A 144,179-nucleotide genomic window follows, 5' to 3' on the forward strand; every position below is an offset into this window, starting at 1 on the left:
ACAGACGAAGAATTAGCTTCTCTAGTAACCAGCCATAGCACATTCACTGAAGCCTCAGGCACAAAAACATGTGTCTATTCATGGTGAAAACAAATACCTAATCAATGTTATAAGTACTGAAAAAAAAATCTCAATGCCTTACTAATGGACAGACTTTATTCTAACAAAGAATGTTATTCACAAACATCAACAAGCAGCCACCAATTCTGATTAGTATTAGGTATCCACTTAACAAAGAAGCAGTAACAAAACAATTTTGGTTAAATAATATAAAAAAATGTAATCTTTTAATTAAAATTTTATTTCAAAAATACAGTTATGTCAAATGTAATAATAAAAGTACAAAACAATTTAACACACCCACTGCCCCAAGTTTTATAAAAAGAGTAGACCAGTACTTGATGAATAAGACTATCGCAATAACATTGCTTCATGTTCAAAAACTCATCATTACATACACAAAATCTTAAATGAGGATCTATAATATGTTACGTTTATGATAGACACTACAATATGTAACATTTCAGATTTGTTGATTTTCATAGAATACAAATTTGACTCAATTCACTTTAAGGGTCTGCAAGTATATTTCAAAATATTTTGATTTCTAAATTTGAAAACTCCAACAAAAGATTACTGAAAAATCTAGAAATATTTTACTTACAGGCAAATATGAAACAATGATAATGCAAGTATATCATTACACAACATTCAAGTTGAAACCATGGGCTAACCAATACACACACACACACACACACACACAAAGAAGCACATACATAGTTATATAAACATATGTGTATATATAAAAACTTATACCTATACAAACAAAGTTCAGATAATTATTCACAAGACTTAGTATGAATTGACAAAGTGGTTAAGAGAGTGCATTAAAATACAAAAACAAATAATATAGCACAATTATTAATCATTTATCTACTAACTAGTTAATAAAATAATTACTAACATGCAATACACAAATACAAAAATTTTTTAAACCATAATTACATTTATTACATATACTTAAATCCCAATACAACACTGTAAATAAGATGAACAAGGATAGGTTTCCAGATTCATAAATTCTTAGATATCATATTTACTTTAATTGTGATAATTTTAAAATGTTAAAATAATATAATAAATAAATATAAAGTAACTAGATGCTATACCTAATTTTAAAATAATAGACATAAAAAACCATAAATAGTTGTAACTTTTTAATGTAGTAATTTTTGTGTTTTGTGTGATAAATGTTGTCAAAGCATTGTAACCGTTAACACGTACATTGTACCTACATTAAGTACGAGATATTTTAAAGGCTGCTGTTAAGTTTCGTGATGATACCCAAACACTTTTAAATTACCAGTAGAAAAACTAGTTTTTAAAATAAGTTTCTGCAATATACACACACTATAGTAAAATAACTTGAAGTTAATTTGAGCATGTATGTAAATATGCAACAACATTTATTAGACAACCAATGAAATTCTTTATCATGCTTTGCGATATTTGGATAAGTTTCAATGCTTACTTCAAAAAAACCTTATTGCTATAGCACATACATGTAGGATTTTAAATCACATTCTTACTGTGGTGGATTGCAGAACATGTAATATTTATAGCAAATGAATTCCCAATCATCCGTGGGTTTGGTCTCAAGTCATTACTGATAGTCATTCCATCACATGTGTGAGATCTGAGAAATCACAGCCAATAATAATGATCTTTTTGTAGCAATAACCACTGTTAAAATTATGCTATAGCTTTAGTTATGAAATACTTAAAAATGCCTTGATTTTAACCCAAAAATAAAGGGGGGGTTGTCTGTAGTCGGTTTATGGACGATAATTTTACGTGATTTCATATCAAATTTTTTAAATTGCTGCTTTTAAAAAACCCGCCTTAACCTTTTTGATATTATAGAAGATTTTCTCGCACGGTGTTTGGCCGGTTCTTGCACGCTCGGCTCAGGCGGAACGTGACAATGAGTCATGCTTTTTCGTGCGTGCAGCCGGTGTTCATTGATTTATAAGACGTTATCACGTCAAAAAATATATATATTAAAGACTGTTTCTTTGGCCGGGAAAGTGGTGGTGACTGTTTTCTAGGATAGTCATGGTATTTTCTTAATCATTTTGAAAAAAAGAAAAATATATGAATGGAGCATACTACAAATCATTACTTGACAAGCTGAAGACAGAAATTTCAGAAAAAGGTCACATTTGCACAAACAAAAAATTTTGTTTCACCAAGACAATGCACCAGCTCACACCTCAGCAGTTGCCATGGAGAATATCTACGAATTACAGTTTTGAACTGCTTGATCACCCTCCTAACTCACCAGATATAAACCCAAATGACTTTTATTTTTTGTCTTCAAGCTAAAAGTTGCGCTCGTAGAACAGACTTTTTTTTTCGAATGAGGAGGCCAACACCTTCGTAAACAACTATTCTCAGACAAATGATTGTTAAAAAAACAAATGCATGTCCAAAATAGCTGAAATTTCAGAGAGAGCATTCCAAGTACATGCACAAACACATTATCCAATATCTGTTCAGGAATGCTGCCATCTTCGCATTAAGGTCAGAAACGTTTCAGGCAACCCTCATAATAGCCTGTGATATGTGACTGTTTTCATATTTTAAGTTCCTTAAAGCCGTACCAGTAATCCCCCATTCCCAACTGTCACTTGCAAACTACTTGCAAACTATCACATGCTTACGAAACTGTCAGCCACATCAAGTTTTTACAAACACTCTTGACAGAACAATTGCAGAAGGATACGTAGACCATTGGTACTACTTTGAAAGAACTGTCAAATTTGAGACAAGTTACATGACACAGACTATATCAGGCAACAGATTTTATCACAGTCTTATAAGTAATTAAGTCATGATGTTCCAGCTGGAAACAACATGATTATAACAGTTCAGTAAAAAAATTATTTTAAAATGTTGTTTTAGTAGGACAAAATTCTAGCTCAGAATAAAATTTAATAATAATTTATAATAAAGTAACTTCAAAATAATTACACAGATTAATTATTTAACAACGTATGTTACACAAATTTTCCTATACCGCCTTATTTGTTGTACCAAAACTTTTGCTACAATTTTTTTTCTTATCAACCTTTGACAATCTGCAGTGGGTAAGTCTAATCAAGTGTTTTGGTACGACACAAAGGAAGACAACCAGGAGTGCCTACCCTGCAATGGGCAAGTAGGCGCTCTGCAGAGCCAGCGTGCTTGTTGTGTAGGGAGGACAAGGGCAGCCTACACGAAGCCAAACACTCTGGAACCACAAGTGTGACACTCCAAGTGGATCTGTGCTAGGTGTGGGTAAGATAAAGACAATGATGTTATGTATTTTTTAAAGAACACTGTCAGGATTAGTATTTTTTAAAGAACACTGTCAGGATTAGTATTCTTTAAAGAACACTGTCAGGATTACCGACTTGCGTGACAGGATAAGCCAAAATTCAGTAGCAAAAATTTTACAAAATTTCAGAAAATGAGTAATTATGCACAAAGCCTTGAAAATTAATTTCTCATTATAAAGTATTTAATTTTAAGCAGTTAATAATGCATGTACCTGACCTAAAACTATTTTTTTTAGTCAGTTTTTCTGTATGAAAAACTACTCATACAAAAACAAAGTTATTTGAAAATGCAAATGCTAAGATAAAACATAGTTCTCAATCAACAAGTATTTATAGTGTTCAAAAGAGTTACAAATAAATTACTATTATCAAGTGTACTAAAAAGTTGCTAAATTTAATGTAGGGACATAACACACTTTAAAACACCTATGTTTTACTTCCTTAAGTCAAAAAACAGCAATATTTACACTCAAGCTTGTACTCAGCATGTTTTTAATTTTAATTACCTTCAATAAACAAATACCCCCAAGAAATAAAACCATGATATAATGCATTATATACAAAAGCCATTAATATTAACAGGATATAATAACATAGGCATGGCAAAAAACGTACAAATCTGGTTTCACCAAGCCATTACATATCGGTATCATCTTAGGCATCATACAGTCCTATACAATGTAAAAATATATACATTTTAAAAATTGCCAACTGGTGATATGTTTATAAATAAAAGTGTTTTCCTAGTGTTCCATAAAGTATTGGAGGACATAGTCTTTTTGATTCCTGCATAACGATAATTTGTATGAAATCTGTAAATGTGACTAAACAATTGAATAAGATTAATATGTATGCAGATTCCTTTGTTTTGACACAGTTATTTTCTGAACTTTTCTACAAATACAAGTGACTAAACAGAGAGCAATGTAAGTAAATGTATACATGAGACAGCTGTTTTGCCTTTTATATCAAAATGAAAAGAACTTTAAAATTTAAAATCATAAAAAGAAAAATTAATTTTATTGAAAAGTAAGTTATACTATTGAAGACATAACCAAAATAGATTATTTAATCTTATGAAAATGATGACAATTATTGTAATGACACAATAAGTAAGAAACTCAATCAAATTAACAAAAATATTAAATTTAAACATTAAATGGTATGTTTCAAAGAACGACTAATATTACTACTACTACTATTATCAAGTACTTAACTCATCGGAGGAAATCTTCATTACTCAAAGTGAAAATATATTAATTACAATTAAATAAATGTTATCCAAAAATTAAAAAAATCCCAATAAAAAACAAATATTAAGGATAGGCAGAAAACTTTTAATTTATGACTAATGTTTACGACTTCATAAATTCTACAGAACACACAGATCCAAAAGTTTGATAGAAACTTCTTATTTGAATCAAAATAAGCTTTCTTTAAAAATTGAAATCAATTGAGCTTAACAACACATCTATAACAAACTCATTATAAACGATGAAAAGTGATGAGATTCTAATGACGCATTGGCAGGTGGGTGGGTGAAACTGCCATAGCAATGCCGGCCACTTATTCAACCCCACCGGGATTCAAACCCAGGAGCCTAGGTGGGAAGCAACTCTGCCACTGACCCCCTTCAAAGCAGCACGAGATAAGCTAAACATTGGAAACAAGGATTCTTGTTGATGAATGCTAAAACATTCACTGAAACAAATTCAAAAGTCCCAGTGTTTGCTTTCAAGTGAACAATATTGTTCATGTGAATACTGCACATTCAATGCTTGGCATAGAAATGAAAGTCTCATAATCATCAGGCCCCTGCATGTTTCAACCAGACTAAACATTCCCAATCATTACGTGCTGCCAAAAATAAAAGAAAACATTATAATTTATTTGGAAGAGACTGCCGGGATAGTGTCTAAAATAAAATCCTATGCAAGACCCAAGAAAGCTTGCAACTTAAATTAATACTTATTTGGGAGATATGTACTATTTTTAATGGCTAAATATTCCACAGTCTGTTTCTGTTATTTACCAAAGCTTTTTAAAGTTTTTTTCTCACTTTTCATAAACATTATACAATTTGTTTCTTTTGTGAAAAAGGTTTATGTATTAACTTATACAGGACTGAAAAGAACTTAATTAAATAAATTATAAAGAAAAAAATACAGTTGCACAAGTTTTTATAACAGTATTTACACCACTTAAGATAAAACTAATAGTATCATATTTTACAATCCTGTAAAAAATGAGCATTTAAAAAACATACTGTAACTACAGATTTCATTTTTACTGATATTTAGTGCAAAAAGGGGAAGGTTGGCAGATCTTATCTGACAAATAAACAGTAGTATAATTAATCAGTAATATAATACAAACTTGTACTATTTTAAAAAAATACAAAATGCTTTTAAAATATTGTCATCTTTATTTCCAAGGTACTATTTTATAATTTTTTGTGACTTAAGTGAACCCATAAGTAATATTCACACTACAGCAAATAACTATGTAAAATAATATTTTCATGCATCAAATTTCCCAAATGTTAAGGAAGAATAAGAGTTTTGGATGCCACATAATAAATTTTTAGAACTAGTAGTTCTAGGTTTAGTCATTCAGTGCATGTGAAACTACAAAACAAAATATATTTTCAGCAATAAAGTCTTAAGTGTGTTCAGTAACCATGGAATTAAAATTCTTATAATTTATGGAATTACATTTTAATCAAATTATTATTCATATAATCTTTTTCTGGCATATTTGGAAAAATCTTTTATTATGAACTAATTTTTATACATGCACTTGCACAATAAATTTTATTTTACCAAAATGTGCCAAGTTTTCACAATTATAGAAAACTAAGTGTCTTGACTAGGATAACTATAGGCACAGCAACACTTACTTGCAATTCTGTACATGGGGTTTACCAAAATCAGAGTTTTGCTAGGTATATTTCTTGCCCCAAATATATTTCCACAGCTCAAAATATGCAGATTCTGGCATTACACTATACATTTGAACTTCATATCCAGAGGCATTTAAAAATAAAAAGCACATAACATCATCTACCTATTACATAATTTTTGTTTGGTCTCTAACGGAACTGTTTTTACACAGAGAATTTAGAAATATATTGATGTGTCAAACCTAATATTTCTGGCATATCCAGAAATATTATAAACACAGTTAACAAAACATGTGTAACCACCAGAAATATATTTTGAAACATTTAGATGGTCCACTATATAGACTTTTTTGTTAGGTCATATCGTAAGCAATAGTCACAATACACAAAAAAAAATGAGTTAGCAAAAGTACACATAAAAGTAAAATAAAAGTATATATCATTAGAAATTGCAAGGTGTTAGGGGTAAATTTTTTTAGCTGTATGTGACGTAATGAATAATTATATTCCACAAGTCTTGGGTGCAAGTATTTAGTCATTATCATGTAGTTATTAAGATATTAACTGGTAGACTAAATACTAAGTGCATAATAGTGCAATATAAAACACTACTAGCCTTTAACTGTAACTTTAATTCACTTTATTTTTACTGACAAATTAACAACAGTTTTTTTATAACACTAAAAACCTACAAGTACAACTTAATGAAGGCATAAAACCAGATGTCTTAACCAGCATCCAAAATACTTTTATAGTTAGCCATACTGCACTTTGGAAACATCTTTAAATGCTCTTCCAAAATGCTGAACTTTTTTTTAAGTCACAAAATATTGGTTGTATGGAAAAATTTTAAATGAATATGTTATAACCAATAATTGGTCAGCTAATATTATTTTAAGAGTATAATGTAACTACAGTTGTTTGGTTAATTAATCATCCTTCACAGACACTGTAAACACTAATCAATATACAGAAAATGTAATTTTTTATACATCATTTACAACCAGTCCTGAAAAACCATAAAATTAAAGACTCAGTCATTACGTTAGTAAAAACTTAATAGTTGTAATGCTAGAGAAAAAACAGTGTTGTGTTAATTGTGAAATATGTGAACATAGTCATGATAAAACAAGAAAATTAATGAGTTAAAAAAATAACTATTTACATCTTACAAACATGAATCACAAATTCTCAACATTTACCGTGTTTTATCGCACAATGGTCGCAACCATATTTTAAGCTGTCAAAATTGGGATAAAAAAAACTCGTGTAAATGTCGCATGATGTTTTTGGTCCCGCTAGTAGATGCCGAGCGCTTTGTGTAGGTATCTTTTCCGTATAAACGATGTATTTTAAAGTAGAAATCTAATATTTATTTGGTCATTACCACTTAATAAATTAACGGAAAAATACGAAGTTGTTTGACGTGTAAATTTTCTTAAAAAGACATTTTTAAACGTTATTTCCTTTATCTGATCGTCTGCGTCGCCGCGGTGTAGGTATAATCTAAAATTTAATTTCGGTCATTACCACTTATTTATTTAATTAACGGAAATACGAAGTTGTTTGACGTGTAAATTTTCTTATAAAGACATTTTTTAATGTTATTTCCTTTATCTGATTGTCTGCGCTGCCGCGGCGTACCGCTTATAAAAATTTAGCCAGCGCATCATTCATGTTTGGTTATGTTGCTACCAGTATAGAGCGCGCTGATGTAGTCAGATATAGATATCTCACCGAGTGCATACAACGCGCTCTCTGTCAGGTGCCGAGTTAACTACATTTGATAGCCCACATTCTTTCGTGGTAAGTGTGTACATGTTAGTTCACGTCAGATTCAAGTGGCTTGCGTTCGCGTTAAGAGTTTCTATTTAAAGTTGAAGAAAGGTTTTTGTTTAAGGAATTATTAATAGAGATTGTTTGGCGTGCTCTTGTATACTCCACCTTTTTTTAAATAAACGTACTTTCCATGAACGGGTTTTTTTTTATGAATAACTTTACCTAACAAAAATTTTTTTTCCTGCATATTCGTCGCACCCCTACTTTTAAAACTTGATTTTAGAATAAAATGTGCGACGATTATACGAGAAAACACGGTAAACTAATTGAATTATATGAAACTCGTATCATAGGCCTAGTTATAATAAATAAATACATAAATACCAAAAGCAATTTTTCGCAGCAATAAGATACATAAATTCATAGCCAAAATGGCATTCACAAGGGTCCTTTATAAAAACTTAGTACATTTGTGAATTTTGTGCCTAGGCTAACGCTAAGCAAGATCCCAATTTTTCAGAAGAAACTGAAACGTCCGAAACATCGGACGGGAAATTACCTTTAACTGTTTCTTGAATTTATTGCGGTAGTATACAGTTAATGTGCCAAAATTTGCCTTAATCTACTTAAAAAAAAAAATGCACTTTAACAAAAGTCAATACATACATACAATCAAAAAAACACCCCTTTCAGCAGTTCAAACTCAAAACTATTAATGGTGGCATAAAAACATTCATTCAGAGGCATATTCATAATCAAGCACTTAATTCAACATTTGACACATATAAAAAATTAAGTTATTTCACTACTGTCATGGAATAGTTAAGGAACGAATCTTGTCCATGATTGAAAATATGAACTATTTAACATGTTAAACGTGTAAGAAACAACTACTTGTTTGTTTCGTAACACCTATTGGCTATTGGTATTAGAAAAAAAATTACACAAAATGGTCTATGACCATTAATAACATTCAACAAAAAAAAACAGGAACTGTAAAGCTATGGGCAAAATATGAACACATTAGTTGAAAATATGTTTAAATTGAGTGTTACGATCTTCCACCTCCATATTCACACAGCAATAGCTTACTTTCTGCATTTATCTAGATGTTGCGACCAGTAACTTGAAAACAAAATAAACTAAGGTTAACAAAATTAAAGTTTCAGATTAGACAGGATATCACTGTAAATTAGTTTGTAATTTTTTGAATGGGTATGTGGCAGTCATAAATAACTAAATTGAGTGAATAACTCTAGTTAAGGAGTAAATATGAGCTAATATCATCACTATTTTGCAAATTAGACTTTATGTTTTAATTTTGTAGATATCATAAAATTAAATTAATTTAGCCTTATTTCGTGGTATTTTGCATTTCAAGTAAATTACCTACATTTTTCAATTTATTAAAACTAGACATTGGACTTCAAAATAAAAATGACACAATACTTCCTTTGTCAAAGTATTGAAATTTTTGAAATTTGTAGCCTTACACAATTCTTGATCCGTCCTGTTCCCACCGGAAATATTTTTTTACCACCCAAAATTTTCCCAAACCAAAATTGCCATCCCGCCCAGCTCTAGTCTAGACATTTATTAGCAAATGTTTTATTGCTGTTATCATACAACTTATAAAAGAAAAAAATTAAACTAATCTAATTTATTCCAGCACAAACACTAACAATCAAACATTGTATGTAGGTACTTGCAAACCCTTGTATTTTTTTCCTATTTTCAGTAAATACATATACATATGTACAATACAATCTGCTTAACAGCATGTTAGCTTAGGGTTATTTAAGTATAAAAATATTTAACACTTATCACAACAATTTTAGAACTATTATAAAAAATTATGTTACAATGAATTGTACAATAACATTATGGTGTAAATGTTTGGTAACATAAATATATGAAATACTAACTAACTTGCTATATAAAGGCACAATGACTTGACAGACAAAGTTTAGTACAAATTATGCAATGATTCACTGGAAACTAGAGTTAATTCACGTTAATACAGCATGTGAGTAAAAAACCAAATGAATGGCTTATTGTAAAAAAGGTAACGTAGTGCAATTTGGGAAATTGTGGAAACAACTAAAATCCTCATTTTCAAAAAAAAACTGTTGGAATTTAAAAAATATTATTTTTGTGTTGACTTGTCACCTTGACAATTCAGCACAGCAAACAGTTTTCTTGGAATTAAGAGTTTAAAATTGTTCTCACAACTTTCTAAATGGCATTTTACAATAAGCAATTTAAAAAAAATTGCAAAACTTCTGCAATAGTAATAGATATATGTCAATATTAAAATATAGGTACAATCAAAATCACAATTTACACAGTAATATTTCAAATGTTATTGGAAAAAAAAACTAGTCCAAGGAAAAAAAATATTTAATAATGTTGTATTGCACATAATTCTATTTTTAAAAAGGAAACTTCAAAAGCCAAAGTAAAAAACACCATGATAAACAGTGATACCAGGTACCTATCAATGCAAAAACAAACAGCGTTACTATAAGAGTAGACATTTCCTCACAACAAACAATTACAAGTCCTCGATAAATGGAAACTTGTTATAATGGACACAATATTTTGTTGCCTTCAATTTGGTTATGGATGCCAAACTCGTTACTGCTGACATTTCCGCATAGCAACTTACGAACGTGAGGGATTGTTACTTCTTGAACAGCCTGTACATACACTCTTATCCTAGCATTGCACTGCTTCCGCACTGAATAACTCTTGCACACATGCATAATGGTTACTGAAGGATGATACTATAGTTTTACAAGAGAGTCTGCATTATCTTTTCTCCTGTGCCTATAAAACCAAAAAACAAGGGTAAGATGTGCATGGCACAGAAAACGACAGCCAACTCAGCCCTTCCATTGGCTTAGTATGACTAGGGTATCCGTGCAGATTGTTCACTGAATGCCAGGCAGTTGACATATATAAGCCAATTCAAGCCATTCTATTCCAAGCAGTTTTTTTAGTCAGGCATTAGTCCTTAGTTGTACCGGCACTGCGCGATCACGGTGTGTTTACCCGAAATAAATATAGATCAAGTTCTTACAGTCTGTTGTAGTCAGTGAAATCTTATTATGTACCTACGTGTTTAATTCCACGTAGCCATATGGTTGAAAGAAGAACATAATAAATCATACTCTAGTTACGGGAAAAAGGAAGTTCTGCTGCGAGTTTTCTCCTCTCCACTGTCTAAACGCCCCTCCATCAAAAGGCATGTGTTATGTGCACTCTCTCACTTGAGGGAGATTTACACACGTCGAGATTGAAAATATTCTTCTAGGATTGTGAAAGGTCTGCCATCACCATACAGTGAATCGTTTCACAGCCTTAAACTGGTGGATAGTTACGAGTGCATTTGCCAGACAGATATTAAAGCGCGATTTAGCTCAACTGACAATTTACTGAAACATAACCTGTTCGTTAATCGAGGACTTACCTACTCTACATCAAAAGAAAGTACACGCATAAAATGACATTAAATCATAGATATACTATACTAATTATGAGCAACTCACTGTCTGTAATTCTATGACAATCATAGATATTCAAATTATAATACATATACATTACGATATAATCAAGATTTGAACAACATTTTAAAGAGTATAACCAATAATTTGGCAAAATGTTGCTCATTATGTAGACAAAATTTATTTCAGCTAAAAAAATACTTGTGAGGCAAGAGTTAAGCATGGTCTTTCAATGAAATATGTTGATTAATTTCAACTGTGATTACCAAATTTGTGCGGAACCATGTTATGTAACATTTAAACAATATTAGTGAACAGTAATGGCAGTATTGTATAACACTATACAAAGACAATCTGCATCAAAATGAATTTGCATTGATCTTTTAACAATTTCCATTTCTAAATCACATCTAACCTTAACAACATAAAAAACTTTACTTTGGGAGAAAACCTGAAAACTGATCACTTCAAAGTGCTAGTGGATTTGTCTGTACAAAACCACCAAAATCACACACATTTTTAGAAATCAAAGTTAAATTCTGGAAGTAGTTCTCCACTACCTTCGAACCAATGCTGCTTAAATTTTTGTTGACTCGACGAGAGGCCTGGAACACAACAGAAACAAAAAAATTATAATGCTAAAAAAAATTATTTTAACTAGAAATTACAACCATAACAAGGCACAAGTAAAATGTTCTGTTTATAATGTAAAAATCAGTTACTGGTTACCGTGAAGAATACCCATCAGCCATCACATAGTTGTTATAACTAGATTAGAACTGTCAGCATGATTTTGAAAGTGGAGTCCGGATACTCAACAACCCCCCCCCCCCCCCTTCCCAAAAGTTTCTTGTTTTTCCATTCCTATTGGTAATGGGGGTGGGGTGAAACCACCCAAAAAAATTTTCACCTGAAAAACTAATTCACACATAGCCATAAAATTTAACCAAGTAAATAAAAATGATACACCATTAACAAGCCTGGTAACAATAACGAGGTATCAGAAGTCTGAAAGAGTTCGCCGAAGCAACATTCAAAAAAGGCCCACCTTATTGTGAACAGAATATATACATATTCTTCTTTCCTGCAAGTAAGTTAAATCAAAAAATAAAACCAATAAATTTTGGAGACTTTCGTGACAAATCCAGCAATATCTAATGTGTAATGTGATTCACAATACAGTCAAACCTCATTAATACGAATCCGCTTAGTAAGAAATTCCCGTTTATGTGAAGTACTTTCACAGTCCCGGAAAATAAAGTATGATTTCCTATGTTATTCGGTAATTTTAATACGAAATACGGTTAATATGAATTACGAAGTTGTTTTGATCCCTCAAGTAGCTGTTAACGTGTATAAGTAAACGGTTAATACGAATTTCACCGCCGAAGTCTAAAATAAATCGTCTTCATAACCGTCATGTAAACAAACGTTTCTCCACAGATACATGTATGTATCCTACAGCGCAAAATGGTCGAAAAACAAGATGAAAAGTTCAACTCTAGTGGCGATGTTAGTAACTAAACTAGAAAAGATGCCATGTTGTAAACAGAAAACGAAAAGGAAAGAACTCTATACCATTGAGGGCGTACCGGTGCTAAGGTTTGAAATACTGGTGGAAAATAATGGGCGCCACCACGTGAGTGGGCACGTGGACCCGGCGTGAAACTCTAACTCAGGGCGATACATGGCCCGTGTGCGGCGAGATATTAGCCCTCCTGATTTTTACGCAACACCTGTCCTTAACTAAGCCCGCTCTCAGCGTCGGGCACGCTCCTAATTACCGCAGTGGGCTCTCAGGGCGTCCCACACGCCGCTGACCAGGTGAAGGACCCACGTGGCCCCCCGAACACAAAAACACGTGACTCAATTAAGTTGGTTTTTATTACTCACGTTACACGCCCTTACACAATCCTCCCTTGATACTGCTATAAAACGCCCGAGGCACGAATCGAATTAGGTGAGGAGGCGAACCACGCACGTGGTCGCCTCAACCCATTACTTAATACACAGGTGATCGAAAACTCCGGAGAGTAAATAATTATTAATTAAGCAGTCTCTCCGACCGAGAGAGGCCCCGAGGATATAAAGAAAACGATTTGGATAAATTACTTAACAGAACTACTTCTCGGTGAAACAACGGTGATGTCCTCGGGGTGTCTGCAGAGACGTCCGCTCTTGGCCGGCTGTAGAAGGAGACTGGGGAGAGACAAGGGCTTGCGGAAGGCAACATAGCGCCCTTCGCGCCGAACACAATTACCGTTAAGACTTAGCTATTGCGTGCCCCGGTATATTATTGAAAATAACATAAACTCTTTACAAAAATTAGCACATCACATCCATACCCAGACCGTCTGTAATAATTACTTCTATGATATAAAACAGTTTAAATCCAGTTACGTACTAGTTCCTCCGCCGCCCGCTAGGGAGCGTCCTTGTCCGTGCTTGCACTTATTAAATTACAAAACATAATGATTTAGTTAAACAAAAGACACTCGCATGCATAGCCGTCGTGACACTATTTTGGGGCGAAAAGAAAAGGATTACAATATTTATTAATACCAATTAGGGGTGCGGCGCACTGCAGCTAAGAGCCCTCTTGCTGTAGTTCGTGGAGCGCAGTTTGAATCTCACACGGCTACGTATGTCACGATACAAATGCCGGGTAGGAAAGGTGGTGGGAAAGGGAACGGAGGATGATCAGGCTCGTGGGGCGAAGCCCCGGCTGACGTCACCGTATTAATATTAGTCGTCGGAAGTGTACATACGTAGAAGTTTAAACAATCTATGGAAAAAAGTTCTGATATTTTCCATTGTTCACACACGTGTATCTTAACCTCAATTTTGAGTGTTAGTTGTTTTGTATTATGACTGCGAAACTGAAACGCAACGAACTTACATTGCAAGTTAAAGTTAAAATTATCGAAGAAGTAGACAATGGAGAGAGAACGAAAACGGAAATTGCGAGAGAATTTAACATCCCGCAATCGTCGTCGTCGACAATACTAAAAAATCGTGAAAAGATTGAATCGGCTTTTGGGAGTTCGTGCAGTTTATCAACAAGAAAAAGAATGCGAGGCCCAAAACATCAAGAAATGGAAGCTACCTTGTTGCAGTGGTTTTAAGATATGTGTGCAGCAAACTTGCCAATTTCTGGACCTATGATTCAGAAGAAGGCAGACTACCTAGTAGAGCTGGGCCGATCACCTATTTTGCCGATCATGCCGATGCCGATCATCTGCTGCCGATCATGCCGATCTTCTGAGCCAATTAGAGCCTTTCAAGTACCTCTGATTACATGTTGCTTTTGACGGATCACTATAAACGGTGAAATATTCCCAGACAAAACACCTTTTAATTGACATGATTACTACTTATAAATCACCACACACATGCACACACAATTAACTGCGTTAAAATGTAATAAGGTCAAACCAAATATTCACCTAATCACAACTCCGTCATTCTGTGATCCGTGAATGCCGGTAGACGTCAGCGATGATAATTTTATTGCCCTTCCTTCCCCCCAGTGCCGCCAACAAACTTTCAATAATTCCCGATTGTAAGTTAATTTGTGAATACGAAATACAGTAGAACCTCGTTAATTCGTGATGGTCGGAACCAAGATAATCACGGATTACAGAATTTCACGGACTAGCGATTATAAGCCCGGAAGGTCTTGTCAAGCTTCTCAGACACCAGCATGCAGTCAAGGTCATGTGACGTAACATCTCCCAACGCTTACTGCGCCTTGGCAGCAGATGGATAAAAATAGTAAACTCCCCATTATTCGTGTTAATTGGGACCCGCCGATGCCCAGATAATTGAAATTCTGTAAATAAAAAAAAACAAAACAAAAAAAAAACAGATAATCCGTTAACGGTAAGGCCCGCCTTCAAATTAGTGTCTCTGCTTAAAAAAATACGGCACTGCCTAGCCATTAGTTCACGGTCATTTACAACAGCCGAAGAGAGAAAGATAAGATCGTGCCGACCTTGTACACATAAATTTTGGGTAGCCCCCCCACCCCCTCCCCCCCTTCGACCAGCTGAAAGCCAGCCAGACACGTCACTATCCAAGCGCCTGCCGTGCGTTGGCGGGCGGAAAGTAACTCAGCAGCACATGAACAACATTCAAACAAACGGGAGACGGGAAGCAGAAGTCAGGACATCCCCCTCAAGTTTAAAGAGTGACAAATGTGACCGCTGACAGAGGGGCGACACAAAGGGTCGGTAAAAACAGCGTTGCAGAGTTTGGCGGCCCACGCGATGGCTTGCTGTGTTTGCCGGCCGCCGGCCCGCGTGACGTTAATTTTAAGCGCTGACAATTTTAGTTTCTCTTTTTTTTTTTTTTGCATTTTTAAATCGTCCCGGATTATCCGATTCCCGAATTAGCGCATCACGTATTAACGAGGTTCTACTGTACCACTAAATGGGGGACAAAACTCTTCATCAACCAGGTTTTTATACAAAAAAAAGTTAAGCTCTGTTTCCCGCTAAACAGGATAACAATATTAATTTCGCTAAACAAAACTTTCAATAGGCCATATTTAGCGAGAAAAAAACTACTAAATAGATGAATTCCCGAAGAGGTAGTTGTTTACTAACCACAAGACTACTAGCGCCATTAATCCGTACGAATTCCGTCGCGCGACGCGCATCACTCTAATCTCTGGCATCACATAACCTCCCTAAACAGTCGCCATTCGCCATTGCGGTAATATTATCCATAAATGGTAAACAACTACATAGTTTTCGGTTCGTAAATGATAAGAAATAACTTTGCAAATAGTATAATGGAAAATTATTTTACCGAAAGTACCGTAAATATACGTGGAAATTGATACTTAGGTATGTAACTGTTCAACGTTTATAAAACTTACGCTATTTGTTTACTTTATTGGTATATTTTTATTGTATGTGGTTAGTTTTAAATTATTAAATCCTATTATTTTTCGATGAATAATTGAATTTTCTTCCCAAAAAGTACCGTAAACAAACCTATTATTTTTCGATGAATAATTGAATTTTCTTCCCGAAAAGTACCGTAAACAAACATGGAAAGTTGTTAGGTATAGGTAATTATTCAATGTCATAAGTTTGCAGTAGGAGACCAATGATTGGCTCAAATAATCGGGTACGTTTTGCCGATTATGATCGGCAAAATTAACAAAATCGGCCGATTATTACGATTGGGGATCGGCATCGGCCCAGCTCTACTACATAGCATTGAGGTTAGGAATTTCAGACTTCAAGTTCAGCTATGATTGGCTACAACGGTTTAAGGATCGCAACAATCTTGTTGGCAAAACTATGTGTAGGGAGTCGGCAGCAGTAGATACGACCAAAGTTAAATGTGGTAAACAATGCCTATAAGAAAAAGATAGTGGAAACCAGAATTGATGCTTTTTTTAAACCAAATGTTTGAATAGAAAATGTGTCATGAATGCAAGTTTATTGAAGTTTGTATTATGATTTATTCTGTAAGTGTTGCATTGTGTTTGTTTTCTTCAGTGTTTACATATTGTCATGCATGTAGTGAAGCCAGCTTATACTACCAACGGTGTGTATTTCAATCAATTTTTTTTGTCATATCCCAATAGTTTGGTTAATACAAACCCTCGTTATTACAAAGTGCTAAAATTATGGTCCCTTCAGGTTTGTAATAATGAGGTTTGACTGTATATCTTTATGAAGAATATTATCTCTTTACTGTTTTGAAGTTCAAATACTTTTATTCACAAAAAATTCTTTCTTTTACCAAGTCAAGAAGTTTTCCTTGTTACAAGGTGTTTAATATCCATTCCCTTGAAAGAAATAAAATGGATAAAGTAAAGAAATCAATGAAAAAAATGTTAAAAGAGTCCTGAAGTGCCATTGTTACAAAGAAATTTTTTGATAATGGACACAAAAATATTTGTTACAAAGATGTTCTTTCCATTTCCATACGAAATTTCAATATGCACTATTTTTTTAAAAATAAAGTTTCACAATTCAGGAGTTTTACTACACCTCTTGGCACCAGGCTTGTGTCATAAGTTGTTCGTGTGCGGCCGAAGGAATCCCCTGGTGGAGCGATCTGGAAGCTCGAGACAGCACCACAACCATCAGGTACGTGTCAATCGCGGCGTTGGCAAGACAGTTGAGCAGAAACTGCTCTTCGATAATGCCTCGGCCATGTTTCATCAGGCTGCTTTCTACAGCTTTCCCAAATTCTTCCATGCACTGAAACCCCAAAAGAAAGCATCGTAAGACAGAACTGGCAAGCACAGCTACATATTCTGTTCAATTTATTGCCATTCTTTTGTCTGCATCAGTTTTTAATTGTACCCACAGAATCTGTGGAAAATGTGAATGTATCAACACGAGAAACTTCCACAACACTGTAACAGTTTTATTCACTTTGCATACTATGATAGATTCACATGTATGAATATTTGAACTTGTGATACTACAAGGCAACACAAATCATTTAATTTAGATTGATAACTGTGATCGCTCAAAGGAAACTACTTTTTTTTTATAGGATTAAATTTAAACAGCCAAGCAGCTAGAATATTTTTCATAAAATAATTTAATTATGGCAACTAGTTTAGCAGTGGTTGCAGCTCTTCTCATTACTCAGTGTACATTAAAAAAACATACTCAACTATAAAATTCTAATTTCAACTCCTATCATGAAAGCAAGCATTTACACCTCCATTAATATTTTTTTTGAGAATAAGTTTTCAAGTCTGCACCAAAGATTTTATTTCTGTAAAATAATTAAAAGAAATAAATGCAGAAAAGTTATGCTTAACTTTACATATATACAGTTTTTTACATGAAACATTGTTTAAATTACTTTGTCATAAAGTTTAAAACACATGATAATGGAAAACAAAATAAATTGAGAGAGGTACAAAGTAAAAAGTTAATTTTGTACAATTTCTAAGCTTTATGTTACCTTAAAAAACATTTTGATATTCTTTATAACAATGTTAGTAGATAAAAGTTTAAATCTCTTAACGAAAAGCTTAGCTTCTAGAAAAACCTTAGTGAAAATAACTTACTGCCACGTGTTCTACAATAGCAAATTAGATAGCAAAATTAAATTTAAAAAAATACAACTATTCCTAACTTAATTTTTTTTTTTTCTCTTGTGGTGAATAATCATATTGTTTCAAGTTAGTTTTTTTTTTGTGTTATTCTTATTTTCTACATTATAAAATTTTCAAATAAATTATTTACTAATTATTAAATGTTGCATGTTGTGTGTATCATTTTGTTTTGTTTTGTTGTCTTGTATTTTGTATTGTTTTGTTCTGTCTGTGTGTATATGTGTTGTTTGTATCGTGCCTACCACCCAAGGCCATAAGCTGTAGGTAGGCATGCAACAAATATTAAATAAATTAAATTAAATAAAAACAAATTTCCAAGTATAAAAAATGTTTAGTTCTCATACAGAAACATAAACCGCAACACATATAAAAAGATACTACCTTTCCTGCCAGAACAGCAGAGGATGATAAGTTTGGATGTACTTCACTGGCCAATGAAGGCGAAGTTAGACCAACAGAACGAATTGCACGTTTTGTTGCTTCACCAAAGATCAGGCCAAGGTTTGCTGTTGGGTTTTTGAAAGCTTTCTGCAGCTCCTTCAGATGTGACCCAGCAAACTGAACACCTGTTCACATTTCAAAAACACACACTATATAGTTTTCTCCCATTCTGATACATTAAAAAATTATAGCTGATAAATAATTTGAAATACAAAACCAACCATCCTAAAAACTAACCAAGTATAAAAATTAAAATTTTTGGCACTCATATCACCGAATCATAAGGAAATAAAATGGAAGAAAATAACTTCACAAAGCAAAACACTTATGGTGGCAACTCAGCAGAAATATTTTCAAAGTGGGAAAAAAAACTATCACTGCAATAATATGTTGCATAGCTTAAAATCATTTCTGAAAAGTACTTTTAGTATTTCTGCAACTTGTAAAGAATGGTATCCCTTAAATGAAATGTGACAGTAAAAAGACATTTTTTTATTAAAAACTAATATGACTAACAGCACTTTAATTTTTCTCACATTTATAATTTCACCCCCTATAAACACTTCAAAAAGCCAAACCATGAAAAAAAGTTAATGCATTTAATAACTACTATTATTTATATTTTATTTAGGTACCTTAATGGCACTATGACAATATGGCAAAGCCATGAGGCTATGAAATTAGACACAGAACCAATACATACAGAATTTCCACAAAACTCATTCAAAAGCTCACAGTAAACACTTTTCAACGAAAACATGAACTATCACACAACATTCAAAATGCTTTATAAATATTCACACAGTTGCTTCATAAAAAATTAATTCAAAATTGTCCATACCCACTACCCAACTTAAAAAAATAAAAATTCCCTCTTCAAGTAGTTTGTTATAAGTTTTTTAAGAATGAGAATCTTAGAATCTTTCTGATAATTCAAGGAAAAATAACTGAATGAAGTTATGCAATCTGGAACCAATGACAAATACACTTCTTTTGTTCTACAGCTATATTCAAAAATCCTTGAGAACAACAATAAACACATCACAGCCCCAAAGTTTGGCATGATTATTTCCATATAAATTCATTTTCAATGTACTGACAACTAATCAAAAATTTTCAACCCAAGTCTCCAATTAAATAAAATTACTGTGGTTTTCTCATTGCAAACTGACAAGTATAAATATTGGTATCAACAAATATTACAAAAACATTGAGATAAGCACCAATTTCAAAAAATTGTTGCAGCTTTTCATGATTACTGAGTTTTGTCTGTATTTACAATCCATTCAAAATTTCCGTTACTCTAATTTCACTTATTATTTCATTATTTATTATTATATTGTTTTTATACTCATTTTAAATTTTAACAAATATGATAAAAAAAATGCCTATGTGAATCACTTTCCATTTAAATTCTTATATCAAATTTATTCATTTTCCCATACTTTTAATATATAATACTATCCTGTCAAGAACCATATTGTACTTAAAAATGATTCTGTTGTTTTTAATTAATAATTTTAGAAGAGTTTTGTGTTTGTTTTTTTTTTTGTTTACTTGTTCAACGCATGATGTTTGTGTCCTGTATTTGTGTTTTGTGTTTTATGTTGTGCACACACTAGAAGTCTTTTAACTGTTGGTGTGCATGGTACAAATATACATGAACAACCTTAATATTAGTATAAACTTATACAATAATAACAATTATCACATTAATCAGCAGATCTGCTTGAATTCTAATGTAACCGACATTAAACTGCCTGACCCCCGGGCATAGATCCCGGAGGGGAGGGGGGGAAATGAAGAGCCACACCTGCCTGCACTTACACAAGCATGACTGTGAAATGGGTTTGATGTCAAAACTATGTCTTATTGATAAACTTTCTGTATATTTTTAAGTTTTCTGCTTATCGCATGCATGATAAGGGCAGTATACAACGTACAAGCACCGTATCCAGAGATGGCGCGTCAGTTAACCCCACAGAAGCCCGGTAAAGCCTACAGATTTGCGCCCGTGGCCCGAACCGATCCCTGCGACTTCTGCAGGCAAGTTCAAAGAATAATGAATGTACTCTCTCAACACCAGTGGTAACTGGCACACTGGTCAGGCAAAATACACGCACACCGTCGTCATTCGAAGACTCTCGCTACGGACCTGTGAGAGCTATGAACAGCCGCAGGATGTCATTGGTTCCTTCAAATATACGGAAAATCCGTATGTCTCTCATCACCCTCTCCAAGCCGGTCTCTTTCATGTAGCCCATGCCGCCCATGATCTGGATGGCTTCATCACACACAAACCAAACTGCTTCTGAAGCAAACACCTGAAACATACCTTATTTTAAAGTAACTAATACAAAACGATGAGTTTTTTAACTGACAACCACCTCCGTGCAAATAGCGATAACCAACATTCTCATGAATCGTGGCCACAATGAAGTTAATGTTCAGTACATCAGCGAGAATAAATTTTTTATGAAGTTTTTGTTCCTTGTATTTTTCCACAAACGTTTATACCCTACTACTATACTACTTGAATGTAACCATAGATAATGTACACACAAAGATGAACCCTTAAAACTGCAATCTCATTATTTTAAGGTTATATCACTATTTACAACCGAGGTCTTCAATTGCAAACAGCAATGGCAATTTTAATGTAAAACTATTACACCAAGGTAGCTGGTTACACAAGGAAGACAATGAGGAATTAAAGGAAAATATAAATTTACAGCTAGTATCAAGCAGAGGATTTGTGTTAAACACAATGAAAATAGGTACTTATGCATTTGCAGGATGGTGAGGGAATAAGTGACAACTAGGCAGGGACATACTAATATAGTAATATATCCTAAAAACATCTAATCATTCCAAACAACAAAAGTTAATTTTAATGCAAACAGCAGACAAAGTGGTTCTATGGTGCCGGATGTAAAAAAAAGAGTGGGTTAAAGTGATTCTGATGTGAGGAAAGACAAAAATTATTTGATTTTCGGTGAAGGAACATCAAATCGTAGGAACCAGCTTGTGATCAAGGTTGGTTGGCCTCTATCCAGTTAAATTCAATCAGTTGCCTCTGAAGAAATAATTCTTAGGTCCATTTTTTAAATGTTGCAATAGAGCTCAACTGTATTACTACTCCACAGCAAAATATTACCTTCATCAATACTCATCTGTCCTCAAGCGATTCACCCACCTTGGAAACTGCTGCTTCCAGTTGAAAATCTGTGGAGCCTTTATCCATGTTTGCACTTATCATGTAAGCAACAGACTCCGTCACATAGTGCATCAGAGCCATTCTTGCAATCTTCTCTTGTATTGCTCCAAAGGAATCAATGCGCCTGCCAAACTGCACGCGAGTGGTGGCATGTTCAACCGCTTTTTTCGTCACTGCTCGCATCGTACCAGACAGACAGGCAGCCATTCCAAACCTGCCATTGTTTAGAATGTTCATGGCGACCTAAAAGAAAAAAAATCAAACACTAAAAACAAACCAATTTTTAAATTTCATAAAAGGAATAAATAATATTGAGAGCTGCAAACCTTGAAACCTCCGCCAACTTCTCCCAACACATTCTCCGCAGGGATTTTTACATCATCAAAATTGACAGTGGCAGTATTGGAAGCCTTGATGCCCATTTTCTTCTCTGGTGGCCCGCTTGTAACACCTCCAAAACCTCTTTCCACAATGAATGCTGTAACTTGATCACGTTCAGCTCCTTGAAAATAAATTTTTGAAATGTACAGTTTGAAACACAAATATTATAAAATTAAAAACTAAAAAAAAATAAACAAAAACTTTGGACATAATTTACCAGTTTTAGGGTCTTTGACCGGGGTCTGGGCAAAGACTGTCATGATATTGGCTAAACCACCATTACTGATCCAAATCTTGCTTCCGTTCAGGACAAAGTGCTTTCCATCAGACGAAGGAACTGCACGACTCCTGAAAAACCACAGCAACATCTACTAGAACAAGCTAATAAAGCAAAGATGTTTACAAAAATAAAGTTAGTATTTTATTTTGATTGATTGATTGTTAGAAGATAATGAGGGACTACTTTATTAATACAGTATAACAGTATAAGCATTCAGATACAATACGATATACCAACTGACACAAAGTTACAAGCCTATATGTAAATGATTATAGTGAGAAATCAATGCTCAACTGAAAAAAATTTGAAAGGTAATATAACGAACTTGGCCTCATTAAACATATGAATTTTTAATTTCAGTTTCATCACTTATACTATAAAACTTACTAAGTGAAAATTTAACACTATTATATACTTATATTTAACCATTTCATAATTCTCACACGTGATAAAGAGTGTAATGTTTTAGTATTAATTTGTTAAGTGGCACTCGTACGTAATACAGGTATAAACTTTCCATAGTCTCAAATACTTTAACATGCATTGAAGATCTTTGCTGACTAATCTCAGATGTATTTTTCAGTATTAATACATAACCAAAAAAAAAATTTTTAACTTTCTACCAATGAATTATACTTATATGCACGTATACAACCAAATTTACCGAAAAATTTTAAAAAATTAAATGTTAGAAATGGTAAAAACATTCAGGCACGTACACTGAACAGTGAATTATTTGCTAGTGTTGAAAGTGTAAATTTTTTATCATAATATTTAACTAAATATTAAGTAAATGAAAAGTAAAATGTCTAAATTTTTGTGAAAGTTGTTATTATTTTAAGGACCAGCCAAAAGTGGTAAATAAAAATGAGGAATTTCGTCATTATAAATAGGTAAAAGCTGTATAAAATTTTGTCAAAACAACTGTATAGCTGAGTTAAAAATCAATGATAAAAATTACAGGCAAAACAGGTTTATTTTTGTTTGTTTATTTTCTCCCTGTATTTCTTACACGAATATGTTTGTATACACTTTATTACCATTAGAATAGCATAATAAACCAAAGCAATTTAGTATAGAATGAATTTTGTATTTATTTTAAAGTCACTTTAGTGCACATGGCTTGCAGTAAATAAAAAAATTTATATGTTGCAAAAGCAATTCAAAATTATGATAGAATTAAGAATGTCCATTGAAATAAATAGGAAGCATAATTTAAATGTTTTGGATTTTTAAACCAGTACGCAGGTCAGAAAATATCTGGCCATACAACGAAAATGCTCTTTCACTGTAGACATTTGAAACTGGTATACACAGGATTGCTAAAGTGACACAAAGTTGCCGTGTTCACTTTGCAAACCTTGCAAAATGTGGCAGATGTCAGCAGTGAGCCCTTCTTTGAAAACATTGGAAACATGCATCTAGAGGAAAATGGTTAGCAGTTGTGAACAACTACCGTATTTACTCGCATATAGGTCGCCATCGCAGATAGGTCGCACCCATAATTTGAGGTCTTGAATTTGGTATTTAAGATTCCCCCCATATAGGTCGCACCGGTAATTCATTACCGCGCCGTGCACCTTGCGCGGAGAAATGTCATTGTACTCGATCAGCTGCTGTTACGGCACGCCTGCTGGCTCTCTTTGTTCACTGAGCTGCGCATGCGCAGTATAACTCACTCAACGCTCCGCCCAGACTCGTGACCTTGCATCAGCAGCCAGCCAATAGATGCGAGCTTAGCGGAAAAAAATATAAGCTCCACCTCCCGTGTACCAGTTTTGTCCAGTTTATTGGTATACGCACCAGTTTTCTCGCTGCCGTGACACGTTCAAGTTTACGTCCATCTTGATGTCTTGATACCAATAATTAATTAATTACGATCCCCAGAAATAAATTGTTAGTTTAAAAAATATGCGTCAACTGTACAATACTTCCGAAATTATAAAATACGTATAAAACAGTTACCAAGACTCCGCTCATTTTATCTTGTGAAGTTTGTATCGTACCAGTATTTCGGTTAAGTTGTGGCATAAATACAGTATCAGAAATTAACAATCAGCCACGTTCATACATTCGTGAGTTTACGTTTTTCCCTCGTGCATTTTAGATTGTCTCCTGCTATAATTACTCAGACTTTTACACGCCTAGGCTTAAATTATTACATGTTTAGAAATAAAAGCAACTTTTCATGTTATAAAATATGTTTATTTTGCGATTTAAAATGTTCATTGCCGGCTATAAACGTTACGTTTTTCACGATGTTTTTAGGCCTACTAGCTAATCTTATCTACTCTTAAAGTACCCATGGTATTTTCTGGTTGTTTATGGTTGTTACGTGACGTAAATAGAGGGATGGATTCGATTTTTGAGTCGTAATTTGCGTGAAAGTATTGTATTGGACTAAATGGGAACTAAACGGGACCTGTAGAATATAGAGCAAATAACGGGAAAACGTAAATAACGGTAACGTAAATAAGGGGTTTCGCTGTATGTGTACATTGTAAATAAATTAGCCTATACCTATATAAACTTCTTTTTCGCATTTTAAAGCAAAATATTGCAAAAAAAAGTTCCTCAAAAATTTTAAAAAAAATTTTTCTTCACATATAGGTCGCACTTCATTTTTCCCCCATCAAATCTGGTAAAATTGCCGCGACCTATATGCGAGTAAATACGGTACTCATCAACATTTTCGCTCAGTGTTTCGAGCAGCAAACAGTTTCCCAACCGTGCTAAAGAATTCTTTGGCAGTGTAACAAATCAATCCATGAGCTTCAATCTGTATGTCTGTCTCTGTCTGTCTCTCTCTCTCTCTCTCTCTCTATATATATATATATATATATATATATATATATATATATATATATATATATATATATATATATATATATGTATATATATATATAAAAACAAACACACACAGACCCACCCTCTTCCATTTTTTTTCAACAAATTTTTTTAGACATCTGCACAAAATAATGCCCCCTTGATTTTTAGTTAATTGCTTAAACCACTTTCAGCATGGAACAATTAAATTTAAGTTAACAGAGGAAATTCCTTAAAGTAAAAAAATTGCCCCAAAACTAAAAATTTCAAAAATTTTCCCCCAAAAACATTTTAAATAAAATAACTTATTTTTTATGAGTAGTTATGGATAAAAAAATCTTAATTAAATCCGAGATGATAAAGCATTACTTTTAAAAATAAACTTTTTTGGTATAAAATGACTCAGTGGGGTCTACCCCCGATTTTTTTGCAAATGGGTGAAGTAAGCTGATAATTATTATCAAGATACGTACTTCTGTTTACCACATTAATTCAGTCAATGCTATATTTTATAAACACCTGCTATCATTTTGAGACATTACACCCAATTCATTAATTTTACAAATGACAGTTCCATAATCACATTTACCATTACTAATAAACCATTATTTTAGACATACAAAAGTCAACCACAATTTTTCTTATTCCAGAACATAAAATGTTTTTCAACCAAATTCAAATTCACAACAGTTTGTATGTGTTAATGAGTCACGCCGTCACCTTATTGAGCCAGCATCACTGCCCGATGATGGTTCAGTGAGACAGAAAGCCGCAAACTCTCTTCCCGTTGTCACTCGAGGCAAATACTTTTCTTTCTGCTCTGCAGTGCCAAATAACAAGATTCCCTGGGAAACAGGCCAAAACAGAGGTACATTATATCATTCCTTGTAAAATAAAATACATTAAATGCTTTTTCTGTTTCAAAATGATTTAAAGAACATACTACAATATTGTTTTTAACATATACAAGAAGGCTTTTTCAGTCTTGAAATAAAATTAGTAGCAAAATAACCCTCACAGAAAAATATGCAAAGGCAACTTCAAGTGTGTGAGTGTAAACATATACATACATATAAAATTTCCAAATACAGTAAGTCCTCGGTTTACGTCGGGGTTACGTTCCTGAAAACCGTGACGTAAATAGAAACGACGCAAAATGAGCCATGTTTCATGCCACCGGCCGGCCACGGCCCAAGGTCGGCCGGAAGCGCTGGCATACAGACGTGACAACGGGCAATTTTATCAGCAAATTACAACCCACAGCGTGGGAAACAAGTCCAACTAGTACTTCTCAGCTTTATAGCATGGTTATTTAACCAGCTGCTTTATTACCTTAATTGATCGAAATATAAAAACAGATATATAGTCGTTTGGAAGACATCTTATGAAGAAAAAATCATAAATTGCAGTGAGCTGATACTGTAGGCCTACTACAAACGCATTTAATCACGATAAAGTTAACAACGGCACGTTTAAAACTCCGGCCAACTCAATGATATCATAGCGACTGAAGTGTAGAGCTGTCCTGTAGCAAACCGTATGTATTCGTTACTGAGTAACGGGTGCGGCATCTAGTAACGAGTAACGAAACGTTACACACGAATGCATTTCGTTACTCGCATTTTTCGTATGTTTTACACATGCGCGCGCTTATTCGTTACAAAGAACGATGTTTGTTTATTAAGAAAAGTATAATTTGGAAATTCGTCGTCCAAGTTTTTTACTGTTTATTAAAGGTATTGTGTGTGTAGACAAAGTTTGAGATTGGAACAGAAACAACGTAAGAAAGTATTTTTTACAAATTATAAATATGTATGTTTTTGTTTTTTATTATCGCGTATTTTCACTTTTTTGTTCTTATCTTAAAAGAGATATTATAATAAAGCTGCTCTAATGAGATTTTATTGTTTCTTGGTTAACAAAAGCTGTTAATTATCAAATACTTTTAATTGTTTATATTCGATTTATTATTATTTACGCGACGTCATACTGTACGCGTACGAAATACGACTCGATTCGTTGCTATTACATAACATAGAATGTTATGCGGTATCAGAAGTAACGAGTAACGATACGATAGTAACGAGTACTAATTGTTATAGTAACGAATACATACGGGTACACTTTTTTAAGTTACTTTTACACCTCTACTGAAGTGCCAAGGAGTTGGACGAAAAGGGGTAGGAGAAAATGCTGTGTCGTTGCGGGAAGTAGATAACACTTCTACGTGCGAGATACGTGGGTGGCCGAGCGGGCGGGCTGGTAGTATTGCATCACCGCGCGGAGAGCAGCGGAGAGCAGGAAGCGTCCCTCATGATGTATGATAAGATAAAGCGGTGAACGTGTAGCTTACGCTACATAGCGTAAATTAACTACCGAAGGAAACAAAGAATTATAAACGAATTATATGCGGTTCTTTGGTTAAAATAAAGATTTACGGTCATTGTAAACGACGTTAATGTGAATTGGCGACAACTTAAATTGAAACATGAGTACTCAAACATTAGCGACGTTAATCCGAAACGACGTAAATCGGTACGACGTAAATAGAGGACTTACTGTATGTACAGTGCAGGCATAGACAACATTCAAGAGCTACATCACATTCATATCCTATCAATAAAAACAGTGTATGTAGTTATGAACTATATTTTTATTACTGGAAGCTTGGATTTTATGTAAAATCATCTGTTGTGGATGTGAATGGAAATTTATATTTGTTTATTGTACTTAAGTCTGATAAAACTAAAGGCCTGGTCTTCTGGAACACATTTTACATAGGGCCATCCACAGCCAAGCTGTAACTGGCCCAAGCAAGAGGCCGTGATTATATGATTGTCTAGCCAATCAGGATTCTGCCGAGCATAAGCTCAGTTTATCCAGTTTTCTGGAATCAGTTACAATCTTCTTCCCACACAGCGACTTAAGTCTCGATGGTAGGCTTTTGTGGCCAGAAGACCAGGCCTCAAGAGTTTCAGAGCCCTTGAGAATAGCTGCAACATAGCAAGTCATCACGTTGAGCACATCACTGTTTCATCGGACCAGGTCTCAAACCAAAAAAAAAAGTTAAAAACTCTAGCTATGAAAGCCTACAATCAAAATGTTCAAAACTATTTCACGTATTGATAAAACAATTAGGATAAAATATTTTGTAAGTAAGCATATGCACTGAGTTATAAACATATAGCGAAGTGAGTCATGCCAATATTACTTTTATTACACCAGATTAATAAACAATAAATAAACCACATAGATGCAAAAATTTCTCTGCTACTACACAGTATGCAATGGAGCCCGATACTTTCTGTTAAACGAATAAAATCATTCATTAACACTGATTCCTGTTCCTATCAAAACACATTTCAGACCAGATGCAAGACCGGATAACATTATCTTTAAAAAACAGCTCATTAAAAATAGTTGCCTTCAAATAATATGAACATTAATACACAAATTACCAACAACGATGGCAACTGATTAAAAGGCAATGTAAATGAAACAATCATTAACAAACAATAACTCGCCAATAAGTTACAAAGCGAAACATTCTAGTAAAACACAGTAAATAGAAAACAATAGAAAAAAATATGAAATTTTAATCTTATTCAGAACTTTCAATGAGAATTTTGTTTTAATTATTCTATTTTACATATGAGAGGCCATAAACTTTAATTAGCTAAAATTACTAATTACAGGTGTCAGGCTGTCAAACCCCCCAGTTGAAATACAATTTTTTTTTTATTAAATTTAATTCAATTATATATTTAAGAATTTTAAGTAACAGGTTTAAAACGGAAATTTTTTTTTACAAAATCCTATCTATTACAACATGTAAAATTGGTCAAAACTTGGCATTCAAAAATACTTTTTATCAACTCGCCAATCATTATTCAAGCAATACTTCAGAATAATCTCTACAAATTTCTGAAATTAAAAAGGCTATGGCACAGATGTGACTATAATATGAAACACTTTCTCAAGCCTTTCACTAGGTCTCATTTTTAATCTACATACAGACAATCACAATTTATGGACTAAAATAAAACCAACATATTTACTTTGAATGTAAGATACTAATACAAAATGGACAACTAATCAACCTGACAGTCAGTATGGCACCAAGGTCACCGCCTGCCTGGGCACACATATGACGTACAGAGCTTCAGAAAAAAAAAACTTACAATTTAAAAACTACTCAAGATATCCGAGTTATGAAACGTTTACAAAAAGCACCGAGGGTTAATGAGTAGATCCGTTTCCGTACTTTGTTTTTTCAACTCTAAGTTTGAGGCTAGCACGTGCGTTTTCAGAATAATTTTTTTTTTGGCACGAATCTCCTGGTAGAGATTTTTGAAAGCAATCAAGGTTCTTAGGGATCGTCCATTAATCACATGAGGCTCGAAAAGGGGGGGGGGGGGGGTGAGAGGGTCGGGAAAAATCACGAAATATCACAGGGGGAGGGGGGTGTAGAGAGATATCACGTGTATTTATTTATTTTTTCGCCCGATTTCTACTAAACCGAAAAGCGACTCGTGACCTTGACTCGCCGTAGCCAGGCAACAATATCCCCGCCCGCCGCAACATGAACCACCCGGCTCGGCTTGCCAGTCGCCAGTAAGACTGTGATTTTGGCGCCGAATACATGCGTAAATCACTTATAAACCTTTCCTTTATTATTTTTATGCCAGTGAGAATAAACCTGCAACCTTAATGTGTGTCTGGACATTTTTATCACTGTGCTTAATTTTCCAGAATTAAATTAGATTATACCTACCTATATTTAAAGATAATATTCTGAAATTTTTAAAAATATTTTGTACCAAAAAAATACACATGATTTATTGGAGGGAGGGGGGAGGGGGTAGCCTAAAACCTCACCACAAATCACTACGGGGGAGGGGCAGTTAAAAATTTGCTAAAAAAAATCACGTGATTAATGGACGACCCCTTACTTTACACTTCTAGCTTCATTTATATGCCATAAAATGTTGTGGTTGTTGCTTAAATGTGGTAAGTTCCCCTGCGCACGACGAGAAGACTGCGGGCCAGTCCACAGCAGCAGGGCACCTTGAAGCCGATGGACTGGTGAGCGCCAAGCGTGATGCCGACTCCCAGGTCGTGGGCCCCCACCACCTCCACCAGGCGGGCGTACTGCGTGTTGCTCAGCCCCAGCCCACCCAGCTCCTGGGGGACTTGCAGGCCGAACGCCCCCAGCTCCCACAGTCCCTCCAGGGACCTCTCGTCCACCCTCTCCAGGCTGTCGTTCTTCATCGGGTCGTTCGTTTCCTGGGGAGAAACCAGACAGACACCGTGCCCACAGCACATTTATCATGCATTAATAATAAGTAGAGACCCGGAAAATTCGCGGGTTCATTTCGTGTTATGCTAAAATTCAAATAATTACACCTTAGTGCTGCTTCTGCCATTGGTCCACTGTTAATCTGGAGGACAGAGGGCCAATTAGAGACCCTCACTCATAGAAGTGTCGAATCACAGGCCACCCGGTCGAGACGACTCACAAGTCAGCAGCCAATGAACAGTTGGCATTTGCCCGAGTGTGTAGAGGATATTGGAGTCTATCCTGGAGGTCATCGAACCCGCGAATTTTCCGGGTCTCTAATAATAAGTTGGCCTGTACAATGTAGGTTTTTTTTTTTTTTTTTTTTTAGCTTGAATCAAATATGAATATCAAATTATTCTCAAATAAGAATATTGAATTTGAATGAGAATAAGAATCACACTAAAAAAAATCTTTTTCATGTCATGTAACAAATTCTCGAAAATTAGACAAATAATACTAAAGTGAAAGGTTGGGTATGTTAAGACAGCTACAATAACTATATTGTAAATGTCTGTTAAAATATTCTAATAATTTTTTTTTAATTATGCAGCTAACCTAACTTCACCTAACCTACCTTAACCTAACCCACCAACTACTTAAACTTTCATTTTAGTTTCTATTCACTTTATTTTCCACAATCTCATACACTACAAATTGATACAGAAAATTTTCGCGAAATGCAAATTATCATGAAATCCATTGCAATCTATTTTATGAAGAAGAGAATCTTTTTTTTTTAAATGATGTATTCCCAAATTAGTGACTGAATGAAATTATATTTACATATTTAAAACCTAGTTATTCACTGGTTTTCATTGTTAACGGCAACCAGATAAATTGCATTTCAGTTCAGCAATATTATAAACATATTTTTTGGTAATTTCAACTGGAATCTTAAACAATTACTTATGTTTATATATATATATATATATATATAAAGGTCGCAACATCAGTTTTGTCATAGATATATACATACAGCAAGTGAGCTGCTACTGTATCACATGGTGTTAGTTCAATTACGACTATTGATTTATACGCAGTTGAAACTAGTTGGATTTTTGGAAAAATTTCAATTTCTGTCATTCCAAAAATCAGAAAGAAAATAATTTACGATAGCACAGTCGAATGACTGTTGTGAATACATTTTGCACTGTTGTGCTGCAATGGCTCACGGTGTCACGCCAGGAACTTGAGTTCGAACCTACAAGTCTTGCCACATGAGCACCATCACCGTCTGCATGCATCCAGCGAAGGAAACAAAGAGCTTTATGAACTTTCAAAGATACACACCTGGAAAAACCTTTCAGTTGGATCTACTAACATGGAGAGAGTTTCTCGTTGCTCCTCAGTCAGTACTTCAGGATACGGGAAAACCTGTTTGCTTTCGACCACACCCCTAAATAAATTCATCACAAATGATTCGGATTCTTTGACAGCTGGCTGCTTCGACTTTTCCGGCTTCTCTTCCAACTTGCTGGCTGCAGTTGCCAGACATCTAGAAACAATTAACAGTATTTCCTTTATGGTACTTTTCCGCTTTTTTGAAGAGGCCAGGCGGAATACTGCCGTCATGGTAGATTTCCGATACGGCAGTCTTCCGCGCCCCTTTTAAAATTTACATGTAAACACAGTTTAACGTACATTTATCTAATCCAAATGAATAAAGTGACGTCACAAATTGTTAGACAGACATAGATAGATGCGCAAAAGCACACTGTTGTTATAGTATATCAGGGTAACAGTATATCAGGGTACCTGGTGAACCAATTTCATAACTTTATCAAGGCATTTTATAAATTTTTTTTACAACAGCATTTATATAACTGGGTAAATTTTTACACACAAATCATTAAACGTAATACAAATTAAATCTTCTAGACGAAGGAACGAGACCATTTTTACGTCCAATAAATTAAAATTTCCACATGACGACTTCAACGGACAGTCATCAAATATTTATACCTAACGTGTGACTAAAGTTGAGGAAGTTTTTAACTGTGGAAAGCTTTGATGTTAAAAGCCTCTTCACAAATGTGCCTGAACCAGAAACACTTGCAGTTATAAAAACAGAATTGGAAAATGACAGCACTCAAAGAAAGAACAGAAGTATGTACCTATCTGATCGCACATGGAACTTATCACTCTGTGTTAAAAACAACATATTTTCAATTTTAAAACGAACTCTACAAGTAAACAGAAGGAATGGCAATGGATTTTATGGCCAATATTTTCATGGAAAATTTCGAGCAGGAAGCACTGAACACAACTAACACCCTACCTAAATTCGGGCTTCGCTATGTTGATGACACTTTTCTTGTCTGGCAACATGGACCTAAAAAAAATATAAATTTGTTTTGAAATTTACACTTTTATAAGTGGTAATATTTTGGTAGTCATGAGTTATTTCAGTTGAGGACAATTCTTCAGAAACTAATAAAAAAACTATTATATTAACTTCACTATGTTCAATAGTGATGTCACACTGTTAATCCGAAAGCCTCTGAAATTTTAATTTGTTTTCTTTCACTTTCACGACTTTTCCCAATTTTTGAAAAGTATATTTAGGTATTCTAAAAACTGGTATAAAAAAAATAAAAATCATGATAGTATTTACTTAAGTATTGATGTTTGGTAATACTATAAACAGTACTCAAACTATATATAAGGAACAAGTTTAAGTAGCCTATATACAGGGCATCTGGAAGAGATGTACGAAATGTGCGGCAAATAAGTAACGTTACCATGTTCATAGTTTTTATGTAAAAATATTTCACAATTCAATGTTTTTAGCAAAATCACTTGATAGGCAAAGGTTTATAGGCTCGAAAACTTCATCGCAAAACATAAATGATTTTTTATTTAATATCTTACTACGTAAATGTGTAGAAATGCAGCTTCTAGTATTAGAGTCTAATAATAACCAAGAGAAAGGTTGGTCACCTAAATTAATAAATAATAATATGTAAAATCTTGTTAAAACTGTAATTTATATATTTTCAAATGTAATTTTGAAGGGGAGCAACTTTTCTAGGAAAAAAATTAAACATTCCAAAATAAATTTTTTTTTTAACTTCCTAACAGGTTTTACAATCATTCTATAAGAGGGTGTTGTGATACTTTATGTAATTTACCACTAATTTACCATTTTAACAGTAGTTAGGTTAGGATTATATAGTATAAATCTGCTATTATTGTTAGAATGGTCAGTTGGGTTAGGTTAGCTAGATTTTAAATACTTTAAAATAGTATGTGCAGTTGGTTGGATTAGGTAGATTAAAATATATTTTTAAAAAGTGCAAATGTTTGATAAGGATAAGTTAGCTACATTAAAAATACTATAAAATCATCTCAATGGTTAGTTCAAAATAATGAATTTAAAATGTATCCAGGGTAAATTTTGAATATCTCGACTTTTTAAATTTAAAGATTCTAAGGTTACAAAAAAAAACTTGTATTGGCATTTTGAAACACTACTGTGTTTATTCCCAAAGGGAGATGAGAAATATGACACATGATTTGTACCTGTGACAGTTTGAATTTTCAAGCACTTGTTTACCTTACTACATGATGATAGCCATCATTACAAGTTGTATAACACTTCCAAAAACAAATTAATGGTGGTGTGGCCAGTGGTACCAACCAGTTAAAAAAAAAGCCATCTTTTTAAATCAAGAATACTGTTAATAATTGTAAGAATTATAGAAGAGTAGGAACATTGGTTTGGTAGGTTTAAATATTTATGTTGTGCTTCAGTTGCATAGCAGAGACAGGTTTCAACAAGAGATTGCCCTGATTGTTGTAGCCACCCTATTGCTTTCTTGATACTAGCTACAACTTGGGCATGTGTTTCTCCAGGGATCCTTAGGAATAAAGCGTAGCCAAAACTGTTTTCAAAAAGACGAACTTTAACGTATGTACATTACGAATGGGTCTAAGACTGTTTTCTACCCTTGTAACGTACTGACATTAAAGTTCATTTGTAACGTACTGACATTAAAGTCTCCGTCTTTTTGAAAACAGCCTACCATATTCCTACACGCTCAAGTTGCAGCTAGTATGAAGTAGAGTCTGCAAAATGCCTGATATGCCCTTTTATCTCTCACCTATATCATTCATCATTATTATTCCACACCAAATGTATAACAAGTTAACGAATTTAATTGCAGTTAAATTAATGAATTTATATTAATGTGCACATTCCCCTGAATAAATTATATAGTATCGACAAATTAAGAAATTGATGAGGACAACAATCTTTACAAAACAAATACTACCACGAAAACACTATACTGTTTAACTCACCTTCCAGTAATAATAGAGTATTTATTTGAAATTTTAGTAAAGCGAACACTTAATGTTCGGAACATTTTAGACAGAAAACAATACAATACTCTGAACTTGTTGGTTAGAAAAATGTAAAGTTCTTTAACTGATAGCTAGAGACCACTTTTCATTGTTGACGGGTGACCCCATTCTGCATGGTAGTGGCTCTGTTCTGAGCAAAAAGCCAGAAAGGAAGTAATTCAATAATGACATATCAATTTTAACCTCCACTATGTAATATTTCTTGCGTATTATTTCTTGATATTTTCTAAACATCTTTTCAATTTTTTTATTATCATTTGTAACCATGCATTTATGTTTTTTTTTCATTATTTAAATTTATTTACAATAAAACTAACGTTAATTGTTTACCAAATTTTTACCATTAATGTGTTTATAATATTTTATTTTGATGTCGTAGTGCCCTGAAATATATCAAAGGCCGGGTACCAGTAGGATAATAACGATCTTATTTGGCCCCGTAATAACGATAAAGTGTTAAGTTAAACAATCCAACCGTGAAAAACAATTACAGATAACTTATGATGCCTTAATATTATTGTGTGTTGACATAACATAGAACGCTCTAATTCCACCAACATAAGCTAACACGTCGCAACATAAGACAGAATATACATTTTTGTGAGATTTTTTATAAATATTTCCTTCATACTTGTTTTATAAATACGATTATAAGATATTACAATCTCGTCTCGAAATTACAAGTGTCTGTGCTATAAAACTGGTGTGAATGTACGAATGTACGAATGTAATTATTGCAGCATCGTAGCTTACATACTCCTTGGATAGCATTAAAACTGGAATTTAAGCACACTGTAAAACAAGAATAAATAATACTTGGACGACAACCATAGGTTCTCCCTTGGCTCACACAGACCTTTATGTCTCATAGCTGTTCCTTCGGAAAGGTGTGGGGAATTGCGTGACTAGAACTAGTACTGCATGGAGCCGGCACTTGTGGTTCGATAGCCGCAGCACATAACTATCCATATTCTCAGAGTGTTTTAATAGGTTTACATAAAAATGAACACAATATAGGACATTTTCTGTTTATTATAAATTATAAAGTAATTAAAAAACATTGTTCTGTGTGCGATTACATTTTAAAACATGGGCTAGCTCGACCATCGTTCTCTATACACTTTTGCACACTAAGACGACCCCTAGTGGACGGTTATCATTAGGGGCCTCATTCATTTACAACTCACTCTGCGCCGGGGTGAACATATGTGTTCACCGCAGATTCCTCATCATAGTCATTCATCACTGAGGTACCTAGTTACAATAGTTTAAGTTTTTGTAATCCTTTTGAAGTCGTCCGACCGACGGCCACCCTAAAGCCCGACCTGCAACCGCCAGTATTCAACCCCGCTAACGGAACGCGCCCCTAGCCATGGCTCACCCGAGTCAGGCGAGCCACCAGCAGACGGTAGAACCCGGCCCCATAATAAACAGACCAACATTACAGGCGACCACGTTGATAAAACACACACAGAATATAAACAATATTACGTATAAATTAAACGTTCGTTTAATGAAAGTGCGACGTAGGAGTGCCCGGGCACTCACGTGTGTAAATGTGTCGATACGTGTGTGAGTGTTCCCCTGGCGGCCTTCTGCCTAGATTAGTTAAGTAATTCATGTGACATAATTATTAACCCTTGTGTTTCGTTATTACCCCCTACTGGAGCAGTCCGGCAAAAGACGAACAGTCTCTGGTGTGACGTATAATTTTAAGAACATAATTCGTAAACATACTAACTCTAAATTGTAGAAGGGGTGAGTAATGTTAATTTAGCCTTAATAATTAATGTAGGAATTTAGCGCCCTTAAAATCTCTTGTGAACGTGTTAAATTAGAAAATAACGTAATGAGGTCAACCCTGGCGCGAGGGACACCGAGCCTCGGCCGGACGCCATGACATCATGCCAGAACAGCGCGACTCGTGGACCGGGGCGGACGCACGTCCCACGGAGAGACATCATCCATTGTCTGCATTGAACTCACTTCTGGTAATTATAGTCACTTCCTCGAAACCTCTTTTTATTAATCTCTCCGTGCGTACCCGGTCCAAATTTTCGGTCCAGGACTTAATCCGGCCGCATAAATTTTAAAACCCCCTGCACCACACTTGGTCTGCAGGGTAGTTTTCAGTATACGGCACGGGCCGCCTCCCAAACCACAGAACTTGAATTAAAACCAGTCACCCCGGCGCTGACAACAACCCGTAAGGGAACTTGGACGAATTTAGCTGCGGTCTGCGCTCCACTACAGTGGACACGAACACCGCCTCGAGACATAGATATACGGGATTGGCCGCCTCCAATCGTCCTCAACCCCCTTTGGTGTAAACAGGCTCAGAACCGCCTAGTGCCACGCTAATACGTAACATTTTAGTAATTTTGTGCGACGCCTTGAACCTGGGACATCCTTGAATAAACTTGTGCAACGCGCCACCACGTAACATTTTTGTAAACTTGTGCCGTAACTTTTCAGAATAACTTTGTGTAATTGTGTACCTTATGTATTGTGTGACGTCACCCTCTGTACGACATGGTGTGTAATCCACGGTATTACACCAAGCCCACAGTCGCATGGATAAACGACGCACGCCATTTGCCGCATTAATTCAACGCCTAATCAATTAACCATACAACTCCCAACCACCACCAAGTAGGGAATCCCTCATATCCCACGCAACACCGCTGACGGTCCTAGTAGGCCACGCAGGGGCAACCGACCCCACGACTCACCTATTGACTAGAAACAGAGCTAGTCTGGCGCCCATCTGGAAACACTACATCGACAACAGCCATTCCCGCTAGGAGCCGCACCGGGACTCGAGCCCGAGACCCCGGACGACGGCACTTTTGCATCAGTTACATGACTGATCCCAATCGTCCTGATTATAACACACCATCTGCTTAAATAATTATTGATCTAGCCTCCACCAGATGTTTTTCGATTTAATTCATAATTTTTTGTTCGTGTCTGACCACAAGGTGTAGTGCCATGTTCAAGTAACTTTTACCTAGCTACAAGGCACTCTAACTTAGCCTGCACAGAACTGCCCACAGGCCAAACATGCAACAAGACTTTATTACAATTAATTCACCTGGGACTTCTACGGCAGACCATGTGTTCCATCTGTGTGTAGCGTGGGCTACAGAGACCCTCTGCCAGGGCATTATACCAACAGTGGTATTGATCTTCACACCTTTAAGTGCCTGATATTTCACGTAAAAGGTTCTTTGTATTAGTGATTGTGTGACGTAACACTCCCCCATCCCAAGACATGTGGCTGACTGGTAACTTTGTGTAACTGTGATTAGGGTTAATGTATTCTGCAAACATACCACGGCAGCCATTGCGGCCCATGACTTTGAGCTGTTTGTATTTATAACCAGGACATGTTTAATGTAATAACTAATTCTCACGAAACCTGTAACAACTTCTGTACTGCCAGCATTCCCTGTTAATTAACCACAACTTCACTAATCGCGAGATTGCGACACATTGTGTGCTGGGACGAGCCTTAGCTCAGATTGCGAGACAGGCAATGTGCGGTAACAGCTCCGTGTATGAGAGCTGTTTGCATAGTAAACATAGTTTTGAAAAATCATATTTTATTTCGTAAGTAGAATAGCATCCTGAGTGGCTGTTGGTTTTTCTGGAGCCAAGAAACCCACTGCCTTGAGCCACCTAGCCAATAACCATCCCTAGAAAGCAGGATTGCCCACTGTGACATTTTGGGGTTGTGGACCCCTCCCCTAAAAAAATCGGCCCAAATTTGCCATTTGCACACTTTCTACCTGAAACTGAAGAAGAGAAACCTGGGGCTTGGTCTCTACATCTCTCTATAGGACTATAACACCGGACCTATGCTTTTGCATACAACCCATTTTAGAGGGAACAGGGCAGCAGTTGCATTGGTATGCCATTTTTTCCAGAGTCGATTATCTCATCTCAACAGGTAAGCCACATTTGGCATCGCATAGTTTACAACCTTTGTATCACTGACAGTGTAACTTCCATAGCTTAATTTCTCCAACTCTCTTTATGTAAGACTCCCTAACTTCGGTTGGTCTGGACTCGCCACCACATAATCTAATCATGTGTGGCCTTTATGGGACTTTAAGCATTATATGTAATCACGAAATTTCGCTCATCGCGTGTCACGTACCGGGTCCCATGTTATAATGATGTCACTTGATAAAAGTGTCTATAGAATTCCTTCTTTCTTTTGTAACTTTTTACATTAGGTAGGTACCTATTATGTTTGTGATTAGTTAAATTTTTTTTACGAAACATACTTAACGATTATGTCTATATTACAGCATAGAGGAAACCGTGTTTGTTTAATAATTTCATTGTGTGCTTGAGCACTGAACTGAAGGTTGCTTGGTAGGAATCGAACCTGGCACTATTCAATGTTTACGAGGGTGATAGATAATGGCTGTTGGTTAAAGGCGTTGATGGAATCCACCCACGGGTGCGAGCGTGTTGTCTCGATGCTAACTGAGAGATCACTACTGTTGTTCGGCGAGAGGATTTGACAAGATGCATCAGGCCTTGTCACTGGGCGAGGCACAACAGCTGCCGCCCTGGAAGGTGTTGCGCCACCTTGGGTCGCATTTGCACTCGAAGTGCAGAGACAGCGGGAGGCAAGTCAAGCTAAGTTTGAAGACTTTGAACATAGGTCATCTATTTAAATACATCTAACAATGATATAAAATGGTGTAATAATTAACTTTGACGTCATCCCAAGTGCTCCTCCGGCTCGCTGAGGCCATTATTGCCCGTTGCTGCTTCAGGCTTGCGTGTGCGCCAGCGCTAATGCGCAAAAGTGTAACAAAGGTTTTGTTTATGTAATTATGTGAGTGTGTAAATATCTATTTGTCTTGTTGTGTACCTGTAGATGTGATTCCCGGGCGACTGAGTCGCGTCTCCCCGCCAGTGACCATGTGGGCTCCATGCACTCGCACACGAAGAGAAGAGGGGGGATTCATGTGCGTGCAGCAAGGGGGGAGACCGCTGAGACATCGCGGAGCGTAGGTGGAGTTAGTCGCCGAGTGGGATGAGAGAGTGCGGTTGCGAAGTTGTGAGTGAGTGTCGAACGGACACTGTCAGGCGTGTCACCGTTGTCACATCCCCATCAGTCGCGTCTTCGTCGGTCACGTCACCGTCATTCGCGTTGTCAGTCACGTCACCGTCGTTCGTGTCATCGCCATTCGCGTCACTGCCAGTTACGTCACCGTCATTCACGCCACTGTCAGTCGCGTCACTGTAGTGTCACCGTCAGTCGCGTCACTGTCGTGTCACCGCCAGTCAGATCACTGCTAGTGTCGTGTCGCGCTCAAAGTGCGTAGAGCCGGGCCTCGCCCTGATGGACTGTCACAGATGGGAGCCGTGACAGCCCATGTACAGTCTGTTACGTGTGCAGTAAACACAACTAAAGTCATAAACTCTTTTATTTCACCCCAGTTAGGCTAGTTCCCTTGCCACGTGGCACGAACCCTCTCTACCGGAGCAGCTGGGCAGCGACTCCGAACCACGGGAACGGCCCTAACGTCGACAACTTGTTATTAATTTGACAATTAAGTAAGTGGCAGTACAATACATTTATATTCTAGTCGATGTCCTTGAGGGTAGATATCGATACATCGATATGCACGTGGGTGGCTATCGATACATCGGTGGAGGGGCCGTTCACTTCATTGCACTTGACCCGTTCTCGTCCCCATCTCTCTGGGCACATGCTCCGAAGTTACACAATGAACCATAATGGACTATGCGATTTGGGTGAGCGCCATCAGTTGTTGTCTTTACATTAAAAAAAAAAAGCATTCAATTGTGAGAATATTAGGTTATATTTGGTTAGCTACTATTCCAAAAATTTTTAGAAATGTTTTGTTTGGTTGGTTAGATTAGGTTAGCTGAGTTCTAAACCAGCCCACGCTGTTAGTCTTGCAATAATTTCATTTGAAGGGATTTTATTGCACGACGCTAGGTGCACAGCAGGTATTTGTAATGATGTGATATGAGTTGATTGAATCAGTGTCAGTAACAATGAATGTTATTTAAATTCAATAAATAGTTGCACCTGCTGGTAGTGTTGGCCTGGGTGGAACACTGACCTCTTATCAAACATTTAAGTAACAAACACATCAGGATACATCGGTGAGGAACATTTTGGTCCCATGATGGCACCCAGTCCGCCGATGTCTGTCTGAGATCGGGAATGCGGCTGTGGGCAACTCGGTGGGGAACCAGTCATGTCGGACAGAACCACGAACCTAGAAGTCTCTTCACACTGCTGCCGGCAGTTGGCGCCCAACATTTTTTTCCACCATCTACCATGAGGACCACCTTCTTGTGCACACACACAATGTGCAGGGTTTCAGAAAATCACGAGATTTATAAACAGCTCAAGATACCAGAGTGGTGTCTGTTTATAAAAAGAATTCAAGAATATGCCGAGGGAGGATGAGGATTTCTGTTTTTTAATGTTTCTTTTTTAAACTGTGATTTTAGTAGAGTAACATTTGCTAAAACACAAGTTTTCAGGATACTTTTTAGGCATGAAACATCTGGTATAGATTATTGAAAGCAGTTAAAAGAGACTTGCTTTACACCTTTTGTCTCCATTTCTCCACTTTAAAATGTTCTGGTTACCGATATAAGTGATACCGTGCGGGAAACACATCCTGCGTCACTAATCAAAACCACCCCTGACTAGGCGGATCCCTTCCCTTAATTCCTGGGTGCGGTTCTTTCTGGTGGTAAGTGTTTATGTTGCTGATTGCAGGTAAGTGTAAGTAGGTACAATGTTAAGTATTAAAAATTCACAAATTTAGCCACTTTGGCCTGTAATTTTATCCTTTTTGAACTGCTTGATGCGAGTTTTCAAAATTGTCATCAGCGTTACTTATTTCAGTGTGATGTCACAAAATTTTTAACCAAATTTCTGTAAGTTCTGACTAAAGTTATTTTCCCTGGGAGCACTATTTTATAGTCTATTTTGCTAGTGTTTTGTAGAAATTTTTGTGTATTTCTTTACTTTTCAGTTCCCAAATCACGGCATGTGCGTGCCACTTTGTAATCAATCCTTTTCTGGTCATAATTCATGATTTAATGTTATCTCCAACTTTTGCCAAGCTTGGGGACTGATGATATTTTTCAGCTAGTCACAGGCATAATAATATATAATCTTAATAATTTATTTCTTAATCAAAATTTTTGCATGTGATGGTTTTTGAAAACAATTTCATTCACTGCAGTATTGTAAAATATTCTTTGAGCATATTTTCAACATTTAGCATGGAACCTATATTATTCACTTAATTTGAACAAATATATATATTTATATCGTTATAAAAGTACTACTTGAAATTTTGTCAGTAGGTACCTGCAAGTTATTTTTTTTTATCAATAACTCTTAATTTCGCATTAATTCTAATAAAAATGCATGTCTTATTACATGAAAGTAAGCTACCTGCTTTTAAATATATTACTTACTCTATTTCTTATTGTTTGTTTTAGTTCTGCTCTTTGTTTGTAATTGCAGTCCATATAAAATTTTAATTGCATGGAGTTATTGTGAATTCTTTTTGTACACTTTAACCTAACTAAGTAACACTCTTTGTGGTCTGAAACTCCCAGTTATAGGGATTTGCTGGTTAAGATATACGAAAGGCTTCCTCTTTTCGGTACACAGCTGTTGTGAAAGCACGCTTGGTGAAAGCACGCTTGGTAAAAGCGTGTTTCTGCTACAAATCCTCTTGCCTCCCTGTACAAGACCTGTACAACATTAATATATCCGCGGTTTCTGGGAACGTAAAGTCTGTGGTGCCATTGTTCGTGAATTCTGTGATCGGAGCACTGTATTCACTTGTCTGTCGACACTGCACCAATTGCTCAAAGCCAAACTTTTAAAAGGACCACATGTAACTGCAATTGTTCGTCCTCTCAGCCAATGGAGTGGTGGATAATTGCGCACAATATTTAAATCTTCAAGCTACTGTTCGTGCTGGTTTTTTTTTCAGGGTTGCGTTGCTGTGTGTATGTTCTTCAACAAAAATTGCTTGGTTTGGCATCCCTACCACCCATTAAATTCATGCCTAGCAATTGTATTTTTATTACATATCTAATACATATCATATTCTCTTATGTTGGGGTGAATCAGTCATCTTTTTTTGCTTAATATTTTACAAAAATATTCAGAAAATAAAAGAAAAATGTTACCTTAATAATTCAGTAAAATCATTTCACTACAACTACAAGTTTTTTAGTGGTTGTATATATTTGTTGAATTAACACTATCCAAATGAAAGTATTTCATCTTAAATAGTACTTTCTTAATTATTTGCAATAAACAGTTATTTCCAACTTTAAAGGTGGTACACCAGCCTTACGCACTTCAGACATAAGTCATGTTCAACTTTTTTTTTGTCATGAATATGCAGCCAAAGTTTGTCCATTACTCATTCTGTATAATATTGTCGGGAACAGATATGAGATGTCAAGTCATTATTTAGCTATTATTTAAAAATCATGTAAGGAAATTTAGGTGGTGTGGACTAATTTATTTATTCTGAATTTGTTTTCAATGGGATCTAGAAAGAAAGAAAAATTTATATTACTAGTATATTTATTAATGAGTTAAATTAAAAAGTTATATTAAAATGTATAATTCTTTAAAAAAAATTGTCAAAGTTATTGGTTTAAACAAACATCTAGAATAAGAATGGATAATTAGTCAATGATTAGTTATTTATTATTGTAATATTTGTCAATGATGATATGAAATTATATTCTTAAAAATGGTAATTGTTCATACCAGCCTTGATAGGGGGAATATTGCACATTAATTGTGTTCAACAAATCAATATATGTTGATAAAAATAATGAATTTTAATTTCATTTAATTATAAAATATACACAGTTCTTATTATAAATAATTATAAAAAAATTATGTATAGAAATATTATACTTATAGAAAAAATATTCACTGGAATAATGCACATGGGTTTTCTGTGTTTTCAAAGATCCAGTGTCTCTATGATTTTTTTTCCACTTATTTTTTTGTCATGAGATTGAAGCCAAAGTTTGTCAATGAAATTCTGACTCATTCTGTATAATATTGTCGGGAACAGATATGAGATGTCAGTCATTATCTCACTATTATTTAAAAATCTTGTAAAGTGGTATGGTGAGGACTAATTTATTTCTTCTGAATTTGTTTTATATGAAATCTAGAAAGAAAAAATTATATTACTATTGTATTTATTAATGGGATAAAATAAGTTTTATTTAAATGTATAATTCTTTAAAAATTGTCAACGTTATTGGTTAAACAAACATCTAGAATAATAATGGATAATTAGTCAATAATTAGTTATTTATTATTGTAATATTTGTCAATGATATGAAATTATAGCTATTCTTAAACATGGTAATTGTTCATACCAGCCTTGATAGGGAATATTGCACATTAATTGTGAAATCAATATATGTTGATCAAAATAATGAATTTTTTATTTTATTTAACTACAAAATCCCACAGTTTTTATTATAAATTATAATAAATTACATACAAAAATATTCACTGGAATGTTGAACATAGTTTTTTTTTCTGTTAATGGTATAAAACGTTTTGGCAAATGGTTTTCAAAGAACCAATGTCAATGATCTTTTTTTTCACTTTGCAAAAATATTTCTATATAATGTAAGATTTGTTGCTTAACAACTGTAGCATTTTTATAATAATACAATAATTAAAAAAAAATATTTGAAGTAGCTATAAAAACAATTTCTGAAATACTCTGATATCATCTTTGTTCAGGAATGTTATAAATTTACAGTACATGTAATTTACAGCTGCTGAAACGCTATGTAATTATTTCTTTGGCAGTGTCTTACAGACTTGTTGTACATGTATGAATGACACTGTTACTGAAAATTGACTAATACTGTCTCTGTAAATATCTTCTGAGTATTTTAATTATAGGGGAGAAAATATCCTCAGTATGCAAAAGTATGCTACATATACTAAATATGTATGCGTGAAATTGTCAACATACATAAGAAGGGGAATTTCTGAGACTGAATGCTATCATTACCATGCATGTTTGTGGTAACTTTACCATAAATTATAGCACAATTTTTAAATGTGTTTGAGGTTTCTTCCATTTAGGTGTATTGTAACATTTTCATGGTTGCATAAAACATTTTCCTTAAATGTTACCAAACATTTTTAAATATTTTAATTTGGGCTTATTAACAACCGTGCATTTTGCCAGTAGGGTAATCAGGGGCTTACAAGCTAATCTTGATCAAATCGTACAATTAAAATGCCATGTGTTTCTGCTCCTTACCTAAGATGTAAACCCAGAACGTCTTGCACCAAAGTTAGTATTACAGTCAACTGCCCCAAAGAGATCAAATATGTCACCAGATGTTAGAGTGGTAACTTCTAAACTACTAGTTAAAAACTTATACTTACTTTTTAGAAAAAATTAACAAAATTTTATTTCCCTATCAAGAACATAAGTATAAATATTATTAAGGTGTTTCAGCTAAAATGAAAGTAGGATATTCCTTGGATAGCACCGATATTGATTCTGGAATACATGATGGTCATTATGAATGGTTTTAGAATTAGGCTTTTAACGGACATGAATTATCTGAAATATTTTATGTTCACATGTATCGTGACTTGAGTTTTGGTCTCCAAATTTTTGCATAATTTTATAAAAGCTTGTAAGCAGTCATGAAATAAACATTTCTCTTTTATTTGACAACTTTGCAACTGGCCTGATTCATAGGCTGTAAGTGTGCTTGGAAAATTATTTTAGCAAATTTAATTTTCAGGCTGGCAATACAAGCATACAGGAAACCTATCAGTTAGGAATTTTGAGAAATTTTGAGAAAAGTTGTAGTTATCAATAGCAACCATGAAGATGAAATTTTGAAAATGTAGAAAAGCCAATTTGCAATACAATCAAATTTTTAACTGGATGTTAACAGAAAAAAAATGCCATACAAAACTGTTGAACATTTTATGTGCTGTTTTTCGCTTAAAAATATTGTTTTTACCTTAACATCATTAGTAAAATTGCAAACAAAAAATATTTTTAGTATCTTCAAATGATATGCATAAGCATGTTATTCATATTGTCTTTACATGCAGTGTGTATCACTCTTTTGGTTGGAAGAACTAAAAAAGGGTTCTAACATTTAAATCAATTGACAAATTATTTTTTGCAAATTAGTTTTGTGAATAGGTTATGGTGACAATTTTGTAACTAAGAGATACTTAGTGAATGTTGATAAAATCAAGTGTATTCTAGATTTTATGCTCAATAATATTTATCCAGGTAATGTTGGCATTTTCATAATGTGAATAATCTGCTATCTTACACTTTATGCATGTATTTAAAAAAATAAATTTAAATTTATTTTTTTTAAAGTTAAGACACTTAATATTTATGTATTTGTTGTGTAAGATATTTCTTTGAAAACTAAATTTTGTAATATTACAAATTTAAAACATCAATAAGCACTTCAGGAGCTAAAAAAACCTCCAGAATGATCCTTGCCATCTTTGGTTTATCTATATTTGTTACATTTATATTTCTGATTATTTATCCAATTTATTGTTATGGTAATGAATCAAAAAAAAATTTCCCACAAACCTTCTTATGGAGTGATCTGGTATAAAATATCAGGCTCTAGTATGTATCTGACAAAGAGAGGAAATAAGTATTTTTTTTTAAATGTCTGTGACTGCAGTCAGATACGAAAAACTGACGTTGAGATCTTTCCAAAGCCACGTCCTATGGTTTGTCAAACCATTAAAAAAATTTCAGATGGCAAGGATTAAATAACTCCTTCACACATCTTCTCTCTTGACCTTCCCAGATAGTACTTCTTTGAGTTATTTATTATTTCATAATTGTAATGATAAATCCGTACGTAGTACAAAGTCAGATTATATAGATTCATATATGATAGCAACCCCGTTACTAACAACCTTAGTTACTGTTTCATTCAAATAAATGTTATGTAATACTGAATGAAGGCTACATGCTACTCTCAATACTAACTGGAAAAAAATATAAAAGTGAGTTCCCCGGTAGCAAGGCCACATGAAAGTTGCTGTGATGCACGTGGAAGGCGGCGGGGGAGCGCGTGGGGCCTGCGACGAGTCTAGCCACGGTTGTCGGGGTGGCGGCACTGGCGCGGGTTCTGGTGGCACCAGTGGGGCCCGAGCGCGGCGGCCCGCACCCCGCGGCTCAGCAGGCGCTCGCGGTGCAGCGACAGGCGGTCGCGCATGCGGCGAGGCTCCTCGTCGCCGGCCTCCGGGTCACTCCAGAGACGCTCGGCCAGAGCGGCGACGCGCGGCCACAGGAGGGCGTCCAGGGAGTTGGGGTCTGCGTGGTCCCCCCACAGGCAGGCCTCGCCGCCCAGGACCACGTCTGGCGGGGAGAGCCGGGCCCAGGGCCGGTGGTGGTACACGCGCTGCCACCCGGGTGCCCGGCAGGTCCCCGGCCCGAGGCCGCAGTCGAGGAACCAGCGGTCCTCGTGGGACAGCACCACGCGGTACCCGGCGCCCGCCAGCAGACGCTCCTGCCGCCTGTGGCTGGGGCCTCGCACCTGCACGACGTAGCGGTCCCTGGGGAGGCAGCCGGCCCCCGCCGGGCTGTCCGTCAGGTTGCTGGACCACACCACCGCCAGGCCGCCGTAGCGCAGGAGCAACTGCTTCAGGGACCTCTGGTGGAAGCTGCACCACAGCGACTCCAAGTCGGCCCGGGTCACGCTTTTCCCGGGCGGAACCACGTCTGGCGACTTCTTCCAGCAGTCCAAGTTCACCTGCGAGCAAACAATACTGTTGCATACCGCAGCCGTGAGAGCGCAACCCGTCCTTCCTCCCTCCCGGCCCGCGACTGCTCTCTGCCGGTCTGGGCGCTTGCCAGGGAAGTTGGGTGTTGAAAATATCTTGTCATTATTGAGATGTTACGGCCTAGTGAACTCCTGGTGATCACTGGGAATGAGCCACCGAGACCTATGCAGGTCTCGACAGCAGTGTTTGAGTTGGCTATTTAGTGCTAATTACAGACATTTTTGATTGAAAATTCTAAGTATTTTTTAGTGTACAGTTGCAGATAAACGTTTTGGATAAGTATAATTTGATACCGTAGATAATCAGTTTTGAGAATTTAATTGTTTTTCATTTAATCTAAGTTCTCCGTCCAAAAGAATATTGATTTTTTTCCAAATTTGGTAAGACTTGTTGAAAGTGGGATAAAAGCAAATTAATTTTAGTATGTTATTTATGTTAGTAGTTAATTACCTATTTAAAAAGAAAAATTAGGTTTAAGTTTGCGTAAAATAGTGCAAAATTATTTTATTATTATAACTTGAAAAAGTTGTTCAGAAAGTGAATGTTTGCACCAACTTATGTATATATGTAAGTATTATTGTGTGTGTGAACATATAATTTATGTCACATGGTTTAAAGGCTTGAGGCGACAGTATATTTAAGTTTATAGTGGACACACAAACACCGAGTTCAGACTCAGTGCTTATAAACTAAAGTCAAGCAGTTTGCATGGATTGAACCTGCTATCCTGTATCCATGCCACATAAGCATGTCATGTTTGTAAGCGTGGACACTGAGGACCACATGGAAAATAGATTAGCTTTTTGAACTAGCCGGAAATAAAATAGATAATATAAGCACACACCCTAATAATGAACCGTCACTTTGATGGGAGGACTTTAATCGTTTGAGAAGGTTGCATTCTTGAATGGCGTAAAAGAGGAGCCCAGCTCTCATCATCATACTTTCAATGCCAGGATAACAGCGACTTGAGTGTGCAATGTTCGTGTCAGCCCTGGAGCTCCATTACATGGATCGATAATGAAAGCAGGCCTATCACATCCACACCCATTGGCCGGAGAGAAGCTGTGACAAGACGTGCAGATGGCCAGACTGTTGTTGGAGAGGTGTCCAGGTGTGACCCTGAGACACAATCGCTGTAGGTGGTGTTGTGAATGCCATCGCTGATGGAGAAGTAATGCAAGTGGTTTGACTGGCAGCATCCATTACATGTGGGATGCTTTAGTGCGGATACTGCACGTGAAGTCGTCGAAGCTGACATGGGCGCTTCGGCAGATTGTGGCTGCGGCCATAAAAATTAGACGAGAGCCACCGCTTCCAGACATTTGTCCGAAGGCTAGAGGCATTTGCCCATGACTTGACAACCAAAATCTGCAGCCCGGCACCTTGCCACCACCGACCTATGCACTTGGAGTTTTGGAGATGCGGGCAGTTTGGGCACCTAAGAACCCGATATTTCAAGTGACAATAACATGGCAAGCTAGATGAGAATGCTGATTTTTCGGTGAATACAGAGTGGAGGACATCGACAATTTTAATGTATGGTCCATAAAAGGAAATCTATTGCCTTACTAGCTAAGGAAGCCTGTACAACGGCTGTAAACTCAGAAGCGAACATAACTGTAGTCAAGTTAAACCTTCTGACTGACTACCTTCGGCAGATGACAGACCAAGTTACAGAGCAGTGCCAATCAAATAAAATGGCTGGATAAATTACACAACTTGGGGATGCCTTTTTTTTTCATTTGGTGGACACATGGTCATATCACAGCCACAGAGTTATTATTGCCCCTAGCTGCCCAGTGGTCTGTTTTCAGTCTGGTGTTTTATTACCAGTCGGTGAAGCAGTTATTTTAGGAAGATGCAGGGAAAAAATAGTGAGACATTTAGGCTTAGTTGAAACCAATAAACAGGGGGGCAGTGTCCTCTCAAACAAAGTTTTAGTAGGTAAAAATTAAATGAAAGCTTTCTGGTAACAGTGATCAAACTGCCTGATCAGACAATTCATCTAGAAGAGAAAGGTGTAGTTAGTGCATGCTGACAGGTGGCATAGATTAATGCTACTTGAAAGTTACTCCTGCTTTATAATTACGATAGACTTCTAAGAGCTCCTTAGATGAGCACTAAGAAGAATGGGAAAACCTAAACCACAGCAGAAGAATGTGGCTAACTGCATATAAACCAGTGTGGATTCTCCCACGGACAAAATAGTGGGTAGAATGACAGTATCGTTTCGTGGCTGGTACACAGGTGACATCCGAACAGAGGCGAAGCATCCATGGAAGCAGTGGAAAATGGTGTGTTCCACTCTAAGCCCATGAGCAGAGTCTGCCCGTACAGAGCCACTGGGAGCGGCTGCCTGCTAAGCCTCCCCCACTGGACTGTTGTCTCCATCTATGTAAAAGTAAAAGACTTGTTCGGAGCCGTTGGCCTGTAAGTGGCTTTACCTGAAGCATCAAGTTGTGCAAAAACAGTGTATGAACCAGGGGTTCATTCTAAAGGAGAGAATGAATATAATATATTATATAATATAATAATTTATTGTAATATAATATATAATAAATAATATAATGTATAATAAAAGAATGAAGATTGTGTCTCCTATAATATTCTCAAACAATTGTTTTTTGCTAACTTTGGACAGTGGTGTTCTGTTAAACTGTAAACTTTTATTTCAATGTTCGTGCAATGCCTGTGTAGCAAGCCGGACTATACCGCAGGCGGGACGCTGCTGAGAAGAACATTCGCGCATCAGAATAATGGCAAGCAGCGAGGTTTCACGTCCTGGCTTTTCAGGTAATGCTGTTTCATTGGACTTAACATGAATAGTGCGTCAGTAATTATAACTGTATTATAGAAAAGCTAAACAGTTTCTTTAGTGCTTTCAGTTTTGAACAAAAATTTAAATGACCTTCAGTGCATCCCTGCCACCTTTGGCAAGTCCGAAAGAGGTAGATTTTTCCCAGGAGCGTAAACATTTATGCCACAAATAAAAATTTTGATTTGATGGGGTAAAAGTTGCCATTTAAGCTTTTTTTTGAGGTAAACATTGAAATCACTGCTATTATATATGTATATGTAATGTTTTTATGAGCCTAATACTGTTTTTAAGAATGAAGAGAGAAATATTCCTATCACTTAATGTCACAATATAAATGGGCTTAAAAAGGGTGACAAGGTAATGGTAGTTTTAAAGGAACCACATTTCTCAAAAGATATATTTAAACATTCCAAAAAAAATTTTTTATACTTCCTGTCATGTTTTACAATTCATTATCTAAGAGGAGGTTTTGATACTTAAAGTAATTTACTAGTTATTTACCATTTTAATGAGTGATGAGGTTGGGGTTACACATGACAAATACTGTGATATTGTGAGAATCGTCAGTTAAGTTAACTACATTAAAAGTACACTATAATATTGTTGACGGTTGGTTAGGTTAGGGACATTTAAAATATTTTAAAATAGTTTGAACAATTGGTTAGGTTAATTACATTAAAAATATTGTAAAGTCATTCAAATGCTTTTTTGGGAATTACCAATATAAAATGTAGCTAACTTAACCCAAACTACCATCCTTGCTATTTTATAGCATTTTTAATGTAGCTAACCAACCATTCACACAATTTAAAAGTATATCTAATGTAGGTAACCTAACCAAATGTTCACACAATTTTACAATATTTTTAATGTATGTAACCTAATATAACCACTCTTTAAAATTGTAATTTACTGGTAAACTACTTTAAGTATACCAACATGAAACCCTGTTAGATAATGATTTGGAAATATGTCAGGAAGTAAAATAAAACATTTTGGGATTTTTATTATAATTTGTACAGAAATGTGTTTCTCATTCAGAATTACCATCTGCTTTTTTCTCCTTCAAAGTTCAATGGTTTTATTTTGTAGTTTTATACATTAGTTTATAACTTAAAAACCAGTTCCACCTAGGCCTACTTGTTAGGAATAAAAAATTTTTATAGCAACAATCCAATCTTAGATACTGTATGAAACATTTTCTGATGGATAACAAACACCTATGGCGAGGGCGTACCAAAAAAAACCTCCCAAAATGATAGCAATCACAGATTTTGCACCTCAGAGAAGTGTGTTTAGCCACAAATTTTGTGCAAAAATTACCGGTGAAGAAAGCTGGTAAAATAAGGTATTTTCAAGTTATGGTATGACCTGTAATACATATATACGTTGTACCGGATAGTCCCACATTGTGGTATGAGTGCCAGAATGCCTGTTGATGTACAGCATTTAAACTACACACCACAAAATCAGGAGGTTCGAATGCCTAATCAGGAGGGCGGGAGATTGGTTGGAAAATCGGGAAAAGCTGGATGGTTTGCAAGTACATCAGTGACAATCCTATACCTCCTTTAGCTCTGGAGTCAAAAACATATTTACTCTGCATTTTCATTCACCTAGAAAAATATTGTTTTAGCTAAGAATTATAATTTTTGTATGGTGTTTTTTTGTGGGTGGGCAATTTAATAATTTGGGATTCAGCTTTAGAAGTTGATGTGGCAGTTTGTGTTTAGGAGTTTCATTTGGTCATATGGTTTGTTAGTTGATCCCAAATTTGTTCAATCCTTCACCTTTCCTTTTGATTGTTAATCAGTTTGAAGCAAAAGGTTTCTGGCAAGCGAGTGGTTCAGAGTTTAAAGGGGACCTTTGCCATCTTTTTGGTCGTTGTGGGTTTAGGATGGTTTAGTATGTTTGTCATACTAAAGGTTTTTCTTGAGGCTTTAAATTATTTCGTAAACCAGTAAAATTTATTGCTCCACTTTTTTTTTTATCTTGGTAAGTTGGTTTATCTGATTTGTACAACAGCTTTTTTTCTTGGGTTGTGTGGTTTGTGACCTTGAGGTCACAGGTGTATGGTATTATATTTTTGCTTTAAGAAAATTTTATCTCTATATATTGTTTCTAACTTTATTTGTCTTTTAAAATTCTGGAAGAGGCCATTTTCATAACTTTTGGTCATGTAAATAATAAAATATACACTTAAAGAAAAAGTTCTTAAGCTAAAATGAAGTGAAAAATCTATATATTGACTGTTTTATTTAAGTAAAAAAAAACTTGTATTAATTTGTTTTACATTAAGTTATAACTGTGCTGCCAGACTTGAAGTTCTGTATGCTATGCAAAATAACGATGTACTGTTTTGAGGGAACGTCATGTGGTAGTGCGAGAGTGCGTGTGTGGAATAACCAACGCGACGAGTGGAAGAGGAACTGTGAGTGAGTTGTGGTTGAGGGCAGAGGTGTCAAGCAAGATGGCCGCTGGTTGCGGGCGGCCGCGTTGGCAGTATGGGCCGTGTCACAGTGTCACGTAGTTCGAAGCCGGAGCCGTGCGGATGTGCACAGCTGGCCGAGAGACCTGACGTGGCAGCTTGCTGTAAGCGATTCACTCCAATTTTGTGCGTTTCTGCATGCCTGAACACTTTGTGAATCTTCAAAGGGCTTTTCGCTGGTGGTGGCATGTACTAGTAGTTTTCCTTAAAACGCCCATTATTAATTATTGTTGAGCTGTACCGATACGAATCTGCAGAAGCCAATTTTGCCGATATTTAGTTGAATCGGCGTTTCCGCCGATTCACGATACGCTTGTTAATATTCGGCCGATATTATTGAAAACTGAAAGTGCCTGCCATAACCTAAAAATTCACCGGTACCCTTTTCACTTTTCTTACTACTACATACTTTGAACATCATTTCTTAGCTACGTGTGCCAACCCTTACATATCAAAATTAAACATCTTATGTTTTAATAACGTTCTTGAATCTAGTACATCGTAAACAAATATATCAACAGCACAGAAAAGTTAGATAAGAACAAACACTTGCTTTATTTAGAGTGTGGCTACCACTACCAACTGCTTGAACTGCAAAGAGATGTTGGTAATATTGATCCGGAAACATTTTTTAATTAACTTACGTAAAGTTTTTAAAATTGAATAAAAAATAATATGTAGGTAACCAAATAATATCGGACTTTACATAATGTAATTTACTTTTACTGTTTCCTGTGCAAAGCAACCACATGAAATGCATTTCCATATACATTTTGATACCATAAATTTTCACCGCCGCATGTGTTAAGATGGTATTGGAATTCCCATTCTTTAGTTTTAAACATGTTCATATTCTTGCCATTTTGCATTTTTTAAATTACTTTTTTAAATTTTGTATTTTGTGAATCAATATATTTCATAGTTATCTATTAAATAATCTTATTTTATATAAGTTATTAAAAAATTAAAATTTCCAGCCGCCATTAGTAAATTCATGTTTCAATAAGCAACTGATGGGTCATAAACAATCAAATGAAAACAAGCTAAAAATAAGGGGTTAAAAAAAAGAGGTTATGTTCTGTTTATAAACTAAAATACATGTCCATTTGCTTTGCATGCTTTTCTTAGTATGAGTTATTTTGGGTTATTTAGTAAATTTATAAAAATATTTTAACCAAATATTTTTTTCTCCTGTATCAGTTTGGAATCTGTGAATCAACAACAGTTGTAACTTCATATCTGCATATTGGCATTTAGACAAAATTTTGTGAATCAGTACAGCTCAAAATTATTGGTTTTGGTGCAGTGGGTCCCTTTGAACAATTTTAGGTTTAGTGCCCAGACTGGTTTTGACAAAATTGGGTGTGTAAAGTTTCAGAAATTATGGCTGTCCCTGTTTTCTCTTGTAACGTACTTTAAATAAAAAAAGGTTGCGATTGTTTATTCAAGATTTTGGTTCACCACTAAACAAATTTTTTTTCGCATGATTTTGGTGTTGTATTTAGATTTGCGGAACACAAATCTGCAGGTGGGCTCATCCGCAATTTAACAGGGCCGCGAGAACTTTTCCCAGAGAGTCCTTAAGGCCTAAAGTTTGTGTTTTGTTTTAACTTGCAGAAATAGGCATTGCAAGAGAAATCAATAAAAGGGCACAAATGGGCACATGCAGTTTTACAAAGTAGTTAATTTTACGAGAACTGTTTGAATTGACCTTTCATACCTGCCAACTTTTACGGATTGTCCGTAAGTTTTACGGATTTTAATACTATTTTACGGTTTTACGGACGTCTTTAATATCTTATGGATTTATTTTTGCGTTTTGGTTTATTACCGTTCACTGTACCGGCCATGTATACCTGCCAACTTTTACTGTACCGGCCATGTTACCAACGCACCGACGGAAGGCGGAATGAAAACAAAACACGAGATAGTTGGTTATTTGTAAATGGTTTGGACTGGAAGGTCTACGGTCGTTTTCCACTTTACCGCAACGAAAAAGTGCTTCTTTAAACGGAGGAACGGACCACAATTGTGACGTCAGCTCTACCTCCTTGGTCTGATCCTTGTTCCTTATATTATGTCCAAAATGGCTGACTATTGTTCGTAGTTCCAATGTAGTGCTGCGCAACAGTTTTTTTTTGTGTGTATTTACGTGGTGGGAACCATGAGTAAGCTAGCCAACAAGAAATATATTCAGACTTACTGTGCTGCGTATAACAACGAATTCCAGTGTATTCTGAAATTGCAAAAAGGAGAAACTTTTGTGTTTTGCACAGTGTGCTGGTGTGATTTTAGTATCGCTCATGGAGGTGTCCGACATAACTACACACGTTAAGTGTCCTAAGCATATGAAAAACGTGCTTTCTGAGGAAGAAAATAAGAAGATTGATAGCTTTTTCACCAGTACTGCACACACGGGGTTGGAAGTGACGAAAGCAGAATGTATCTTTGTTTCATTTTTGAATGAACATAATATTGCATTAAATGCAGCAGACCATGCTGGTGCATTATTTAGAAAGATGTTCCCCGACTCTGAAATAGCATACGACTAAATGAGTTTGAAATTGCACAGTTATCCTCTGTTACGTTTTTTGTAGAAAAGTTTCCATTTATCCTTCCTCTGGACAATAAAACAATAGATTCAGCGATGGATGAAGTCCAGCAACAATTTGAGGCACTTCAAGTTGATGACATTTCATCTCTTCTAGAAAAGGAAGGCACTGTTGATGTCAAGTGGGCTGAATTATCCAGAGTTTGTGGAGTAGATGGCTTCCTGAAGTATAACAGACTGTCAAAGATAATGCTATCAATTCTGTCAATCCCCCACAGTAATTCAGAATGTGAGCACATTTTCAGTATGGTCAAAAAAAAACAACCCAATTTAGGTCCTCCATGTCATCTGAAACTTTGCCGTCTATTTCTGTGTTGAAATCAAGGAATTGTGTTTGTTATGAACAAAGGTTTACCTCAGATTTATTAGGTAAAGCAAAGAAGGCAACTGCTGCACATTCAAAGTCTTAAAATTGCATCAAGGATGATAATCAGGAGATGACTGAAACATGTGATATAGCAAGGTATGTCTTAAAGTAATCTTTTGTTTAGTGGATACTATTGCTTTTGCTTTGTACTTAATCATTTTGCTTTTCATATGCATGCTGTGTAAATTGGCACATTCTGGATAGGTTTAGTTTCCAGTACATTTACAATATTGACTGTATGAGGTTTTCATTCTAGGCCATTGATATGCCCTTCATGTCATTAGTAAATTAGCAGAAACCAAATGGAATAGAAAAATAGAAAATAATTGCACATAAAGCATGTAAAAAATTGCCGCATTTGATTTACGATACATTTTCCCAATTTAAAAGTTTTCTTGATGACCAAACTAAAAAGTTGGCAGGTATGACCTTTGAACTATCTGAAGGTTGTACTTGGCGCACTGAATGAGGGCATGCAGGCACACATGGGAGTGTTTAATGCCATGGTTGCAGTTGCATTATGGCCATGTGGACAGCCTATACTGGGCATGAGACGTAGTTTTTATTGGCAGTGTACTTGGGCGGCTGCAACATTATTGAAGCGAGCGAATATTTGTAGATGAAGACCACAGCAGCTAGTAAATCATCTTATGATTTCACAGTGAAAGAAAAAAATAAAAGAACATAAAATTTTGTGGTGGCAACCAATTGTACATAAATGCTGTAATTTAAGCTGACCTTTTTTTGTAAGTATTTGTGACTACCGTAATTTATTTATTTGTTTATTTTATTTATTTGTAATTGTAACATGCCAACTAACAGGACAAAGCCTTTAATGGTTGGCACACAAAGCCTTTAATGGTTGACACACATTTAACATAATGTAAGAATGGCCTAGTATGTAGCTATAGTTTATAAACTTTGGGTACCTATATTAAATTTTTTAAGGGTTTTAGGGGAACCTGCTAAATTGTTGGTAGTGTGTTTTGTTTTAATGAGGAATTTCTGTAAGCTGTTTAATTTTAGTAGTGCTGCAGCATGTAGTTTTTTGTGCATCTTTTATAATAAATACTAAAGGTGGTTTTGTAACAAGAAAGAAAATAATACGATAGCAAACAGCGAGCAAAGTGCATCTATCCCCCCATGCCTGTGAAATTAAATTCTGCGTGCACTCCTGATAAGCTTTTCCTAGTAACAGCCATTTGTAAGGTAATTTATACTTGATAAAACATTTTTCTACTGCACAATTTTATTTTGTGTTGGGATCCTGGTATTTCCAACATTAACCTTGGTGGCATTTTTAAAACAAGTTACAGACACTGCAACGACTAGTGAAGGGAATCCAAAATATGTGTCCATTTTTAAAAATCATCTTTTGTGGTTTCAAGTTTTTGAGAGTTCCCAGCAAGGGTGTTGAACTGAGCTAGCAGGAGACATTTCATAGCAAGTTTTGTCATGATCACCTCAAGATCAACTGCGACAAAATGAAGGAACATTATGACGGGAAGACTGAAGGTGTCTGATTATAAGAAGGCCAGTTGGTGTGGTTGCATGAACCACAACATAGAAAATGGTACTGTCCAAAATTTCAAAAGAACTGTGAAGAACCATACCAGACATTGAAATGATTTAATGACATAGTCTTCCAGATTTGTCGGCGGTGCTCTCGGGCTAAATCTGATGTTGCTCATGTGGACAAATTGGTTCTTTATGATTGATCAGAGAAAAATGAGTCCGTTCAGAAAGAACATACTGTAGGTGGGAGCAGTCTAGAGCACCACACCTGTTGGCTACCACAGACAGGTCACTGGGACCTATGTGATCCCTGAAAGACTTGCAGGCCGACAGTGAGTGAGTGAGTTAGTGAGTATTGGTTCTTGTGATATTGTGAGCTCAATTTGGAATAAGTGAATACTGTGCATGTTGGTAGATAGCATTATGTTAGGAAAAAAAAGTGTACTTGCAAAGTGATGAAAATATGGTTTTGGCTTTGCGAATGTGTGTGGACATGAGACCTATGAGATCTATTATGCAATTTGGGTTGTTGGCACTTGCAGCACTGTCACAAACATTGAATTGTATCAAAGATCAATTGTATAATATTAAATGTAACACATGTTTGATTAAATTTCAGGACTATTTTGTAGTGTGTGATAGTAAGTGTATACTTTGATTAGTGTAATTGAATTTAGTAATTTTGTGATAAAATAAGATATATCTTTTTATTTTATTTTGACATCCATACTGAAGAAGCTAATTAACTTTTCAAAGTAGGGTGAGAAACAGGGTACTGACTATTTTTAAAACCCACACAAAAGGATCCTTCCTTCCCCTGCCCCCTCAATCACCAACCAGGGTTGCCGTGTATTGCACCATCGATTCCCCCACTCCTAAGTGTGTTTGGTAAATTTCCGACCCTCTACTGTGTATTGAGGTAGGAGGAATGCTGTGATTGTCCGGTGAGTAGTGGAATAAAGGACAGGTAAGTGGGAAAGCAAGTTCATCATTTTATTTCCTCACTTTGAAAACTTACAAGGGGTCGTTCTATTTGAAGTCCAGAGGGTCTAAAGTGGAAGGGGAGCTGGCTTTCTCCAGTAATAGGCTTGCTGAAAGTGTGTTTACATCTGTTAGGCTAGAAGATAATGACCATTCATAAAATACATGTCCATATTGGTGTAAGGATATGCTTATGCGTTTTATTAAAATGAGATTTATTTGCACCAATAACATTTTGTAAACATGTTTGTAATGTCATGATGATCTACTGATGTTTTTCTGCGGAAAAAAAAAAGATATTGCTTTCCAAATTTACATTTTGAGCTTAGGGTAGGCAGGGTACGTTTCTAAGCTCCAGGAACGGAAGGCCAGATCTGTTATAACCCTTCTCCGTGTAACGTAACAGCTGCATGTGCTGTGCAGTATTAATCCTGAAGTGAGGTGTCAACCAGTTCAACGAGGTCAAGGTCAGTGTTACTGGTTGTGTTATCATTTCGAGAATGGCATTGGTTTGAGTTTTTTTTTTTTTCAAAAGTACCATGTGTTTTTGCGTTGTCTTCGTGATGACATTCTTGAAGTCCTCTGCGAAATTGAGTAGCTGATAAGGGAACGCAAATTTTGAACTGGCCATTTGCAGCGGTAACAGACTTGTGTTTCTCCTCAGTTCCTGACCCCGCCATTTTAACCAAGAGGCTCCTTGTTACCTGTTAACGTGAGGTCGTTTTTAATAGTGACAGTTACACCTACATCTAGTTTTGTCCAACTGCAAAATCGATGAGCTCGTAAGCTATCCTTTGCAACAAGTGCAAAATAAAATTTCTCAGAATTTTCCCATGATCCAGCACCTGCCCGATTCTTTGGTAAATGTTTTATGAATGTGTAAGGCTCTTGGTGGGTTAACTGTAAATATTCTGGTTTTGTATAGCTATTTTCACCTTGGAGGACAGTTGATACAGACCTCTGATGTGGGGGGTCTACAAATAAATGGATCTTTGCCTTTATTATTTCGTACTCAAAACTGTATTCAGTTTTAAAAATTCTAGTGTCAATTTTGGTAAGCTTAACAGCCTAATTTCTTCGAGAACTGCATATTTTTGCGTGTTAACCGTGTGCCAGAAATTTGGTTTTTCGACATTTTTTTGTTTATATAATTTTAAATTATTTTTGGAAATTTTATTTGCTCTATAATTGGGTTACTAAAGGGCGATTTACACTTTGTTAGGCTGGTGTACTATACGTAGTTAAACTTTGTGCCAGTAGACTGAAGCACCTTTCCCAGAGACCTATCGGATCTTTTGCAAATCTAAGACTTTGTTGGCAGCCCGTTTGACATTTCTCTCGCTTGAGGGCACGTCCCAGGTCTGTAACATTACTTCACTTCATGACTAAAACGGCATACGACAGCTCTGGACGAGTTGTTACCATTTCTCAGAGACGAGCTGACCGTAGCCTTTACCATCACGCATAAGTCTTAGGTTCACTCCCCGAAAGTCATGCCATGGACGCTCGTTCCCAGCGTCGTTGCGGTTTTTGTCCACCCTCCCCTCTCGGTTCTAAGAATTTGTCTAAGATCATTGACCGGTCGTACACCTCGCCAGGCAGCGACTGTCTCCAAGGACGACTGGCATAAAAAATGTGTGTGCCAAGATGGACCCCACACAACATCAGTAGCGGATCCAGAAGGGGGGCTAAGGGGCTCAAGCCCCCTCCAAAAGCATCTGGGTCCACTATTGTTTTAGTGTTTGCCTTCATAAAGCCTAGCCTCAGCTGGGTCAAGCCCCTCCCAAACCAAAATCCTGGATCCGCCACTGCACAACATCTAGCGGCAGAAACTGTAACGTCTTCTCTTAGCGCCGGCTTGTGGAGCTGACGTCCGCGACAACTGTGGGCGAGCTTGCTAACTCCCCCCTTTTGACCCCTGTAGGCCGCCAGAGTGCAGCACCTGACTGCCCCTTTAGCCCCTGGTTTTAGCAGATGCCTTGGGCGAGTCGATTCTTTTTTTTATTTCAGACACCCCTCAACAAGTAGCGCTAATGTCGACCAGTGCTACCAACTTCGAGACATCAAGTCAGAGATTTTTATGATGCCCACTCGGGGAACTTCGGAACCTTTCGGTCCGGACGTCCCAGTTCCCCCCCCCCCCCCCCCTCCACTTTTGATTGAACATTTACTTTTAATTACGAGGCGCGGTTCTTCGCGTCGCGACTGCAGACGGACCGTTTGCGATGATCAGTGAGTCGACGAGACACTGCAAGACTTCCATCCGGCCGCAACCGACGTAGTCCATTAAATAAGGGATGTTATCCCTGTAATCTGCTTTAAGTAGTTTAGTCCATCTGCATAGTACAAAGTGTAATAGTTTTCTTTTAGATTATTTATTTTGAAATGGTGGAAACGTCCGCGCTCAGCCGCGTATTCTCGGGATCCAGTTCCTGGCTGGCGACGCATCGGAAAATAGAAGCCAACTTCCCTGTCTGGTGAGTTACGATCCGCGACTTCCCCAACCTCCCCTTAACTTTTGCGGGCATTCTCTGCCCAGTTTATACTGTGTGTGTTCTAGTTCTGATCAGTTTTGATTCGGACTGTTCGCAGACAGGGTCCGAGACCCGGATGCCGAAATGGCATTTTCATCACCCTTCCTCTACAACACACAGGCGCCCTGGCATCATGGTCCCGATGGATCTCCGGGAAACGAAGCCCCGACCTCCGGTGCTTCTGTATGTTTTAACCTTTTCTGAACTTTCTTAAACTACGCCGTCAGACAAAGTTTATCAGATAAACATCATTTCTGGACTTTAAGTATATATACTGGGATGGTTTAAATATATTTGTATTTTTTTATTGGTTTGTGTATTTTTTTTTTAATGAAACATTTTTATAATTTAATTTCGGGTCGACCCATATATTTTCTTTCTGAATATATCTGAGATCTGTTTAAATACGTAATTGATATTGTATGTTTATATTTTTTTAATACTTGTTATAAATTTTCCTTTGGTAAATTTGACGTAATTATATTCAGACGGAATCACACCTTGTTTCTGTTCATTTTATTTTAACATTGTGAAACCTTAAAGATCCCCAGCTCAACCGTTTGTCATCCCACGCTCTACTGATCCTGGGTACAATCCTCATTATGCCTTTGTGTACTTTTCCCTTATTGTATGTAACTCTTATCTTCAGATGTAACCGCAATGTAATTTACTCACCACGATAGTCAATTAAGCTCTTGCATACGAATCACGAGCTCCAGTGTATGCTTTGCTATGACAGGGACAACAATTAGGCTTTTTGGAATTTCTGCCATTTTAAATCCTGGTGAAACCATCATAGAAAACTCGTCTATCGTGGTACTAGGAACTCCATTAATGTAGGAATATCCAACTACATTCGGGGTGATTTTAATAAAGTTTACTGGAAAAATGTTTTCATTTTGGTGGACTTGTGTACACTGCCCTCTTTGTACACAATGAGTAAAAATTCTAGCATGGTGGCTATTGTGTCTTCGCCTGTGAAATCTACACTTATAATGTTTTACATATCACACTGCAATGTGTTTGGATTACCCTGCAGTATGAGCGATACGTTCGCCGGCAATCTGTTTAATATAGACTTCCAAATCAGACACTAAACATGTCGGGCCGAGAATCATGCCTGAATATTCTAGGAATGTTTGGGGCTTTTAATTTTTATATTGCTTTCTTTAATGCGGTCTCTGTAATCGGTTCATTTGGTAAATCGTTTATTACTTGTCACATTGTCTCTTCTTTTGTCTCCACCTGCCTCCCCCTCCCCTTGACACATGGTACTGTTTTAAGTACAGACCTTAATGTGAACGTGCTATTGCCTTCGTGCGATTGTTGTGTTTACTGTTATCGGTCAGTAGCTTGACGTCGTCCGACCGAAGGCCACCCTAAAGCCCGACCTGCAACCGCCAGTATCCGAACCCGCTAACGGAACGCGCCCCTAGCCATGGCCCACCCTAGTCAGACGAGAGTCGCGGGACTTGGGTATTATCAACGCCCTTAACGTAATCGGCAAGACAAACCGAGTCATGTACACAGTAAATTCACTAAACTTTAACGAACCCGCCACTTTGAATTAACAACACTGTGCAACACAAGTGCGACATAGGAGTGCCCGGGTCACTCACGTGTAGTTTTTTACTAAAAACAGCTGTGAGTGCTCCCCTTGCGGCCTTCAGCCTGAATTCAATAGTGTAATATGTGACGTAACTCAAACCGCCCCAAATTAGCATTTATCATTCGCCACTGGAGTAGTTATCAAGCAACAAACAGTCTCCAGTGTGACTTAATAATTCAAACTTATTTTATACAAATTTATTAAATATTTCTAAAACATATATATATATATAAATTAAGTTAATGATTAAGTTATATTATGTGAATTTAGAGCCACTTGCTTTTTGTTATTAATATAATTTTTTACGAATAACGGGACTTAAGAAACTCTGGCGCGACAGGGAGCTCACCCCTCCCCTCGCGCCAAGGCCAGACGCTAGTACAGCGCGACTCGCGGACCGGGACGGACGAACGTCCCACGGGGAGCCATCATCTCTTTGTCTTCATCGAACTTCCATCTGGTAACTATAGTTAGACCCCGAAACCTTTTTTAACTACTCCCCGTGTGCGCCCGGTCCTTTTCCGGTGTAGGGTCTAACCCAGCCGCGTCAACTTAACATGCCCCACACAACGCATTACGTGGGGCTGTGCAATATACGGTACTGGCCGACTCCCGCCACCACAGACTTTTAATTAATCGCCAAGTGCACAGGCACTGGCTACATCTAATCGTAGACGTTTCTTAATTTAATAGCGAACCGCGGTCCACACAGGTGGGCCCGCGCGTCGCCGTTCACCAATTACGGGATTAGCCGACTCTAATCAAACTCTCTCCCTCAACCTTGACTGGCGTGAGGACGTAACTTTAGTAATGGCGCGTCAGAGCGTCCAGTGTTTAATGAAAGTGTACTTTATGTAGGGAAATCGAGTGAATGTAATTGCATGTATAATTTGCCAACGTAATTAAACGTCCACTCCGCACACTCCGTGCGCGACGTGTAAACGACAGTGCAAAGCCGTGTACATTATTTCTGAACCTCACTAATCCAGTTAGGGATCAGCGTCCTATGCTGTGTAGGGCCAGTGGTACAGCAGGCATTAGGGACCCGTAACATCATCATCACCACCACCGCCATTCCCAGTGGGCCACGCAGGGGCTTTCGGACCTCACGACCCACCTCGTGGCTAACCACCGCGTTAGCCTGGCGCCCTCCCGGACACGTTTCCCCGCAAGAAAACAACCTTCCCGCTAGGAACACCGCCGAGTCTCGAACACGAGAACCCGGGCGACGGCAAGCTTCACCTGTGTTTTAGATGTGTCTATAGCCTTTGCCACAGCAACTGCCCCGCCGATCAACGAGCGAAGAGTGGAAATTTTCAGAAGCACAAACTGTTGCAAGCCACTTTTTTTTAAACACATTTGGTTTTTTTAATTTGTCTTTTATTACCCATCCTGTACCTTAGACCCATTCCCAACTTGTTAGCCTCCATAATTTTGTAATGGGCTGCATGGGCGCCCGTGCACACGGCCTTCCCTCCCTTTCTTTCCCTCCATTAATATTTGCTTGAAACCCCTCCCCTCCCGCTCCCCTCTTTCCGTTTCTTCGGTCGGTGGCTGACGACGCTAGCGCCACCTGGGTAGTTTTTATAAGGGCTTGTTCCCCCTTCCTCTTCCTGTTTCGACGCTGGGACTCCGAACGATCAACACTCTTTGCTCTCGCTGATAAGGTACGGTTGATATTGACTTTGAGTGATTTCTGATCGGGCGCGGTAGCCGCCCCCGGTATTTTAACGTAAATGTTTTAAATTTTCCTTACTAGTTTATTTATTTAAATCATTGACTCGGCTGCCACCTTCTAAATTCTGTTTTGAGTAATTCTTAGAGCTTTTCCTCCCTTAGTCAACAGTGACTAGCGAGATGTATTTGTGGTTCGCGCACTGCGAGACAATTTTCGTGAGGACTCTGTTATTTACCCGCTAGGATAGGAATGTTAGTCCCAGCGTTGGCAGCGAAGCTTATCACTTTTTATACTTTGTGTAATTAATGTGCGCACATTCTCTGTTTGTTCTTTACCAAGTCTTTCCTTTTTTTTATAACTATTTAAAGTGCAAATTTATGATGTACGGTGTGTTAACCACATTTGTATGCTTGTGCTTTGAGGATCATTTAAGATGGCTCGCTTTGTGTAATATGGGGCTTTCTGCCGCGTGTGTCCAATGAGACTGAGTGTGATTCTCCAATTTGTAACCCTCAATATTTAGTGTGAATTTCTAATCTGTATTGGTAAATGAACATATTTAACGACGAGGGACAGTAACGTGTTAATAAAATAACTTTACACATACTTGAGATCATAGGCGTGCGCAGGACTTCAGTAGTGGTGGTGCCAGATTACACAACAGCCCTATCATTCCCGGACCCGAGCCTAATGCGGGGGGTCCGGGGGTCCTCCCCCGGAAAAATTTGGATTCGAAAGCGCAAAATTGTGCTATTTAAGGTGTTTCCGAACAAAAACATTAAATACACAGATGTAAAATTTTAACATTTTTTATGACAAAATATGGCTTTGAACATTATAATCGCCAGGAAAACTACTAAACTATTTACAGTTTTAAGCTTTGTTGAGCCATAAAGTAAATTGCACAAATTGTTTGCACGGAATTCATGCTGGTGGCTTTGAAAAACCGTACTTACATGTTTTCTGAAGACGCCAAATAAATGCTAGAAAAACATTTTCAAATGTTAAGTTTTAAAATCAAGAAATCAAGGGAGTTTTTGTAACATATCTCAAATATGTAAAATATTAAAATAATAAAAAAATACACAAATAAGAGTGGGCAAAAGTTTTAACTTTTGGAATACAATAAAAATGTTTTGTCGGCCACTGCATATAAGTAATCGAGTAAGCCTATCCGATTAGTATAATGCATTTTAAGTAGTAGTATATGTTTAGGTACAATATTGTTCAAAATTTCTTTTGAAAACAAGTTTACAAGTCCAGAACAAAAATAAAAACCTTAGGGAAATCTGCTGAACATATTAGGCCCTACTCTGTATTACTAAAGGGCGATTCATCCATGAATAACAGACACAGCTTCTGAACGGTACGCACAACGAGTATCTGAAAGGGATTAGAGAGTCTTGATTTTGATAGTAGTTTCTTTTACAATATTTTCATAGGACTACCTTCAATATAGCTGAAAATTATCTGGACTATTCCACAGAAATCAAATATGATTGTATTTTCCTTGTGACTAGTGCAGGCGCTTACTAAGGCAAGGTTCAGACAATGTGCATAACAATGCACATACATTATCGATGAATTGACCTCTTTGCATCTTGCCTGTACGCCGGTAAATTCACCTGCCATTGCCGACGCCCCATCAAAACACACACAAACTACATCTTTCCACAGAACACCTACTTCAGTCAGTACACAGTTTATCGCGTTAAATATGTTTAAATGATTAAATATAGGAAAAATAACCTACTATTTTCAGGCTGAACATCCGTACCCTCCGATCTGGAACTGGAATCCTTTTCAGGATCGGGATTTTTAATTTTAATCACCCATTTATACATCATACAGACAAATATATAAAGTAATTAACGAACCATAACAACTGTCAACTAGTGAAAATAAAATGATAATTAATTAATGAGTGATCCACGTAACAAACACAGGCTGTACTCGTGTACTCATTAGAACAGTAAACTGATGAGTAAACAGTAAAGCTGGGTTTACGATTGATTTCCTTAAGAATTATAACTTAACATCGAGCACACGATTAAGTCAAAACTACATTTTCCAGTTTAGGCTATGATTGGCATAGAAGTCGTTAATTCCAACCAATCACAGCACAAACCACATGGTCGGCATGTTCGAAATGGAGAAGCAGGTTTGAAATAGGTTATTGACAAATGGGATATCTATTTTTCGAAATCGATGATGATTACAAATTACAAATATACGAATTCTAACAAAAAATACTGCCTCGCTCGGTACAATACCAAGACATAAACTTCCGGCTGAAAGGTTCCGGTTTGTTGTGATTGGTCGCTTCCCTTAAGTCTTAAAGAAAAATATAAAATATAACCATTTCTGTTAAGTCTTAAGTGATGATATGGTTCACACAAGACCGTCAAAATTCACACACGACAATCATAAACCATTCCACTAGTTTACATAGTCATATGGTAAGTACACGACTAAGTCTTAATTCTTAATTTTCAATCGTAAACCCACCTTAAGAGTAAACACTACACAGTAGTGCTACCTGGCGGACGGCGGCTATTATTCCGTGCGCCTGCCGAGTGGAGTGAACAGTGGACACCGAGCGCGCATTCTATGTAATTCGAGGAGAACTAGGAGAAGTATTTACATTTCAGAAGTTTCGTAGCCGCGGCCCGCGTGTACAACACAAGTAATTGCACCTGGCTTGTTTCCGTGTGTATAGTTGGTTCGATTGATAATTGATATACTGATAGTGTTATGAGCACATATCTGTAACTCGACACGATTGGAAAACATTTTTTTTGGCTAATAATAATACGGTTTTTTGTAAGTATGTATTATTTCTACTTGTAAAAAACAAAATAACGTTAACCCTAATGGTGGTGCCAAGGCACCTGTGGCACCTACCGTGCGCACGCCTATGCTTGAGATCATGATGGAGTATGCTCTTGTCAATAACTTGGTCTTGGAAAGCATATTAATATGAAATTCCCATGTTTGAACATATGTAATGAACTTTGGCAGTTGTTGATCGCTATGGATAAATTATTTAATAAATTGTTCTGGTAACAATCGTTTTTGGAAATCCCTCGTTTACTTGTTACAGCACTGTTGTTTATCCCTTTTGTGACGGCAATCGGATTAACCATTCTGAGAGCACCCCTCCCAGAAGGGGCCTATAATATTATAGAAATACTGTTAAAACACCCGTGGGTGCAAAGTCTGCGCAACTCTGCTGTCTCAGAGTTTCTGTGTTTTCTGTTTGCCTGTTTTATGACCATGGCTATTGCCGGTGGAGTATCGTGGATTTACCAACTGCATCGTGAGGACCTGGTGCTCCACTTGGAGGAGAATGGGTTTACTGTTGCCCCTGGGGAGACTGTGGTTTCCATGCGGTCCTGTCTCGTGCAGTTCGTGCGAGAGTCGAGTGCCTCCCCCCCCCCCCCCCCCCCCGGGAGACCAGCCGCGGCAGTCTCCTCCGGACGTGAGTCAACCCACTTCCTCATTCAATCAGAAGTTATTTTTCTCCACTCTTAAATCGCTTCCTTTACTAGGGGAGAGTAATCCTGAGGGTGTGTTAGATTTTATTATTACTGCCGATAGATTAAATAAGTTAAAGTTGGTTCCCCAGGAGGCTTTCATGAAGGCGCTCTTAAGTAAATGTTCAGGCATTTTTGTGACTAGTATTACACAAGCTATTTTGCAAGGCTTGGAATTTTCGGCTTTCAAAAAATCTCTAATCCGCTCCGTGTGCCCGCCTAGAATTTTGGATGCCTGTAAAAGGGACCTAGTATATAGGTTCCAAAGGCCAGGGAAATCAATTGCTCAGTTCGTCACTTCTGTGACGAATTATGCTGATGCCCTGGAGCTGGACATGCCCGAGCCGGAGTTCGTGCAATTACTTTGACGTCGTCTGGCCGACGACCACCCCAGAGCCCGACCTGCACCCGCCAGTATACGCTCCCGCTAACGGAACACACCCCTGGCCATGGCCCACCCGAGTCAGGCGAGCCGAACAGCAATTAAAGACAAAACCGCGGAAACCTGAGTAGACAAGAGAAGAACCGTACCCATTCCTCCTGAAACATTAAATTAGGATTTAAGCGACAATAAAATCTCTTCCAGACACACCCGTTTGGAGTCTAGCGTAATGAGGTCACGCCTGGCGCGAGAGAGGCCAAGCCTCCCTCGGACGCCATGCCAGTTCGGCAGTTCAGCGCAGCTCACGGACCGGGGCGGACCTACGTCCCACGGAGAGGCAACATCCTTTGTCTACACTGAAAGTAACGTCCGGTAAATATAGTCAATAATTAACAAAACCCCTTTTATTACTTAACCTCTCCGTGAGTACTCGGTCCCTTTTTTCGGTCCAGGACCTAATCCGGCCGCACCAATTTAAAGACACCCCGCACCACACTTGGTCAGCGGGGCTGCTCTTCAGCATACGGCACGGGCCGTCTCCCGCAACGTACAGAACTTTATTTAAGGTCACGCGCACGGCGCTGACCACAAACCCGCAAGGGAACTTGGACAAACTTAATTGCGGTGCGTGTTTCGCCACAGTGGGCACAACACCCGCGCCGAGACATTTGCATACGGGATTGGCCGTCTCCAATCGCCCGCCCCCTTAATTCAGTGTATTTTTGTATCCCGTATTTTGTACTGCTAACTTACGTTACCCGAGTAACGAGTGCCACGTAACTTGTGCGCGCCCCCTTAATCCAGTGTATTTTTGTATCCCGTATTTTGTATTGCTAATTTACGTTACCCGAGTAACGAGTGCCACGTAACTTGTGCGCACCCCCTTAATTCAGTGTATTTTTGTATCCCGTATTTTGTATTGCTAACTTACGTTACCCGAGTAACGAGTGCCACGTAACCTGTGCGCGCCCCCTTAATTTAGTGTATTTTGTGTCCCGCCTTTGTGTTACGAAATTACGTTACCTGCGTACCCAGTGAGACGTCTGAGACGTAACAGCATCCGAGACCACGTAACGCGGAACACAAACAATACGGCGCCACGGAATAACAAGTAAAAACCCCCCCGGGGACCTCTGTAGAGTTTTGTATTGTGTACGACTCGCTCCTTCTGAATAAAAGGTACGACACCGCCACCTCAACTCCACGTCTCTTATTTAAAATCATCTCACGCAACACCGCCGCCGGCCCTAGTGGGCCACGCAGGGGCACATACATCCACGACCCCAAATTCACGACTAGAAACGAGCTAGTCTGGCGCCCACCCGGACAACACAGATCAAGAACCGCCTTTTCCCACTAGGAGCCACACCGGGACTCGAGCCCGAGACCCCGGACGACGGCAACTTTTAGGTAATTTTTCGCCTCGTGTTTTGGACCATTGTGCTATGTTAACTCCGCCTACTACCCTTGTGGGCTTGCGAGCTTGGGGGGATGAAGTGGAGAATCGACTTAGTGCGATAGAGAAGTACCAGGCCGAATTCCCTCAGTTTGAACCCAGGGCTTCTAGGTTTGCCGAGAGTAGGGAAGGTGAAAATATTCGCGGCGGGCCCATAAGACATTCAGCGTTGTGCGTGGACGGCGTTCTTGCTCGTCCTCCCGTCATACACGACGCGAGTGTAAGCGAGCCCATGGCTAGGGCTTGCGCGCCACGCCGGGAGAACCGCGGTCGCTTGCCGTCGGTAGCCAGCTCGCCTAGGATAACCCAGCCCATGAAGGTCGAGTCCGGGACCTTGGATGCGCCTGATCAAAGCGCGGCTATTGGCGGGCAGTTGGACAGCCCGCACGCGACCTTGAACTTGCCGAGGCGGCAGCCTCTCCCTTTCACAGAACGAACATCGGGTCGTTGCGCGAATTGTTGTGCCTTTGGGCATCGGTCCGCGCACTGCACGAGTCCGTCCCTTGACATAAGGGAGTGGAGATGTTTTCGGTGCCAGCGCATGGGTCATTACCGTGCCGACTGCCCGGGAAACGGGCAGTGACGGGTCGCAAAAAAGGGCGGCTCCGTCGCTTGCGTCGTAAATCCTTTCGCCCGCAGTATTTACATTTTGTTTCCCTAAAGATTCAGGATTATTTTTTGTCCGCCCTCATCGACACGGGAGCCACTCGCTCCGTTATAAGCGAAGAGCTGTTTAATTCTTTGAGTGATAAATTTCCTTGTATATCGCGACGTGTGATGGATGACGTCACGACGGAGTTGTGCGTCGCTAATGGAGAAACTGTGAGAGCCTCTAAGTCTGTCGTCTTACATTTTAAAATTAAGGGATTTTCGTGGGACTGGGTTTTCAGTTGACGCCGCTGTCAGTGCTCCCTCTGAGAGCACAGGCCGTTATGTGTCCTCAACACCTGATCAGTGCCGCGCCTCGAACGCGCCCGTGCATGCAACGTAGTGCAGTGCCCCGAACGGCGTGACGTCAGTCACGGCCCCCGACGTGTGCAAAGCGCCCGGCCGGGTGTGGCACTGCGCAACTAAATAATTTGTTCATGCATTCGATAAAACAAACAAAAACTAATACTTGTAAAATAACTAATAATTAATGTTAATACAATAATCATTTTGTAAATTGGTATCATTCACAAAACTGGCCGAAATCATCTTCCCGCGCTCCGCAGTTTCCCGCGGAAATTCCCCCCTCCCTGGCCCCGGTGGCCAGGGAGGTTAGTCAGTCGTCATCGGTGACTCGCCAGGGCCGGCAGCCCCGCGCACGGGAAGCTCTCATCTCTCGCGCCAATTCATCATTAACTACAATAGGTAATTATAGTCAAACCGTTTCAACAGCTTCCCGGTCGGCCCTAACCGGCCGTATGAGATTTCGTACGGTCTTCAAATATAATGTGTGGCTCGCCACCGAGCCTTTCTTGTGATACGTAAGTTAAATAGTCGACCCGCCGTGGCGCCTGCGCCTCACGCTATCAAAATCCCCCCGGGGAATTAGTTCATCGCCCACGCGGGGCGGCACTGCGCCAAACGCGAGAATAAGTTTACGGACGATTCATCAACTGGGACGTGCGACGGTCACGGACGTGATATCCCGCTGGATTCCGCCGTGCCCGTGCCCAGCATAACGTGGCCCTCGCCACCACGCGGAGTAGCCGCCATTGTGTATCCACCTGTGTGGGACACCCGGACCTGGTCCGAACCCGGGGCTAGCCCTAGTGACTTTAGCGTATTGTTTCTGTGTTAGTAACTTTGTGTAACCCGCCGTAAGCGTACTTCATATCACGCCCCGCCCAGACTCTCTCGGGCGCAGAACCAGGCTTGCCGCTCACCTGAGCATTCATCTCGCCTCTCGCCGGGTAACTACCCCTCTTAATGTACTAGCCGCCGGGCCACTGAGCGGCCGTAACGAGCACCGCCAAGAGAGTGTGGTGTAGGTGGAGCATAGGTCGACGATGAAGCGGCCAGTCGCGTGAGCATGTCAAGTGTAACGTGTGCGACGGAATAAATCAGTTAAAAGTACGTGTGTGTTTTTATTAATACGGCGTCCTGGGAGGCCATAACAGCCTGGGGAGCCCTTTGCCGACGGTCCCTGCCTGCAGCCACGAGGCCAGGAACCCCGCCTTTGAGATCAAAATTAATCAAAACATTTCTAATTCACGTAAATTCAAATCAGGCAGCGGGGACGGCGTCACAGTGTTGTGCCTGGTCTTGTGCCTAATCTTATCTTAGGCCTGGATTTTTCGAGCCATTCTCGTTGTGTGTTGAATGTTAATATGCATGAATTACGTTTCGCCTTTGCCCCTGACGTTACCATTCTTTTAAAACATGAGGCACATGCCCCTATCGTTTTGACTTGTCGCGAGCATGAATCGTCTTGCGAGCGAGACAGGGCCATTAGTGATTTAGTTTGCTCCTTTCCGGACGTGTTTACCCATAAATTAGGGAATTGTGACATCCTGCCCTACCGGTTTTTTGTTAAAGATGAGATCCCGGTTTCCAGTCGCTATCACAAAGTATCGCCGCCCAAGTTGCAAGCGATGCGGGATATCATTCATAGGCTCTTGGAGGAAGGAGTTATTATGCCGTCTCAATCACTGTATAGCACTCCCACCTTCCTCGTGCAGAAAAAGAACGGTACTGACTGGCGCCTAGTGCATAATTTCAAACCGTTGAATGATAAGATTGTTGATGATGTCTGGCCTCTTCCAACCATGGAGAGTGCTTTGCAACACCTAGGAAAGGCCAGGATTTTTTCTACAATCGATTTGAATCATAGTTTTCATCAAATTTCCTTGGATCCTCAATGTCGCAAATACACCGCTTTCTCCACTCCTTTCGGTCACTTTAAATTTAACAGGATCCCTATGGGTGTCAGTTTTGGGAGCCAGGCCTTAAGTTGTGTATTGGACCATGTTCTCAGTGATTTAAAATTTCAATTTGTTTTTAATTATATCGACGATATTATTGTTTACAGTGAATCCTTTGAAGAACATTTAGTACATCTAAGGGAAGTTTTTACTCGGCTCCGAGCTGCTAAACTAACAGTTAACCCTAATAAAACTTCTTTAGGTAAACATTTGGTCAAATTCTTGGGATATATTATCTCAGAGGGTAGCCTGATAATGGATCCGGAAAAGATCGAGCCTATTGTAAATTTCCCACGTCCCAAAAACTTGAGGGGTGTCCAGCGTTTCTTGGGAATGCTCGGATATTTTTCGAGGTTCATTCCGGATTTTGCCAGTATTTGCGCTCCCTTAAATACTTTGCGCAAAAAAAAAAAAAAAAACACTTCCTTTGTGTGGGGAGAGGAACAGAAAGAGTCCTTCTCTACGCTCAAGACACGTATGGCTTCTCCACCCGTCTTGGTTTTGCCTGACTTTAATCGTCGGTTCGCAGTTCAGGTCGACGCATCTTCTATTGCCCTGGGGGCGGTGATAGGGCACATGGAGAACGGCAGGCTACGACCTATTGCCTTTGCAATTCGAACCTTGCTTGAGTCTGAGTGACACCTTGGGACGTATGAAAAGGAAGCCTTAGCAATTCTTTTTGGACTGGAAAAATTTGAAAGCTATCTGGACACCCAAGTTTTCGATCTTTACACCGATAATAGGGCGCTGTTGTGGTTATGTAATCACCCTAATCAACTGGGAAAACTAGGTCGCTGGATCCTTCGCCTTTCTCGCTTTCGTTTTGTGGTTCATCACATTAAGGGGTCGGAGAATGTGGTTGCTGATACCCTTTCTCGGATGTTTTGTCCTGAGGAATTTGAGGACGCTCTGCAACCTCCCCCCGATCCTGTTGAATTTTTGTCCGTCTGTAAAGTCTTTTCTGAATCCTTTGTAAACATTAAACAGATGCAGCGCGATGACGCCTTTTGCATCCAAACTCGTAAGGATCTGCGTGATTCTAAGCCCGTGCCATTTAAGGAGGAACAGGGTCTATTATATTTTGTTGGTGATTCGGATCGGTCCCGAAGGGTAGTGGTCCCGTTAAGCTTAAGACCTATGCTTCTAACCTACTTCCATGCCTCTCTGGTGGGCGGACATCTTGGCATAGAAAAGACATACCGCAGGATTGCGGGACATTTCTTTTGGCCTGATCTCCGCAAGGATGCATGTGATTTTGTCAGATCCTGTGTGGATTGTCAGATCTCTAAGCCCCCCATAATTCCAAGGTTGGGCTTTACGGGGCTGATGCGCCGGTCGCGCCTTGGCACGTAGTGCATATTGATATTTTTGGCCCCCTTACGCGATCTCGTAAGGGAAATATGTGTTTGCTCGTAGTTCTGGATATTTTCTCGAAATTTGTGATTCTGCTTCCACTTAAAAATATGAGATCAGTTACGATAGTTAAAACTTTGAAGGAACAGGTCTGGAAAATTTTTGGACCCCCTTGTATTCAATTTACCGATAATGCCGCTTACTTTAGGTCCATCGTGTACAAAGACATGTGCTTCGAGTGGGCGATTAAGCCTGTCTTTAGCACTCCTTATTACCCGCAGGGTAATCAGTCAGAAAGGGTCAATAAGGTGTTAAAGGGAATTTTGACGTCTTTTTATCGTGTCGATCAGACCGTGTTGGATGAGGATTTGGACATTATTAACGTAGGTTTGAACTCCGCCTTCCATTCTGCCTCTGGACATCCACCCTCTGTTCCTTTTCTGGGGAGGGAGCTTTCCCATCCCTTACTCAACCAGTGGGGACTGCCGCCGCTGGATAGTTCTTTAAATGCTTCTGAGTTGGAACGTGTTCTTGATGACGTAACTTGTAACCTTGCGAAGGCGCGTAAAATTGTTATGGCTAGATACAACGCAAACAGAAGTCCCCATAACTTTGAGACAGGAGACACTGTTTTGTGTAGATTTTTTGTTCTGCCTTCCTTAAGTGCTAAGAATAATGTCATGCTTTTGCCGCCTTTCAGCGGTACCTTTGTCATTAGGCGTTTTCTATCTTCAAATACCGTTTTGCTTCAAGACAATAAGTGTTAGAATAAATTTAAGAAAGCACATGTGTCACAATTAAAAAAATTTGTAAATTATTGTGTTGAGCCCCTAGGCCTGGGTATTTTCTTTATGAATTCTAACTCTTTAGGTTTGTATTTTGTGTTAAGACTTAGGACCGTATTCCAAGACACAAAAATAAGGGTTTAGGTGTTGAATATGCGATACCTGTACCCTAACCTTATTCCAAGTGCACGATAGGACACGGCCAGTACCTTATTTTTAGGGCACTGATTTTTGGTGTCCTATCTGTTGCCGTTTCGTTGCCAAAATCACGCGCATGCGCAGAGCTCACTTTTTCGTTGATTTCTCCCAGATGGCTGAATTGCATCTGGCGCCATTAACTCATATATAGTCATTTTAATTATAATCGGGGGATGTATAATGTGTTTTAGTGTGTCAAATAAAACTTTATAATAGCAAAAACTATTCTGAAATATATTTGATTACTTTAATGGTCATAAAAACAAATAATCAGCAACTTTAAAATTACCTAGTGTGTCAAATAAAACTATAATAGCAAAAACTATTCTGGAATATATTTGAATACTTAAATGGTCATAAAAACAAATAATCAAGAACTTTAAAATTACCTGAGAAAATTAAAATTACGCCAATTAATTCGCACGATAGTGCTGCTATCTGTAGGATTTTGGCGTAGCAAATCCATCGATGGTTGCCAAACATCCGCTAGAATGTATTGCAATCAGTTTCTAGCCTCGTACAGGGCACAGTTTATTAAAACAGTTTCTTTTTCGTTTCCTAACAGGAATTGGATTGGGATGCGTTCTGGAATACAGTCTGCGAGATAGGTTACAGTTGTATCCCAACAAGGTAGTGCTTATTCGCTACCTTACCTGAATGTTTTGGAATACCACCCTTAGTTTTTTTTAGAGTAGTTTCTAATATTCTAGGATTGCCTTGGGGCGTTGTTTGCTGCCGGCGAAGTTTGTGTGTTTTTTCAGCTGTGGGCGCGCCCTGTCTTCCCTTTCCGTTCCTCTGACTTGGCTGTGCATGGGGGCGCCTCATCGGCGGTGATCGCCTGTTCACCGCCTCGTTCGTCATCGAGATCGTCGCTTCCTCCATATCGTTTTGCTCCCCGCCCCACTGCTGCCTGCTTGCCAGGCTCGTTGCTGGCAGCGATCGTCATCGCGTCTGTTTGGGATACTGGAGTACCTTCCCGAGGTCTGGCCAGCCTTGGTTGAGGCCGCACTCTTTGCTCTGAGCAGAGGACATCATCGGCCTGACTCCTCTACCTCGCTCTTCCGGGGCTGAAGGGCTTCCGTAGCTCGTCGTGTTGCTGCTACTTCAGCCGAACAATCTGCTGCTGGACAGGTTGACGTGAGGCTAGATCAGGGCCCCTCCACGTGCATCTGCCTTTTGAGAGGCCCCTCCCTCCGGTTATGCTGGATTGGAGGGGCGATTCACAGTGTGGCGCCCTGCTGGAGGCATTCCTGGATTCCGCTCCCTGGCATGAGCTTTCGGCCTGCGCCCGGTCGCCCGGGCGGCTGGTCTCCGCTGCTGAATTGCTTCCTGCGGCGCGTCTCATCTCCTCGGTGTGGCCGCACGCCGTCGTCGCGAATCTTCTCTGCACTCGTCCAGACCTCTTCTCCGAGCAAGACATCTGAATTCCGAAGAAAATGCCTACCACACTTCTGTTCAGTTTTCTGGGCTCTGCGTAGCAGCAGTTTAGGGGTGGGGAGTTGTAACGCGCTGCATGGGCGCCCGTGCACACGGCCTTCCCTCCCGCTCTTTCCCTCCATTAGCATTTGCTTGAAACCCCTCCCCTCCCGCTCCCCTCTTTCCGTTTCTTCGGTCGGCGGCTGACGATGCTAGCGCCACCTGGGTAGTTTTTATAAGGGCTTGTTCCCCCTTCCTCTTCCTGTTCCGACGCTGGGACTCCGACCGATCAACACTCTTTTGCTCTCGCTGATAAGGTACGGTTGATATTGACTTTGAGTGATTTCTGATGGGGCGCGGTGGCCGCCCCCGGTATTTTAACGTAAATGTTTTAAATTTTCTTTACTAGTTTATTTTTTTATATCATTGACTCGGCTGCCACCTTCTAAATTCTGTTTTGAGTAATTCTTAGAGCTTTTCCTCCCTTAGTCAACCGTGACTAGCGAGATGTATTTGTGGTTCGCACACTGCGAGACAATTTTCGTGAGGGCTCTGTTATTTACCCGCTAGGATAGGAATGTTAGTCCCAGCGTTGGCAGCGAAGCTTATCACTTTTTATTCTTTGTGTAATTAATGTGCGCACATTCTCTGTTTGTTCTTTACCAAGTCTTTCCTTTTTTTTATAACTATTTTAAGTGCAAATTTATGATGTACGGCGTGTTAACCACATTTGTATGCTTGTGCTTTGAGGATCATTTAAGATGGCTCGCTTTGTGTAATATGGGGCTTTCTGCCGCGTGTGTCCAATGAGACTGAGTGTGATTCTCAAATTTGTAACCCTCAATATTTAGTGTGAATTTCTAATCTGTATTGATAAAGGAACATATTTAACGACGAGGGACAGTAACGTGTTAATAAAATAACTTTACACATACTTGAGATCATGATGGAGTATGCTCTTGTCAATAACTTGGTCTTGGAAAGCATATTAATATGAAATTCCCATGTTTGAACATATGTAATGAACTTTGGCAGTTGTTGATCGCCCTGGATAAATTATTTAATAAATTGTTCTGGTAACAATCGTTTTTGGAAATCCCTCGTTTACTTGTTACAGCACTGTTGTTTATCCCTTTTGTTACGGCAATCAGATTAACCATTCTGAGAGCACCCCTCCCGGAAGGGGCCTATAATATTATAGAAATACTGTTAAAACACACATGGGTGCAATTTTAGGAACCAACCATGCTACTACATTTTGTCCAAAGTTAATAGATGAGTCTTTAGAGATTTTCTTAAACATTTTCATCTGCCCTATGCCTATCTGCTAGATTGTTTCTTTCGTTTATGAAATGTGATCCTAGTAAGATGTGTCCAAATAATTAATTTCCACATCGCCGCAAGCTAATCTTTAGCAAATTTATTTCCCAGCCTGCAAAATCTGTAGCCAGTAATATAAAGTTTCACGGGTAGTCTGCTTATTACTGAATGAATCCTATGCCTTATTTTCACCTGCCTTCTTCCACAAGAAATAATCCATTTAATAACAATGCAGATGTGATGCCACCTGTCGAAGCGAAAGCCAATTCTGTGTTTGTTTTCGATGCCGATTTGTGCAAGAAGCAGGTGGTGATTCAGGATGGCTTCAAATGGATCATTGTGTTGGTTTTAAAAATGCTCAGTACCCTCTTACTTTACTTTTCAATTGTAGTATCGACTGGCAGGTAAAAAAAATAATAATAATTTCCATTCAGAACAAAGGGTTTAGATATATTTTATGATGTTGAAATCATATTGTGTTTCAATCAGGTAAAATAGGTAAATACTTCTGGCTCTGTGTGTGGTGATTCATGATGTCTCACCTCGTCTCCACCCATGTGGAACATGTCTGTTGGCATGCTGATGTCCACCAGATCGGCATACAGGTCTCCCAGCACACGGTAGGTGTGGTCGTTGACGGGATTGAGCTGACCACATGGTGGGTTGCTACAGATGTCATTGTTGCTTGCGCACACGGTGAGGTTTCCCAGGCCAGCTCGTGGGCCCCATTGCCAGCCGGCGGTCGCATGGCCCGGGGCACTCACCTCCAGCAACACGCGTATGCCGAGCACCTTGGCAGGATTGTCAGCCGTTCAACAGTCTTATAACAGAAACTTTGTGGAATATAACTAACTAGTTTTTACTATAACTTCCAAGCAGTTTTTTCATACATACATACATACATGATAGAATGTTCCAATTTCAATTATATATGTTGTAACAGTTTAAAGATAACACTGTACCATTACTATTGTAGTTCACCAAAAATATTTCAGGGTAGTTTCACTATCATTTGGCTCACCAATACGTTTGGGTTGTACCCTAATACTTACCAAAGTGACCATATACAGGTTGATGTTGCTACACATGTATTCACCATCTTTTAAAGGATTCTGAGACTTCTGCGCAGACACAGCACGTTGGCTCGCATTTTTGTTCCATTTTCATGAAATTTCTCTTATTAAATGCTGTGTACTGAGTGCCAAGATGTTTACACATTAAAAAATAATGGGTCTATATAGGGGCTGGTTTGTTTAAAATGAATAGGGAATTAAGATAGCCACATCAACAACCTAACACAACGGAAAAGTAATGTGTCATTAAAATGAATTAAGATGTCAACTGATTTATTTGATAACAATCACATAAAATTATATGTGAAAATATTTCATGATAATTATGTTTGTGACATTTGTTTGTTGGAAACACAAGCTAAAGTTTACGTACTTATTTTTTTTTATAGCAAATTTTTGATTATTTTAAAAAAATTTTTATTGTTACCATAACAAATTTTATCGAGTTTCCTCTTGCTTAAAACTTTGTGAGGTTATTTTTGTGTGCTATGTTTGTTGTCAAATATCAGCTAACATTATTGTGCAACAATTTTTTGTCTGCAAACTTAGGGTATGAAATGATGTTAAGGAGAATTAGGCTTCGCCATCATGCATTTTTCCATTTTTTGGCTATAATTAAAATTTTGAACTATTTATCCCAATTTTTGGCATGTCAAGGCATAAATCATATGTGCCAGACCTTCTATACCTACGTTGAAACCACATATTTACTAACAGGCTCTAATCTGTAAGCACTACGAGGAAATAACTTATTATTGCACGATGGTTGGGGGAGGGGGACTACAACTATCATGATAATCACATCAGTTCACGAGTGTTGACTTCAACAAGTAGCCAAAGCTGTGTCTTATGCCATGTCAAACCAAAAGATTCAGCACAGATGCTATTTGAACCTGCAAGCTGGAGAGACCTTGACTGGGGGAACTGGCACTGACCTGGGCGTGCTCGACCACACGGGCCACGTCACGAGGCGAGTACACGTGGCGAGGGGAGTAGGCGCCGTGGCGCGCCATGCGAGGCCAGCGCGGTGTGTCGAACGGGAAGCTGTGCGCGTCGGACAGGCGCCAGTGGAAGGTGTTGAGCTTGGAAGCGGCCATGGCGTCCAGCGTGGTGAGCAGCGAGCGGACGGGCAGGAAGTTGCGGCCCGAATCCACCATGAGGCCGCGGTGCGGGAACTTGGGCTCGTCCCGCATGCTCACGTCGCTCAGCACGTTCAGCCTGTCGCAGCAGTGCACCTTTCAATACAATTCTCCCACGAGTTTACTTTAAGAAAAGGTGACTTATATAATTATATATTTCTAAAATTAAACATGAGGAAATTTCATACAAAGTTGATTGATTTATGATGGTGATAATGATTATGATGCCAACTGTCGCTGCTCCTCCAATCCACAAAGACCGCTACGGCACATCGCCACCTCACCAGAGCGGGTGTTCCTGCACGTGCGACCCAAACGCGCCCCAGCACTGTGCAGGGCAAGCAAGTGCAACGCCACGAAGCCCAGCTGCCGCCGGCATATCGATTGTCACCCGAGCAGCAATTGACCAGTGTTGTTTACTCCTCATGCTGTTATTTTAATTCTTATTAATGCTGTCATAATTCAAACTATACAATTGATGTATAATGTTTACATTCTATTTATTTTGATTTAATTAATAATTTTTGTCTATACTGATGCCACTAGGCTGAAAACTGGGCTTGAGTATTCCTTTTTCACACAGCATGTTTTCTCGGTAACTGCCTCAGTCAGTTCGTGAACACCCTTCAAGCAGACCAGGCGCGTATCCCCCTGCTTAGCCCACCAGCCTTTGTTCTCTGGTGTCATCTCTACAATAGCATATGTTTCCGAATACTACTTCAGGCACCATGGCTGGCCTGAACTCATGGCTGTGTAACCTAAATGTGTGCCACACATGGGACTTAACACATCAGTGCCAACTCCTGTGCTCACAAAGGAATCTGTAGAGGTCTCATCTCAGGGTTCCATTTTCGTTCGGCTGGGCCATCTTCCACACTTCGTCAATCGTTAACCTTGCCGCTTCTGTCCTGTCTTTATGCCTAAGGCGGAGTGGTATTTAGGCCCACACATGCCTTAACTACACAACTATGATTCTATATAACTATTATTCATTGTTCACTGCCACTATTTAAAGTTAAAAGAGTTCAGCATCTAATTCCCATTGCTCACTGCGCGTTCTCTGCCTTCTCGTCAACCCTCATCCCAATACTCTCGATCCCTTGCTTCGACCTCTCGGAGCCAATGTTCCATGCCGAGCTGATTCACGGCAGATGGGCGGTGGGTTAAGTGCCAACAAAGAAGGCCCATGTCAGAGTTTTTGCATTACATTTAATTTAGCATTTTAGTCTAGGCATAGGATGCGACCCAGATCTCAAGTAATGAAATTTAGTCGGCTTGACTTTTGCATCTTCGCCTGCGCTGGGCCACCGGTTAGGTGACATGTGTAAAAAACATTCTTTTCAATTAACGCTCACTGGCTTTCGAGGCCTGCTTGTTGTTCGTCCACGTGACATGTTATATGAGTTTAAGGGCATGTGCCACCCCTGAAGTGTATGCTAATTCAGTAATGTTGTCCTCACTTGCTAAGTGGTGCTTTTGTACTTGCGTCGCGCCGAGATCAAGGGTACTTATAAGGTTAATTGTATTTGTTCTGTGTGTTCGAACATTAGGGGATGGCCATGCTACGTGTGTAGCAGTGTAACTTTTGTGTATGTTTACCGGCCGTGTATCCAGGATAAATGTTTCAGTTCAATGAGGCATTGCAGTAATAGTCTATAGTTTACGCTAAGGCCAGAGGGCCCATATGTAAGAACCTTCATAACTACATATCCGTAGTCATCACTTCGTGACCACTCATGAAGTGCCACAACGAGCCTCGGCTCTGGACTTAATCAAGCCTTGTTCCCAGTCTCGCCATGTACTAGTGAAATGTGTATTTAAAGGCAATCGTACCAGAATGACTACCGTTCTCTTAGTAGCATGGAGTCAAGGTCAATATAGCATCCCTGGTGGCTAAAACAGCTGAGGGTACCTCTGCCTGATCATCACCTGCATCTGCTGGTCAAATGGTAACCTCACGCCCCAAATAAAGAATCTCAACAAATGTGTGAGCCAGCACACATGACCCACTTAATAAGCTAGTTGGTGCCTCAGGAAATTTCTTTCATCATCGTAACCAATGGCAGAAGGTGGCAGGTAGACAATTATGATGATGGATGATGATAATGATGCTAGAGAGTTTAACATATTAAATCAAAAAGAAGTATAATTTTTAATGTGTGTACATAAGTACTTCCACAATTTTTTAAATTGTTAATGAGGGTTCAAGTCGTTAACCAAAATGTACAATCACATGTCTCAGTTTGTCTAATGTATAAAAGCATTGAAGGGGGAAAGATAAAAACCAAAATATGCAATCTTGGAGTCCAGAGTTTTTTTGGTAATAATAATTTATTACAATTTACTATCGAACGTTTGAACTTGTTAAGACACGCATGTCTGAATATGCCAATGACTGTGTTAAAGAAAAGATTTCAGCTGCGAAATTATTGCGGGTTGAGAATTTTATATATATCAAGCATATTTATTATTTTTAAGTGTAAAATAGTCTATTGGTGTGCCTTTATGGAAAGAGATCTTGAATAATGAAAGATGAAAAATTGTGAATTAAAAATCTGTTGAAACCAAGATGGCCTCTTTTGTTTTCTCTCATTCCCCCCGAAGTTGGCAGCACTGGCCTGCCGTCGCTGCAGCCCTCGTCGGCCCACACGAGCTGCGCCAGAGTCTCCAGGCCGTGGCGCGCGCCGAAGAAGGTGGCCGCGTGCACCAGCGCGTGCACAGAGCCGTTGGCACGCGACACGTGCAGCGAGTACCGCTCGCTGGCGCCCAGCGTGAGGCGCGTGTCCTTCTGGCGCGTGACCTTGAGGGTGACGAGCAGGCCGTCCACCAGGTTGTCGGCGCACCCGGCGCTGCTCTCGGCGGCCTCCGTGGGCTTCTGTGGCAGCAGCTGGCGCACGTTCCTCCGGAACACCTCCCCGGCCTTCATCAGCATCCGGAGGACCTCCTTCGAGGCGGCTTCGGGCTTCCTCATCTGCAGATTGTCGACGGCGAACCTGCAGGAGCATTCAGTTGTCCGTTACAACCAGTGTGGCACTTCATCACAGCGTAGCTGAAGTTCAACATTCAGGAGGAGGGGCATGTAGTAGAGAGCCTGACCACTGTAAAACCTTTTTGCAGGATCTTTGTCACCAGGTTTCTTACAATGATAAACCCCGAATGTGTTTCATTGCTGAAGTGAATTATTTAATATCTGATTTTTACCATACGAAGGGATTATTTAAGTGGGATTTATAATGTATGTGCAGGCCACGCACTGATATATATATATATATTTTTTTGTAAAATAACAGATTAAACGACCACAGTGCAAAATAAATATATATATATTTTAAAAATGAATGATAAAAGTAGTTATTTAAAATAAATTAAATAATAAATAGAGAATTTTAGTCTCCCTCCACCCTTGTTACAAATAAAAGCTACGTTTAAAATTTTTTTTGAGATTTTTTGAGTGTAAGGTAGTCATACGTAAAATATCAGGATAGTAGAAACAATATTCATTTACAAAATGAACTTCAAATTTTTTATGAATGTGTATTACACATTAGCATATTCTAACACTATTTTTTTTTGTTTTATTCTATAGTGGGTAAGTTTACTAATGCATTTGTATCTATATCTCTCGGTTCTATTTTATTTTTTGGCGGGGAATGAATCATCGTACAAAGAGGATAACGAAAACGAGCCCAGTAACGTATATAGCATAGTGTTCTCTTTATATCTCTTTGGCCAAGTAGCTATTCTCTGTAATTTTCACATCAGAAATATTGCATAAAAATTTGCCATGAAATTTTGCTCTCATCGTGCCCCAAAGAAGTTTCACTTCAAAAAAAGGCCCAGGGACGAAATTCATTTTCTAATATTGCACAATAATTCCAAGCTTGAGGGTTGGTGACGCCATTGCTTTATAAACGACTGTGATTTTCTTGCAGTGATTGCGAGATGCGTTCGTTGCGTTCATTGCATTGTTTATGAACCCGACCTGAGTGTCATTTAAGTGATTCATGCAACAGGGAATTTTGATTTAACACAATTTCTTGGACGTACACCATTGCAGTTTTGCACTGTTTGTAGTGGGAAAAATTTAAGAAGGCAAATTAAGAAAGAAAAAACCGAAAACAAGAACTCGCAGCGAACAAGCCCTGAAATCAGCTGCTGTCCAGATTTTGTTGTCTGCCTGCATCTACTTGTTACTGTTGAAACTGTCTTGTAGTTGACAGCCGTGTTGTCCAGTATCTGTTCAGCACGATGCGCTCGTGAACGGTTCCCGAGCCGAACAACTGTTTTCTTACTCATGGCACCTCCACCACTCCTCCCAAATATGCGCCCTTAAGAGCAGATCGGGAGTCGGCTTACAGAACAGTTTGGAAACTTCCAGAGCAAGTAAAAATTTAGACCAACCTGTCATGGGATTACTCCCTCCTTTGATCAGGAAGGTGTTAGAGCTTCACCTTATGACCAGAGGCCATACAGCATAGTCACAATCTCAGCCCCCTGACTCACTCAGCTAACCAGACAGTTGGCTGTGTCCTGAGCCTTAAGGGCGGAATTCATAGTGGTGATATAGGCTAAGCAATACTTGAAAAAAGTACTGCTTATATGCATGCTTAAGTATGGCATTAAATTCATAGCGAACAAAAAAAGCACTGCTTATTAGGACTAATTCAAGTAATACTTCACGAAGCACTGCGTCAAATAAGTACTGCTCAATACGAATTCACAGTCATGAAATAAGTTAGCCTTGTTTCGCAAGTATTCATAATCAAATAAGCCATGCTTATTCATTGATATAAGTAATACTTCATGAAGTCGGCTATGTAGGTGACTCAAGTACTGGTACGGATTTGTTTGTTGTAAGGAATAGGTTATGTAAGTTATTAGTTCCCGTTAATTTTTCCATGTATTAAATTAAAATTGAGAGTAAAGAAATTCAATTTGGGGAAAAGAAACGAAACAAATCGTTGCCGCTTAGTTTTGTAAACAATAGAGGCTACGTACATAACCTCTTCTGCAGCTAGCATGTTGTTTCGCTACCACGTGGCTAACTTCACCCGCTTAGGTATAGATCACAGACACAAGATGGCCAACATAATTTAACAACACAAACATTCAAAACATATTTATGTAGTTGTAAATTTCGTTTTTAATACATGTTCATATTTATGTTATTCAAGTTCACTATCAAATAAAGTATAAATATCATCTTACGTATTAATTTCATTATTTTAATCGCATATATGGTTTGAAACGTGGGCATTTTTATTTTCAAACAGGTAAACTATGTATTTACAGCAGTATATTTGCTTGCGTTACGTTGACACAAAATTCGTCCTTTACTTTTTGAGATACTTCATCAAGTACAGCATGGCCAATATAGGTAAGTAGTGCTTGTTCAAGTATTACTTTGTCAAGTATAGGTTTATGAATTCATTGCTGGAATAAGTACTACTTGAAGAATAAGCACTGCTTCATAAAGTGTTACTTATTCGCCAAACAAGCCTTCGACTACGAATCCCGCCCTAGGACTTTGTCAGCATTGCTGGCGCCTACATCACGCTGGGACCCAGTGGACCCGTGGTCCGGTGGAGGCCTAGCTGTCCAGGCTAGCACCGGAGCTGTGTAGTCGCTCACCACGTCGACTCCGCATCGGGCTAGGGAACCCTTGGAGCCTGCTCCAAGCGATCAGAGCACCACCACCAAGTACGAGGCATACCTAGAGACCGGAAAAATTCGCGGATTCATCTCGCGATCGGCTAAAATCCATAACTAATTCAACTTCATGCTGCTTCAGTGATTGGACCACAGTTTACCTGAATGACCCTGAGCCAATGAAGAACACTCAACAAAAAAACAACACCGAATCACTAAGCATTCCAGTTGACAGGCGTCACGGATTAGTAGCCAATCAGTAGAGACCCGGATATATCGCGGATTCTTCTGGCCTCAGGATAGAATTCAAAGTTATAGGTGTGCTCGACCCATGTTTACTTTCCCATTGGTTGATTTCTTAGCGAGAACATTTTTATCCTTGTTATTTGGCACTACCTGATTTGCTTACTTCTCTCCTAGCTGGACATCGTTGGCTCACGGTCGTAGAGGGGCGTGTCCAGATAACTGCGGGCCAATCATGAACACAGTGCGACAGTGTGTATGTTTGCATTCTAGCTTGCGACTAAATGAATCCGCGAAATTTGCGGGTCTCTACCGATCAGCAAGTGTAATTTGTCGTGGTACATAGAGGATCGTGGAGTCTGTCCTGGAGGTCATCGAAACCGCGAGTTTGTCCAGTCCCTAGGCCCACCCAACCAGGGCGGACGGCGCGACCTGGCGTGCGCCGAGCCGAGCGCCGCGCGGCCGGAGGGACGCGGCCAGAAGGGCACCGCGCCGCAGGTCATCAGGCAGGAGGTCAGCGAGGCGGCGGGCCGCGGCGACGAGGCCACCAGGTAGCGCTCGCAGCGAGCCGCGCGGCAGCGCCACCCCCAGTAGCGTCCCCAGGGCCGCTTGCTGGGCGCCACCAGCTGCATCTCCAGCCACAGCGGCGTCATGTGTCTGCGGGCAACACGCGGCTCGACACACACGGCTCGATACACACGGCTCTGAGGACACACAGCTCGATACACACAGCTCGGAACACACAGGTGGGAACACACAGGTCGGAACACACAGGTGGGAACACACGGCTCGGAACACACAGCTCGGAACACACAGGTGGGAACACACGGCTCGGAACACACAGCTCGGAACACACAGCTCGGAACACACAGGTGGAAACACACAGGTGGGAACACACGGCTCGGAACACACAGCTCGGAACACACAGGTGGGAACACACGGCTCGGAACACACAGCTCGGAACACACAGGTGGGAACACACGGCTCGGAACACACAGCTCGGAACACACAGCTCGGAACACACAGGTGGAAACACACAGGTGGGAACACACAGGTCGGAACACACAGGTGGGAACACACGTCTCGGAACACACAGCTCGGAACACACAGATCGGAACTCACAGCTCGAAACACACAGGTCGGAACACACAGGTCGGAACACACAGGTCGGAACACACGGCTCGATTCACACGGTTCGGAACACACACCTCGGAACACACGCCCAGAGCTGAGCAATAATAAGTACATGTCATTGATCAACTGCTTTAACAACGCGTGGTAAGACACTTCAAATGTGCACATTAAACAATACCACTACATTTATTGATGAGTCAGTTAAACTAATTTCAACTAAATATTTCAATTCAAAAATTGAAAAATTAAAAATTCAAAATCGTTATACACGTACATTTTCTTGTGATGTATCTCTATAGGTCTTTACTCATGACTGTATGGTGTCATCTAAAGACTGTTTTTATTTACTTTACTTTGAATAAACATAGAAACAAAAAAATATATATTGTTTTTTACTTCATGCGTAACATTTTAGGCTTTCAAATAAGAACCTAAACCTAAGATTTTTGAAATTAATTTTATATTTTTATAGCTACAGTTAGGTAATTGAGCTGAATTACACTGCATTTCGGTGTTATGCAGTGTTAGTTACTTCTATTTCGGTATTTGGAAGTGTAATGACTTCCATTTCGGTGTTTGGAGGTGTAGTGACTTAACTTCGCTGTTATTTCGGTTTTTGATTCGCTATTCATTATATAATCTTGCCTCTACTCAAGAACCAACGACTTATATACTCACAACTTAGAAACACATACCTTCAAACAAGAAACTCGGAAACAATAAATTAAAACACAGAACATCGAAAATACGCACAAAATAAAATCACACAACTCATAAACACTTGTTATGTTTTGGTACGTTTAAATACGTTAAATGTTGCTTCGAGTATGTTTGATTTAATTTTTTGACGTGACAACGTCTAATAAATTGATGAACGCCGGCTGCACGCATGAAACTGTCCCGTTACGCACGTTGTTCCGTTACGCTGTGTCCCATTATGCTCATTGTACGCTTGCGCCGCATCTATCTCTCTTCCACTCGACTGTTTATAAAGTGAAGTGAAAAGTTAATGTGGCTTTCATTGCTTATTACAACAACAATTTCGGCAATAAAGGTTAATTATTCTTTCATTTTAAAAATCTGATTACTAGTATAATTTCAAGTATTTATTCTTTTATTATTAAAATAAAAATGATTCAATTTTATTCATAAAAGTATGCAATAATTTCATCAATGTTTTGTTATGACGTTGTCACGTTAAACTATCGTCCGTAAACCGACATTACAGACAACCAATTTTTTTTTATTCGACTTGTCACGTCCCTGTGACACTGTGTCACTGTGTCACTGTGTCACTGTGCAGCGGGCCTGAAAGGCACGTCCAAGCTCACCCTGAGTGCTGATTGGTCGCCGGAGTGGTGAAGCGGTCTGGCTTGGGCTGCTTCTCGACGCCCGTGTTCCAGTCGGGGTGCACCGACGTTCCGTGCAGCGCCAATAGCAAGAGGCTCAGCATTAGGAAGCTCGTCATTGGACGGCGGCGGACGAATCGGCGCACGCGCCTCAACAGCCACAGCAGCAGCCGGACCATGACGGTACCTGCGCCACGGGACAAACCAACCAATTGGTAGGGACCAGAAAAAATCGCGGGTTCAATGACCTCTAGGATGAACTCCATAGTTATACGTACACTCGGTTAAATGTCACCCACTCATTGGCTGCTGTCTTGTGAGACGTCCCATCGTAGCAGACTGTGATTCGATAAAGCTTTGGTCGGGTGTTTCTCACTGGCCCAGAGTCATCCAGGTGAGTTTTGAGCCAATAGCAGAGGCGGCACTGAGGTATAACTATTTGTATTTTAGCCTATCGCGAAATGAATTCACGGCTGACTCAAAATGATCCTTTGCAGCCTTTTGTCACCCGTTCGTCACCTGGCCGATGAATATACAACTCTCCGCACATCCGTCACATATTTTTTTTTCCTTTTGGATGCTGCCAACTAACTAGAAGTCATGCATTTTTCCTTTTATATGCTGACAACTAACTAGAAGGCACACATTTTTCCTTTTGGATGCTGCCAACTAACTAGAAGGCATGCATTTTTTCCTTTCATATGCTGACAACTAACTAGAAGGCACACATTTTTCCTTTTGGATGCTGCCAACTAACTAGAAGGCATGCATTTTTTCCTTTCATATGCTGACAACTAACTAGAAGGCACACATTTTTCCTTTTGGATGCTGCCAACTAACTGGAAGGCGTGTATTTTTTCTTTTATATGCTGATAACTAACTAGAAGGCACACATTTTTCCTTTTGTATGCTGCCAACTAACTATAAGTAGGGACCGGAAAAATTCGCGGGTTCAATGACCTGTAAGATGAACTCCATTGTTCTACTTACACTCGGTCAAATGTGACTCACTCATTGGCTGCTGTCTTGTGAGACGTCCCAACTTAGCAGCCTGTGATTCGATACAGCTTTGGTTGGATGTTTCTCATTGGCCCAGAGTCATCTAGGTGAGTTGTGAGCCAACAACAGAGACTGCATTGAGGTATAACTATTTGTATTTTAGCCTATCGCGAAATTAATTTGCGAATTTTTCCGGTCTCTAACTATAAGGCATGCCTTTTCCCTTTTATATGCTGCCAACTGACTAGAACGCACACATTTTTCCTTTTGGATGCTGCCAACTAACTAGAAGGCATGCATTTTTCCTTTTATATGCTGACAACTAACTAGAAGGCACATATTTTTCCTTTTGGATGCTGCCAACTAACTAGAAGGCATGCATTTTTCCTTTTATATGCTGGCATGTATGCATTTTACATAAAATACCACTTGTAAAGTTAGATTAGTTTGACAATCAGGTGAGCAAAGCACTTTGGAATCATAAAACCTATGTTTTTTGCTATGATATTTATATAATGTAGAGGTAACAGTAAGTCATTTATATCTATCATTAGGAAAATGGCATGGAGTGATGTAGTTAGTCACTTTCTACCTTGTCATCCCTATATTGTCATGTACAAAACATTACGAGAATGTTGTTGAACCGCGTGTTATGATGGTTAGTAAGAATGAATTTGAATATCTGTCGTTAAACAGTCACTTCCATAAAATACAGACATTTAAAACTGCTTCCTCAATGCAAATACTATGCCTCAGCCAATGCGTTGGGCGTCTGACATGGCACAGACCATGAGCTGATAAGAAATCGGCTTCACCCGATTACCACGTAATTATGCAGACCAATGCCCCCCCCCCTCCCCCTTGTTTTCACCTCTCCGCAGGTCCATTATGTTATGTTTCCATTTAGATGCTGCCAACTGTCGCGAAAACTTACATTTTTGAAAAAAAAAAAATTGATTGTATAAAAACACTTCCGACATTCTTGTAAGTAGGTATATGCACTTATAATTATTCATTTAACTATTTTTTACTCTCTGGTATATACTTATTTAAACATTTACAAGTAACTATTCATAGCTAATCACACTTTTGTGACTTGGATGGTTTTTGTTTCAAAAATAAATCTTAAAAATGTGTTCAGTTGTAAGTTAAAAAATAACCGTTGAAATAGCTTAACAATAAAAAAATTAAAAACCTCATAATATAATATGGTTTGACAGGCAAAATATTGCAGAATTTGGAGGCTATAATTTTATCCGTCTGTCCGTAGAAAGTATGGGTTTGTCAATGTTTTGATGTAAATATGAAAAATTTAGGGCCCTTTTGAAGGATAAAGGACGAACAGAAGCGATGGATTTGTTGCGCCCGTCTACATATTACTGTGCAGTCGGGCCTAGGTGGGTTCGAGTGCCAAGTGGTACACTCGCTGATAGCCAAAATTAAGGGATAGGTACCCCAAGAAGGAACTCCATGAATCTGTGGATCACTTTTACTCGTGCTCCCAACTCTACACTTCATTTACATACAAGTCAGCTACAACCATAATTACATTCTAGACGAGGCGACTGAAATGCTGCCCCTTGGAAGGGCAGCCCTTCAGGATTTTTCTGGCAATGGTTTGTTTGTACAGCGACTGGAAGGGCAGCCCATCCAATTTCTGAAAACATGTTTCTCTAAGTGTTTAAATAATCCTGAAAACTTGCCCTTGGAAGGGCAGCCCATCAGGATTTTTCTAACAGTACTGTTTTTGAAAGGTTGTCTGAATTGTTGCCCCTTCAGGATTTTTCTGACAGTGGTTAGTTTGTAAAGCGACTGGACGGGCAGCCCTTCCAGTATCTTAAAATGTGCCTATTTTCGTAATTTTATAATCCTGAATTGTTGCCCCTTGGAAGGGCAGCCATCAGGATATCTTTAACAGTTGTGTTTTTGAAAGGTTGTCTGAATTGTTGCCCCTTGGAAGGGCAGCCCTTCAGGATTTTTCTGACAGTGGTTAGTTTTTAAAGTGACCTAACCTAACCTAACCTAACCTAACCACTGTCTGAAAAATCCTGAAGGGCTGCCCATCCAAGGGGCAACAATTTAGACAACCTTTCAAAAACACTATTGTCAGAAAAATCCTGAAGGGCTGCCCTTCCAAGGGGCAACAATTCAGCTCCCCCTTCTAGACATCCGCTCCCCCCGAGAGCCTAGCCTCCTCTGCTCGCTGTTCCCAGCGTCTCTCCCATCAGTCCACCGCCAGCAACGCCCTAAGGCGTCCGGTCACGAGGCCCTCCGGCTTCCAGAGGTCAGCAGCGACGCACAATCATCCTCGGTTGGTACAGCTTACAGAGTCCCACAAACAGTTCTGTGTACATGCCCGCTGACGTTTTCAGATTACAAACATTCGCTACGCATCAGCCGGCTAAGTGCGCATGTAGCTACCCTTTCCACTGAATCATAACAACTACGTACTATCTTTATAAACGTCTTAAAACGTATGCTTAAATGAACTAAATACAATAAAAAGAATATAAAGAAATAATCTTGTCGATATATGTCTATCCTCCCGGAATCCCGGACACAACAGATTTCAGAGAAAGAATAGCATAACGTTTGCATCCGACTACCCGCTCTGTAAGCATGTTACGTGTTGTGTTATCTCCTGTGCCAGATGAGAACACAACTCTCAATATGTACTTCGATTATTGCATGATTATTGCAATAGGAAAATGATTTGATAACTTTTTTGTGGACATTCAGAATACATCATTTGCACTGTTTGTCACAAAAAAAAACTTTAAGCACGTTCTTATTTTTTCTCTTCGGGAAGAGCTTACTTTGCCCCCTCCCTTCACATCCTTCTCCACTCGCTATGCCAATGATAAATGTGTTAATTTATGGATAATCAGTTTGCTTACTTCGAACATAAACTCTTAAGAACCATCAGTGTTAACAAAACCTTAAAAAAAATTGTTAAAGGAAAACAAATAGATACTCACACTTCTTGCGTCCACGGAAATGTTTTTCTTGTTCACAATGGCGTCGTTTCTTCGAAGATATAGTTATCTGAAAATACGAGGGATCCTTCGTTCAGTTGAAGTAGAAAAAAAATCACAAATTTACATGTTTAATAATAAAAAAACAAGCAGCAAAACTAGTTCATATTCAGTTCATGAAGGTATCCATGATACCGTCATGGAGAACGTACCCCACAATCTAGAATTTGAAAAAAAAAAATATATATTTTGTTGCAATTTTTATTTTGAAATATCTATCCATCGACACAAACAGCAAAAGAATCAGAAGGGGATGCTGCTAATCTTTTTATGTAATGTAATTAGTGTAATTACATAGGGGCATGCATATTTCGCGAAAAGATTTCGAGACTAGCTGAAAGTCAAAACAATGTAGCACCGTCTGTGTTCCGTGATTGGGTGAGTTTCTTTCAGGTAGGTAGCCTACATGTCGATTGTTACAACATCAATCACATGAAGTCAGTGCGGAATCAAACGCGTCCTGAGTGGCTCAGTAAAACAAATCGACGACTTCTCTCGCAGACGTCCGCCAATCACAAGGAAGAAACCGCTGATGCGGGTATACCTTGTTGCAGTCTAGTTGACGTTCAGGTTTTTTTTCGCGAGAAATGCTTGCCCCTAGTAACAGGTTAAGTTATGAAATAAGTCATGTTGAACTTATTTTATCTTGCCATATTTGTCCCCTATTTACACTGCAATTTGCTACATTTAGTTATGTTTCGTAATTATGAATTTCGACTGTTAGTTAACGTCATTTTGTGTTGCATCCCTGAAGGTTGGAAGGGGCAGTGGCTACAGTAAGAAAACCTAGGTTAGTTTTCTTTCAATTTTTATAGATGATTTGTTTTAAATAATCTAAATTAAACTGTTATAATATCCTATAGAAACTGGGACATTATTTTATGGACACCCTGCATAATGGATGCTATTCAATTGTTACTCTTCAGAGCCCGTGGCCGCCATTGGCTTACGGAGTTCGGACAGAACTGTCAACTGCAGCTGATACGAACAAAGCCTTGAAGATTTGTTTAGAAAATTGACATGACGTTAACAAACGCACTTTTTTTTGTTGTAATATTTTTAATGTAAAGTATAAACTGTAAACAGAACTTATTTAAATGAAATATAAAACAACTGTACAGAAACGCTACGAGATTTAAGGGCGATTAGGAGTCGCCATCTTGCTATTTCAAATATTTTGATACCGCTTGTGTTAAAGCTTTTTTTGGTTTGACATGGTATAGGACTGAGCTTTGGCTATTTGAAGTCAACACTTGTGAACTGGCTTGGTTATCATGATAGTTGTAGTCGCCTGTGTGAAGTAACACGTCATTTCCTAGCGGCGCTTAAAGACTAGAGCCTGTTTGTAAATACGTGGTTGCAAAAAGATATAGAAAGTCTTGAAGATATTATTAGAGACCCGTGAATTTCGCGGATTCATTTCGTGTTATGCTAAAATTCAAATAATTATACCTTAGTGCTGCTTCTGTCATTGGTTCTCTGTTAATCTGGAGGACTGAGGGCCAATTAGAGACCCTCACTCATAGAAATGTCGAATAACAGGCCACCCAGTCGAGACCACTCACAAGTCAACAGCCAATGAACAGTTGGCATTTGCCCGAGTGTGTAGAGGATATTGGAGTCTATCCTGGAGGTCATTGAATCCGCGAAATTCACGGGTCTCTAGCAATAAGGTATGCCCGTACTAGCGGTTGTTTCCTTGTATCCTAATTGGTGGTAATTAACCTATCTGGCCGGGCCATTCAGGACGGGTTTTTGCTTCAGCACCGGATGGCTGTGATTGGTGTGGTTACAGTAGGCATGCACCTGAAATAAGCCTAGCCAACCACGAACACAAACGATGCTACAAAGTTTTATCACTAGGGGCAGGCAATTTTCGCGAAAACATCCGAACGCCTATTAGACTGCAACAAGGTATACCCGCACCACCGGATTATTCATTCTGATTGGCGGCCGTCTGCGAGAGAAGTCGTTGACTTTTTGACCGAGCCACTCAGGACGCGTTTGCTTCCGCTCTGAATTACTGTGATTGGTGTTGTAACAATCGACATGTACCTGAAAGAAACTCACCCAGTCACGAAACACAAACGATGCTACAGTGTTTTAACTTTCAGCTGGCCTCGGTATCTTTTCGCGAAATATGCATGGCCCTATTTATCACACAGCTGGTCTGGAAATCTTTTCGCGGAAAGTACACAGTCCTGAGAATCATGACGTCACTGTGTCTGTGGGTTCCTGCAGCCAAATATTGTCTCACTGCAAATGCAGCGGAATGCAAGCGCCCTTCATTCTCATCCAGGCCGCAACGAAAACAAGGCGTCGACATAAACGGGACGTCTGTTCGCGCGGTGGCGTGCGCGGGCGGCGAAGAACCTGCTCTCACCTTGTTGGCCGGTCGTTAAACCCCTTGCTATTGGCTGTCTCCGAGGCTCCTCCTTCACGCGGGCCACGCCCACCAAGCACCTGCCCAATTGCGACCAGGTAGCGCGACCTCCGTGCCTCTACGCTTCACTCTGTTGAAACAATTCCTCCAGAGCAGGTCTCTACCAGTGCGTAGGAGCAGGTATTTTTCGCGAAAAGATCTGAACACTTGTTGGACTGCAACAAGGTTACACCCGCACCTGTGGTTTCTTACTTGAGATTGGCGGCCGTCTGCGAGAGAAGTCGTCGCCTTATCTGACCGAGCCACTCAGGACGCGTTTGCTTCCGCACTGAATCACTGTGATTGGTGTTGTTACAATCGATATGTATCTGGGAGAAACTCACCCAGTCACGAAAAAAAGACGATGCTATAGTGTTTTAACTTTCATCTAGTCTCGAAATCTTTTCGCGAAATCTGCATGCCCCTACCAATCGGTGGTGCGCTGGCATGTCGACATATCGTCGGGAGCATGTACGTGGCAAGTCTAGGTTTATGACATGCGCAATAAGCATGTCAGGGTGTCTGTGTGCCGGCGCGTACTATGGACAAACATCAACAAGTGTCTGACCAAAACTGTCTGCTTTTTATGAATCTTGATTTTTGGTTTGAATTTGAACTAGCTGTCTAAAATTGTTTGTTTGTGATACTGTTGAGTTTGAATTAACGTCTTAATTGTTCGCCATTTTCCTTGATTCCCAAATTTACCATTGTTTACATATTAATGTCAAAAACTAAAAGATTAAGTATGCCTAGAGACCGGTGAATTTCGCGGATTCATTTCGTGTTATCCTAAAATTCAAATAATTATACCTTAGTGCTGCTTCTGTCATTGGTTCTCTGTTAATCTGGAGGACTGATGGCCAATTAGAGACCCTCACTCATAGAAGTGTCGAATCACAGGCCACCCAGTCGAGACGACTCACAAGTCAGCAGCCAATTAACAGTTGGCATTTGCCCGAGTGTGTAGAGGATATTGGAATCTATCCTGGAGGTCATTGAACCCGCGAATTTCACGGGTCTCTAAGTATGCCGAGGGGTACACCGACGCTTCTAAAAAGGTCAAGTGGTACACAGTTGCTGAAACGTTGGGAAGGGCTGCTCTAGAGGAATGACTTCAGTACGACATAGGTGTTCTTGAATACTCGTTAGCGGAATAAGGTATCGGAATGACGTCACAAACTGTCGGAATTTTTCAGTTTCCGCCTTTGCTGCCGTAATCGCAATGCCTCTTTGTTCTTCGGAACTTCGTTTTGCTGAAAAGGATGCTACATTTAGGTTTCAAAATGGTTCAAAATCGCGGATAAGTTAATTATGTTAGCTACATTTGAAACACTGTAACATGTGGAGAACTGTTTATACGGTTAGTCAGTGACATTAAATGCCATTTTGCATTGCTTGGATGTTTAGTGGATAAATAATTTTTAGAGTTTACATAACTTCCTTCTATAATTTGATTGCAATAAAGGAACATCAGCTCAAAAACAACCTTTTTTTATTTATTTTAAGTATCAGCCCTTCTTTATTTCTTCGTGTCACAGATTATCTGCACACTTTTTTTTTTTAAATTAATCCAAAACATTTTTTATTCCCAGTTAAAAGCATCATTTTCCCCCAAAAAATTTCAATAAAATTTTCCGTTTCTCGGACGTAACTTGAAAACTCCTTTTCCAATATTACTTACACAACTCGTTACACACATAACTTTCACATCAACCAACAAGGGAACAGAGTTATAAAGAATGAGAAAAACTAACACACGCCCGTGGGAAATGCTTCTTTCAACACCGTGATTGTCTGGCCGGCTGCCAGTGACGTAACCACTAAAAGCAACGATGCCACACTTCCAAACTGTAATTTTTCTTTTTGTAAATAGAACAGAAATATTCATGTAAAATCACAGATATTTGTAAATTTGTACATTTCCATGAAAACAACTGCATCACTATAAAATAGTGGTCGCAGTAATACTGGGTTGAGATTCTTACCCGGGAATTTATGCTATGTGTGGAGACCTGCAAAATTCGCGGGTTCAGTGACCTCCAGGATAGACTCTACTACACTCTACACACTCGGGCAAATGCCACCTGTTCATTGGCTGCTGACTTGTGAGTCGTCTCGACCGGGTGGCCTGTGATTCGACACTTCTATGAGTGAGGGTCTCTAATTGGCCCTCAGTCCTCCAGATTAACAGAGAACCAGTGGTAGAAGCAGCGCCAAGGTATAATTATTGGAATTGTAGCATATCACGAAATGAATCCGCGAATTTTGCAGGTCTCTAATGTGTAGAGACCTGTAAAATTCGCGGATTCATTTCGCGATAGGATAGAGTCCAAATACTTTTGACATTATTTTGCTTCAGTGATTGGGCCACAGTTTATCTGAAGGACTCTGGGCCAATGAGAAATCTTTAACAGAAGAATTAGCGAATCACGGTCATTCCAGTCAACAGGTGTTAAGAGTCGGTAACCAATCAGCAGATGTAATTTGCGCGAGTGCATAGAGGATCATGGAGTCTATCCTTTAGGGATTTGAAATCGCGAATTTTACAGGTCTCTACTAATGTGTTGTCCCAGTACCTCCAATAGTCAAAGTTATTTGTAAATCGTTCCCTGAATACCCTCCCAGTATTAACTGCGCACATAAGTAAGCATAATAAAACAAAATAAAGTCCAATTATTGAACATTAAATTATCTTTTCCATGGTTAAGAAATATTCTGCTTGAAGGAAACAACAATTAGAAAATAAAATTATGCGCAAATTTTCGTAAGAAATATAGGTACTCAGAAAACGTATTTCATATACGAAATAAAAATAACCACGTGTTCTACAAAGTTACAATATCTTTCTTGTAACTTATCACAAACCATTTCTTGGCAACTGGTTTCCAAAGGAATCTTTTGTAAAAGAACAGAAAATGTTTTTTTCTGTGCAGAGAGACTTTTTGCTAACCCGACATTGTTAGAGACACATTTCACATTTCATTGTTAGAGACAATTTCACGCATTCATTTAGTCGCAAGCTAGAATGCAAACCTCCACACTGTCGCATTGTGTTCATGATTGGACCGCAGTTATCTAGACACGCCCCTCTATGACCGTGAGCCAACGATGTCCAGCTAGGAGAGAAGTAAGCGAATCAGGTAGTGCCAAATAACAAGGATAAACATGCTCTCGCTTGGAAATCAACCAATGGGAAAGCGAACATGGGTTGAGCACACCTATATTACCTTAAATTATACTCTGAAGCCAGACGAATCTGCGAAATTTCCGGGTCTCTAGACATTGTTTATTCCGATATAGAAGTTTCAAGAGTAAACGTTTGAACATTACGATGGAACCATCGGATCGAAGTAAATCCGCTAGCGGAATTATAGCAACTCTGCACCTATCTGCAACATAAAGGCATTGCCGATGGGGTCTCACACGATAATTCGATTTTTTTTTTCCACTTTATTATCATAACTAATAGTTAGGGGCATGCAAATTTCGCAAAAAAATTTCGAGACTAGATGAAAGTTAAAACACTATAGCATCGTCTGTGTTTCGTGATTGGGTGAGTTTCTCCCAGGTCATATCGATTGTAACAACACCAATCACAGTGATCCAGTGCGGAAGTAAACGCGTCCTGAGTGGCTCGGTCAAATAAGGCGACGACTTCTCTCGCAGACGGCCGCCAATCACAAGGAAGAAACCACAGGTGCAGGTATATCTTGTTGCAGTCTAATAATTGTTCAGATCTTTTCGCGAAAATTGCCTGCCCCTGCTAATAGTTTAGAGATAACATCTCTTGCATTTGCTGCCACGGCAACCAAATGCTCGGTTTCTACGCAGCGAGACGAACAGGAGATCTCGACGTTGCCGAGATAATCTGCACGGGGTGCCATCGCAGAAACTCTTGTCTCGTTCGATCGCTCGCCGTTCACGTAATCCGTCTCCGCTTGCATGCCATTGCAGCACGGGCCTCGGGGATGGCAGCCGCGCGGTGAATCAGGCCGAGCGGAAGTGATATTGGGAGCGCGTGTCGCGTGGCGGCAGGTAGAGTTACGAAGTGACCAAGTGACGAAGTGACGAAGCATCGCTCCTCGCGACACAATAACCCCTCTCCGCGTGGCCACAGCGCAGCGAAGATAGAAGATAGCAGGATAGCAGATAGATAGTAAACTGTTGCCACATTCTCTCGTTCCTTTCATCCGTACCTCATCGCTGGCTTCACAGCCAGAAATAACTCTGCATCGAGAGCTGATAAAAAAAAAAGAGTGCGTGTAAATCAGTACACGTGATATAAGTAGAGACTGGAAAAATTCGCGAGTTCAACGACCTCTAGGATAGATTCCACGATCCTCTGCCTACTTGGGCAAACGGCGCCCGTTCTTTGGGTACTGAATTATGAGGCGTCTCAAGTGGGTAACTTGTGGTTGGATACCTCTTTGTTTGATTGTATCTAACTGGCCAAGAGTCCTACATATTAACAGTGAACCAATAGCAGAAGCAGCACAACGGTATAATTATTTGAATTTTAGCATAACACGAAATGAACACGCGAATTTTTCCGGTCTCTAGATATAAGTTAACGGGGTGGTTCACAAATTGGCAACAATAATGGTGATTTTTCTTTTGAAAATAATAAGAATTTTAATTAATTTAATAAGAAATGAAATTCATATGCTGGAAGAAAAAACTTCGTAGATTTTTAAGATGTATCATATTTATGTGATACACTCCCCCAAATCGTAGAAATTTTTTTTTAATAAACATGACTGTATTAAGTCCACAAGTGACAATAATTTATGGACGAGGAGTGCAATTATTGCATGATGACTCAAATCAAAGTTTTAAACGATCATGTATACTTGCCTTTGTGTAATGAGTTAATACTATCATTGTTGTCCAAACCAATATTTTTTAATGAATTTTTTATTTTGGATAGTTTTACCACGGGTTACTAAACAAGCATTTTTTTATACAATATATTAAAAATTTGTACACAATATAACACACAGTTCGTTACGCCGAGTTTATTCTTCAATTTAACTTCTTGGTAATAACTAAAAACGTTACAGTTCTCGCGTAAAACATCAAATAGGTACTGAAGAGCAGCGCGCCAATTCGAACCCCAATTCAGGGGTATATGTATCAATACCAACGTGAGACAGATGTTTCATACATCAATTTTTCTCAATATGTATAGCCATAAATATTATGGGCTGCAAGCAGGCCTGGAATAATCTAAAAGTCACTATCTAGCTATGGACAGTAGCTAACGGATTCGTTCATATTTAGTAAATGTACATAACCGGCCGACATTAAATCTGTAAGTGTATGAATTGTAATGCCGGAATGAACCGATTCCAGAGTTTTAGGGAGGAAAAGGGAGCACATTCTACTGTTGTGATAAAATATTTCGGTGTTATTTATTACAATAAAAAAAGTAAGCATTACTAATTAAAAAAATAATGTACATTTCTTTCCCCAAAAAAAATTTGTATAGCAACAAATAACTCTTTCAGGCAAAACCGTGAATAATTTTTACAATAGTTATATGCTGTATTTTAGGTATACAAATATCATTATAAATCTTTAAAAAAAATGGTTTCTAATTGCCTTACCTTGTTTTGCACTTTTGTTCAACCTTATTTGATTACAAATTATCTGTTTGCAGAAGAAGCATCAGTCAGCAACCAATATCAACAAATTCGGAAAGTTTAGAATATTTTCTATTTTTATGTGCAGAACGTAGTAAAGAAAAAGAAACATGTAGCTGGAATTCGCTGCTTGGAAAAAGAATTGTCAACCCAAGCTATGTGTTCCCGAAAGTCGTGCAAATAGGACAAGGGCACGCAAGACAGTGCACAACAGGAACAATCCAAATAAAAAAAAAATTCGTAATGGCCTCCACTGTAAGTGGATGCGACATGTCATCGTGATACACAATGAAGATAGTGGATACTGTGATATTAACAGTGCAGTGTTATGGACTGCACTTACCTCCGGGATTGATTTTGCACAGTTTGAAAATATGTTAGGAGTTCTGGATGTCCCAGCGATGAGTAAGAACACATTCATGAAGGAAGAAGTAGAAGTTGAGAAGGTATAAATATTTTAAATTTTAATATGTTGTTTTTCATGTAAAAATAAGCAGTTTATTTTATAACCTAAATTTTTAAATATACTCGTGGTATCGCTGAGTGTTACAAATGGTGTAACACTTATTGGGTATTTTAATGGCTTCATTATTCAGGTTTTCAAATGATTAGAGACCTGCAAAATTCGCGGATTCATTCGGTGATAGGCTAGAATTCAAACACATATATCTACCTCTTAGATAATTTTGCTATTGGCTTACTGTTCATCTGGACGAATCTCAACCAGTTATAAACCCTCAACCAAAGAAGGATCTAATCACAGACAAACCAGCTGAGACGACTTACAAGTCGGCAGCCAATGAACTTGCGTTATTTGCCAGAGTGTACAGGGGTATGTGCAGTCTATCCTGAAGGCCATCAAAACTGCGAATTGTGCAGGTCTCTTCAAATGATCAGTTAAGTGTAACTTATTTTCAGATATCCAGTCTAGAGTTCATTTTTAAGGATAAGACTTCTTAGGTGTATACACATAAACATTGTTTCACATTTTGGATAATGCCGACATGTGCTCAGGAAAAGAGTAGAGATGATGTATCTTGTAGAATTCAGCACCCCCAGGTAGTCGTTGCTGGAACGGGATCACCGTCAATGCTGCAAATAAGTACTACAACTACCGTTGTAGATGCCGGACTGGTAGAATATTTCAGCGATCTATGGGAGCCTGTAAAGTCTGTATAATTGAAAACTTATCACCAAGGTAATGAAGTCCGGCATCTGAATGAAGAAATGCGTCGTCAACCGACGCACCGAAGCATTGACCTGGTATCTCATACACGGTCGTAGAAATCCTTAGTTCTGACGAGAAACGGTCAGAAAATATATCGAGAGTAGGTAATTATTGAAGAATAGGCCAACTAATCAACGTGGATACCAAGGGATTGGCAGAACACCACGTGTAAAGACGACAACATACTTGAATGGCGACGGCTAGACCATAGAATAAAGAAAGTTAGACTCTCAAACCTTCTATTCCGAAGCTTCCTTGTCCTGGTTGTAGCAACTATACAAGGAAGTGTGTGCTAAGAGAAACATATAATGTTAAACGGTAGGGAAATTAAACTGAAATACCTTTCTCTTGTATGAAATTAGTGTAAAAAGGAATAAAATCTAAATAATAATTATATGAAGGCCCTTATATAATCCATAGTAAAGAATAATCAGTTTGAATATGAAAGTACATATGTGTGAAGGTTCCTTTTGCTACCTTGCCTATTTGCACATCTTACTCCTTACATACCCACAAAATATAATGAATTAAAAATATTAATAAAATAATTAAAACTGTTAACTGGCCGACTGGTTACAGTAAATTTTAGCTACAAACTGTAAATCGTAAAATAATAAGTTAAAAATTCAAGCTTCCAAATCATAAACCTATAACACAAAATTTATTAGTTGCTTCAGTTTGGCAAAGAATTTAAAATTATGTTTCACCTTCATCATGTTTAATAGATAAATATGTTTAATTTTAACGTGTTTTATATTTTTTAGTGTCCTGTGGTTGATGCTTTAAACACTTATTTACAAGGCTTATGGAAATAAATTTTAAATTTCACGGAAAAATACACAAAAAGTATACATTTTTGTAGTTTCACCATAAAATCCACATATAAAGAGAAATACAAGCACCAAATAAACACGTAAATATTTGTTTGTGCATCACGTAATGTAGTTTATATATGACTATAGATATGACAATATATATATATATATATATGAAGACAGCAATTGAATCAATTATTTGAGAAATCCCATTAGTCCATCAGAGCCAACTTTTGGATAACAAAAAAAAACTGCCCACATGAAACTAGAAGTTAAAAATGAGTATTTTATCAAAATGATAATTAATTTAGTGTTGTTACCCAACTTATACAATAAAATAATGTTGCGGAAATGTAATGGATTTGCAGATAATAATTATTAAAAGTCATGGACTTATGGGTTTACACAATCTTATAGGATATCGGGTACAATTTTTGGGGTTTTACGAAGGAAGAGGTGGCAGTGTTTATTATATAACATGTTAGTTTGAGTTACTAATGTACAAACAAAATATATAAGTCTAAATACATGCATACAAAAACTTGATCCAACAATAGTTACATTGTTTTGAGTATTACATTACTGTTACATGAAACAATCAAAACCCATCATAACATGTTCAAATGTTTTCTTTTTGTTTCATGCAACATCAGAGACATCCTTATCGCATGTAGGCCAGTTGAAAAGTTCTTGATAGAACTGCTGCACATTCACATCATGAGGTAGGTACATACTCAATTTCCGCAGATCCTCTATCTTTTTCTTCTGAATAGGACGTTTCCCAGCAGGATAGGCTGTAGTTTTCGGGAGAGCAACCATTCCCTTCCTTGTGTTGCGGATGTGGAATGTACTTGTTAACAGTCCATTAATATAGTCCCTAGCCACTACTACACCTGGTGTTGTACTTGTGTGTGAGAAGTGCATGAACTTGGACGGTTGCAAAGTTACTTTTCGATCCTTAGGTATGCTCCTTCCTGCAGATTCTGCAGATAACATTGATTTCTTAAAGTAGAATGGCCACCAACTTTTGAAATCAATGATTTCGGTAGAATCTTCAATCAATATTGCCAGGAATGCCTGTTTATTGGAAGAAGTGAGAATGATTTCCATGTATTCCTTAACCATATACACCCGGTCTCTTCGTTTGATTTTTCTTTTCAGTATGGCAAAATCTCGATCACACGGCAAACAACTGTGACCCCTCATTGGGTAATATTGATCTACAGTTTCAAATCTGCCTGTGGTAGTCAATGTTGAAAAGAGTCTGATTATAGTGTGATTTCGATTCTGTGCTCCACAACCATCTGAAAAAATGTGCAAATGCTTCACGCTTTTGCTTACTGCTGATTCAATGTATCTCATTAATAATGTGCAGACCTCATTAGGCCCTTTTCCTGCCACTCCTTCATGGTAAACAAAAAAATAAGCACTCCCATCTTTTAGGTTATGGATACAAAACACACTAACAGTCAGTTGCCTTAAATAAAAGGCTTCCTGAATGGGAACGCAAGGGATATGCAGGTTTTGCATATAGTCAATACAAATTCCGCAAACAGTTTCATCCGTCTTGGACAGATTTTCTATTGCCGGAAGTGTGAAGTAAAATTTCTTTGCACGCCGTAAATGAACCTGTTTCTCAGCCTCAATAACTCGTTTGGCAGTGTCGTTGAGAAACGTGCTTTTAAGTTTGACATTCAACTCTTCGCAACGACAGCATGTATCAAATTGTGGACGGCCAAAAGACAAGGAGAAATTTTCTTTGAAAATTTTCAAGTAGTAATCATAACTTACTGTTTGACCAGGACAATCATGTGTGTACAAAGAGTGCATGATCTTAACATTAAGTTTCGCATCCAAATAATGATATTCCCGGGCACTGTAATGAGATGTCTTAACAGGAAAGGAGGCAATATGCGATTTTACAGCATCAATAACATTACCCGATTTGGCATTCCCAGGAACATTTCGCCCACGTTTATCTCGTGGAGATTTGCCTTCACAAAGTAATGACGACAGTCTACGCACTCTATCATCTGTTATTCCATGTATATTAACAAAAGCTTTTTTGCACACTTGGTACTTGCCTGAACATGTTGAGATTTCATAAACAAAAGTACAACCTCGTGAAGGTTTCGATGATTCTTATGCTGGCTTGCGTCGTCTGCGCCGATGCACTATGGTTGTAGATATCAAGCTCTGTAAATAGATATCCTGCTCGTTCTTTGTCTCGAAACTGCGAAATTTAGACAGTATCACTTTTTGTTCCTGCTCTGATATCACAGTGTAGCATTTTCGCCTGCATCTAAAAGAAACAAAAATATTCGGTTTTGTTTAATGATAGTGTGTTGACATTAAGCCTAACTAGTACTACAAGAAAGACAAATCGTGAGAGAGGTTGACATACCTGCAGTGTTCACCTGGAGTCTTGGCAGCAATATATTTTCCAGACCAGTTAATATACGCTTCACCTGTCAGTCTTGCTTTCTTTATAACTGAATTCTTGTATTTCTGTACGTTTGTATGCCCTCTTTTGCGTTTATTTTGCTTAACATCATCATCTTCGCATGAATCCATAATTAAGTTGTAAACAAATAAGAATCAATGACATTAGAGTAACAAAATACAATCAAGGAATGGCCTTTAGTAGAATAATAAGCAGCAAGAAATATCCTTGGTAAATAAATCCTTTAATTCTGTTCGGATATGAAACCCCATAAGTCCATGACTTATGGGGTTTCTCTCTCTTGTGTGATTGCCACTGTATGTATATCATGCTCACCATTTGGAGGCCATGTGGGGTTTCTCGCTAGTATGTAGAACTAACTATATAGTACCTAAATCCATGGATAACACATTTTCACATTTTTTGTGACTTATGGGGTTTCTCAAATAATTGATTCAATTACTGTACGTCTACATAGTAAAAAATTGTTTCGTGACCATGGCAAATCGCACGTGTGAACATGTAACATCAATGTCGGAGAATCTACGGCATTCTCCCACCCTCCTCGCCTAGAATCGGCCCTTACGCTCCATCTGTGTATTTCCCTAATCTCTGCGCGTCGCCAGCCTTCGGACAAAATGACCCAAACAATAAGCAATTTAAAACGGTTATAAAATAAACTGGGTGTGTAGTACCACTATTTTACTTTTTTTTTTTTAACGCGAAATCGTCTCTTGCGGATCATCACTAGAGACCCGGAAAATTCTCGGGTTCAATGACCTCCAGGATAGACTCCAATATCCTCTACACACTCGGGCAAATGCCAACTGTTCATTGGCTGCTGACTTGTGAGTCGTCTCGACTGGGTGGCCTGTGATTCGACACTACTATGAGTGAGGGTCTCTAATTGGCCCTCAGTCCTCCAGATTAACAGTGAACCAATGACAGAAGCAGCACTAAGGTATAATTATTTGAAATTTAGCATAACACGAAATGAACCCGCGAATTTTCCGGGTGTCTAAATTCATCACGTATAATTTAAGAGCAAAGAAATTAAACTCACACTTTTATGAATGCATTTGTTTATATTTTTTCAGCTTGATTTTAAAATGATATTTTACACTTATCAAGTGTAAATAAATATTTACTTTACGTTAAATACTTTAAAAACGGGGTAGTGAAATGAAAAAAAATACGAAACGTAAGGTTTGCAAGCCAAATGCGTGTCGCGCGCAAGGTCAGATCCAGACAGGGCCGGCGAGTAAGTCTGTTCACGTGGGTAGTTCTTTAAGCTCAATCCTGAAGTGTTTATTTAGGTATTCTGTCGTATTATGTCGATTGTCTCCAGGGAGACTGAAGTCACCAAAAAGGACCACTGGAACTTCCGAGTCACCGGCTGGTCCCACACAATCGACCAACTCGCTGTAGGGAGCGCCCGGAAAGTGTACGGCGATAAAAGGCTTAGATCTTTCTTGAACCATAATCCATCGCTAGAGACCCGTGAATTTAGCGGATTCAATGACCTCCAGGATAGACTCCAATATCCTCTACACACTCGGGCAAATGCCAACTGTTCACTGGCTGCTGACTTGTGAGTCGTCTCGACTGGGTGGCCTGTGATTCGACACTTCTATGAGTGAGGGTCTCTAATTGGCCCTCAGTCCTCCAGATTAACAGTGAACCAATGACATAAGCAGCACTAAGGTATAATTATTTGAATTTTAGCATAGCAAGAAATGAATCTGCGAAATTCACGGGTCTCTATCCATCGCATATGCTGCACGCGCACCCGAATTCATCCTCGATAAACTGACGACTGCTGAAACGATTGCTGGCAGATACCAGGGCGTACGATAGCGATCTGGGCGTTCGTGTGGAATGAACTCACTTGGCTGCAGACTTGCATCGGGATCCCCGCGCATCAGTCTGCGTTGTTTCGTCTGTATCGGGGCTTCATAGTTCCGAGTTGGTTTCTGCTATTCTAGCCTCCGCACTGGTCGACAACAGCGCGCGACGCTTCACGAAGGCGCCTCACTCGCCCTGTTGATAAGCTCTGTCGCTCGTTGGAAATAACAGTAAATTTACGATCTTTTCAACGAAGAACAAATCTAAAATCAACGAAGACTTCTTCGTAATTTACATTTCGTATAAACTACGCCGTATTTTGATTTCCGGGTCGTATGTTTCGTTCTGAAGAAAAAGTTAAAAGGCACAGGTGGACAAAATAATAGTTTTTTTTTCTTGACAAGTTTTCGAAAGGTGTGTTAGGCCTATCTTTAGTATGAATGTTCATAGAAAGTGAACTCAGTGTCCGTTAATTTACGGATATCCCAGGATAATTTGTAACCAGCGTTCTTTGTGAACTGAAGGTGAGCATTTTTTAAACAGTGCACGAACCTTCCAGAGCGCTCTGTCCTTTGCACCCCCTCTGGCGCTGAAACTTCGGCAACTGCGTGGCATGGCCTGAAACAAGCAGTTTTAGAACGTGTTGTAAACCGTCGTACGGCGTAACTTTTCACTACACAACTTAACTCACCCCCTTTCCCCCCCCCCCCCCCCCGGGGCTTAGCTAACCTTGTACAGCAACTCAACATCCACTCGACGACGCAAAAAGTACACGTGTGACCCTTTCCGTTGCGGAGTTATGACTAGAGACCGGAAAAATTCGCGGATTCATTTAGTGATAGGCTGAAATTCAAACATGTGTATAATTCTGCTGGTTCTGCTATTGGCTCGCAGTTTAACTGGAGCTCTCTGGGCCAATGAGAGACTATCGACCAAAGAAGTGTCGAATCACAAGCTACCCAGTGGAGACGCCTCACAATTTAGTACCCAACGAACACGCGTATTTACTTGAGATGTGCAGAGGATAATGGAGGCTATCCTAGAGGTAATTGAATCCGCGAATTTTTCCGGTCCCTAGTTATGACTTATTCTTTGGTCGCGCGAAGTGAGTTTCGAGGCTCTTTTTCAACCCTACCCTCCCCGCTCAATGACGTAAGCGCCCATGGCGTAAGTGCACTAACAGACAACGTACAGTGGTCTGTTTTCGGAGTATATAATTACAACACTTTTCGATAGAACCCTCGAGTCACGAGATATATTAATTTTTTTTTTTGGCAACGAAACAACGTTTCATCGCTCTCTGGCGTTACCTTAGTATGGAAGCCTTTCTTAAAACCGTTTTCACGTTGAAAAGCGGAAAAGTAGCGCACATTCCTGTGTGGCTGGGTGCAGCACCCAATGCTTAACAGAAATATATGTTGTCCATAAACGAATGTCCCAGTTTCAATTGTATATTATAACAGTTTAATTTAGATTATTTACAATAACTTATACAACAAATTGTTAAACTATCCTAGTTTTACTTACAAATGTCACAATTGTGCACTTTTAGTCAGTGGCACACAACCAACCTAATGTCCAGTTATTCCCACACTTTGGTTAACACGTCCGAAGTAATGAAAGCAGTAGCCTCTTCAATTCTGTGTCTCAACTCTGGCAAATCATTAGGTAGCGGCGGAACGTAGATACGATCTTTTACAAAGCTCCAAAGGAAAAAAAAATTGCTTGGCGTTGTCAGGTGAACATGGAGGCCAGCGAAAACGAGCTCTGTCGTCTCAACCATTACGACCAATCCAACGGTCAGCATCGAAAGGGGGGTCTCTCGTCCTCCTCACTGGTCTCGCACTTCACTGAACTCGCCACTGGTAGCTGCCAGCAATCATTTTAGCAGGCGTCAGTTTTGGAACTCCAGGGACTCCGCGGAGGCCGGCGTCGCTGCTTTTATACCCTAGGCAGTCATTCTGTAACCGACAGGAGTGGCTGTGACGTGTCATGCCATCCCGGGCCGACTCGACGCACGAAGCTTCCAGAATAACGACCCTCATTCACGCCACTCCACGCAGAATTTCCAGGCCGCCAAGGGATAGATAACAGCGCCGAGGAAGCAGGGTGCGGGGGCAAGGGATGGGGTGGTCAGGCCAGACCACTATAATTCCCGAAGTGTATGCGTGCATGACGTCAGTGGATCCGTGCGCCCCCCCCCCCCCCCCGGCCATACTCTCTCTGGGCCCACTCAGGTACCTGGCACGCATCACGGCCCTGCTTCCCAGCTCGTAACATTATTAATAAACTCGTCCGAAATAAGAGGAAAAAATAATTAAAATAATTTTTAGCTTTAATTCCTCTTAACACTAGCAAACGATCGAAACAAGGGCCCAAATAGGTCTATCCATCGAAAATATTGATAGGTACATTTTTTTATTATTTTTAGAATTTTAGATATATTTTTAGGCTAATAATTACAGATTATCAAATTGGGGGACAGTTTGAGCTCAGCTGTTTACTGGAAGCTGGTAGATGGTGAATTTAAAATGTTTTGGGGACATTGTGTCATATTTAATTAAATAAGTATTTTAAACAAAATTACAGTTTCTGGTCACCAGCCAAGGATCGAACTGAGGACATGGAATGATTGAATCAATATATTAATAGGTTATATTTTTAATGATTATTGGAATTATTTTCCTGAATTTTAATACGGCGGCCAAGATTACCGACAATATGGCGGATAATACGACAGCTTAAACTAACACACTATAGAGAGTAAACATAAATCAATATGGTGGCAGCGAACACTTTCAAACGAAAAAAAATGACGGATACAAGATGGCCTTCATGACATCATACTGGTTGGCGTAATATATATTCCTCGGGTTGGATGAAGGGGATGGGGGAATTGGGGGGGGGGGGGGGGGGGGTTGTCAGTTTGCTGGTAGCCTCCGTGGAGGAAGGATTATTTATTTTTGCCCTTGTCGGGAATCGAACCAAGGACTCCAAAGTCCATGGTTCAAGTGCATTTTTTTTGACTTTTATTAATATTGTAATTATATATACGTTTTTAATATTTAATTTTTTTCCGAAATTTTTTGGATTATATTTGCGAATATTTAATATATCGGACGTAACATAATTAAAAATAGCGGAAAACAATAGTGGCTATGATGTCATAGTTCATAATGTGGGAATCAAAGATGGCAGAACGTTCTAGAAATAAAATGACGGATGTGAAGTTATAACTATAATCCATGGTGGTGGAATATAAGATGATGACCAGGGCCAAGGTTCAAGTTCAATATTCAGGCTCAGAAGCTTGAATTAAATTTTTCTAAGGATTCTTAAGCCAAATTTTCTATTTTTAGTTCTTTTTAAGACCAAAAAAAACACTCTGAGGACTATCTTCCTCGAGGACAGAAATTTTTCAATTTTTCAAAAAAGTTTTGGTTAATGTTGTTTATCCAAAAACTGGAAATTTATAGTCATTTTGGCGAATTTTGGGTAAATTTCGGTCAATTTCAGTGAATTTTGTCAACTTTAAAAGCATTTCGGTCAAGTTCAAGGCCCAGGTCTTCCCACGTGGCGACCATGACGTCGACATCAAAGATGGCTGACACTGGTTCCAGCTGCTCACTGCGACTCTAGCTGCGAACCTACTGTTACCTATATAGAAATTACTCACTGGGTATAATACATACACTATTACCTATTACTAGAGACCTGCAAAATTCGCGGATTCATTTCGTGATATGCTACAATTCAAATAATTATACCTTAGTGCTGCTTCTTCCATTGGTTCATTATTAATCTGGAGCAATGAGGGCAAATTAGACACCCTCGCTCAAAGAAGTGTCGAATCACAGACACTCAGTCGAGACGACTCACAAGTCAGCAGCCAATGAACAGGTGGCATTTGCCCGAGTGTGTAGAGTGTAGTTGAGTCTATCCTGGAGGTCACTGAACCCGCGAATTTTGCAGGTCTCTACCTATTACTCTTTAATTTAATATTATCCCTTATGTCTAGAAAGGTTTTTTTTTACGTGATAACATCTTATAAATCGATGAACGCTGGCTGCACGCACGAAAAATTGTCACGTTCCGCCTGAGCCGAGCGTGCAAGAACCGGCCAACCACCGTGCGAGAAAATCTTCTATAATATCAAACAGGTTAAGGCGGGCTTTTAAACTAATTGTTTGTGATTATATTTAAACAAATTTTTAAATTAAATTTGCAAAACTGAAAATAATACTTGAAAATTAAAAAGTATGCAATTTTTCATCAACGTTTTCTTATGACGTTATCACGTAAAATTATCGTCCGTAAACCAACTTTACAGACAACCCCCTTTTTTCTGTGTAGGGAATATTATATTAAATTCAAACAGAGGATTTTTTATACATATAATTAACAGATTACGTAAATCTAAACGTTATCAAGCTAAGAAAAAACATCCATGAACGATACGGAACTCTTGGTTTGTATTCTACTTGCACTTGGAAATTTTTTATAAACTAACGTATTAATTAATATGTCAATGTGATAATTATGTCCTGAATTTTTTAATTAACATCTCTCTCTTCTCTTACGAACGAAAATGGAAATTTGACTTCTCAAAATTATTTTAGACCTGCCTACAATAACTACGATACCACGTGGGCTTCTACAAAAAAAAATCAAGGTTACACTTTCGTATCATATTATCTTTGGTAGTTCGTTACGGCTTCGTTCGGATTCCATGTATTCCCCCGTATTTCACCATTCGTGCGGCTACACTTAGTAGAATTATACGAGAATCTGCCAAAAAAAAAAAAAAAAAAAAAATTGACTGACGAGTGAAAATTTGCTCTTCTTGTGTTGACGCGATGAGCTTCGCTGCTCGCCCGAATGTGGAGCGTCCTCTGACGGCGCCATTGTGAACTTTCCGTCTGGCACGCGTTACTGCGGGAAGCCTACGATTCACACCGAGTATTCGACATGCCCGAAGATACTGAATACCTGCCTTCGGGTGACTTCGAAATTCTTTTGTTTAGGTGAAATAACGCATTTTTTTTTTATTTTGCCGTGTGTTCGTGAATGCCTAATTAATTAAAATGGTCGATTAGGTCAGGTCAGTTACATTATAAATATTTTCAAACTAAGCGGACATTAAAAATAATATGAATTATTTAAAGTATTTATAATGTAACTGACTTGACATAACAAACCGGGACAAAGGATGAACTGTAGGAATTCACGTAATTTTTTTTAACTTTACCTTCGGCCAACCTCGGGTTTATTTATATATATTTATATTTCTCTGTTTATTTTAATGTAGCTATACTAACCTAACTAACCGTCCATAGCGTTTTAAAGGGTTTTAATTTAGCTAACCTAACCGACCACTTTTAATATCTGAATTCATTTTTCCTGCGCAAAAATAAAACAAGTCCCGAGGTTGGCCGAAGGTGAATATTCGGGCGTGTTCGGGCAGGGACAGAACTTGATGGACATCTTAGGCTTCTCGTGTTACTGCAAGCATGCTGAGGGCCTTCGCATCACAACACACACACAGCTCTCTAATGCGACCGCATCTCCTCACCCAATGCTCGGGAAGCTAATTTCGCATTCAAACAGTTACTCTGATTCATGTAATAATATTTCTACACCCGTTTGGCAGTAATTAACCTCCCACTGATTCAAATAAAAATTAAATACTTTTCTTTTCTACATCACGTTCATTTTTTGTTCTGTTTTCCTGTTTGCAATGTTTGATGCAAAGGACATGAAATATCAGCCATGACATGTAATTCTAAAGTAGAAGCGGGTACAGTATTTTCGCAGGGAATATTCCACCTGTTCGATTTCCCTTAAAACACTTGTCTTTTTCAGCCCGAGTCGAACCAGTGGCGGATCCAGAGGGTCACATCGGAGGGGGCACTTTAGGATTTCAGAATAGCCAGAGAAAAAATTTCTTAAAATTACTAAATTTGTATGTAATCTACTCACACTACACACAACATCCAACCACCAGATTTTATGTTTCTACAAGAAATTCATTAATTATATTAAAATATTTTATTGGTTCCAGAAACAATCATTTTTGTCGGCCATATTAATGTAGCAGACAACTGGTTTTTATAAGGGGGGGGGGGGGCACTTGCCCCTGGTGCCACCCCTTGGATCCGCCACTGAGTCGAACAGGGCCTTCCCCGAGTTTATGGGATGTCGGTTCCCGAAATAATTGGCTCGTTGATAGCGTATCAAGAACTCCAGCAGCGTGCTTACTTCTTGCTTTAGAGCACGCTTCAAGGTCGCAGCTGTTCATCACGGTCGCTAGGTAGCGCTCGGGTGCAGCGGGCAGAGATATGACCGAGACAGAGGAGGGATTGAAGCTATTGTTCAAGTGGGAAGCGGAGGGGGGTTATCGGCGTGAACACGTGGTCATCCGCTGTTGCCAGCTCCGGCCCACTGAGGAGAGCTGGGGGCTGCAACTGGCAACAGAGCCGTCAGAGCTTCACCTCTGGGAACCTGGGACGGCCGGACTCTTCATGCGGCATAGCATAGAGCAGGAGATGCATTCAGACAATACGATGCTGATGACCTAACATTTTTTTTTAGCAATAATTCTACAGCCAATGGTTAGAGACCTGCAAAATTCGCGGATTCATTCGGTGATAGGCTAGAATTCAAACACACATACTTCTTAGATATTTTTTCTATTGGCTTACTGTTCATCTGGACGAATCTCAACCAGTTATAAACCCTCAACCAAAGAAGGATCGAATCACAGACAAACCAGCTGAGACGACTTACAAGTCGGCAGCCAATGAACTTGCGTTATTTGCCCGAGTGTACAGGGGTATGTGCAGTCTATCCTGAAGGCCATCGAAACCGCGAATTTCGCAGGTCTCTAACAATGGTCAATCAAACTGCTACTCTTTTCTACGTATCTGAATGGATAATAAGTAGAGCCACGGAATTTTCGCGCATTCATTTAGTCGCAAGCTAGAATGCAAACCTCCACACTCTCGCACTGTGTTCATGATTGGACCGCAGTTATCTGGACACGACCCTCTACGACCGTGAGCCAACGATGTCCAGCTAGGAGAGAAGTAAGCGAATCAGGTAGTGCCAAATAACAAGGATAAAAATGTTCTCGCTAAGAAATCAACCAATGGGAAAGTAAACATGGGTCGAGCACACCTATAACTTTGAATTCTATCCTGAGGCCAGAGGAATCCGCGAAATTTCCGGGACTCTAATAAAAGTCAGGTTCATCTTGCATATGCATTACACGCATTCCGTCAACGTATCTCATGTCACGTTCAAAGATGACATGCATCTACGAGTCCCGTCACACAAGCCCCGTCACTCTGGCGTGTTATTCTCGGTTGTGACGGGTTCACTTGCCAAACGGTACTTTTTTTTTTCTTCATTTTATACCCAAACATACTTTCCAAATTTTAAAATTGAGATCATTTGATATATTTCACGTAATATATGGAAATATTAAGCTTTATAAATATATATATTTTTAAATCGAGTCAAGTTATAGAGCGTGAATAAATTGGTAAAATTAAACAATTTGGCATTAATTGAGAAACGAAACGGCAGCAATATTAATCAAATAATTAAATATTTCAAAACATATATTTCGAAAGAAATAAAACACGATAGGCATGCATAGAATTGCAAGACAGAGACCATGTAAAGGAATGTAAAATTAAACTAGAACAAAATACTCACATTGATGTTTTATTCCTTAAGTTTATAAAAAAATGTCAAGTGCAACTATAATTGGCACACCAAAGAGTTCTGTGTCGTTCATCGATGCTTGTTCTTAGCTTGCAAACTTTTATATTGAAGTAATCTGATAATTACTTGTGTTAAAAAAATTACTTTGTTAGAGTAAAAAAACTCACATTTGTTACACAAAGACTTATGGTTTGTAGTTTTACAAAAGATTCATTTGAAAAGTAGTTGCCAAGAAATATTTTGTAATATGTAGGTACCTATAGGTACTACAAGGAAAATATTGTAATTTGTACGACACATTGCTATGGATATTTTTGCATTTATGAAATATGGTTTTAAAAACAATACTGAATATTTCTTTTCACGCTTACGAAAATTGGAATATAATTTTATATTATTATTGATGTTTTGTACTAGCATTTTTTAAACCATGGAGAAGATAAAAAAAAATTCAACAATTGTACTTGATTCTGTTTTATTATGCTAATGCACAGTTAATACTGTAAAGTTGTTTAGGGAACCGTTTACAAATAATTTTAATAATTGGAGGTACTGGGACAACACAAAACATAAATGCCTGGGTAAGAATCTGAACCCATTATTACTGAGGAAAAAAGTTTTTGTATCGATTCAGTTTCTTTCGCGTGAATGTACAAATTACAAATATCTTTAATTTTTCATGATTATTTCAGTTCTATTTACCACAAAAAAATACTTTACCGTGTATTGTCTCCATTTTGCAGTATAAAATTGCCCAATATTTCAATTATACCTATATTGTCTATAATCACGTAAAGTTATCCTTAACGAGCTATAATTAACTTTAATTAGCCTTCCTGTGCCTTTGAAGGTTTTATGATATTCATTCTACACATGCGGCGTTCCTGCCCTTTAAAATATTTCTGCAGATTTACATTATATGTGGACATGGAAACTTGATATATTTTCTCTTTCATGAACTATAAGCCTATGCCAGACTGACAGATGGTCAGATTAGACAAACGAAAGTTGTGTACCGAACCTTAAATTGTTTGACCTTCTTTTACCTGAAATAGGGTAGAAAATTAAAAAAATAAATAAAGGGCGAATCAAATCACAGCCAGTACTACCAGTCCATATATGCTTATAAGTAGAGATACGGAAATTTTGCGAATCTTTTGGTTGTAACATAGAATGCAAACATTTATACTCTTCTACTGTGTTTATGATTGGACTGTAGTTATTTAACTACAATTCTCTGCGACCGTGAGCTAATAACGCCCAGCTAGGAGAGATGTAAGCGAATAAGTAGAGACCGGAAAAATTCGCGAATTCATTTCGCGATAGGCTAAAATAGAAATAGTTATACCTCAGTGCTGCCTCTGTTATTGGCTCACAACTCACATGAATTACTCTGGGCCAATGAGAAACACCTGACCAAAGCTTTATCGAATCACAGGCTGCTACGTTGGGACGTCTCACAAGACAGCAGCCAATGAGTGGGTGGCATTTGACCGTGTGTACGTAGAACTATGGAGTTCATCCTGGAATTCATCGAACCCGCGAGTTTTTCCGGTCCCTACGAATAAGGTAGTGCCGATTAACAGGGATAAAAAAAAGGTTCTCGCTAAGAAATCAGCCAATGGAAAAGCAAACTCTGCTGGAGGCTGCCATATTGTTTTCGTCGGCTGGAGGCTGTCATCTTGTTTCCGTCAGCTGGAGGCTGCCATCTTGTTTTAGTCAGCCGGAGGCAGCCGTCTTGTTTTCATGTGCTGGAGGTCACCATCATGTTTTCGTATTCTAAGAGTGCGCTGCCGACATCTTGTTTTCGTCGGTTAGAGTGTGCTGTCGCCATATGAGTTTAATTTTCACCCGATAGAGTGCAGTAATTATTTATTACCAGAGCGCCCGCCATATTGACATTTGACCGCCGTATTGGAAATATTTAATTATTTACCTAGAAATGCAGGAAACATTCCAAAAATCGTCAACAAAATCACTTATTAAATAATGATTTATTCAATTGATATCCATCCTTAGTTCGATTCTCGACCAGTGATAAGAGTAACTAAAATTTAAAACCAAATTAAATTCAGTTTTCTATTACACTTCGTGGAGTTTATTAATCATTCTCTCTACGAAAAAAAGACTATACATGAAACCTGTCCGACAAATAAAATATATTGTCACATTGCCTAACATTGAAGTCTATTTTTTCATTCATGAAATACATTCCAACCAGTTCATGTACAATGCTATACATATAAGCCAAGTGTCATCGGACCATGAGACCAGGTCACGTACAATGTCAGACGTGTAGGCCAGACGTCTCCGAAACACAAAACCTCATTCTTCGTCGATAGCTAATATAACATATTTCAAGGAGTCAAGAAAAAGTCTTCGAACTGTCAAACATAAAGTATCGATAAAATCAATTACAAACAATTAGACCAACGGAACATGTTTTACGCTTACTGAAGGACCAATAATTAACCCCTGAAAAATGTTTCATCAAGACTAAGAGGTTTTGAACCAGTAAATATTCAGAGCTAATAGAGATTTGACTACGAACATTCAACGAAACGACACACATTAAACAAAAAAAGAAAACGCAATACACACAATGGACACACAGTACACACAAAGTACACACCCTGAACACACAGTACCTACACACAGCACACACACAGTACACAGACAGTATACAAAATGGACACACAGTACACACACAGGATACACAATTGCCACACAGTACACACATTCGCTGTGTATGCAATGGACGCGCAATGGACACACAATACACACACACAGGACATGCATTAGACTAAAAGGAAGCACATTTGGTCGAAAATTCAACTTGGTGTGATACTATCTCATCAGTAGGATACGATAATACTGACTTGACTACGTACATTTAATGAAAAGGACGTACATTTTCCTGAACATTTAACTCAGTAGGATGCGAACGACAATTTACGATAGGATATAATGCCTCCAACAGTCTTTGGTTCCAAAAGTCATTGATCAACAAGTATTTTGGCTACTACAGTCATTGGTTCCATCAGTATTTAGCTTCAACAGTCTTTGACTCCAACAGTCTTTGGCTCCAACAGTCTTTCGCTCCAAAAGTCAATGGCTCCACAAGTATTTTGGTCCAAAAAGTATTTTGGCTACAGCTGTCTTTGGCTCCAGCTGTCTTAGGCCAAGCTGCTGTTTGGCTACGAGACTAGGAGGCTACGAAGCTACGATACTACAGGACTACAAGACTACAAGGCTTCAACTGGCTACCAGGCTGCAAGTCTACGAGGCTGCAAGTCTGCGAAGCTGCAAGTCTACGGGGCTACGAGACTACATGGCTCTGTCTTTGTCTCCATTCAGCTGCGAGAGTTAATTTTTCTCATGCAAAAGAGCTTGTTGCAAGTAGTCACGATTCTTGCCAACAAATGTCTCCACGTGTTGTGTTGAAGTAACAATTATTTATTTATTTTAAGTGGGATGCGGAATGCTCACTGACGGTCGCAAGAGAATGAAGGCTTCGCTAGACATGTATGATAGTGCTTCTCAGCTGCTTCATAGAATATTATTTGAATGAGTAACGGATAATATTTTTTTGTTTGAATTCCACCTGATAAAAATATTATTAGTGATAATTTGGTTGCAGAAATGCTCAAATTAAATGTAACTCTGAATAAAATTGCGTGTCTCATTAAGTAAAAAAAAATATTTCCTGCAGAGATTGAATTCTTAGAAGTAACCAGAAGCACTCGGAGAACATCAACAGAAGTCTCGACAGGGATAATAAGGAACATACGGAGAAAACTAACACATGTATTCCTTAATCATTATCAGCAAATTACGAAAAATATAAAAAATAAAAATTTGAAAAATAAAAATAATAATATACTATATAAAAAATAAAATAAAAATGAAAAATTACGACAAATTCTGGCTTGTGCTGGAACTCTATCCTTGCACAACAAAGGAGAAGTTCACAAGCCGGCAGAAGATTTTGTGTACTTTATTATTATTATTTTTCAAATGTCCATAGAAGCATTAAACACATTATTTACTTAAATGTTGATGATATTATTAAATATATAATTTGCAAGGTTACCTATATAATATCTGAACAGATAATACATGAAATCATAAAGCATTTTAATTTCAATATACATGTTATATACTTTTGTATACATATACCTAATCATTGTTACATACATAACATTGAAATGTTAAGAAGGTAATAAAGTTATGCACACATGACAGGCAAATATATTATGTATAGATAGGTATTTATATAAACATACAAATAACTTTCATCTACTACAGTAAACCCGTAAGAGTTTATAAGGACATACATTTTACAATGAAAAATAAAATTAAGTGTAAGGATATGATTACACAAGTAAAACATAATAATACTATATGAAAAATGTTTACAGTTAATTCAACATAAATAATACAATGACTGAGCTTTGCAAGCGTGAGCTATTTTCAATAGTTTACAGAATAGTTCTACCATAGTCCTAGAATACTACATGTATGGTTCATGGGACAACAGAGTTATTTTTGAATAAATTTATTTAATGAAACAACATTATATCACACCAGAAAGGGCGCAGTTCTAATTAACAGACAGTAGCGCATCTTTGCATTTATGGAATTAAAAAAGACATAAATATGACGTAATGTAAACGAAACAGTATTCACTATAGCAGTAGGCTCAATGCAGTAAACATATTGTTTAGTTCAGATTTTAACCAAAGAAAACAAATAATAAAGAAAGATAAAAAACTACATAAATTGCCTTACATAAATCATCTAAATGCATTCCCCAGATGTAAATCCACTCATGATGTTTAGCTTTCACGTGTATAACTCGACACTTAGTAAAAGTAAGTGGTTTTATTATGACAGTACATGTACACTTTATTATCATGTCGTATAGGCTGCATAGCTGGTGGTCCAGGCTCTGGTACCAAAGGAACACACATTCTTGAGGCATAAGGAACATAAGGTAATTCTGTGCTATACTGAGCATCTCCTGGTTGAATCATGGGGAAGCCCATTCCTGCATGACCAGCAGATGCATTAGTCAGCCATGGGTACATTACATTATTTGGGGTTTGCAATCCTGTGGTATACTGATCAACTCCTGTTCGGACCATGGGGTAGCCCATTCCTGCATGTCCAGCAGATGCATTAGTCAGCCATGGATACATTACATTGTTTGCGGTTTGCAATCCTGTGTTATACTGATCAACTCCTGTTCGGACCATGGGGTAGCCAATCCCTGCATGTCCAGCAGATGTATTAGTCAGCCATGGGTTCATTACATTATTTGTGGTTTGCATTCCTGTGTTATACTGAGCAGCTCCTGGTTGGACCATGGGGTAGCCCATTCCTGCATGACCAGCAGATGCATTAGTCAGCCATGGGTTCATTACATTGTTTGTGGTTTGCAATCCTGTGGTATACTGATCAACTCCTGTTCGAACCATGGGGTAGCCCATCCCTGCATGTCCAGCAGATGCATTAGTCAGCCATGGGTTCATTACATTGTTTGTGGTTTGCAATCCTGTGGTATACTGATCAACTCCTGTTCGAACCATGGGGTAGCCCATCCCTGCATGTCCAGCAGATGCATTAGTCAGCCATGGGTTCATTACATTGTTTGTGGTTTGCAATCCTGTGTTATACTGAGCAGCTCCAGGTTGGACCATGGGGTAGCCCATTCCTGCATGTCCAGCAGATGCATTAGTCAGCCATGGATACATTACATTGTTTGCGGTTTGCAATCCTGTGTTATACTGAGCAGCTCCAGGTTGGACCATGGGGTAGCCCATCCCCGCATGTCCAGCAGATGCATTAGTCAGGCACTGATTCGTGACATTCTCCGTGCAGGGCAACAACTGGCTCTTAGTTGCTCCTTCGCCAACATTCATGTTGTGGAACTGGTCTTGTCGATTTGCACACCTTGCATTCTCCTCATACTTCATATCGAATAAAGCATGGCCTAATGGTTTACCCATCCCATTGAATGGCATGCCAATGAAGTCAGCTCTTTCTCTTTTCTCTTTAGGCATTTGAACAGCTCCCACATGGGTGTCCACAGGGACGCCATCTGTATGCACACATTTCCTCTTTTGACCTGATATAATGACATCTTCTACAGGAAGTGGCCTTTCGTTCATGTCACACTTGGTTAAATTACCAAATGTCCTCTTAAATTCTTGCATACTGCTTTGAGATAGTCTAATGGTGAAGTTTCCTACGACCTGTCCATTTCTTTTGGCTACCTTATCTTTATCTTCTTTGTTGAACAAGACAAATGCAGTTTGTTGCGAAAGATTTCTTGGATCTGTGATAATGAAAACTCCACTCTCGTCATGTTTCAATTTGCAAGAATGTTTTCCAGCGTTGAAATATTTCAAGATAGTTGGCGGTGTCCAGTAATGTGGGAAGTTGGTCATTTTAAATACCTGACCTTCCTTTGACTTGAAATGTCGAAGTCTATTTTTCTGACTTGAATTTTCTTTGGTGAATATATCTTTGCTTGCCTTGTGTACTGATATGGATTGTTTGCCTACACTGTGGCCATGTCGCAAGAGAGCTAAATCTCTATGCTCCTCGTCCACGAACCGGACCACCGATTCTTGAAATTTTTCATTTACGTCGTAGACAAAGGCAACACCATCCTCTGCAATATGCAGGCCTCTGAAAAAATTAATCACTTTGTAATATTGTTCATCTCTTTGTAAATGTTTCACAAATACGAAACAATTTTGGTCACATTCATCTATCGCTGTACACACAGGTACTTCCGAATCCAAAATGATATATTCAGGGTTCTCGAACTGATCACCATCTTCTATTAGCTTGAGTGTGACACTGACCATTTCGGCCATGTTTTGGCTGTAATACTCTGAAGTGCTTGCTGGAACTATGTCTAGGTATGAGATAATATCACTTAAAGTCTTTATATCATCAGAAAGGACGTACATTTTTCGGAACTCTTTGCGTAGGTCGTGGAAAGTGTTGTAATATGATGGAAGGAAAATGTACTTTCCGAAAGTTTCTGGGTGAAGATAGTGTCTCAGTGGCATCTGGCCGTCTGTGACGAGCCGAAACGAATCCGGCGAAGTGCTAATATGCAAAGTGTCCCGCAAATAATTGTCAAAAATGGTTAGAACATCTCTTAGCGGCTTTCCATTCGTTATCATTTCTTCTGTAAGACTTGTTTCCGTAGATATATTAGACAACGAAGGCAGTCTGGCTGTAGATGCTGCAAGTGTCTTCACAATGTGCTGTTGCGCTCCAACTATTCTACGCTCAGCAACATTTATGATAACATAAACTAACAGGACTATTTCCTCGTGTCCAGAACTAAAACCCCTTGCCGTCACCACATCAAGAATGCACAAGTACTGCGGAGCCATTTCACTGGTGAACTTCTTTTAACTACAGAACATTAACATGAATAAAGTTTTTCTCTTCAGTGTGAAAATATTCCGTGTCATAAAAAATTGAGTACGTGGTTGCGATTTGTGCTGCTTTATTCCAGAAGAAGAAAATGAAATTCAATAGTGGACAGGTTGCGTCGCCATGCTTGATCACGGTATTGCCTTGTTGCTAATGAAGGCGGGCATATCTTCCTGTAACAAAATCCAGCACAAACATAAACAGTAATTTAACATATTTGTGGTGAAAAATACATTTTACCTACTGTAAGCTGCAAAAGAGCAATAACCGTTTATTACAAAACATTTTGACAATTACAATTAAAAAATAAAACTCTTCGCATTTGCCGCGTCTTAAGTTTTTGTGCCAGAAACTTTTTGAGGCTAAGGTGATTGATCTTTCATCAAAAGAGATTAGTTTCTTGGAAAATGAAGATAGGAAAACCTGAGATCCGAATTTTCAAACAGCCATTTCAACCGAGATTATGTCTGACATGTTTCACAAGCGTTTTACCAACGTTCCACTTCCTTGAACTAACTCAATGGTTCTTCTTCTTTCAAGTGCAAAAACTTCTTTGCTGGTTCTTGAATGACGACACCCACGGCATAGACCTTGCTTATCTGGACGGAAATGTGTATAGTGCCCAAAAAATTAACAACCAATGTTCTTTTGCCTAACCTTAAATGTCCATAACTAGATTTTTTAACCAGGTAAAAGTTTATGTTAAGATTTTATTGCACGTTGTGTGTCAAAACCAATCCAATACGCTTTACAATTATTTTGTGGAACAGACTAAAGCCTCTTAATAGCAGATATAATTTACTTTCAGGATGAGAGCGAATAATTTACTGTCTCGTGAGACTACTATGTATACAATTCCGCTTTGAAGCTAATGCAAACGATTCGCAAATAAAATAGTAAGGTCAGAGGCGCACCCAGGAATATTTTTTTTTGGGGGGGGGGGGGGGGGGGTGGTTGAATTTTTTTTTTATGAAGGAACACCGGTTTCAAAAATAAAGAGGGGGGTCCGGAGGTCCTCTCCCGGGAAAATTTGGATTTCTATGTGAAAATTGGTGCTATTTAAGAAGTTTTTGTATCTAATTATTGAATATACTGCTGGTGGGAAAAAAAGAATAATTTTTAGTAAGATACAAAATTTTGTTTTAGACAAGAATCAAACAAAGATACCTTTGTCAAACCGAGGGTCTCGTCCGCTCAAAATCAGTATTATTTTAATACCATGAGAATCATAGCATGCATTAACGTCCACATTCTGTGCAACTTAAATCACTGACAATGATGGTTTGCTTTTTACTGCATTCACACACACATATTAAGTTTACTCTACGAGTAAAAACAAAGGGTATAAAATTCACACATATAATGTCTAGTTAAAAATGCAAAAAAATACAGTCCAAAATTATGCCAAAATTGAGAAAAACGTAGCTCACAAAAAATTCTTAGTTTTTATAAAACACAACCTAACTTGCAAAAAAATTTAAGTAATTCACGGTAGCAGACTACAAATGTAATACTAACACTATAATGTATACTTACACTGACGTGAAAACATCTCACAAAGTTTGGTAGATTGAGCATGGCCCACAGACCATCGTACCTATTTTGCTGGGACTGGGAATGTTTTTAATTTTTCCATTCTAGATTTTTTCTTCACATTTTTGGAGGGGATTTAAACCCACTACCCCCCCCCCCCTCCTGGGTGCGCCAAAGAGTAAGGTAATCAATGGAATTCTCTAGACACATGCAGCACGACAAACTTGTATGCTCCTTTTAGACATGTTCTATTGCATTCCTTTCGGAATATTCCATCCAACAATTCGAAGTATGGGGGAGAGTGGGGAAAAGTGAACCGAGGGGCAAAGTGAACTCTACACTGCACAGTGCTGCTATCTATGTATTATTGTTTGTACTGTCTTCTCCTTTACTTGTTTGTGTAGTGTACCATCTATGGCTACCAACGAAGCAGTACTGCAGTAGTGGATTGGCGTTGTGTTTCATTTGTGGATGCAAGTTAAGAATTGGCCTCACTGTTTCTGTTTAATTAATACATTTGTGTATAAATAGTGTTCATATTTAATACATATGCTTCTACCATATCCAGTATACAAGTATTATAACGTTATTTAGTTTCACGCAACATGTTCCGAGAAAATTAGGCGTCATGATAAAATAGCGTGGTGCGGCAAAGTGAATCGGGTCATTTCACTTTGCCCCGCTAATGTATAGAGACATTTCACTTTGCCCCGCTAATGTATAGAGACATTTCACTTTGCCCCACAGTAAATCATAGCTTAATTTTCCTGCATTATAATATATAACACTGGATTAATATTGAATATTCCTACTTTATTTTTGTGTTTACTTTTTGATGTGACTGTTTAAATTATTTTATTAAAATTATGAGTCTGATTTTCTTATTTTCTTAGTATTAAAATAACGTTTGTTTCATTACCTTTCGATTACCCTTTACTTTTTATACCTATATTGTGCAGTTTTCTCTTATTTGACATCTTTTTACTAAAATGATTTCTTTTATTGTGTTTTAAACACTATCAGCGTCATAAGATTTATTTTTGACCGTTTGATTGCCTTACAGGATGTTGTTTACTTAATTTTTTTTGATCCTAAATAAAATACCAATATCTCTATGTACATATAATTTTTAAATGTTACTTTTTACATAAATAATTCTTGGTTTCTGGTTTGAGGGTACGGCTTTATAAATGATGATGTGTCCAACGTTTCAGCGTGCCTTTTTTTAGCCATCTTCAAGGGCGATTGTGTTCTGGCGTATCTGAGCTGTGATTGGTCCCTGAGGTCGGCCCTGATTGGAGGATGGTCTGGAAGTCAGGAAGCATATGCTTTGTAGGTGTAGCAAGCTTGACTGTGGCTAATTCTTTCTCGATGATCGGATGATAGTAGTATATACTATAGTATAGAATATATAGTATAGTATAGTATAGTAGTATTTACTGAAACTGGAGTCGATGTGTGGAGCGCGCCACCGGTCCGCTATCTTGGATTGTGACGTCACGGTGGCCATATGGAATGATTTTGACGTTTGACCTTGACCTCCAAAATTTGCCAAAGATTATTCTAAATTTGCCCTTTCGTGGAGTTTATAAATTATTCACTCTACGAAAAACAACACTAGACAAGATACTTGTACGACGAATTAAATATGTTTTAGTGCTGCCTAACACGGAAGTCTATTTTTTTTCTATGCATGAAATACATTCAACCAGTCCATGTACAATGCTATACGCAGGCTATAAGCCAAGTGTCTTCGGACCATACGACCAGGTCATGGCAATGTCAGATGTATAGACCAGACATTTCCGAATCAAATGAACTTCATCGATAGCTAATAAAACATATTCCAAGCAGTCAAGAAAAAGACTTCAAACTGTCAGACATAAAGTATCGATAAGATCAATTACAAGCAATTAGACTTACGGAACATGTTTTACGCTAACTAAAGGACCAAGAATCCCTGAAAAATGTTTTATCGAAGCCATGAGGTTTTGAACCAGTAAACATTCAGAGCTTCTACAGATTTTACTATGCACATTTAACGAAATGACACACATTCAAAAAAAGGGAAGAATACACAGTACACACACTGAACACACAGTACACACTGTGCCGCAAATTTGAAATAATTGGCACAAATTAATTTTTCAATCTAAAAACCCCAATATAAACTTTGTTATCCCATTGTTCCTCCTGATAAAATCTTTTCTACCAGAGTCCCGCTACGTTTTACTAGCTCCGTAACCGAGAGCCCGGTGTGTTTTCACCAGCCAAGTACAAGATCATTTTTCTTCCCGCCTCAGGCCACGAACGCGACCAGGGTATTATCTTTGAAAGATTTGTCCAATGGGAGTGCATGACTTTATGTAAGCTTTTGGACACACGCCATTGCTAAGCACATGTATGTCTGTAGAAGAAAACTACAAAAACACAAATTAAGCAAAAAATTGCTGTTGTCAACAGGATATAAACACCGCATAATATTCCATAACAGCAATATGGTTAACAAACAAAGAAAAACAAAGGAAAATGGACAAACAGAACGAAACCCCCCCCCCCCCCCACAAATGATGAAAGCACAAAAATATTGAACCCAAAAAAAAATCCTCCCAGTGTAGCCCTCTTCCCAGAGCTCAGCTTAGGTTAGCAGTTCCAGTCATGCCCCATGTTCCAGGGCTGGCGGGCACGTATCGGCGCCCGCCCTAAGACATTTTGCACGAGCTAACAGATCCTCTCCTCCACCTTTTCCACGAACTTCACCGAGAACACTGACCGGGCCTTTAACCTGGCCTCTCGGCCAACCGGAATCAAGGACATCTCGCCGGATGGCGAAAGGCCTGCCTTCGACATCTTGTGATGAAGACGCCAACTACTTTACTTTAGTTCGGCAAGTAGCGAGGCCTCTACCGGCCGCCACCACACCTCTCTATCTTTTTCCCTTTTAGCCCGGCAGAGCGCGAACCCGCTGGGCCCCTCTTGTAAACTAACCCCGAGTCTGTTTCGCCTGTGCTTTCGGAGCACGAGTGACCTTAAGTTAGGCTACCGGCCACATTTGTTATTTTTTGACGTGACAACGTCTAATAAATCGATGAACGCCGGCTGCACGCACGAAAAAGTGTCCCGTTGCGCACAATGTCCCACTACGATGTGTCCCATTACACTCATTGTACGCTTGCGCCGCATCTATCTCTCTTCCACTCGATTGGAACAACCATCGATTTGACTTTTTCGAGGCACATTAAACTTGAAACACTCCCATTCGTTTCCTACTTTTCCTATCATCGTCCTATCCTTAACAGAATAACACAGATTGGAAGAAGTTCAATAGCAAACATGTTTAAAAGTTATAGTTAAAATAATCTCTTCGTTAAAGTAATAAACATATTTGAATTAATGAGTGCAAATAAAAGTAAATTTATCAATTAAATTGTAGATTTCATCTCACTCCTTCTTTGTATCCATACAAAATAGTGATAATTCAATAAAAATTATTCAATTTTATTCATAAAATTATGCAATCATTTCATCAATGTTTTGTTATGACGTTGTCACGTTAAACTATCGTCCGTAAACCGAATTTTTTTTCTTTTGGTCTGAGGAGCGATCTCTCGGCCGTCACCTCCGACCAATCAGAGGCCAGTTCCCCTCCTTCATCCAGACCCCGAGCGCAATTTTTAACTACACGCAGCCCTATGGATTGACTGATTCGTCCTTCTGCCGTCACCGTGGTCGTTTCTTTCTGGTGCTTCTCACCCGCGACCCTTTTCCAGAAGCAGTCTAGCAGCGACTAGCTTAAGGGAGTGCCTCTCATTTTAGGCCAAGATTTTATATTTACAGTATTACAGATAAACTTGTAGACTTTTTCAAGTGTTCAACTTCCACGAAATGAAAAATATATACAACGCATACTTTTTGCATAATTAGCTGCCAAAGTTACATTTTTAACGGTTTTTTGGGTTGTACAAATAAGGAGAATTTAATTTATTCCAGAACTGAAACTTTTTATGTTTAACTGCAATGCCACTGGCTACTTCAAGAAATAATTTGAATTTCTTTCAGAAAATATTAATTAATTTTACCCGGCATTTCAAAATTCCCAAATTTGTTACGATTTGGACAGCCAAGAAACATGAAATGAGTTTTTGTGATATAAATGCAAACCATATCATGAATTAGCCAGTGGCATTGCAGTTAAACCTAAAAAAAGTTTCAGTTCTGCAATAAATTAAATTCTCCTTGTTTGTACAACCCAAAAACGTTAAAAATGTAACTTTGGCAGCTAATTATGCAAAAATTATGCGCTGTATATATTTTAATTGTCGTGAAAGTTAAATAATTGAAAAAGTCCAAAAGTTGATCTGTGATTAATATAAATATAAAATCATGACCTGAAATGGGAGGCACTGCCTTAAGGGATGCGATCTCAGGGAGTACGGGACTGATCCCTAGTTTATTTATTTTCCAGATTGGTATTCACGTAGTTCTGATTGCTAGGTAATCTTGTAGCAGGACTCGCGCATGGCTACCGCGAGCGCTAGTGCAGCTTCAGAGGGAGTGATTGTCATCATTCCACCCCCAGAATGTGGGGTCCAAGAGATGGTCCAAGAGTTCCGGTTTTTCTCCGACTCAAGTCCACCGCCAAATTCCGCTAAATTTACATGCTTTCCTCTTGAATGGACATGAATTCCACGCGTCTCTCAAGCCGGCTAACATTTGAGCCGCCACCTCATTTCCTCGCTTCAATTCACCGCCAGTGAACAGTCAATGATATCAGAAATTGTTAAAACCAAAATAGTTACCTAAATTATATATAGTCCCGCACTGGTTCGGCTAACAAATGTTTAACCACAAACTTTCCCAGTGAAATTATTTATGTTAGTTTTTTTTTTGTGAAAACTTGATTATGACATGTCTTGTTTGGTCAAAGGAAAATGTTAAATTTGTATTCCATGTTCAATTAATAATCTATTTGTAATCGATAAGTTTTGACGACCGGGGCCCCAGTAACTTTCATGTGAGTAATGGATGATTTTTGTTTGAAATCCACATGATAAAATTATTTTTAGTGACAATTTGGAAGCAGAAATGCACTATTCAAATGTAACTCTGAATAAAATTGCATTACTCATTAAGTAAAAAAAAAAATCGTGCAGAGATCGATATCTGAGAAATAACCAGAAGCACTCGGAGAACATCATCAGAAGTCTCGACAGGAATTATGAGCACACGAAGAATTTTATCAAAATATATTGACAGGAATAATCAGTAGTACACGAAAAAAACCACCGTACTATTACTTAATATCAGACTATCACAGAAAAAATTAATAAAAAAAGAAAATATTAAATGGCAATGGTGATGTCTTAATTCAAAATGGTGGAATTTGTTTTAAAATTTTATTATATTCGTTATAAAATTTAAAATTTTTTCCCGATTTTCTAGCATAAACAATATGGATTTTCAAGATGGCAACCATAACGAAAATTGCAATGGTGACATCAAAATTCTAAATGTCATAATCTTCTAGAATACAAAATGTCGGAAAGTTCTAGAAAACAAAATAGCTGAATTCAAAAATGGTGGTAATAACTAGAAAATCAAATGGCAGAATTCAAGAAGGCAGATCCAAGATGGCGAATCCAAGATGGCGGTCGGGATCAAGGTTAAGGTCAAAGGTCAAAGTTATGGTCATACAATATGGCCGCCGTGACGTCACAATTCAAGATGGTGTCGACAGTCCTCAATCCTCAGCCTCCAGCATAGGTTCGGATGCCCTACACCTATCCCTTACTTAGCACGTCATCAGATTGTGCGGATTCATTTAGCGCGATATGAATTTTACTGCCCCAGTCTTGAATAGCCAGTCTGCAAATTTCAGTTAGCACGAAATCTCGGCAGGCAAAAAAAAAAAGTCAAGCACGACGCCACGAAGTCTGTTTCAACTTCTGTAAACAACAGATGTGCCGTGGGATACAGATAGCCAAACAAGAGAGGAAGAGATGCGCGCGCAGGTCTGTCTACGCTATAGGCTGTTGTACAAGCATCAGCTATGGCAAGTTAAATTGCGGCTATGAAGAGTAAAGGACCAAATGTTTTTACGTCCGCGCGTATGCCACCGTGCCGTACCTTTGTCGCCTGGCCACAAACCGGGTCGTGAACTCAGTCTAGCCAGTGGCAGGGAATTCACTCAGACAAAAGCAACGTCTGCCCATTCAGCTTCCGGTAACTGAACGTGCTTGATCACTCATAATTAGAGACCGGAAAAATTCGCGGATTCCTTTCGAGACAGGCTGGAATCCAAACTCGTTTAGCTTAATGCTGCGTCGGTGATTGGACCGCAATTTACCTGAAGGACTCTGAGCCAATGGCAAACACTCAACAAAAGAAGTATCGAATCATAAGAATCGCAGTAAACAGGTGTCCCGAGTCGGTAGCCAATGACCAGGCGATAGTTGCCCGAGTAGGAGAGAATCGTGGAGTCTATCCTAGTGGTCACTGAAACCGCGAATTTTTCCAGTCCCTACTCATAATGCACCGTGTTCAAGTATTTGAGACAAAACTAGAAGTATTACGGCGCGCAGATTGTCATGAAGACCATGCTTATGTTGGTGGCACTCAGTTTTAAGCAAGTCAACTGTGCGCACAATCGTACGAAATAAGTACTCTTATCAAAAGTTTATATAAGTCTGATGCTGTTGGTTGTACTAGCGGGAATATATTTGGCATTAGATGCCGGAACAGGAATGAACAGATGCTTCACGCGGAAAAGGTTGTTAAATGAATGTCGCAAAGAAAAAAATAATCATTGGCCTGAGAGGATTGGTGTGAACCAGGTGATGATACGCGAATAAGTAGGTACTGTAATTTTTGAAAAATTAAAATGTAATTATCCGGAAAGTAATATCGGTTGCACTTGTCAGTAAAGGATGGTTTGGAAATATACGCGACGTGAGTTGAAGGTCACTCCCGGGCGAGCAAGTCAGCCAGCCGACTGATGATAATGTACATAACCACGTAACTCCCGTTACGCTGTGTCGTATTTGTCATACAAAGTGCGATGGGAGGCATATAAAGATAAATGGTGTGACATATTTATAGTTGAGTGTTATTCAACGCATTTATATTACGTAAAGTATATTTTCCTACACAATTTTAGAACACATTAAATAAATTAGCCTTGCTATTTATGGAAACTAATGCTTCAGAATACGCAATTTCGAATAACACGAGCATTTTTAGGAACGAATTAGTCCTGCTAAGTGACGGATAGGTGTATTATAAATAACTAATGGGTTATTAACTATACCGGAAACTTCTCTAAGTGAAATATTTTTATAGTATTTAAAAAATTACAAAAATTTTAAACGCGCAGCCACATAAACGCATAAAATTGAAGTAAATAGCGATACCATTTCTAATAAACATTATTAAAGATGATCCCAAACATGATAAAACCGTGTTCTCGTATTTTATTGCTTACGCATGTAAAAATTTTGTTTACAGACACAAAATATTTATGCAATAAACTCTTTAAAGATTACAATGTTTTTTTTACAAACAGTCAAGTTTGTATTTATTAAAAAACACAGACAGTTCGGTGAGGTCTAAAATAAACATTGTACTAACTAGTGGATTTGTAATTAGATGTTTTGTAACTGCACATATAAATTGTATGCAAATGCCTTCCTAAAATAAAGCCGTACAGATAAAAGAAAAAAAATAATAATTCCATAGAAAATGGGTTTTGAAAAACAAAAATTGTTAAAAAGAACAATTTTTTTTTAGTTATTTAACGTAACACTTGTAAATATATCAAATATCGCTGACGAGAGCTACAAATTGGAAACGACAGCCAATTGCAATGTAAAGTTTACAGTTTATATTTGCAAAGTATTTAGTATATTATTCGATAATAAACTGAAATTCGTAGGGTATGGCCATTTTTGTTTTACTACAAAACTTAAAACAAAGGAAAGCCCCAACGCAAGAAAGAAACTGGCACAATCCTAAAAAAAAAAAGCGACATATGTAAAAATATATAAAAAAAATCTAAAAAAATAAATTTTTCATACTGAATTAGAATGCAAATAACTATTCTGGCTCAAGGGAATCACTCTTAACATTTTACTAACATTAATTCCGTCATGATTATTTTTTGGCAAGCAAGCAGATAAAACGCGATAGAAAACTTAATTTTTTTTTTTCGCTACAGGAACACAAGTATACAAGTGAATCCAACAAAAGTAATTTAAACAAATATGTAAGGTAGAGACCCAGAAATTTCGCGGGTTCGATGACCTCCAGGATAGACTCCAATATCATCTACACACTCGGGCAAATGCTAACTGTTCATTGGCTGCTGACTTGTGAGTCGTCTCGACTGGGTGGCCTGTGATTCGACACTTCTATGAGTGAGGGTCTCTAATTGGCCCTCAGTCCTCCAGATTAACAGTGAACCAATGGCAGAAGCAGCACTAAGGTATAATTATTTGAATTTTAGCACAATACGAAATGAACCCGCGAATTTTTCTGGTCTCTAATGTAGGGGCATGCAGATTTCGTGAAAAGATTTCGAGACTAGCTGCAAGTTAAAACACTGTAGCACCGTCTGTGTTTCGTGATTGGGTGAGTTTCTCCCAGGTACATATCGATTGTAACAACACCAATCACAGTGATCCAGCGCGGAAGTAAACGCGTCCTGAGTGGCTCGGTAGAACAAGGCGACGACTTCTCTCGCAGAATGCCGCCAATCACAAGGAAGAAACCGCTGGTGCGGGTATAGGCCTACCTTGTTGCAGTCTAACAAGTGTTCAGATCTTTTCGCAAAAAATGCCTGCCCCTACAAATATTTTTAAAATCAAGTCACTCACCTGTTGGTGAAACACGTAGATCAACAAGGAGAGCACAATTGTGATCCTGGGGCGAAGAGCTTCCTCACACCACGGACAATGATTGCGTCACTGGCTGTTGCGCAGTGCAATGCGACACAGCCCCCGTATAACCACACCCAGGTTGTGTTCGCAACGACGCAATTAGTCACTCCACGAGCAAGCGAAGGTGTCCTCTTCCTAGTTCCAGGACAAACGTCTCTCGAATATCCAGGCGAACGATAAGCGTGACACGCTTCTGCAATGTCCATTGTACAACACTGACTCACCACCGTCTATCGTCCGTCTATTTGATTCCCGCTCTCTCTTTCGTATTCCGTGGACATTTGAGGTATGCGTGATACCACGACTTGGGTACAAGAGCCAGAGGACTTGTATTGAAATTCTGTGTTGAATATGCTAAATACGGAATTCTTAGTAAACCGTAAACGAGTAAGTAGGGACCGGAAAAATTCGCCGGTTCAATGACCACCAGGATAGACTCCAATATCCTCTACACACTCGGGCAAATGACAAATGTTCATTGGCTGCTGACTTGTGAGTCGTCTCGACTGGGTGGTCTGCGATTCGACACTTCTATGAGTGAGGGTCTTGAATTTTAGCATAGCGCGTAATGAACCCGCGAATTTTTCGTGTTAACGAGTAAGTAATATTGAATTTTGAAGCGACTACTTCGATGCTGGCTGGAAGGATTGTATGCGGTCTCAGGTGATAGACGGCACAGTTTCCAGGTTAGAGCAATCTAGCAGCTGCTGAGTCAGTTCGTAGGACACAGTTAGTACCTAGAAATTTCTCTATTCCAAGGGAAAAATTCCCGTTTTGAGGGAAAACTTCCCATTTCATTCCCCAAAAATGCCAAAGGCTTGAGATGTCCCCGCTGAGGCTTAAATCCCTCACAAAGCCACAAATGAGACTTTGCTGGGGAGATTCGACCTTTGACCTCGGCCACCCTCGTTGCACTTTTTGTTACAGCCGCCATCTTGAAATTCCGTAATTTTCAAGCAAGAAATTAGGGAAATTTTAAAAATTTTAAAAATGTAAATAATAAAATCTTTCTATCACAAAAACTCATTTCATGTTTCTTGGCTGTCAAGATCGTAAAAAAATTTGAGACTTTTGAAATGTCAGGTAAAATTAATTAATATTTTCTGAAATAAGTTCAAACCATTTCTTGAAGTAGCCAGTGGCATTACAGTTAAATCTAAAAAGTTTCAGTTCTGCATTAAATTAAATTTTCCTTGTTTGTACAACCCAAAAACGTTAAAAATGTAACTTTGGCAGCTAATTATGCAAACAGTATGCGCTGTATATATTTTTAATTTCGTGAAAGTTAAACAATTGACAAAGTCTACAAGTTTATATGTAATTGCTGTAAATATAAAATCTTGACATGAAATAGGAGGCACCCCCTTAAAGTGGCCATGCTACTTCAGGGCCAGTATTAGCGAGGAACTGGGTTGAAGATTAAATCTTTTATCTTATTTAATTTGTTTCGGGTGTGTTTTTATAAAATTTTATGAACAATTTCATTTCAAAAAAAGAAGTTTGCTTTACCTGCAATAGTTAATCTGAGAAATCTGGTAGGTTTACGCATAACTATGTAGTTATGTAAAATAGTTATATAATAGAAAGTTTGGTCAAGATTATTTGTATAAGTACCATATAGCATATTCAAGTACATCCCTTGATCCTGGTGGCATGCTCCTGTATACCTTGATCCTGTGGTGCACGATGCTTGCTGTTTTAATTAAGTACGACGAAAGATCCTGGACATCAAAAACACTTGTGATATAACAATGAATTATGATTGTAACATGTATACGAAAGGAATTATAAAGTTATACAAGTGTTTATATTAATACTGGATACTGATATTTATTTAACTTCTGTTACAAAAAATTTCATTTAGTTCAGTGTCTTACATCAAAAAAGAAGTATAACTTCTAACGCGCGTACATAAGCACATACACATTTTTAAAATTTTATTCGTGTTGGCTTTCATTAATGTTAAATGAGAGAGAAATTATTTTTATAAATATTACAGATTTTTATGAACATATCTAGGATTCTTTTAAGCATTTCCAAATCTTTTTATGAGTTTTCTTAATTGTTTTTATATGTCAAGGTGATAATTGAACGTGGGGATTTCTGAGTAACTGGCCCTTCTGGATCTTTTAATGACATTGTGAAGTAGTTTCCCGAGAAGAAAATGAAAATTTCCATTCAAAATAGGGACATAATGAGACATTTTAAAGAAATTTTAGATAAAATCTTGGACGTCAAGGTCATGACGTCACCGAAATTCAAGGTAAGCTTATGCATAGAGACCGGAAAATTTCGCGAATTCATTTCGCGATAGGCTAAAATACAAATAGTTATACCTCAGTGCTATCTCTGCTATTGGTTCACAACTCACCTGGATGACTCTGAGCCAATGAGAAACACCCATCCAAAGCTTTATCGAATCACAGGCTGCTATGTTGGGACGTCTCACAATACAGCAGCCAATGAGTGGGTGACATTTGACCGAGTGTACGTAGAACTATGGAGTTAATCCTGCAGGTCATTGAACCCGCGAATTTTTCCGGTCCCTACATGCATATGGATTTCATAAAGGCCCAAATAAACCCTGTCCAGAACCTCACAATTACACTACTTAAGGCTCCATCTCACTCACCTTGTTGGTTTTGAGGTGACAACGTCTAATAAATCGATGAACGCCGGCTGGACGCACGAAAAAGTATGACTCATTGTCCCGTTACGCACATTGTCCCGTTACGCTTTGTCCCGTTACGCTCATTGTACGCTTGCGCCGCATCTATCTCTCTTCCACTCGATTGGAACAACCATCGATTTGACTTTTTCGAGGCACATTAAACTTGAAACACTCCCATTCGTTTCCTACTTTTCCTATCATCGTCCTATCCTTAACACAGAATAACACAGATTGGAAAAAGTTAAATAGCAAACATGTATAAAAGTTATAGTTAAAATAAACTCTTCGTTAAAGTAATAAACATATTTGAATTAATTGAGTGCAAATAAAAGTAAATTTATCAATTCAATTGTAGATTTCATTTCACTCCTTCTTTGTATCCATACAAAACTGTGATAATTCAATAAAAATGATTCAATTTTATTCATAATAGTATGCAATAATTTCATCACTGTTTTGTTATGACGTTGTCACGTTAAACGATCGTCCGTAAACCGACTTTACAGACAACCAATTTTTTTATCGTTTTTTCCCGTTATTACTTTGTTTAAGGGCTTATTATAAAATTTTATCTCAAAACCTTCCTTGCATTTGTAGTAGGTATTGCTACAATTTTTTTCAACAGATATGCTTATTCACTTTAGTGCAATATCACTGGAGTAAAAAGTCGCGCAAGTGATGATAATTACGAATTACAACCATGATATAACAGTGAGTGTTTATCTGTTGAAAATATTCTTGACATAACAACAAATGAAGGATGGTATCGAGTTGAAATATTAGAAATAGCGCTTAAATTAAAGTAATGATGAAACAAACGAAAAAAATAATTAACTTGGCGTGTCATTCCGCGCCTTTAAAACATTAGAATTTAGACCTTTAAAATTGTCAAAAACACTTTGCAAAATTATTCAGTCAAAAAACATGCTAATCGAACTTCTGTAAAACTACCAACCACTCCTTAATTAAACGGTGTTACACAAGGCCCAAATAATTTCCAGAAAGTGTTGTCGCTTTATTCCTGTAGTTGCACACGCCTTTTTGATATCTTGCGCTTAGAGGCGACTCTGCAGTTGGTACGGCTGCCGGAGTCGCCCTAAGCGCGTACTATGGTCTGTTCGTTTGAAAGAAAACTGCAGGTGGACAGTCCATTACATATGAAACGAACAGTATTGGGAAGCCGCGTTCACATGACCTAACCTAACCAACCTTTCACTTTAGTTACGGGGCACATGAAAATGCAAACTCAGAGCATTCCGAGAAAAAGATATCACTACAAACACACGCCCTTTGAACAAAACTAATCCAAACTACACCAATGTAAAATCCCATAAAAAATAAAGAACAACGCATGAAAAACTCCCCTTTTTCGGATTCGCTATCAACGCTCAGCATTGCCTGTGCACGCTTTCACGTTCTTCGCAAAAACATGCGTTACACCATGAAATATCAAAATAAATGTGCAATAGAACACAAAACTACACATTAACAGTTCTTATAAAACGCACCACTGCCTAACGTGACCTCTCTCAAAACCATCAAAAACGAAAATAATTTCAAAATGTCTACGATTAAACGGTCCTACATCAGGCTTATCCCTTTCGGTAACACAAATAACAATACATTTTTTTTAAAAAACACAAATAAAATGATATAAAAACACGTAAAATATCATAAAAATTTGTAATATAACATAACCTAATAAACACACTTAGGGTTATCGTTCACAATTTTATTAACTTCAGTTATATAAGGAATTATTTATAATTAGTTTGGACAATTGACAACCGTTTTATTCTCTTTTGAACAACACAAATGACTTTCACGTAAACGTCATTTACTATGTTCAAAATGCCACTATTGGTAGACAAATATGAAAAAAAAATTACTTGAAAATAAAATTGTCTCAATATTGCAATTTCCTTTTACATAATAATTTATTATAATTAGAAGTACTCTAATACTTCACTGTCACATATTTTGTTACAGAAAAGTAGATATTGTTAAGAATCATCCAATTTGGTTGAGCATATCATTTATGATGACAAAAATTAAACTTTGACGCCAACACCATGATATAATTACACGCGTCGGTAAGACAATAAAGTCTATTTAAAGCATGAATTAATAATTTCAATGGTAATTCATATTATAATTTGTATAGATTGTGTAGAACCAAAAAAACAAACAAAAAAAAAACACGCCTTTTCAATGCCCAAAATCAAAATATTGTACATTTTAAAAGTTGTAAAGGCATGGACCTGTTTTCCTTATTACACTTCAAAACTAACGGGTGGTAAAGTCCAGGTAAGCTTTTATACTTTTCTAAGGTTTATTTCTAACGTATTCCAAGCAGCGCGTAAAATCACAAGAAAAAGAGTGAGTTTCTGAATTTTCGACTCTCAGATTTCCCGAGGGCACAAACTTACCGCGAAATGTTTTTGCAAAGGAATTCGCAGCTCGTTGTGACCATGTCCGACGCTAAGATAGAAATAATTTTGGTTGAGTTGACAGTTAATGTTTACCAACGACACTCCAAAACTGTCCATACGGACATCAACAGCGTGGTTTGAAAGTTCCGTACAACGGTATACTCGTAATTGATTACACATCATTATGCTGCTGGTACTGTTAGAAGTTTATAACTGATTAATACTATACACAGTAAAAACAAATCGTACTATAACTATTTCTTTGGAATACGTAGAAATTCTTAGAAAATTTCAAAATAAATGCTTTGTTTAAACTTTTAAACGTAATGATGTTATCAGGTTTGTGATAGAGATGGGAACGCATGAAAATGTTTGAAGTTCCTCAGAAATGTGGTGGGGGAATAGATGTGCATAAAATGTCTGACACTTAATTTTTACATAAATTATATAGGATGTCCATAAAATTATGTCCCAGTTTCATTGGTATATGACAACAGTTTAATTGAAACTACTAAAAACAAATCGTACATCAAATTGAAGGTAAATTAACCTAGTTTTTCTTACAAATGTTCAATAGTTGCACATTTAGATATACGGCACACATCCAACCTAAAGTCACAATCTTCCTATAGGCCTACTTTGGTTAACAAGTCCGGAGTAATGGAAGCAATAGCCTCTTCAATTCGGAGTCTCAACTCCGGCAAATCTTTATGTAGTGGCGGAACGTAGACACGATCTTTTATAAAGCCCCAAAGAAAAAAAAAATCGAATGGCGTTATGTCAGGTGAACGTGGAGGCCAGTTTTTCCCTTTACAAACACATCCGTTCGTTCCGAATTGCCTACATCATCGGCGGAATTTTTTTTTGTCACATGGGGGATCACATTTAAGCTTCCAACGAAACGCACGTTGAACTGAAATTACAGATTCACTCTTAGTTAAATTGCACAACACAAAACGCTTTACGCTCAGGAGTCGCCATTTTGCGTTGGAGTCTCTTTAATTGCGACCTTGAACCGAAACTCTGCAAAGCTTACGGTTGATGCTATTAAAGTGTAGAAATATGTGGGACATTATTTTATGGGCATGCACGTAGCTCCGGAAATACAGAAATGTGATGCCAATCGGGAGCTTCTCTCGGTGTCACGCTGTCAGAGGCGTAAAGCTGAGTTTACGATTGATTTCATTAAGAATTATAACTTAACATCGAGCACACGATTAAGTCAAAACTACATTTTCCAGTTTGTGATTGACATAGAAGTCGTTAATTCCAACCAATTCCAACCACAAACCACATGGTCGGCCATTGCTCGAAATGGAGAAGCAGGTTTGAAATAGGTTATTGACAATGCCAAGTCATTATGCTACAGCGGATTTAAAATTACCTGTCATGTTCATGATATGTGAAATTTCTTCCCAAGTACTTTCTTTCATTCTTACATCTTTAAATTCTGATCTTCTGCGATCGTAGAGATGCGGATAACTGCGCACCAAGTCGATCAACAAATCATCGCTCGATTTTTCTTCTATCATTACATCATCTTCTACTGAAATGTCAAATTCTGTTGCATAAGAATGTTCACTCATGTCTAAATAAATTCGTAATTACAAATATACGAATTCTAACCAAAAATACTGCCTCGCTCGGTCCAATACCAAGACGTAAACTTCCGGCTGAAAGGTTCCGGTTTGTAGTGATTGGTCGCTTCCCTTTAGTCTTAACGAAAAATATAAAATATAAAAATTTCTGTTAAGTCTTAAGTCATCATATGGTTCGCACACGACCCGTCAAAATTCACACACGACAATCATAAACCATTCCACTTGTTTACATAGAGTCATATGGTAAGTACACGACTAAGTCTTAATTCTTAATTCTTAATTTTCAATCGTAAACCCACCTTAACCGCCATTCCTCGAGGTGGGACCAGTGATGCCAACTCCTACAGAGTGTTCCCCCTAGGACCAACTTCAAATACCCCTAGATTTCGATTAAAAACCCCTTAACTTTTCATTGTACACCCTGTTTGAGAGCTAAAATTATTTTCTCTTGAACCTTACATTTCCTTATGTTTCTGCTCAAACAGAGCATAATAATTTTGAAAAATAACATTCATTATCTACAATTTTATATATGTACGAATTTAATTTCGGTTTAAAGAATACATGTTTACTAACCTTGAAGTTCTGGATCGGTCTCCCAACATTTCGTATATTTTTACTGATAATTTTTTTTTTTGGCATTCTGTAAAAGATTTGAACACGAATAATTAATTATTATTCTTGTTTTTTTATTCCTTGGCACCACAGAAAAACATAAACGACATACTTTGCAATCCAATAAAACTCGCGAGTACACAACAAACTAACGGACACAACCTCAACCAAACGTGAATACGTTGAACGGTAAAAGTCGAAACGGAATTCTCTTCACCAGAAAGTTGTAGTTGGTCGTAGTGCGAAATTCAGCTACCAATGCCACTTAGGCTATTTTGCTGTTTTTTTACTTTGTTTTCAAGATATACACTTTAATTTCACGCCCTCAAAAATGTCTTTAATAATGTACCCGCTAAAAAAATCCCACTAAAGAATCCCCCTAAATAAATGTACCATCTAAAAAAAAACATTACATCTTGGTTTCCCCTAAATTTGGGGGGAAAACCCCCAAGTTGGCATCCCTGGGTGGGACTGCAGTGAGCATGTCTCGCCAGTTCGCCAACCACTCGGGCAGTAAATCCCGATATGAAACTCCGTGCCTCGGCCGGTAGACTAAACAAACTCGCGGAACCAGAGCGCAGCGACAATACGAGAAAAAGAGTGCAGAGCGCAGGAAAAAAACAAAAACAAAAAACAAACATATTGTGTTCTTCGCCGCGCCGGAAGCAGTGCTACCAACTCGTTGCGTCTAAAAATAAAAATCCTCCGTTTCCAAGCGGCAAAAAAAAAAAAAAAACAGCGGAAAATCACCAGACGTTCGCGATATCCAGCGAATCGTTTGCGAACAACAAACGAGGTAACATGTTAATTACCCTTTGTTTTTCAACGCACCATCTTGCTCTCGTGCTAAAAACACATTTTCATTCAGTATCAACTCTGACACACCTTCCTTGCACGGTAGTAGTTCTATATTCTTATGACTTCCATGCCAGAAGTCCCCGCTGAGTTTTTGAAACTATACTCTTGTTAACTCTTGCAGAAGCCATTGAGATAATGCCGACAACACGTTGTATAGGCCAAGAGGTGATTACTCAAAGCAAGTGAAGTAATTTAAACGCAGACACTAGATTTTTACCAGCAGAAAAAAAAATTTGGTTTTCTGTAAAGACGGTTTACGGACGATAGTTTAACGTGACAACGCCATAACAAAACATTGATGAAATGATTGCATACTTTTATGAATAAAATTGAATAATTTTTATTGAATTATCACTATTCTGTCTGGATACAAAGAAGGAGTGAAATGAAATCTACAATTTAATTGATAAATTTACTTTTATTTGCACTATTAATGCAAATATGTTTATTACTTTAACGAAGAGATTATTTTAACTATAACTTTTATACATGTTTGCTATTTAACTTCTTCCAATCTGTGTTATTCTGTTAAGGATAGGACGATGATAGGAAAAGTAGGAAACAAAAGGGAGTGTTTCAAGTTTAATGTGCCTCGAAAAAGTCAAATCGATGGTTGTTCCAATCGAGTGGAAGAAGGATAGATGCGGCGCAAGCGTAAAATGAGCGTAACGGGACACAGCGTAACGGGACAATGTGCGTAACGGGACACTTTTTCGTGCGTGCAGCCGGCGTTCATCGATTTATTAGACGTTGTCACGTCAAAAAGGTACAATCACCACACACAGGGCCGCAACTAAGGGGGGGCAAGCGGGGCATACGCCCCGGGCGCAAAGCTGTGGGGGCGCCGAGATCGCTTGCATTGTAATTCCTACTACAACTCTAACTGGTAAAAAGTTTTTTAACTTGCGTGCCAGGAATGTCTAATCTGATTTACAATATAACGTCTCAACATATTTAATGAACAAGTCTAGTGATTATACGGACTACTTTATGGACATTGTGGGTTCATGCATGGAAGTTACAGTAGCACAGAAACTGTTACATGTAGGTATGGAAAATGCTTAAATAGCACCATTTTTCCGTGGGAGGGCCCCCGGACCCCCCGCTTTATTGGTGTGGTATGTGCAAAAAGAGGGGGGGGGGGGGGGGGGAGGGCGCATAAATCAATTCATGCCCCGGGTGCCAGAGACTCTAGTTGCTGCCCTGACCACACACTTGTTTGCGATACCCACAGTTTGTGACGCACAACTCAGTCAAGATGTAAGGTTAGTGAACCGGCACTGGAATACGTTGTCCCTGTCATCTCTTCCTCCCGGACAGGAAGTGTCCTGGGACAGGACCTGCGACCACCAGGAGAAGGACTCGTAGCGAGGACCTCAGTGGCGAGCAGTGATGCCAACTGGCAGAATTCCCCCCCCCCCCCCAAGCCTATATTAAAATACCCTAAATACAGACTAAAATATCCTAACTCCGAACGTCGTGATACAATTTTTAAATCAATTTATACAGTTTCATTTTATTATATCTAATTGAATTGCTTAGCATACGTTCAGTAATCGTCACATTTATTATTCTTGTGACGCTACTGTCTAGCTCGTCAAGTTGGAGACCATGGGGGAACAGAGAACCCCATAGACGTCTCGAGTTTACATGAGTTAAACGGGGAAAAAATCTGAGTAAAATAATTATTCATTTTCTTCATAAAAACATAATCCAATAATATTTTCCCCCAAAAAATCCCCTTTAAAATCCCCCACCCCCCCAACATTTGGAGAGAAAACAACCAAGTTGGCATCACTGGTGGCGAGGTCTTACGTGTGGGGAAGCCTAAGATGAACATAAAGTTCTGTCCCTGCCCGAACACGCCCGAATATTCACCTTTGGCAAACCTCGGGTTTATTTATATATATTTATATTTCTCTGTTTATTTTAATGTAGCTATACTAACCGAACTAACCGAAAATAGTGTTTTAAAGTGTTTTAATGTAGCTAACATAACCGACCACTTTTAATATTTGAATTCATTTTTCCTGCGCAAAAGTAAAACAAATCCCGATGTTGGCCGAAGGTGAATATTCGGGCGTGTTCGGGCAGGGACAGGACTTGATGGACATCTTAGGCTTCTCTTACGTGTGTCGCAAGCGAACGACCTTTTTTTAAAAAAAAGTTAAACAATCTAGTAGAAAGTTTTCTTTTAAACAGTAACTTAATCAACTTGCTGTTATTACTGTAGTCAGGGGCGCAAATCTGAAGGATTCTCGGGGGAGGGGGCTGAGAGTATTTCACGTTACTTTGTATGAAATGTTCTATTGCTATTGTTAGAGACATGCAAAATTCGCGGATTCATTTCGCGATAAACTAGCATGAAAACCACTATACCTTCGCACCGCTTCTGCGATTGGTCCACATTTTATCCGGGGAACTGTGAGCCAATGGGAAACAGTAAACCAAGAATGTGCCGAATTACGTACAGCCTAGTTGAGACGTCTCACGCGTCAGTAGCCAATGAACAGGTGTCATTTCCGCGAGTATTTAAAGGACTGTGGAGTCTATCCTAGAGGTCAATGAATCCGCGAATTATGCAGGTCTCTAGCTATTGTGTATTGTGTAGCTTAATTATGCTCTGGGCTTAAGTAAAACTTGAATTTAAATATTCTCTTATTGGAAACTACCTTCATAATCCCTGTTGAATGCATTGTTTTTTTTTTTAATACACAAACACCTTAGTTCCCGCCGACTAATTGAAGTCGGCCTCTCGTTTAGACGGCAATTATAGAAAGATACGCTTTCAACGTGATGTTAACGGACACGTCAGTCCTGGACACAGAGCTTGCTTGTCGTATACTGCCCATGTTTCGGCCGACATGCATGCAATAAGCACAATAATTTTAAAAGTACAGAACGTTTTCCATGGGTAGAGACCTGAAAAGAGGGGGGTTGTCTGTAAAGTCGGTTTACGGACGATAATGTTA

The 144,179-nt window shown here is 38.6% G+C and overlaps 2 protein-coding genes across 2 annotated transcripts; both read right to left on the reverse strand.

Annotated features, from left to right (window-relative positions):
• Positions 1-280: 280 nt before the first annotated feature.
• On the reverse strand, positions 281-35,649 carry LOC134529049 (very long-chain specific acyl-CoA dehydrogenase, mitochondrial). Its single transcript, XM_063362745.1, has 11 exons — positions 35,455-35,649; positions 32,443-32,647; positions 30,879-31,097; positions 26,532-26,656; positions 22,923-23,053; positions 22,651-22,826; positions 22,304-22,567; positions 21,263-21,431; positions 19,048-19,232; positions 17,579-17,791; positions 281-12,172 (listed from the first exon to the last, which is right to left on the reverse strand). The coding sequence occupies exons 1-11, from the start codon at positions 35,517-35,519 to the stop codon at positions 12,035-12,037; spliced, it is 1,890 nt and encodes a 629-aa protein (XP_063218815.1). The 5' UTR covers positions 35,520-35,649; the 3' UTR covers positions 281-12,034.
• A 12,057-nt stretch (positions 35,650-47,706) lies between these two features.
• Positions 47,707-89,125, reverse strand: LOC134529928 (probable beta-hexosaminidase fdl). The gene is made up of 7 exons (XM_063364481.1): positions 88,929-89,125; positions 86,896-87,120; positions 83,220-83,564; positions 81,016-81,038; positions 80,368-80,663; positions 78,902-79,150; positions 47,707-48,369 (listed from the first exon to the last, which is right to left on the reverse strand). Exons 1-7 carry the CDS (start codon positions 89,123-89,125, stop codon positions 47,707-47,709), a joined length of 1,998 nt encoding a protein of 665 aa, XP_063220551.1.
• Positions 89,126-144,179: the final 55,054 nt, after the last annotated feature.

The sequence above is a fragment of the Bacillus rossius genome, chromosome 2, assembly GCF_032445375.1.
Source record: "Bacillus rossius redtenbacheri isolate Brsri chromosome 2, Brsri_v3, whole genome shotgun sequence".
NCBI classification, from domain to species: domain Eukaryota; kingdom Metazoa; phylum Arthropoda; class Insecta; order Phasmatodea; family Bacillidae; genus Bacillus; species Bacillus rossius.

Excerpts from the sequence above, each read along its gene's own strand:
- LOC134529049 (XM_063362745.1), bottom strand. The coding sequence starts at position 35,519 with ATGTTCCGAACATTAAGTGTTCGCTTTACTAAAATTTCAAATAAATAC. Across the intron at positions 32,648-35,454 it reads TACTCTATTATTACTGGAAG|ATGTCTGGCAACTGCAGCCA; the intron begins GTGAGTTAAACA and ends AATTGTTTCTAG. Across the intron at positions 26,657-30,878 it reads ACCAGTCCATCGGCTTCAAG|GGAATCTTGTTATTTGGCAC; the intron begins GTGCCCTGCTGC and ends CCTGTTTCCCAG.
- LOC134529928 (XM_063364481.1), bottom strand. The coding sequence starts at position 89,125 with ATGGTCCGGCTGCTGCTGTGGCTGTTGAGGCGCGTGCGCCGATTCGTC. Across the intron at positions 83,565-86,895 it reads CTCGGCTCGGCGCACGCCAG|GTTCGCCGTCGACAATCTGC; the intron begins GTCGCGCCGTCC and ends ATGCTCCTGCAG. Across the intron at positions 48,370-78,901 it reads TCCACATGGGTGGAGACGAG|GTGAACTTGGACTGCTGGAA; the intron begins GTGAGACATCAT and ends GTTTGCTCGCAG.